The sequence below is a fragment of the Takifugu rubripes genome, chromosome 17, assembly GCF_901000725.2.
Source record: "Takifugu rubripes chromosome 17, fTakRub1.2, whole genome shotgun sequence".
Classification (NCBI taxonomy): Eukaryota; Metazoa; Chordata; class Actinopteri; order Tetraodontiformes; family Tetraodontidae; genus Takifugu; species Takifugu rubripes.
Window position 1 is genome coordinate 9224356 of NC_042301.1, and position 123429 is coordinate 9347784.

Consider the following 123429-nt stretch of genomic DNA (forward strand, 5'->3'; position numbering starts at 1 on the left):
TGTGTGTGTGTGCGTGCGTGTGTGCATGTGTGTGGAGGAGGGTATGATGCTACAGCAGTAGCAGCTGGCGGCCCAGCTTGCAGGGGCCATCTCTTCACAATGGCGCCTCTTCCCCCTGGGGCCAGTGATTTAGGACAGGGCTCTCTGGACAGGCCCCTGGAGAGGAGCAGGGAGGACAGTAGCTTTGGAGGAACACGCTCACCCACCTACACCTCCTTCTTCTTTTCTTGTGCTCTAAAGCCTCCCTGCTGGTTCCTGTGCCCCCTCCATCACTAAGTTCTCTCCAGGGAGAAAGTGAGTGTGGGGCATTCCAGAGGTGTAGCATGCTAATGCTAGCTGGACACAATAGAGGGAACACAACAGGTGCGTGTGGATCCGCTGTCGTCCAGCAGCAGCTGAGAGATAGGGACGGGGGCTATTATGGCGCCATTATCCACTGCTGTTCTACCGTTGGGCTGTTGGACCTTGTTTCTAGAACAAAAACAAGGCTTTTTATGTGTAACCTGGCCTTCTACCCACCCTGAACCAACGAGTCTCTCTTTCATCCTCCTGCCACAGCTAGCACCTGCTGCCCCCAGGCCCTCCAAACAAACCCCCACTTATCCCAGTCCCCAAGAAAGATTTGTTTTAAAGTACATTTCAAATAGCAAGGGCAGGAAAAGCCTAAAGGTTCTGATGCTGCTGGACCTCAGAGCGGATTCTTACACGACTGGATTTATTGTCTTATCAATATCAGGACAAACCTTTAACAAAATCCAGGTTAAAAAGTCTGGATAAAAGCTGCTGGATGACGACTGCCTTTGTAAGATCTTGATTTGGTTAATTGTACTAATTGTACTTAGTTACATTGACATTGTGTCAAAGCCACAGAAATTATTACACCACCTCTGGACCCCCCTCAAATGAATGATGTTATGTCTAAAATGAGCATTGCTGAGTGAAGCTACTCGATAGAACTGCTGACAAAGCCCAGAACAGAGCTGGCGTCCTGGGGGGATTGGCTGTATTTGGTCACTGCAGTCCTGATCCCTCCTCATTGTGGTTGTCCCTGAGTCCCAGGGAAGGTTGAAAAGGGTTTCTTGGGGAGTGGTGTTCTGGGAGGGGGGACATGTGCACAAATGTGGGCCCACCACGCAGGTGCCTACATCTGTTCAGGGCAGATGCTCGTGGTCGTAGACATAGAGAGAGTAAGGGGGGTCTTCCATTGACTCTTTCATCATTCATGCGGCTCTTTAAAGTCGGCAAGTGGATCCAATGCTGACAAATGGACAATTACACCTGGAAACTCATCCGCGTTTGTATTAATGTAGAAACTGCAAGGACCAAAACAGTCTCAATTTCTCATGTAAGGTCCCTTACTTTAACCTAAAATTTGATTCATGATCAAAAAGATTTAAAGCAAAGCAAAAAGGGATGACACTCACGTGTTCATTAATTTACTACAAAACTGACAGTTGATCAGCTCTCCATTTGGATGTTATCAGAACTCACAGAAATCTAGGAATATTCTTTGTGTCTTTTTCAGTTGACTACAGCTTTACCCCACCTCCCATCTGACTCTTCTGAACCTGTTAGTATTTTTTGGGGGGGTTCTCTTTAGTGATTTCCGGTTTGAATGGACAGTATTATCGATTCTATACCGAGCCGCGTATGTTGTGTTGCGTCTCTCCGGAGCACGCGGCAGATGTGTTTTCATAAACACTGGCACGCGACTGGCTCTCGCGCGCGCTCCCCCTCCCGCCACTCTTCCCATAAACTTAAAGCCAGCACGTCTCCAGTAACAGTAGCGTATGCAAATGAGGCGGCAGGCCCGAGCGGGAGCCTGGAGAGCCCGTGGGAAACAGTGGGAGCCTCGAAGACCTGAAGACCACCGGGTGGGGCTTTTGCGGACCCGTGCTGCCGCCCCCCGCCAAGCAGCTGGCGCCACAAACTGATATGGACAACAGGTAAAACCGGCTGAAAACGTCATCCTCACAAGTAATCATCAATAAAATACAATGTAAACTATCTGTCGTTGCCATGGGAACCGGTTATACACTTCGTACTCGTAATGACACGGGACAAGGGCATAAAATGGTGACATAAAAAAAGAATGATTTAAAGAGTCCTTCAGGCTCTGTTGGCCCTCATTCAGCACGAGTGGCGTCAAAGACCCCCACCCCTCACATTGGCACCACCACTTCTTCCAACCGCTGTGCTGCCTTGCACCTCCTCGGGATTAGAACTGCCGAACCCGACAGCATTTGGAATCTGTCAGAGTGAAAACTTGCGCTGATAGTTCCAAGATGAGGTATCATTGTTAAAATTATCGATCGATTATCGATTATCTTCCCCCCCCTCACACACACACACACCCTCCACACATCATTGACTCATATGATCGATATCGTGTGATGAGCGCCGTGTTTACGTTCCCACGACTGACCATGTGGTGTCTCTTCTTTGTGGACCAGAAAGTAAAAAAAAAACCTTGGCTTCCCCCTCGCCATATGGCCCCGGAGGGCCCATACCGTTACAGGCCCTTTAACATGCTTCCAGTTAGACGGACCCCGGTGGACAGAGGCGCACAGAGACGGAGGGAGGGCAGCGGGGACATAAACGTCGTTTTCTGGATGTGGAGGAGGTTTGTGGCGGGGGGTAGTTTGTGGCAGATGGCTTGTAAGGGTCCGTCCGCGTCTGAAGGCGTGTCGTGGTCCTTCACTGAGCACCACCCCCCTTCCCACCACCACCACCCCTGCATTCACAATCAGTGGAAATTAAAGCGCAAAGATGAATAATCAGACGCGAGTCTTTCCTTTCTGACGCAACTACTTGGCAGTCAGGGGGCAAAATACAGGAGACAAACCACTAAACAGTCAGAGAGACAGAAGAGACTGACCACAGGTTATTGTTAAGAGTTAATCATCATCATCATCATCATCATCATCATCATCATCATCATCATCATCACCATCAGCATTACCATCATCATCATTATCATTATCATCATCATCTTCACCACTACCACCACCATCATCATCAACAACAACAGCCACTATCATCACTTTGCTCCAACACGCACACCAACCTGCTCGCGGACGTCCTAGCAGCAGAGCTTGTTCAGGTGCTTCAGGTTAAAGATGATGTTTTTGCAGATGTGTGTGTGTGTGTGTGTGTGTGTGTGTGTGTGTGTGTAGGGGGGGTGTTACCCACATAATACCTGAGAATTATATGTGTGTAACAGGGTCGACACTGTGGGGCGGGGCTACAGCCTGCAGTCCCCACAGTTTCCAGTCCAGTACCACAATAACCAAGAGGTAACGTCACTGCAGGTAAACTGCACGTATGTCGTCACATCAAACGTGAAGGTCTGTTTATCGGTGGGAAGAACGGAGCAGATGCTGATGGAGCTACGGTCATAGCATGTCAGGAAAGGTGAGGTGGTGACGCGTACAGGTATACAGGCGCTTGGACTCCGTAAATCACTTATTTAAACTCTTCCAATCAATCTAAATCAATCACATTCCCTCCGTTATTACAGCAGCTTCTCACTAAAACGTTTTTTTAATCAACGTTTCCTGTTTGGGTAGATTTGCTATTCTTTGAAAATACTATAAAAGAACGCCGCACATGTAACCTCATAAACATGAAGACACTACTTGTTTATGAGCGTCTGCAGTACAAAGTCTCCTTCTTCCCCTCTGTTTCGCTCTCATCCCTCTGAGTGTGTGTGTGCGTGCGTGTGTTTGTGTGTGTGAGTGTGAGTGAAAGGAGAGGGGTTGCGCGCTCAGGCAGAGGGAGCGCGCTCGCTGTGATTGGGGCCGTGAGCAGGTGCTGGCTGAATTACCATACAGCTGAGGGGAGAGGGGGAACGCGGACGTGTTCCCTCACTTCGGTACACACAATAACAAAAGTTTGCCTTGTAGACCACGTGAGCGCGCACCGAATCACACGCGCGCGCGCTTTTAATCTTTTAGCCAAGAGAATAAACGAAAATGGAGTTCAGCCTCTGTAGGAGTTTACTTCAGCTCACTGCCAAGGAATGTTTTCTTTAGAATTTATTCAAAGAGTTGAATTCTTCCCACAAATACCAGAATACGAGCGTGTTCGCGCACACGCGTGCCAGAGTGCAGATAAGCAACCATGCAGCGAGAGACGAGGGAGTGGAAGCATTTAAGCGAGTCAGGGTTTCATTTCTGGACATCTTATGAACCGATTTTCTTTTCTTATTTGGCACAGAACATTCTGAGAAGAACAGCTGGAAGGATCAGTCCACCCCATCAACATCCTGCCTGAGGGGGCGGGGAAGCTGTTCGTTACCAGTTTGTTCTTCTCCGGTGCGTTTGACGCTTTGCAGCCAAACTGTTCTGAAAGTTTTGATGTGTTAATGTGATAAACTGAGTTTTATTGAAGCAGCAGCAGGCGCGAGTCTCCCCGTCCGCCTATTTAGGAAAGATTTCAGTCATATTTAGTCGAAATAGTTTCACACATGTTCGCAGATACTCGCTGGATATGTAGGCACCCACTGGATAAGAAATGCAGGCAGTTGGGGGTTCACTTGCTTGGGAGCCTATTGTGAAGAGTCGGGCCAGATTGGGAGGTGAAGTCGGGGAGGAGGAGGAGGAGGTGCATTTGCATGTTATTACCATAGCATGTGTCAAGCCATATATAACGGGCTGTAGGCGGCCTCGGACCCTCACAGACGCACATTAACGCACATTGGAAAGAAGGAAAGATGTTGGACCAGTGATTAAAGTGCGCCACGGTTAGACCAAGACCTCCACAGCAAAAACAAAACTATCTACTTACGCCAAAAAACGAATACGCTTTAGAGGAAACCTTTTTTTTTTTTTTTTTTTTTATCTCTTCACGTTTTGGATTAACGCTTTACACCGGAACTGGTGGACTTTTCAATCGAATCATTTCCCCCTATTTTATTTATTTATTTGTACAGCATTTTTGAAAGGAAAACTTTGGGATTTATTTTTCTGCTTTTCGGGACATGTCTAAGCGCGGAGAGGCTGACAGAACACCGTGAGGAGACAGAAACGTGATCGATGCATCTGCCTCAGAGGAGTTGAATAGGAGGAGGCACCCGAAGACCCGCGGAGCCCCCCCCACACACACCTTTTACTCTATTTATTTATTATTTATTATGTATTTATTTAATATGGGGCGTTCCGTCCTGCTGACCCTTGTTGTCACGTCAATGTTCCTGTGCCAGGTTAGCTTCTCAATCTTTATTTCTGCGAACACATGCGCCATCAGCCCCCACGCACCACAACACTCACGCATGTTGACTTGTTTTCCTCCGCAGGGGTTTTGCTCGGGACTTTTTGAGCTCAAGATGCAGGAGTTCCTAAACAAGAAAGGGGTGCAGGGCAACAAAAACTGCTGTAGGGGAGGCTTGGCCTCCTCTTTCCAACAGCAGTGCGAGTGTCAAACCTTCTTCAGGATCTGCCTCAAGCACTACCAGCCCAACGCCTCCCCAGACCCGCCGTGCAACTACGGTGGCGCCGTGACACCGGTACTCGGCTCTAACTCATTCCAAGTGCCCGACGTCATCCCGGAGAGCTCCTTCGCCAATCCTGTCAAGATTAACTTCGGCTTCACGTGGCCGGTGAGTACAGTCATTCAGGTCTGAACAGGAGGTAATATCGCGCCCTTTTGCCTTTGGGTTATAAATCTGTGCGTAAAAACGCACCTCGGCACATTTTCCACTCAGGCAAAGCGGACAAAGCGGGTATTTGGTTTCAGTAGATGAGATCAGACAGAATGAATTGAGCAGAATGACACAGTCGCCTCAGGCTTGATGTTATCGCGCACACCTCTGCTGGCCACCTGTCTCATGAAGCCATTGGTGTTCTCAGGGGACCTTCACGCTGATCATCGAGGCATTTCACACAGACTCCAAAGATGACCTCTCCACAGGTGCAAATCAAACACTCTACACATTTGAAATGTTTAGAAACCGCCACTCTAATCGTTTTCCTCCTCGACGTTTCAGATAATCCAGACCGCATCATCAGCACCATGATCACGCAGAGGCACCTGGCAGTGGGGGACGACTGGTCCCAGGACCTGCACACCAGCGGAAGAACTGAGCTCAAATTCTCATACCGCTTCGTGTGTGATGAGCACTACTACGGGGACGGATGCTCGGTGTTCTGCCGTCCGAGAGACGATGCCTTTGGCCACTTTACCTGCGGAGAACGCGGGGAGATCGTGTGCGACGCCGGGTGGAAGGGACCGTACTGCACCGAGCGTGAGTGTCACAAGTGTCTGATTGCAGCTTTACTTTTAACCTGGGAGGAGAAAAAATAGCCTTGTTTTTTCTTGCAAAAGTAATTTTATTTGATATTTGTCCGAAAAGATATTTAATCTGGTTGCGCGTGTACTGAGATCCTCCGAGTGCCGTTAGGAGCGTGCATACACACCACACACCACCCCTCTTCACTTCTCTCTCTTACACACACACACACACACACACACACACACACACACACACACACACACACACACACACACACACACACACACACACACACTACTTGATTTATTCTAAGGAAAGTTTTGGGGAATAATCTCACGCGTGCCATAAATTTACATGCAGCTTTTCGATTCGTTACTCTGGGAACGAGCCGGTCTCTGATTGGCCGAGGTGTGTGTGTGTGGGGGGGGGTATTGTTTGAAGTGGGCAGCTGCCGGCAGAGTGGAGACAATGGAGCAGCTGTCGCGCACTGGCAACACACTCGCCAGCTGTCCACTCTTATCTGCCCCAATCCGAGACATTAAGGGGTGTGTGTTTGTGTGTGTGTGTGCGTGTGTGTGTGTGTGTGTGTGTGTGCAGAATGAATAAAAGAGTTTTGACCCGCAGTGAAGAAGAAGAAAAAAGAGGGTGGTGGTGTGTGCTGAGGGTGTGTGTGTGCACGCTCTCACATTCACACACCCCCTCTTTTGTCTCAGCCCTATGTTCAACAGAACATTCTTACACGCTGATAAAAAGTTTAATCCATGTTGGAGAAAAAGTAAAGTGAAAAATTTATGACAGTGCATTTTCTTTTGACTCTGCAGCCATCTGCCTGCCAGGCTGTGATGAGGAACACGGCTTCTGCGAGAAACCCGGGGAGTGCAAGTAAGTAGTCCCTTCACCGCTTCACTTCATCCATTAATTAGAGGTAACGCGAGTGGACTGACCGGTGTTCCCTCCCTAATTGGACAACAACAGGTGCAGAGTGGGATTCAAGGGCCGCTACTGCGACGAGTGCATTCGTTACCCAGGCTGCCTCCACGGGACCTGCCAACAGCCCTGGCAGTGCAACTGCCAGGAGGGCTGGGGGGGACTCTTCTGCAACCAAGGTGAGGAGGGGGAGGTGATGGTCACCGCTAGAAACATCTCTGCTTTCAAAATCACCTTTCACCCTCATTTACATCACAAAACAGCACATCAGCAACTGCTCATATATTTACCTCCCAAATCAAAGATTCAGTTGTTTTCTGGCTAGCTAATTGGTATTAATGGATGTCATAAGAAAGTAGACAGAAGGTCTGACAAAGAGGAAGCAGCTGTCTTTAAAGGCCAGATTAACAACTTGAATGCTATTCTGCGGCTGCTGCTGTCCAGCTGCCATGTGTTGCTCTGCAGCTGGCTAATCCACATGTGCTGCTGTGTCTCTTCAGACCTCAACTACTGCACTCACCACAAGCCCTGCATGAATGGAGCCACTTGTAGCAACACTGGCCAGGGCAGTTACACCTGTTCCTGCAGGCCTGGCTTCACAGGGGCCAGCTGCGAGACCCAGGTCAACGAATGTGCAGGAAACCCCTGTCGCAATGGAGGAAGCTGCACTGTAAGCATCTTCCAGTCCTCCCGGACCTCTGCTTTTGAAAGCTTCCAACATCAGCTGAATCACAACTGTGCTATTTTCTACTCCACAGGATTTGGAAAACACATACACCTGCACTTGCCCTCATGGTTTCTATGGCAACAATTGTGAGCTGAGTGCCATGACATGTGCCGATGGACCCTGCTCCAATGGTGGCCGCTGTGTTGACAACCCAGAGGGAGGCTACTTCTGCCAGTGCCCCACGGGATACGCAGGGTTTAACTGCGAGAAGAAGATCGACCACTGCTCCTCCAGCCCCTGCTCCAATGGTGAGTCCCCAATCTGCACGTCTTGACCATGTTCTTGGATCACCAGCCAAGGCCCAATCTTGTGTTGCACTCAAAACTTGAAAGTCATGTCTGATCTGTCTTCTAAGGTGCGCGCTGCGTGGATCTCGTCAATTCCTACCTGTGCCAGTGTCCTGATGGCTTCACGGGAATGAATTGTGACAACATGGGCGACGAGTGCTCTGCATACCCGTGTCAGAATGGTGGAACATGCCAAGAGGGAACAGATGGCTATTCTTGCACCTGTCCACCGGGATACACTGGTCGCAACTGCAGCTCCCCGATAAACCGGTGCGAACACAACCCCTGCCACAATGGTGCAACGTGCCACGAGAGAAACAACCGCTACGTGTGCGCATGCGTCCCTGGGTACGGTGGCAGAAATTGTCAGTTCCTGCTTCCGGAGCATGCTGCCATCCGAGGGTCAGAGGTGCCGTGGATGGCCGTTGGGTCTGGCGTGGCCCTGGTTCTGCTACTGCTAGCTGGGTGTGCTGTACTTGTTGGATTTTTCCGATCAAAAGTGCAGCAGGGGGGTCACACAGAAACTGTGGGTGAGGGGGAGACGATAAATAACCTGACCAACAACTGTCACCGCAGTGACAGGGACCTGGCCGTCGGCGTGATGCCGACACCAGGCGTCAAAAACATCAACAAGAAGATGGACTTGTGCAGTGGTGACCCCGGTGAAGGATCGTCACCTGGGAGGAGCAGCTACAAAAGCCGTCAGCCACCTGGCGAGTACAACTTGGTGCACGAAGTTAACCACGAGCAGGCGGCCAAAGAAGCCATGTTGGAGGCGGCCTGTGAGGACAAGTGCCCTTCCCTGGACTCGTTTGAGTTTGAGGAGAAGCGAAGCAAGCGCTTAAAATGGTAAACGCGTGTTACGGTGCACATGTTGGAATCATGGTGAGGCTGTAGGAGTAAAACTAACAACCTTCTTCTCTCTTTCCTTAAGCAATGGGTCGGAGATGAAATCCCCAGAAATGTCTGCATGTGCGGACACCAAGTACAAATCTGTGTTTGTGATGTCGGAGGAAAAGGACGAATGTATAATCGCAACTGAGGTGAGTTCTGTTGACTTCGGGAGTTGGTGTCACCACGCCGTCTGTCGCACAATTGATCCACCTGCATCTGAATGTTCTGCTTCTTCCGCTCCTCTGCAGGTGTAACAAGCCACTGACGGGCTGCCCGTTGCTCATTTGCTCTATGGGAGAGTTTTTATACTCCTTCAGATGCTGCTCTAACCCCGGGGGGAGGTGTCCCGCCTTGAGACTGCTGCTGATACTGAGACGTTTAACTGATATTCAGAGTGAGCTGGTTCTCTACTGGAAAATAAGCGCAGACAGCAGCGGCCTGTGGGCTAAAAGAACTGGTAGGGTAAAAAGAAAAGGAGTGTTTGAAGTAAATGGCCACTTAGTGTTGCGCCTCCAGTCAGGGAGAGGAGGCGGATAACAGAGATGCCATGCTGCCAATGTAGATTTGTGTTTGCAAAATTTGCACCCTGGCCTTTTCTCTAACCCACACGCCGTTGCTGAGCGCAGGAACTGCATCAAACGGTGGATGTTTGGCCATACTGGCCTGTTCTTCACTAGGCTGTTGTTCACATGGGCTGTTCACCCATCACCACACCTGTGGAGGCTGTATGTATACGTGATCACTGTGTTAAACTGAAGTCTGTCTTCTTCCCTCCAAAACCGTTTATGACACAGTATTGTTCATTTGTCTGCCTTTTTGGGACATGGAAACTTTGTCTTAATGAAAAGCAAAAAAGTTTTGATACAGATGTAAAATAAATGAGAGATAAAAAAACAAACCAAGAAAAGTTATGAGTTAAATTTATGATTTAATTTAAGTTAATTTAACAACTTTTGTTATTTTTATTTTATATTGTATATTTCTGTTATTTGTTATTTAAGTTGGCTTTTTAAATGATGTTATTTGCAAAGGCACTTCAGGTCAATGGGACTTTTTTTTAAAGATTATTTAAGAGGGATTGTACTGTACAAATGATGTTACTGACTTCTTTAATGTTTCTGAATGAAGGAATTAGCCAAGACTATTTTTCCAAATAAATATTGCTGGAGCTGAAACTGAAGCTGTTGTTTGGTCCATCTGTGTGCTCTGAAAAACACTTCTTTAGGGGTCTGTGAGCAGAGTTAATAAGTAACATCTGTTGTCTTCCCCCGGCGACCCCATATCGGGCTTTTCAATGCCGACACTGTTGGCTACTGCCAGAAGTTGAAAGTGTCTCCCTGGAGACGGAAGAGGGGGCCTATTCATAAAAAACAATGTCCCTACGCTAGATTTACCACTCACATTTCTGCTGCTAAACACGTCAGGTAATTCACAGCCCCCCAGATCAGTGCAGAGGAACGCCCACCCTGCACTCAAAACGTTTTCCTTTTCACTAATTCTGTCATCATGTAAATCTTATATTTTAGCCCCCTCCTGACACATTTCTTCCTTAATTACCCTAAAAAGGTGATTGCATTTAGACCCAAATAACTTCAAATCATCTGCGATGAGGAGTCACCCCGGCAGCGTTTATAACCCCAGAGCATTATGGGAGCAGACAATAATGGAATCAACAATGGGGCCACACAAAAGGGACACCCTTGGGAGAGGCTGCGACTCCCTTGGCATGCTGCGCGAAAGCAGAGTAAGTGGAACAGATGTTGTTGAGTAACAGATGCCTTCTGGCCAGAGTTCAGCGTCAGGCTGCAGGAGGAAAGGTTGAATTAAGAAAAGATTTTACACTCCGTGATGTGTGTTTGCAGAAAGATAAAAACAATAAACAATAAAGAGCTTAACTAAGGTAACATAAATGGCATTCAGAACTTTCCTGATAATAACTGAACATTTACTGAAGTTTCACTTTTTAACCTCTTTGTCTTTACGATGTCACACAGATGGAGTTATTAAAGATGAGAGGTCTCAGCTCCGCCTGTAGAAGAGAACAAACACACAAACGCATAAACACACTTGTTCGTGTCAGAGGTCAAACTAACTATAGAAGCACTTAATGAGAGAAGTCTGATCCCTCCACAGAAAGGTTAACCCTACCATCCAGGGTCCATTCACCCCATACTCCATCCAATTAAATCAGTTCATTTTCCAGCCTAATTACATTTTTTAATACCTCAAAGACAGGTGTCATTTCTCCAGGTGAGACAATGCCTCAGTTGAAACACACACCTTTCTGATTATATTTGTATCTTTGTGAGGACGATTAGCCATGCATTCCAACTAAACCCTCAGACTGCTGATGTGAGGACCAGACAAAACATCCTCACTTTGGTGTTGAAATGCACGCGCTCTGTCTCTCTCTCTCACACAGGCTTCTGCCCCCCCCCCCAACACACACACACTGAATGACCATGTGGCCTTGCACCATAAAAGTCTTTATTTGGAGAAAGAACTCTCTGAAATCACTCATTTTTAAAATTCAATTAATTCATTGAGTACAACATCTAGGATCTGAGAAAAAAAGTTAAAAATCATGCCTTTGATCTTTTTTATACATAAAAGATGTGGTTTTACAATGATGAGTGAGTTTATTCAGTATTTTTTTCTTATAAAATGGACATTTTTCTTTTTTTTCCTGACATTATTTAAACTCTGTTAAAGAAACATGAATATAGAAAAAAAGAAAACGCCCTCCCAATTACAGCAAGCAGAAAAGAAAAGGCATAACACAGTACGTTACAATGCGCTGACATGGCTTCAAAGCACACATATTACAGTACTGTACAAGAGTTGGCCTCGGACCGGAGCTCCGGCGAGGAGAGGTCAAACCTGTGGAACAGCTCAACGCCGCTGCTCTACCCAACCCGCCACAGCATGCTGTTGGCAACTGGTTAATGAGGTAAATGTTGAAAAAGAAAGAAAAGCACCAACTGTTTGGCTCATCACCAACATCAGCTCAGCTTACTGTTGTTTCTCTTTTGTTTGTCTTTTTTTTTTTTTTTTTTTTTTAAATCCAGAACGCCATTGAGAACGAGTCTGTAAAGTGAGGTGATCAGAGGTCAGTGACCTCCAGCTGCAAGGCCTGTAACTGAGCAGGCCTCCAACAATTACATGGTTTTTAATCCCGTCAAGCTTGTCCATGTTTCACTCCTGAATAAAGGGAGAGCTCCAGGAGGAAAAGTTAAACAGGCTCTGAATACTTAGGAAAAGCAGCAAAAAGAAGAAAAAAAAAAAAAAACACCTTTTAGATGTAAAAGTGGAGAAAACAAACAATCTTAGTCCAAATCCTTCAGGGGAATAACAGCATTTATCTCACATGATGTGCAAACTTAAATGTGCATAGAGATCAAATTCTAATAAATATTAAAGTGATAATTTCCATTATCACCAGTTTGACTTGGTCAAAACTTGAAGGGGTGATTGTACATTTTTATGATTAATTTAGTTTGACTAAAATCTTTAGATTTCCATCTTTATGTAGTGCTGCAAGAAAGAAAAGCTTTTCAGGCTGTTTTTAAGCAACAAACACCTTAGTCAACCAGAGCCCCCAAAGATGAACACAAACGCAAAAAACCCTTGATAAAAAGCTTTGATTTGTCATAGTTTAGCTTCTTCTGAATGGCTTTTTTCTTCTTACTTATTTCTGCATCAAAGAATCATCACAAGCAACCAATGACAAACCGAGCGTCATAGCGATGTACAGGAACTTTACATACAAGATTTTCAAACGTAAACAGGTCTATGTTAGTTTTCACTGTTTCTTCGTTGATGTAGCGTCAGCCACGTGAAGTACGATGCCTGTCTTTGGACAGCCGAGGTAATTGTCGGTGTGTGTGTGCGTGTGGGTGTGCGTGTGTGTAAAACATGCTTAAATGTTTCCCAAACATTTCAAATGAGTAAAATAGTGTCCCTCGGAGCCGCCGGGAGGCTCATCCTGGTTCGAGGTATATGATCCTTGGGCGCCGGGCGCCTGTGGAAAATGTTTCAAAGCTGTCCGATGGATGACAGTGAATTTCATTCACACTTTTGTGCATCGCGTCTCCACCTTCCTCCACCCTCCTTCTGGCTTCCTCATTGAATCAGTGGCCCAGTCATCACCCTTGTTACCCTGGTTTGCTCCTGAGTAACGTCCCGGTTTTATTCACATTCAATTCAGTTCATTTTGGAAGCGTGTAAAAAAATAAAAAATAATAAAGGAATCAAACTGGGAAAAAAAGCAACATTGGTCAACTGAATAAATGAAGATTTGGAAACGTGGCAGGTAAAAAGACAAGCTACCATAATGGTCATATGGTTGGAACAGAGAAAATTAGGAGTTTCCAACGACTGTTGGGATGTCAAGAATAGTGCTACAGGAACTAAAATGTTTCCTTGTGGGCAAAGCTTCTAGTTAGCCATCAATGAACAGCCTCTGTATGCCATTCCTACCCGTAACAACCCACTAACAACTCTGATGAGCTACAATTTAACCGGGGATACGCTCTGCTGCACTCACAAAGGTGCTTTGTGTCACTTCTATATGATGATTGGGAAGTTTAAAGACAGATAAGCAGGACATGCTAATTCATGACTTTTGCTTAAGCTCAAATCAGCATGGCGGGGGTGGGGGGGGGGCGACTCTCCCGCCATCTAGTGGTGTTTGGAGAGAAAATATAATGCTATCATGAAATGTGACCTTCACAGTCAAGCTACAAGGATAACAACGATAACCAGCTACAATTGTCCTCGTTTTTGCTACTCCAAAGGAGGGAGGGCTGGACTCAGACTGGACCAGAATCGCACTCGGAATGGTTGCTGGATATCAAACGAATTTGGGTTTGTGGGCTTTTAAAGTTAAATCTTTGACTTGAATTAAATGATTTGAAGGTGAATAAAACACTTTTCCCCCATAAACCCATCCCCCCCAGCCACCCTACCCTGACATCAACTAGAATTTCCTGCCCAAACATAAACTCATTCTTCCTAACCTCTTTGGTTACTCTCTGGGGTCTGAAACAGGGTTCCTACACATTCAAGAAAGTTCTCGTATACTCTCTCTATACTTCAGGACACGACAGGAGGACTACGAATACTTCTGTTACTGGGGAATTTTACAAATATTGTGGGGTCATTTCTTTTTTGCTCTTTCCCAAACACCTTTAAAATTTATACAATTTTCACAAATCTGAGCCACGCTTGTGCAGGAACCCTGATAGAAGGTGGTGCTGAGCTAAACAAAGAGAAGCCTGAACCGGCGTTTCCAGGAGAACTGAAGATCAAAAAGGCTGATAGGACCACACCGGTGGGTTGAAGGGACAGGCTCTCTGACCTCCCTGCTCTCTCTTTAGGTGGAGGAAGCTCCATGGTTGGGCATACCGGCCATGTTGCCCACCATGCTTGCCGTACCAGCCATACCTGAGGGTCCCCCCAGAGTTGGAGGACTGTGCTTAGTTGGTGAGGTCATATCAGGTCCGCGCCCATGGCCTTGGCCCTGGGGGGTGTGGTGGGCATGCTGCAGGGCGTGGCGCTCCAGCAAGGTGCGGTGCGTGAAGGCCCGTTGGCAAATGTTGCACTGGAAGGTGCGTTCGGCACGATGGGTACGCATGTGCACGTTGAGAGAGCTTTTCTGGGTGAAACGCTTGCCACACATGGTGCACTGGAAAGCCCGGACACCAGTGTGCACCACCATGTGTTTGAGGAGGTAGTCACGCAGGGAGAAGGAGCGCCAGCAGATGGAGCACTGATGAGGTTTCTGACCTGTACGGACAAGTTCTGATCAATCTATGTGCTGTCAGCAGGACTAATTAACAAAAACCTGATCCCAACAAGACTAATGGTGAGAAGTGTCTCACCGGAGTGGATAAACATGTGCTTGCTGTAGTTCTTCCTGGAACGTAGAGATTTGCCACAGTGCGTGCAGTCGAACGAGGTCTCGGATCCCTGGGAGGAAGGGGAGGGGCCTGCTGAGCAGGAGGATGTGGAAGGAGGAGGGGCTGGAGTCATGGGTGCCGGCGGAGGAGCCTGCGGCTGACTGGGCTCCGTCACCGCCATACTGTCAATCCCACCCATTGGCCCGCCCACATAGAAGGGAGCTGGCTGGGATTGGCTGACTGGGTACTGGAAAAGAAGCTGAGGGCCAAGACCGGCGTCAATAATGGTGTTAAGAAAACATATAAAACTGGCAACTTTGCTTTTGCACCAGAAGGCAGCTGGGAAAGAGGCCAGCACCCCAACAACCCCACTGTGGCAAACAAAATGGATGGATGGTTGCTTTAAAGAAGCTTCTGCAACAAGTATGTGAAACATAACTTCTTAATCTAGGAAGGAAATAAAAAGGAGGTGTTAATCTCAGGAAAGTGTCTCACTCAACTAGTCTCCTAACTGACTCTAAATCAAAGCTGCATGGAAAAAATCATTTCATGAAGTAAAGTGACAAAATAGATCGATTGATTGACACAGGGCTTCTGATCCTGTCTGATCCCATCTACACTGCAGGTTCTTCGGGTTGGATCTTCACAGTAGCGAGACTGTGAGTGTTTCGGTCTGCTGACAACCTTTCAATAAGTTCAGAGCTTCAATGAGTGTTTCTTTCTCTTTCTAATGGCAGTGGAGCTTCAGTGCCAGAGAAGGATTCAGCTTGTGGTGTCTCTGCTGTCGCCGGGACGATGGTCCAGCCCTCTCACACAGAACCGATTTCATGTATTCACTCACCTGGTTGTTGATAGACTGGGTGGTTGGGGGTGGGGTCAGAGCCTTGCTGACCCTTCCCCTGGGGTTGAAAGCCATGGCCTGGGGAGGTTCGCTCTGGGGCCAGAAGTTCTCAGAAAACACCGCCTGCTCATCGTAGAAATCCTGGAAGACAAACAGAGACACACATTCACGGAACTGTGCCACAACCGCGACCTTTGCCTCCACATTCAGAAAATCCATAAATAAGTAATCTCATCACACGGGAGCAGAGGGAACAGCGGCCTCACCTGCTCCATGGTGGCAGCCGCTCTGCTGAACACAGTGGTCGGCAGCAACAAGTGTGCGTCCTAATGGTTGTCGTCATCCAGCGTAGCAAAGAAAGACCACAAACCTAACTCGCAGCAAGTTTAAGGCTCCTGCATCCCCCCAGCCCAGCACATGCATGAGTGCAGGCATTGGGAACATCAAGTGGCGCGGAGCAGTCTGACCGGTCTGACCACATAACTGTGGTATGATGAAAGGTGACTTGATGTCTGACTGCCTGCAGAAAGTGGTGGTGCAACATGGCGAGGCAGCAACATTAGCAACATAAAGCTGCACAGATGCCAATTTCCCTGCTATAACTGATACTTTTCTTTGTGATTTCATCCTTTGCTCTGAATGCCGATGGCTCGATACTTCCCAGCCCGCTCTGATAAAAGTCCTTGCTGACTCTGATTCTCTGCATTGTTCAGGCGGCGGTTGTTAGCATACAGAAAATGGCTCCGCATCTGAGGGCCGACGGGGAGGCTGACTGCTGTTGTGCCATTTGCTTTATTTGTTTGAAAATCATGGCCAGGAAGGTTGTCATGGAAACCAGGAGAATCAGTGTGCTCCAGGGAGGCAGCGTTAGGGTCAGCTCGTGTATTTACAGTGGAATGGATGCAGATCCGGGATCTGCGAGCAGAGATCCAGAGCTAAACCCCACACCATGAGCGGATGGTTCTCCCTCCAGCATGTATGTATGGACATCAATAAATCCCACTTAAGCCTAATTTCAAGACTGTGTGCTAATTTATGTTAATGATTGGCTCTTCAAACAAAAGATTAGATCACTTCAATCCGATCACATGATATGAATGGGACAAAAAGCCCTGCAGCTCCAGAACGGAGCACAAGAATCTGTTCTCCAAGCTGGCATTTTCCGTCTGCAGCACTTTTTGAGTGCGAGGCAGATGTTCCCTGTGCAGTCTGCAGGCTGCCGCATAAATCAGCACCTCCATCTTCCTCCCTTAACTTGCTTCAGCATTAAGACAGGAAAACTGCAGATAAATCTGACACGCTCGACTTTCCTTTAGGAGCAGAACGTTCACATTTCCAAGGAAAAAAGCTCAAATTGACTGACCACCAGGAGAACCATTCTGAAATATCCTTCAACATCACATCTTAATAACTCTGTTAAAAAAAAAGCCAATCTTTAGAACACCATAGCTCACCTGGCCAAATCCCGCCATGGCTTCTTGAGAAGCTTCCTGTTCTCCATCTCGCCGCCCGTCCTCCAGGGCATAGACGGTGCCATCTGTATCATGGACCCCCTCGTCCTTCACCACAACTCCCTCCCCGCCCAGCACCTGGAGGGAAAGAGCTCTGTGAAGACCTGATGTCTACAGCAGTGATGCGACCCCTTGCAGAAACACCCGCTAACCAGCTTCGGTGACCTACACTGAATATGCAGAAGTCCATACGATGTCTACAAGGAAATTACCGCCAAAGTTGAGAAAAGTGCTTCTGTTCGATGGTGTAAAGTGCAGAAACATCTCACATATATATACGCCAATGCAGTATGAGAAGAGGGAAAAGCAGAAAAAGAAAGAAAAGCAAAGCATTGCAGCTCTGCATGCCTGAAAGCTGTAACCATGGCAACCCCTCCCCTTGTCCCTCTACCTGGAGTCTTAATGGTTGTCTCTGCTTGCGGCTGTGGCTCGCCCCTCTGTCTACATCTCTGTCTCTTCCTCGCTCTCTGCCGTCCAAGTCCTCCTCCTCGTATCTGTCCATCCCCACTAAGTCATCGGTGAGGTCGGTTGTGTTGCCACGAAGACTGTCCCTGCCTATGTCACCGCAGCTTGCCGAGAGGGTCCCTGTGCTACTGGTCCCGGCTCCGGTGGCCAGCAGGTCGCGGAGCTTGTACCTGACATCCTGAGTGCAGCTGGAGTTCTGCTTCATCAGCAAAGAGCTGGCTCCTTGGCCCAGCCCATCGCCACCACACATGCTGCCAGATCCCATGCCATCACCCAATGGCATTAAGGTCACCGCGTTAGCATGCTCCATCTGGCCCGGGCCACTCTCACTGACACCGCCACCCCCCATCCCCCCACTCATGTTACTTGCCCCGCATTCTGTCATGAAGTTGGCAAAGTTTGAATACGCCCCGCCACCAGTTGCACTGTTGACGGAGCAGCTTCCACTCGCCCCTCTCTCTGACCCTTTTCCCTCGCCGCGCTCCTCCTGTTTAGGGAGGACCCCTCCGAGCATCCCTCGGCCAGCTGCTGCTGCTGCGGCAGCTGCTGCCGCGGCGGCTGCGCTGGTCGCGGCCTTCCTTTGCGAGATGATCTGGGTGCACTCGTCAATCACGGTCTTGATCTGTAGGATGCTGGCTGCCGTGAGGATGCAGAGAGCCTGCGACTGCAGCACCACCAACGAGCCGCTGTACATGAAATCTACCAGCTGCTTCACAGTTTCCGCAGGCACCAGTGGCGGCACAGAGATCTCAGAGTGACCCAGGAGAAGTTTGTCCTGGAAAAAGGGGCTGCCGGCTGCCAGGACGCAAGCGTGGGCGCGCAGCGAAGCGTCGTGAATCCGCACGGTCACATCACAGAAGAGGCCTTCACGCCGTTGTGTGCGCAGAGCTTCCAGCACTGACTGGCTGGAGTTGTGAAGGTGGATGTAGTGCACGGTCTCAGTGCCGTGTGCCATGGCAGGAGGGGGCGAGTTGCTGGGAACGGGTTGGGAGTGGGGATGGGGGAGGGGGGGGAGGTGTCGAGGGTTTTGCGTCAGCTTGAGGGATAAGGAGGGCAGGGAGGGAAACGGGTACAGTGCATGGGCCACGGTGGGTCCGCGTCCCGTCAAACAATCATGAGTCTGATGGAAGCTTTTCAACTGCTGCGCTGATGTCGTTGGTGAGCGTGAGGAGGAGGCGTGTCTGAGCAGGGAGGTATGTCCAGCAGCGCCACTGTTAAAATAAACCACAGTAACAGAGGTTAAACGCTGAGCTGATTGTGTTGCACTGCAGCGAAAGTCCAACCATGTAAAAGCTGCAGTCCGAGTAAAAGCTGCAGTCTAGGCCAGCGTCGCTTTTTATGAAGTCAAAACCAATAATCAACCCTCTGCGACTGAGAAATGGTACACTCCAGTAGAAGACATAACGTCGTTTTTTTTTTTTTTTAAAGACGGTTTATTCACAACCTCTGGGAAAAGAATTACACAGCTCACAATCCTAGAGCCTTGGCTCTGAGTGGAAAAGGCCCGTTACCATGGAAATGATTACCCCATGCCAAGTTTGGTGGCTGTAATCAGGTACGGGAGATGTGTCGTGACGAGTGTGAGCAATGAATAAACTACACAACACTCCCAATACCCACAACTACAACACCTTATAACACTGCTGCTGCAGGGAATTATATTTGATTATGGGATGTGTAATTCCTTAATGGAAATAAGTTTATCAAGACCTCTTTTCCTAGTTCCATTTTTAATTAAATGTTTTATGGACAGTAGTCATTCAACAGGAACAAGGGGAGTTTGAGATGCACAGACGCTGATTCACCTGGACCCCCCCCCCCCCCCCCCCCCCCCCCGCGCGCGCGCGCGCGCACACACACACACACACACACATCAACAATACAAACACATTTTCATCGCTTTTTCATAGTTATTGCAATAAATTTGTGAATCGCTTTAGCAAATATCCACCCAAATCTGTTTGTTACTGGTAGTTTACAGTCATCCCACGTGATCGATTTGCAGCTCGAGAGTCGCTAATGACGCCCTTAAATTAAAAGTCGCGTGCGTCGTCTGGATCACCTGTTTTGGACAGATGCCAGCAAGTGACGGGCGCGAGTCTCACCTCAGGTCAGGTTTTGGGGCTGTCCTGCACAGCGGGTAGCCGGTCATGGAACATAAAACAATCAGTTGTGCTAAACAGACGCTGCGGTCGCCAACCGCACAACGAAAAACACGTTTATCCGAACGTTGTGATGTCCGCTGCAACAGCAGGACGGGTCAAGACACGTTCGTTCCACCGAGGAGCCTCGGGATAACAGCGACGAGCTAAGTTAACGTTAGCTCGCGTTAGCTGGAGACGTTAGCCGCTAAACACCCACTCGAACATTTGGACGAGTTTGGCTCGAATGCACACCTGCCGACCGTCCAACGCTGTCCACAAAGGATGGGACCGAGTCGTTGAATCGTTAAAGCCAGATTATCTTGAGGTAAACACATCCGTCGGAGCTCGCCCCCACGTTCCAGCGCGATGCTAAAACAGCTACTTCAGCCCGCTAGCTAGCGCAAAACTGACACTCGTTACGACTCCCAATGTTGGACAGCTAGCCGCTACAAAGAGAAGGTTTTGCGTTTTGGAACGTTGGTGCGTTGCTCGGTCGTGGCTACCTACCTGTAGCAGCCAGTGACAGTGGTGCGTTTTTTATTTTTCGGGCAGAGGGATGCAGCAGGAAGCCCTCAGTCTAGCGCACCCAGCCCGGTGAGAGCTGCAAACAAACACACACTGACATGGACACACACACTCACTCTCTTTCTCTCTCTCACACATACACACAACGTTAGGTTCACGTAAAGATGTGGACTTTTTTCTATGCTTATTAAAGCAGCTAAATCACCACCAGCTGTCCCACTTCTGCACAAACACGCCGTTTTTGTTTCACGGTTACGGTGGGGCGTGGGTGGACAGTTCAGAAAAAGTGGGACAAAGTCTTTTACACACCCGCACACATGACACCCGGTTAGGGCGCATAAGAAAACATGCCCACCTGTACACCCACCCACAAATGCACACGCCCAAGAACAGACTTGAACAACAAAGGGATGAGCAACAGCTGGACTGGAGGCTTTTTTATTTTTATTTTTTACCTGCAGCAGATTAAAAACAGCCTCCACGAGTTCATCTGACGATTATTTCCAGTTTTCCTTCGTGGTGGCTCCGTCCCAGGGTTCCAGCAGCAGTTTCAAGGACAAACACTAGAAGAGAGTATAGAGTAACTTTGAGCATTTACAATTACAGGGATTCATCAGAAGAAATGTTTGTCTAGTTGAAATGATGGGAATTGTCATGTTTCCTCATAAATTACCTGTCTATTTACTTGTGTAGTTTCAATAATTTTGATGCAAGGTTCTATATTAAACAATGTGTGTTTGCATCACTGTTGTCTTTGATGCTTACCTTTCTACTCATGGAAATAATCATTGAAACTTGTAGAATCCCATGGTAAGTTTTGTCCAGGTCACCTTAAATTTCCAACCTAATCTTAACATCAACACATGAGACAGAGGGATTCCATCCACAGCAAAATAGAATTTAATGACTTTTTCACTGTGATCACAAATCCGTAGTGCTGTAAAAAAAAAATCCAGCGTTCTCCATACAGTAAGGCATGCAGTCTCCACGGAGCTTTGACACTGAAAGCTGACAAAATGGAGAACATCGGCTACAAACACAGAAGCGCTCATTGTGGCCACCCTTATCTGCCGTAAGCATTTATTCTTTGCACATACAGTGAGCAGAAATGGAATTCATCACAACACCTAAAATTTAGTAGTTCACAAACAGCAACAGGATACGCTAACACGGCTTCTACACGCTCTCGGCTCTGGAGGAACAAACGGTGCTGCTGAAGCTCAATAGATACACAAACATGGATTAGTAGTGGATTAGCACATTGTGTTAGCATGTCACAGGTAAAATGAGGATGACTTTTAACAGCCGTGACTTCTGTGATTGACCTGGGAGCCCTTTTGGAGCTGGTTTTCTGAACCTGTGCAGCCTGTAAAGTAAAAACCAAAGCCTCCACCATCCAGTGAGAAGGACTTCCTTCATTTGGAAGCTGAGAAGCCGCTGTTGGATCTTTCATATAAAAAGTGCAGATGTTTTCTTGTCTGGTGCAAAATCCTAATCTGAATCTGGGATTCAAAGTGGCCTCAGCTGTATAAATACAATCCTATATTTGCCTCCGTATAAAAATAAAATCAGCAATACACAAATATTGCACACCGAAGGAGGTTTGATTCGATTCCCTGACAGGCTGAGGAGGAAAATGTACAAACATGGAAATAATAAACTCACTGCGGTATAAATAAATACTTCTATTTATAGATCTGTTTAATTTCCGTGTGTCTCTGGCTTTGAGGGGTGGGACAGAAGTGGAGTCACGGCTGCCAAAGCGGGGAGGTGGGTGATGGTTAAGGTGGAGCAACAGGTTGTTCTTGCTGACGGACGGGGTGGAGCTTCTTAGTGCTGCTGCGCGTCCAGCTCCCTTTGGCGGCAGCCCACAGCCGTGATGAGGGCGGCACCCTTGCCGCTGCCGTCCTCAGAGAGCAGGAAGTTTACGCCGCACTTGGGGGCGAGGTCCTTCACTGTCTGCTGGAAGATGCGGGAGAAGCTGTAGAGAAGGATAGGGGGGCGTGGTCAGACTGGCCAGATGTCATTTCAGCTCAGAAACTAACCACTCACAAGTTTGAAGAGTAGCCTTAAATTACAGGAGTACCCCAACGGTGCGGTGAAATTCAATATGTGCCCCCCTGTCCCTCAACTCACTGTGGGTGGAGTTTGTACAGCGTGCCGTCCACGCCTACGGTGATGTCCAGGTGGTCCAGCCCTCGGTTCTCACGGATTTTATCCACCACGGCCGCCATCCCGGCTCCGCAGATCTGAGCGGCGCGGCGTGACACGGTGCCACACACCTCCTTGACGATAATACTGTCGTCGCAGGTGCTGTCGAGCCCCAGCTGCTGCAGGATAGCCCTGACCTGCAGCAGTGCCAGACGGTCGCTGTGGGGGAGGGGGTCAGAGGTCAGACAACAGCGGGAGCGTCACTGGATACCTCGCAGCTGCTCCCAGAGGCTAATGTGGGCTTAGGCAGCGTCTAAACTCCATTGTCACCCCAGAGCCCCCCCTCCAGCTATAATACCTGCGATTACCCCCCACCCCACCTCCCTACTTTAATGCGAACAATAACAGCTGAAGTTGTTTTGGCTCACCTCTCGATCTGCGACAGGAACTTGGTCTCGAAGATGCCCCTCGTCTTCAGCGTCTCCGAGATTTGCCCCCGGAACAGGAAACCCCTCTTCGTCAGATCGATCAAGATCTGCCTGACGATCTCGCCCAGGTACATGCCGCTGCACATCTTCTCATATCTGCCACGCAAAGAAGGCGACAGCCATCACGCCAACGTGGCCAGATCAGAAACATCACCTGAAGACCCTCTGGGTACAGATGTTTCACCTCTGTTTGCCCTCATTCAACGAGTTCTCGTCTACTGCCTTGTCGTATCTCGTCCTGATGTCGTCCAGACAGCCGTTGTCTCCAAACGCTCCCCACTCCATATTGACACACATGCGCCCCTCATTTCCATCCACGATCTCGATGTTCTTCATCTCCTCCATGTAGCAAGCGTTGCTGCCGGTTCCTGAGAGAACATACACATATACGGGCAGATTAAAACCATCTTTCTTTGCGGGCAACGCCGCTGCTGACGCTGTGACGGAGGGGTAACTTGCCTGCGATCAACCCCACCTCGCAGGTGGGCTCCTCATACGCACAGGTCATCATCGTCCCCACGGTGTCATTTACTATAGCGACCACATCGAGTTCAAACTCCTGGAGATGCAAATGGGACGTCAGATTGACACATTGTTTTACTAAAACCAAAGGTTCATGCTCTGTTATCAGGAAGGTCAAATGCCGACGTTAAAGGCAGATAATGAAACCGAAGCCGTACGACGCCATTAACGTGTTGAAGGAGCAATGATGGAAGGATTAATCAGTCCTGGCAGCCACTTGAACATCATCCTCATGACCCACAATGCACTGCAGTCGCATTCTCAGGCTAAATCTAAACACACAGGATGTGAGGATCTGAGTCCAGCTGCATCATAGTTCCAGATGTTAAGACATGCTCCCGCCACTACAGCGCCGCTTTACCTGCCAATCTCTGATTTAGTCACTTAATACTCACTGGGTTCTCCATCTAAAGGGGTGAAATTCATGTGTGAAATGTTTCATAATTATCTCAAGACTCAGTCAAATTATCTCATTTGACCTTCTGACCTTACAAGATCACTCAACATTCGGTACCACCTGTGTCGCAGCTGCCCCAACAGGGGGTGGAGCTTGTGTGTCTAATGAAACGTAGGCGCTATGGCGATGTGTGTGAGTTTTGCTGTGTGTGGTGTAGGTCGTGGCATCTACAGCGAGGATAAGCTTCATTCAGGTGGTTCTGCATATCTGTAACTCCAGTCTCTGTGTGTGATCACCTCTTTCCTCTTGATGGCTTCTCGAAGGAGCTCTACCACATCCTCCCCCTCACAGTCTGTGGCCTTGAAGCCTTTGGTCCAGGTGACAAGGATGCCCTGCAGAGTACAGATCACCAGATCAGCCTCACAGCTGGAACGCCGCTCAGATCCTGAGCAGAAATGGCACTTTTAAAATGTCTATCATACAGCGTCCAGGCTGGTCTGATGACAGGGAAAGGAGAAGGTGAAGCCCAGCGGCAGACGAGCACTTTTCATTCCCATGTAGTCCAGGAAGTCAGAGATGCAGTAGACGATGTGGTCAAAGAGCTGGAGAGACAGACAGAGAGGCTAAACGGTGTCTGTTCTGGTCAGCGTAGCTACTAAAGTTACCTCTTCTCCGGTGCCCTGCATGACCTCTACGGGAATGGCATAAATTTTGTTGTGCATCTCCACCGACCGTCGCTTTCCACTACGGATCTTTACCAGAAGCACCCGGAAATTTGTCCCTCCGAGATCCAGAGCCAGAAAATCTCCATTCTCTGCATGTAAGAAAGTTGTTAGCAGTGAAACATTCTGTTGCTAGTACATCCGAAGACAACTTGGGGCGATGTTCCTCCCATTAGCACAAATGTTCTCCTTACCTGAGCCATCTGGCGTGCTCCGTACAAAGGTGGGCAGCATCCTGACAGTGGCCTCCTGGTGAGTTTTCTTTTTTAGGCCTCTCTCAATCTCCACCCTCATGCGCTTCTTCACCTCCATCAGCTGAGCTTTGCTCAGTCGGAATTCTGCCAAAGTCTGCTGAATCTGGCGCGACTGTTCCGCCAGGCGGTAGGCCACCGCCGTCACCATGGCCGCTCCTTTTCCGCTCCCACTCTCAGACAGCAGGAAGCGAACGTCTGAGTCGGGAACCAGGCGGCGCACTGTCTTGTGCAGACGGCGGGCATATCTGATTGCACAGAGCAGAACCCAAATAAACTGTAAATATTCATATTGCCTCAAAGAAATTGAAAGTGGTCTTTGCTTTCATCTTCTTTAATGTGTGAGCCAATAAAGCCACATTGTTGCTGTCATGTGGCCGCATTCCTATTGCTATCTCTTTCTCTCCACTGTCTAGCATCTACTCACAGCTCAGATGTGAAAATATGTTTGTAGTGGTGAACTACTCACTGAGGGTGCATCTTGTAAAGGGAGCCGTCGATGCCTACGGTGGTGCGGAGGCGCCCAACTCCTTTGTTTTCCTTCAGGCGAGCCAAGATGCCCCCCAGTGTCGCAGCGATCAAATTTGCTGATCTGAAGGACACGATGGCGCACACGTGCCGCACAGCCAGGCAATCTTCATCTGAAGGCTCCACCCCAAGCCTGGTCAGGATCTCCATGCACTTCTTCAGTCCTTCTTTGGTCCTGATATGGGGAGATACAACCTTTAATTCGATTACATATTCTCCTCTCCTAACGCTGCAGCTTAGACTGTAAGGTGAAAGACTAAACAATTTCCAGGTTTGTTAATAGAAAACTGTTGGCATGTGGATGGTTGAGTGCCCTCTAGTGGACAATTACGTAAATGCACCTTCCAGTTTTTCCAGTTTGGAGGATTGTCAGATCTGTTTGTACATTCTGGGCTACTGTAAAGCAAATTTGGCCACCTGTGAACTCCAGGCAGCTTGTTTCACTATATATTTACTTGTGATTGCATAAATTGTGCACCGTCCTTGGTCCACACCTTCTGAATGTTTGTATTTTTATCTTTTTCCCAGGGAGAAGTCACCTCTCTAAAACTCACTTCTCAATGGCAGAGACATGCTTTGTCTCGATCTTTCCTCTCGTTAGAAGCTCAGGGGTTATCCGGCCCTCAAACAGCAGCCCCTCTTTGGCCATTTTGACCAGGATGAGCCGGACCAGTTCCCCCATATACATCCCGCTGGCCATCTTTTCAAACCTATTCAGGAAGAGAGATGTCAGCTTACTCTGTGGCTTAAATCTGACAGGTAAATGTTGGGGACTCTCACAGCTGCATTCCCGGGTTTATAGAGCCTCTGTCGATCTCGCGGTCGAACTCTGTGCGAATGTCCTCCAAGGACCCGTCATCCCCGAAGGCCCCCCATTCAGTGTTGATACACATCCTCCCTTCATCTCCTTCCACCAGGTCAATGTGCCGTAGCTCCTCCATGTAGCAGGCGTTAGTTCCTGTTCCTGTTAGGATGTGGGTCTAGTCACTTTGCTCTGTGGAGCTCAGCAGGATATTCGCTGTGCATCTCTGGTGCCCTACACGTAAAACTAGCATCATTGCAGCGCAGCCTGATGACCTGCGCTGTGATTTATGCTGACCTTTTGTCTCCCTGAGAAAATGTTTTTTGTTACTTACCGATGATGATGCCAACTTCACAGCGCTGATCGTCAAATCCACAGGTCATCATGGTGCCGACGGTGTCGTTCACCACCGCCATGATGTCAGCATCATAGTCCTGAAACCATCAGAGTTAAAGACATAAAGATGAGAGGAACACTTCTGATTGAAATTTCTACTGATAAAACACAAAAGTCAGGGCTCCTTCAAGGAAACATTAGTTTTTTGCATTAGCTATCACTGGTGAATAGCATCAGGAGAGCCATTAGATGAGAACTCACTCCTCTTTTCTTGATGGCCTTGTTCAGAAGCTGCACAACATCCATGCCTTCAACCCCGCTGGCCTTAAACCTCTTTGTCCATGTCAGTAAGACTGCCTGTTAAACCAGTCGCACAATTACACTCCGCTCATCTCCAGAATCATTCTGCAGGAAGAGCATCTGTAAAGTGTTTACCTCATCCAGTTTGGACTGGGCGCAGGGGAACGAGAAGGTGAATCCTACTGGAAGCTTCTTATCCTTGATTTTCTGCTTCTCCATGAAGTCGCCCAGACAATCGGCGACATGAGCAAAGAGCTGTAGCCAGAACGGAGATGTTAACCACAGCGAAACTGCAGAGAAACAGAACTTTCTCCTCTGCTGCTGTTCAGCAATCCATTCAGCATGAATGTGTTCCTTGTTTTCACCACTGCTCACCCTCCATTAAAACAAACCTTGTTAACCAGCGTGCTCGAGTGACACCAGCTGCCATTTTAATCAGCAGCATCTGTCTTTTCTGAGCTCAGATCAGATCCTCAGACGCTGTTATCGCGTTACTGTTGGAGTGCCAGCTGCTCTCCGCTGGTTATGTAAAGGTCAGCAAAGATTTTGACTTGCTCTGGGGTCATTTTGTGTAGCTACTCTGTAAAATGGGAAGGTTTGCCTAAGAATACATGTTTACCCGTGAGCCACTGCCGTGGACGATGTCATCGGGGGTTTCATAGACCTGGCTCTCCATCTGAACCGGCTGCTTCTTATCTTGAGTCACCTTGACCCGGAGAATCCTAAAGTTGGACCCTCCCAGATCCAGCGCGATGAAGTCGCCCTTCTCTGCGGGAGAGAGAGGAAGGTATTCACATGTTCACTTCAGCTTTATCTCTTTTTCCCTTTCAATGAATCCAGAAGGGTCACATTCAAGCAGAAAGTTTTATAAAGTTCTTCAGATGACCGAGCAGTGCATGCAGCCATTTGGGTAGGACGCCAGAGTGTAAAAGTACCCACAGAGGAGGTTTCATTCAATTAAATATAGAAGAAGTCTGAATAATTTACCTCCATACAGACATATGTCTTATAGAAGTGATTGATCATCTCAGAGCGGCACAAGTGCCGCAGCAGCAGAACAAATGGCAGATGTGATCTGTGATGTGACCTTTCCCTTGCATACGGATCCCACCAGTGTGTTGACGTTTATTCATTGACTCCGGGTGAGTTACTGATTGGCCGCTAACTTCCCACAGAAATGGACCTGATGAGACCTGAGCTGGATTTGCCCCCTAAACGGGGAATATGAGGAGGTTTTATGAGACTAATCTGATTACAGAGTGACGATTATTCTGAAGGGACCCTGGAGCCGAGTCAGCCTAGACAAAACCTGCTCTTTAAGGCCCTTCTTGATCCCTCTGAGCTCCCGTAGTCCCGTAGCGGCTATTTATAATGTGACAGAAGGCAGCACGCGAGCCACAAACCCGCAGTGCTCCGTCTCCGTTTACTGTTAACGTCAAACCAGGACGTCAGAGGGGGAAACTCGGTCAGGAAAGACTTTTAATTTCTGAAAAAGTTCCTGTTCAATTAATCCACAGCTGGTGAAAGGCTGAATGTGGCGTTACGGGTTTGCAGAACTGGAACAATAGAAACCAACTGAGCCCAAATCCAGAGTCCAACACAAAGAGGCTTAGTTTCAGGAGCTTTCCCACCTCAGCACATTTTTACAGTCACAAACTGACACGACATGACGCTCATATTGAAATGATTCTGATCTCTGTCATCAGTCACACTTAACAGTCATCTGTACCTGAACCATCAGGGATGGACCGCACGAACGTGGGCAGCATCTTGACGGTGGAGGTTGCGTTGGTGTCTCGGCCCAGGCCTTTGTCCATTTCCCTGTGGAAGCGGTTCATGATGTCCTTCAGCGTCTCGTCGGAGAAGCGCATGGAGTACAGGTACTTATCGATCTGAGGAGCAGAGGCGAAGGGGAAAGATGACAGCGGACACGAGGCACTCCTCACCTGACCTCTTCACCTCTGCCTAGTTCATGTTTCACATCATCAGAAGTCTTTACTCCTGCTGAGATTCAGAGCAGATTTTGATGAACAGGATCTTGAGGACAGTTGTTGCTAATGGCAACCTGAGCAGACAGCAAGTTTCAGCAACATCAAGAATAAACATCATCTCCAGGAAATCACTGCAGCCTTGTAAACCAGTGCTCCCAGTCTCCAACACAAACACAACGCTTTTACGTATCCTCATGGGCAAACACAAACACAATAATAAAAAAACTCCTTCAAATTTGATCTAAAACAATTGGAGAAGATTCTGATAGGAAGTGGCTGCTCCAGCTGTTCACAAGGCAGTGCATTCTGGGATTTGTTGTGCACCCTTTGAGGTCAATGTTGACATTTGGACAGTTTATTATTTTATGATTGTTTTTTTAGAACATACATGTTTGAATAAAGTTTTTATGGAAGTCAAGATCAGTCTTCCATGTTCACAATTCTCTGATGCTAAATTTACCGGCACTACTGAGGAGTGCTGTTGGATGATCTCCAGCTATTTAAGTCCTGGAATTCCACTAACCTACTGTACTTCATCACTGACACATGTGTCCGCCCCACAGCGTGACATCACACATGACATCACAACCCCCCCACCACCACCAGATCACATCTGACCACCATGGCTCCCCCCCAGTCAGAGGTCACAGGAGAACAAGTGATTCAGAGAGGAGGAGCTCTGGGGGCTCACGACTTCTCCCAGAAGCTCCTTCATCCTCCTGCTGATTATCACATCAGCCCGCCAACAAGCTGACTTGGGATCACTTGAGCAGGTGAATCACCTAAACCTGCAGCAGGTCCATGAGCAAACACCTCTCTTAGTTACGTTAATGTGGGGAGAATAAAGAAGTGATCAACCTTCATCACAGCAGACACCTGTAACAGTCGGCCTGGTAAAAGTCAGTCGTTACTGACTGTGGGTCGTCGGCACCGTTGGTGACCACGGCCCCTCTCAAGGACAACCATGTCAAACACCACCATCCCCCTGAGTAAATTGACAGAGTAAGACGACTTCATCACGGCCTCCTCTTCTTCGTTCACCTCTCCCCTCTACTTCTCATCTTCCTTCTTCCTCTCCCGGTACGGTGACGCCCCGCAGCTGCCCCTCCTGACCCGCAGCCGCTCCTCCTGACCCGCAGCGGGTTTCTCACCTTTTTGAGTTGATCATCCTTCAGCTCGGTGAAGTAGTAGGCCAGAAGCTGAGCAGCGATCATTCTGCCTGTACGTCCGTGGGCAACTGTCAGGAACTCCGAGGCCAAACCAAACTACAGCAGAGGAAGAAGGGCTGCGGTCGTTGCTGTTGCCCCCACACGGATCCTCTTGATGCCAGGGGAGCTGCCTTAAAAAGCGGCTACGGCGACGCGAAAAGGAAAAGTCTGCAGCGGCGGCGGCGGCGGCGGCCGTGTCTGCGGCTGTGCTACACACACACACACGCGCGTGCACACGCAGATAGAGTCGGAGGCTAGGCTCCACTCTGTCTCCTCCCTCTGCAATCAGCTCCGTCACAGATCTCGGGAGATGTAGCAGCTCCTCTCTGGAATGGTGGATCTGCGGCGCCCTGCCCCCACCGAGCCCGCGGATTGGCCAAACTGCGGACGTGCAGGAGAGGCAGAAGAGGAGGGGGAAAGAAGGAGGAAGGGGAACTGAAGCAGGAAGCTGCACGACAAACGCCCCCCCAGCAGCTCACGCTTGTGCAGGGGCGATGACGTCATCGGCCGTCTTCCTGCCGCATCTCCTTCAGCATCTGCTACAGGCTGGAGGACATCAGAGGAGGACGGCTCCATCCAACCAGCATCTCCAGTGTCGCAAGCAGGCAGGCCGGGGTTGTCAGGGGCAACGGCTCCAGTTGTAGAGACCTGTTGCAAAATTAAACAGTTTTTTTCTCATGTAAAGTGTCAAAATGACAAAAAGAATTCAGGTGTTTAATATCAGCAGCTGCGTGATGAAGGTAAAATCACGTTTAATCTGCAGTAATCCGTTACATGCACATGCGTCACCTATAAAAGTGAGAGGGGGGAGGAGGGTTTTACAGTCACGTCCTCTGAATCTGCTGCTGTCATGGCTGCTTTCAGGGTGACCTTCACTGACCTCCTGACACAAAAGTGCCTCATAATTCCACTGATGTCAACTGATCAATTATCACGAATGAGCCGCAATAATGGTTAATTAAATCAACTTGACCAAAGAAGCCTCCAGAGCCGAATATTAATGTTGGACTATTTTTAAAGTTGAATGGAATTGTTTTTGGCTGTGTGTTTTTATATTTAGTAGTTTTGAAATTAAAGTCTGTGCTGAAAGAGCCCATTGATGGGGCCCCAGAACTCCACACTTCTTATATTTTCATGCTCCAATAATCCCTTTTATTGCCACTACAAACAGACGGACATCTGTGGAATCCAGAACACGCACTCATTAAAGATCATGGAATAAATATTGTGTTGTGCTGTTCTGTTGTGGTGGTGGACGTGATGGTGCTGTGGAAACTATAAATACTTCAAATGCAGGGTGCGCCTATACATTTAGAATAGTGCTCTATTCCCAAGATTTGTGTTTTTACCATTTAACACGAACCATTAAAAAATGTAATTACCACAAGTAAACACAAGAGAGCAGAGTTTGTTCAAAACTATCAACCGGGAGGGACAGAGGCAACAGCAGGTTCCGGTTACCTGGGTAGATGAGGAAGGAAAGGACGGAGAAACAGCAAACTGTCTGTCTGTCTGTCTGTCTGTCTGTCTGTCTGTCTGTCTGTCTGTCTGTCTGTCTGTCTGTCTGTCTGTCCGTCCGTCCGTCCGTCCGTCCGTCCCCCTGGCCCCCCAACCTATTAACAAACCTGGAAATTGGGCTGGTTGTACTGGGACAGAGGGTGTGAATGGACTGCTTATCCATTTATTTACCCTGCTAGAGGGTAAATAAACAGTTTATACTGGAACATTAATGTATGCTTTGGGCTGGTTACACTGGGACAGACAGGGTGAAATGACTAATTATACTGGGACAGACAGGGTGAATGACTAATTATACTGGGTCAGAGATAGGGTGAATGGACTGGTTAATATTGGATAGAGAAGGTAAATGGACTGGTTATACTGGTACATTGGGTAAATGGATTGGTTATCCTGAGATAGAGAAGGTAAATTGACTGGTCATACTTCTACACAGAGTAAACGGACTGGTTATACTCAGACAGAGGGGTGAAATGGCTGGTTATACTGGGACAGAGAGGGGTGATCAACTGGTTATACTGGGACAAAGGAAATAAATGGGCTGGCTTTACTGGGACAGAGAAAGTAAATGGACTGGTTATACTAGGACAGAGAGAGCAAATAGACTGGTTATACTGGGACAGAGATAGTAATTGGACTGGTTCTAATGGGACCTGAATGTGATCTATGAGCAGGTGGGTTTCAAAAGAGGAGTGAAGGTGACCTTCTGGGGACAGCTGCTTTACTGAAGTCACTGGTTTGCTTTTCCTAGTACCCTCACATCCTGTGAGACATTTTGCTGTCTTTACTCTTGATTTTTTAATGACCTGTGAATTAAAGTAGGGTCCTTCTATAGCTGGTTCTTGTACAGTCGGACTGGGGATCACTGTATCACACAACTGGTAAAAATAGCCTGAGTGTTGCCCACAAGTGTTGAGCCAAGGAGGACAGGTCGTCTTCAGGAGCCTAAAAAGGTCTCACACAGTTTACAGCATCGGGATTTGCCAACAGATTAAACTCAAAAAGACTTTCCAGCTCCTGTTCTGAGGGAATATTTGAGGAATCTGAAGGTGAGGTTTTACTTTTTCTTTTCAAAATTAAAGACCGCTGCCTGTGACCGGAAGACTGTTGCCAGTTTAAAACTATGATTTGAAGTTTCTGATGAGTAGAATCTGATTTTAGAAACATCTCTGGGAGCTTCTAATTTTTCCTCTAACCTTTAGTGAAGGTCTTAAAAAAATCCTTGAATCTGACAGGCGGCTCAGGTGACACACTTCTCTGAAAAACAGGAGATATTTGCAGAAATTAATGTAAACTCCAAAGTGCACAATAGGAACAAAAATTTGGTGTTAAATGCTAAATATAGTCATGGGTACAGCCATACATGGGGTGGAAAGGGGACAGCATTCCTCCTGAGAGGGCGTAATGGTTTGATTACCATCAGAAAGTTCTCCCCAGGCGGCTCTGGCTGCGCTCCGCGCTCTTTAACTTCTTGGGTAAGTCACTTTCCTGTTATTTGCCTGGGCAGGACGGTTTTGTTGGAGAAATGTGGTTAAAATCTGAGCAGGTGTGTGGAAGTGTTAGATAATCTGGCCGCAGCTGTAATCTCCCTCAACATACCATGGATTTAAGAGCTTGTTGACCTGCTTTGGCCAATTTGTGTCAGTCCAAGAGGCTCAAGCGGGACATAAGCGATTATCTGGTCTCAAAACTGTGATGACAGAGAGGACTGGATGTGAACCGAACCTCCACCACTCTCATTCCCCGGTGGATCTTTCAGAGCTTGGAATTCTGAAGGGCCAAACTCCAGATCTTCCTTTTAAGCATCATCGCTGGTCTCAATGGGATTAAAAAAGTGCTTATGTGTCCGAGAAGCAGAGATGTTAAATACAGCAAAACTAATTTAAGGTGGAAAAAAACTGAAAAAAGGGAAACTTTAAGGTTTTGGGTGAAATGTCCCTTTAGGTTCACTCCTGCAGGTGACTTCAGCTGTTTTTTAAGGGATCCCATTGTCAAGTTAACAAATATATGATCTTGCCCCCCTCCCCCCTCTTGGCCAGGTGTCTTTCAAGCGACTCCAGTCATGGCTTCAGTCAAGAAGTGTGTGTGTCAAGTCAAAAGCGATTATGCATTTCAGCACAATAAATATGTAATGAAGCAGCAACAGCAGCACACTCAAAGGTACGAGGGTGGCGTCCTGACTCGTCTGTCGCAGCTTCGCCGCAGAAAGTGGCCACTGGCGAGCCTGCTGATTGTCTGCTGATGTCATTTTATCACAAAACATCATTGATGTCTGACTACATTTCTGTGTCATCTGTAATCTGTTTCTGGGTTGCAATTTGTTGTTGTTGTTTCTTAAATAATCAGTGAATTCATTTTAATCAAGATATTCACTTAATTAAACAAATGCTAAACCTTTAACATGTAACAGGATATTGTGAGATTATTTGATGTAATGCAGTAATTTCATATTCTTACCACATATTTAAACATATTTCAGATCCAAATCCTTGGTGACTGTTTGAAAGTTATGACCTCATTGCTAACGCTAAAGCTAATGCTACTAATGCTTCGTGTGGACTTGTAACTTATCCCGTATTTTTAAGGCTTGACTGTACTTCACTGAAACTGATACTTATGAGGGTAGAAGCTAAAACTGTTCTGGGCCAGCTCTGCTCAGCTGGTCATCCTGTAGAGGGTGGCCATGTTGCCTGTCGCTCCACTCCTGACCCACATCTGCAGTAGATAACTGATAATGGGGCTCAGCAGAAATTGTCCCTGACGATACTGAAGGAAAACCTGACATTTCTCAGAATTACTGATGAATAATTCAGACAACAGAACCTCTGACAGGGCCACAGATGTTGTTGGGGCCAGAGTCTGGCTCCGCCAATGTTCACAGCTTCCAGGAGACTAAATTGTCGGAAGCATTTTGTTGCGATTTCTGTTTTATAACAACAGAATTTTGTCCCTTGACAGGAAATCAAGCTTTAAATCTCTGAGCCAGGTCCGGGCCCAGGCCACAGAGGCAATGGCAGAGCAAGAGTACACCATTCCGGTGTTCCGGGAGAGGTAAGCACACGTTCCCTGCTGGTCTGTGAAATACTAGCAGACTGGAGTGATGCAGAAAATAATTTCAGCGTATGAAATTGTTTTACGTGTGATTCACGATTTAAATTCATTACCAGGCTGGATGGCTAATTAGATCAATTATAGTTTGGTGGAATATCCCCAAATATCAGAGTACCCCAGGTTTGACTACTTGTATCAATGATCCACTTTGGTATTCAGGCATTATTGAGTGTAGATGGATGAGAGAAAGTGAAAGAGTGAAAAGTTTGCTTCTGGCGTGACCCTGTTTGGCAGGAGCGTTGAGGAGAGGGAGGAGTACCAGCGGGTGTCTTCAAATGTGGAGAAAGGACTCAGTGTCATTCAGGAGGAGCTCCACAGGATGCGGATGGCCACCAAGGCTCAGGTGGACAGCCTCGCGCTTGATAGACAGGTGAGGAGTCGGTTACATTTCACCGAGACACTGATGATGTTCCCCTACTAGCTGGTGGGTCCTCCCATATGAGCTCGGTCCTACTCAGGGTTTCTTCCTGTGAAAAGGGAGTTTTTCCTGCTTCTGTTCAGATCATTTGCCTTTTTAAAGGTCAAGGACATGATGACCAAACGGGTGGAGTTTTTGGATGAGGTCCCCAAAATGCCGGACTTTATCATAGCCCTGCGGCCCCACACTGTGTGGGAGAAGACCCCCATCAAACTGTTCTGCACTGTGCAGGGAAACCCAAGACCCATTGTTAAATGGTCAGAACATTCCCCTGTGAATTATTTTCCCCTGAACCTTCAGATCTGCTGATTGTGCCTGAATTAAAATGTGTCCTGGGGTGGTTGCACAGCTAACTGCTGGTTGGTTGCAGGTATAAAGAAGGAGTGCCCGTCGACCCCCTGAGCACTCCAGGAAAGTACAAGATTGAGAGCAAATATGGAGTTCACAGTTTGGTCATCAGCAGGTATCACCCAAACACACTCTGCAGATCAAAGTGCATGATGGAAATCAGAAGAATCACAGATGATTGTTTAACTCCTTCTCAGCTAACTAAACCTAGGATTCCCTGTCCACCACCATGGTGCTGGTTTCCTTCTCCTCAAACTGGCCTGAGTTCAGTGGTTTCCCGTGGTTCTCAGCTCACCATTTATCTGGTGACGCATAAACATATAAAATGTATTTTTAAAAAAGCATGAGAATGACAGGAAGTCAGTCTGTGGCCCCCAACTTTACCTTGGAAAACTCATCAGCTGTTGGTGTCAAAGTGCTGACCTTTGTGTCATTTGAGCCACAAATTCCTCCCACCACTCCTCTCTCTCTCTCTTCTCCTCTCTCCCTCTCTCTCTCTCCCTTTCCTTATCTCTCACTCCCTCCTTCCTTTTCCCTCTCTCCCTCCATAAAGTCTCAAATACCACCAGTCCTTCGTTACTTCCTTACCAGGCCAGAGGAGAATTATTCATGTTGCATCTGCAAATGGAATAAAATCATTTTGTCAGTAAGAGATATAAATGAACACGCAGACACACACATACACACTCACATGCACTCACAAACGTAAGCACACACTCACACAAGCATGCACAGATACACTCTTTTAAAATAGTTCAGTCAGCATGAGAGTCACATTTCTTCCTTCTATTCTCACCCTCTCTTCTCTTGGGTTGTTGCCACAACGGCACTACTTCAGAAGAACTTTTCAATCCTTCAGAACTTCTAAGATGCTCACATTTCTTACATATTTCTCCATCACCGAGGCTTCCACCTGCTGCGGCGGCAGGTCAAGAAACGTGAAATCACTGCCCAGTTTTACACCAGTCACACGAAGAGTCCCTGTTTGTGAACAGCTGATGATGATGTATTCATTGTTTTGTAGGTGTGCTGTGAGCGACACAGCGGAGTACAGCGCCGTGGCCACCAACTCACACGGGATGGCTACCAGCAAGGCTACAGTCATCGTGAAGAGTAAAAAACTCTTTTTTCTTCTTTGCCATTCAGACGTGTTTGTGTCTGTAATCACAGTTTTCTGTTTCTCACAGGAGCATCAGGAGCCGGAGCGTCCTGCCATCTTGGATTAGGTGGGTGAGAGGGGGCGGAGCTTATTTAAATATTTTTTGCTCTTTAGAATCTGGCACTGAGGCCAGCAGCTCGGCTTCCAGCTACAAATAGTATCATGTGTGAGAGAACAGATAACAAATGGAAACTATTTTAGGAGGCTGTCGCCTTCAGTTGCAAACAACCAACCAATAAAATGATCACATTGAAACTGATCACATTTTCAACCTTGAAAGTTAACAGAGGCAGGGTGCTTTGGTGAAAACAGAGAATGTATTTTTGCAGTACCCGTTTGGGCCAAGAGATGGTTACAAAATCTTCAAACTGGATCTTTAACTGTTTAATGCCACTGATTGGTGGGTTTGTTGTGCAGTGCCCCGCATGACCGAGATCCACCCCAGCAAGCTGGAGGTAACCCTAATCGATCACTTCCCAGTGAGCTTTGGCGTTGAGGGCGACTCCATCAGTCTGGTTTGTAGCATGGTGGTTGTCCCCAACCTGCCCAACCTGCCCCCCTTGGCCCAGTGGTACAGAGATGGTAAGGTGTCCTGTTTCAGTTTAAATTATGGGGACTTTGACATCGCTCACAGCTCATTTTATCCACAGATAAGCTGCTGAAACCCAATAAGTTTGTGGAGATGTCGGTGGGTGGAGGAGCAGCCCGGCTCACACTGCCTCACCTGGCCAAGGATGACGAGGGGCTCTACACCCTCCGGGTCTTCACCAAGGATGGCTCCACTGAACACAGCGCCTACCTGTTTGTCTCAGGTGACCCTGACATCACGCCTGAGTTCAGCTGAATGCATGTTGACTTTCCTTCCATCCTTCATACCTAACTCGTGTCCTTGTGTCCTCACCCCACAGATGCTGCCCCCTCTGTGGCCGGGGCCCCTGGGGCACCAATGAGTGTGAAGGCATATGACATCAATTCAGACTATGTCCTCATTGCCTGGAAACCACCCAACATTGTCAACCAGGCGCCAATCATCGGATACTTTGTGGACCGGTGAGTTCACCTGATCTGTAAAAGAAAATATCGGCCAACTGGGTAACAAAAGTCAGCATTATTCTACTGATGATGTCATTCTGAAGACGTCATTAAAATGTTAATGAGCTCATATGGAATGATGTCTGGTGTACAGGTGTGAAGCCGGCAGTGACACCTGGGTCCAGTGCAACGACTCCCCCGTCAATGTTTGCAAATACCCGGTTCATGGCCTGAAAGTGGGCCACACATACCATTTCCGCGTCAGGGCCGTGAACAGCGCTGGCATCAGCAGACCGTCCCGCAAGTCCGACAAGGTGACCGCGCTCGACACTGCAGAGAGTGAGAAGCTGCAAGGTACCGAGGAAGGTAAATGTGACGCCTGAGGCGACAGGACGCCAGCGCTTGCTAACGTATCTGTCGTTGTCGTTTCCCGCAACAGTGATTAAAATCGAGGGCAGGTATGACATAGTGATCAGGGATGATGAACTGGAAGGTACGGTATCGAATACAGACAAATTCTTCTGGAGTTTGCACAAACAAACCAAACTAACAGTTTACCATCGTTAAAACATCAGAGTTTCTCACTAGGAGTCACATGACACAGATTATTTATGTAAATAATAAAGAATGATTAAATAATTAATCAATAGTAATTATAGATTATTTTCTGAATTGCTAAAAAAACTAAAAATTTAAAGTTTATCAGACGCTCTTTAACAGATTCTGATGTAATAAAACACAGACAATGCCCCTACTGAACTCTAAAAATTCTAAATAACCATCTCTAACCTAGTGGTTCCCTCCATCCTTTTCTAGTTTATCTGTTGTGGTTCCATCTTTATTCTAACCTCAACTATCCTGGATTTGATCAATTTCAATCTAATTTTCCCAAAACTTTAATAAGCCCAAAACTTTACTCTTCCAACGTTTAATCCTCAAACTAATTTCAACCGTTTCTCATTTAAAACTGTTGCAGAAGTTCCACATTTGTATGCTTCCAATCATTTGGAAGTCTCAGTTAATGAATAAAATTGTCAAAAACAATTTTTTTTAAAAGTCTTTTAAAAAAGAAAGGATTCACGGAACGGAGGATGTGGGCCTTTTGAAACAGGCGCTGCTGTCTGTACTTTATTCTTCAATGCCGTTCACTCCCAATCCAGGCTATGTAACAATCCCAGGGGAGCCCACAAATGTGCACGCGTCCGAGATTTTCAGGTCTTATATCGTGCTGAGCTGGAAGCCTCCAAGCCCCCGCGGACGGGCTCCACTGTGGTACGTCATCGAGAAGGTGTGTGCCTCATCGGCCATCTTTCCTGCAGGTTTAAGATTAAGAGTTTAAAGATTAAACAGTGAAACTGAAGTTTGAAATCGCTGTAATTCATCATTTGAAATTCGTCATTCGTCAAAATGAGAAACGTGTTGATGACTCAGTTGTATCTCCAGTCAGTCAAGTAGGAGCTAAGTGGTCAGTGGTCACATGAGCGGCACTCTGTGAGCTCCCTCATGTTTGGCACATGGCTGTAGCTTCTCGTGTTTCTCCCACAGTGCTTAGCAGGCACTGGAGCGTGGCAGCGGGTCAACACAGGCATCCAGCTGCTTGCCCCCCGTTACCCGGTTTTTGATTTGCAAGATGGGCAAAAGTACCAGTTCCGAGTGTATTCAGTCAACATGTACGGCTCCAGTGAGGCCTCTGAGCCAAGCGAGTCCATCCAAAAGGTCAATCTGGATGGTAAGGGTTCGGTTCTCTGATAACATAGAGCACACACGCACACGCATGCACGCACGCACGCACACATACACACACACACACACGCGCATGCACACACACACCCTCTTTTAAAATAGTTCAGTCAATGTGAAGGTCACATTTCCTTAAACCCTCTCTTCTCCCTGTTGTGGATATTGGTGTTTTGGAAACAAAAGTAGAAGAATGTTTTATAAAAGATAAAACCTGCATCTAACTCTCAGTTTACTTGTTTTAGACATATAATTAAAAAACAGCGTCTTTGTAATTCCAAAAAACCCCTCCTGAACAAAACAAATGTTTTTTGGTAAAGTGGTTCCATGTTTGTTCCAGGTACTGAGCGGCCGACAGGTACGTACATTTATGGCATCTGCACAGCAGGAGCACTTAATTAGCTTTTTCCATGTTAACATCACTTTAGCTTTGTAGTTTCTTCACTCTGATGACCAAAATATCAAATTTTATGCCAAAACCCAGAAGCGACACCTTTGAGCACTGCATGTTTGAAGCTGAAGGTCGTCCAGAACGTGCAGACTGATTCAGGTGTTGAACCCTGATAGTAAAATAGGCAAAAATGAATGTTTTTTCTTCTTATGAACAGGTGTCCCTTCTGCTCCTGGGCATGTCGTTGCAACCAGGAACTCAAAGTCATCTGTGTTCGTGCAATGGGAGGCTTCCAAACATCCCAAAAACTTGATGGGATATTACATTGACGGTCGTGTGGTCGGAGCCAAAGACTGGTTCCCTTGTAACCACAAACCCTTCAAACAAAACAGGTAGAGTCTAGAATTACCTCAGCACATCTGGAGACTTGGGAATTAAGTTCAATCTGATTGCGATACCTAAATCCAAAACCAAGGAACGAACTCTATTGGTTTTAGGTTTGTTGTCCACGGCTTGGTCCCAGGTGAGAGCTACGTGTTTCGCGTCCAGGCCGTCAATGTCTTTGGCCTGAGCGAGGAGTCTCAGGAGTCCACTCCCATCTCGGTGGAGCCTGCACTCGGTGAGAACAAAAGTGAAAAGTTCTGCTCATCGAGGCTGCAACAAATGATGTATAAATTACAGGGGGATTATAAAGTATCTGACTAATGACATCACTTTGTCCAGGTAGAGGGCAAGAATATGGTATGTACACCAGTTTTTTCCCACTGTGCTGACCCACTTCTCCCCATTTGTCACTTTGGCTTTGCACTGTTGTTTGAAGCATAGAACTGTAGATTTCACTGTCACTGTGCACAACAGAAGCCACAAAAAGAGACAATAAACATGTAGGAGATGTCTTCACTTAAGATGCACTGAGCGAAATACACTAGCTTACATGATTTGTATGGTTCCAACCTGACCTGCTGATTTTAGCCTCAAACTGATGACCAGTATGGGTATTCAGGGTTAATGCAGCATGGTGACACTGTGTAAGTTGGAATAGACATTAAGTAGACACCACAGCTAACCTCCATTAACATCAGCAGTCAATCTGCAGACATCCTGCAGACTGTAGGGACAGAGCCCATTTCAGGAATCAGAGGACGAGATACTGGACACCAAAGTAAAGTCTCCATCACTCACCACCAATTTACCTGTATGTCCACAGTGGAGCACAATCGTGTTCTGAAGTTATTGGACATCTTGTAGACAACATGAACAACTTTGTATGAAAATCCATAAACTCCATTGTGGACATTTTATGTATAAGAGATGTCTCTGTAGCTACCATAGATGATGTGGACAGAAATTCAGAGTCCAAACGGAGCCTCTAAATGTGATGGAGCAACTTATCAAAAACAAACTCCACTGACATGTTTACATTTGGTGATTCAGCAACTCCCAGTGCTCCTTATGGCATCACCATGCTGAACTGCGATGGCTCTTCTATCACTTTGGCCTGGAAGAGTCCAAAACACTGTGGTGGCTCCAAAATCAACGCATACTACATCGACAAACGAGATGTTGACTCCCTGGTATGGAAGGAGGTCAACCAGGAGGCCGTCACTGAGAGGATCTTCACTGTGAGCTTCAGTCTAGCAAAATGATTCATGTTTTAACCAAACTTCCTGTGTTAGATATTAAAACATACAAGAAGATACAGATAACCTCACTCCAGACCTCAGACAATCATTTGATCCAATGTTGATGTTCTCAGGTTGACAGTCTAATAGAGGGAACCTTCTACGAGTTCAAGGTTCAGGCTGCTAACATGGCTGGCGTTGGTTTACCCTCTGTTCCCAGTCTTCCAATGAAGTGTGTGGCTTGGACTATGGAGGAACCAGGTAACAGAACCCTCATAGTTCCGGCTACATGACGTTCTACAACAGGAACCGTAGGTTACCGGGTCCTGGTCTTAATGCTTCCTCCTGTCTGATATCCAGGTCCAGCTTACGATCTGAGCTTCAGCGAGGTCCGAAGCCACTCCCTGGTCTTTCTCTGGAAGGCTCCAGTCTATTATGGAATGAGTGCAATCACAGGATATTATGTGGACATGGCCAAGAAGGGCTTGTCCGAGTTTGAGACTCTCAACCAGGAGCCTGTGAGCCACCGGTACCTGCAGGTGAGACATCGACCACAATCTCCAGATGATGTTTGTAGACTGTCACTGTGAAGGTGTTCCCATGATTCTCTGCAGGTTACTGGTCTGGAGGAAGGACAATCTTATGTTTTTAGAGTTCGTGCAGTAAATTCTGTCGGTGTTGGAAAACCTTCCGAGGTGTCAGATCCAGTCTGTGCCAAAGCTCTGCCAGGTAATACCTTCTACCCACCCAACAGTTCTATAGTGGCAATGCTAATATACCTTTTATAGCATGTGTATCATATGGTTTTACTGTTAGGGACAAGAACTTTAAGTGTTGATGTTTCTTCCTGGCTCTCCTATTGGACAGGCACAAAGGAGATTGTTGCCAGTGTAGACGAGGAGACTGGAGACATCTACCTCTCCCTTGAAGCCTGTGAGATCAGCGAGACATCCAAGTTTGTGTGGTCCAAGAACTACAAGCCAATTGGCGAATGCCCCCGAGTGTCCGTGACAGCAAAGGGCAGAACGTAAGTTGGCTGAGGGGAGGACCAGTGTTTTCCTGCCAGTGGCGATGTCAGCCTGTCCTCGCCAAACCAACACTGACCAAATTATAGGTTCTAATGTATGAACTTTGGTCCTCAGCTCCAGGCTGACCTTCACCAACCCCGACAAAGACGATCTAGGGCGATACTCTGTGGTCGTCACCGACACAGACGGCGTTTCCGCTAGCCACACTCTGACAGATGATGGTGAGTCATGCCGGTAGAATGGGGATGTAGCGCCGGAGGTGTTTGTTTTTTGTTTAACTTATGTTTGTTGTTTCCTGTCCTGCAGCTCTGAACACCATGTTAGAGCTCAGCTACTCCATCAGGAACCCCAGTGAGTATCTCCCATCAGCTCCTTCTTCTTCTTCTTTGTGTCTAATTTTTCTGGGTCTTCTATCTCTGTGCAGTTATCCCACTCAAACACAATCTGAACTACGAGGTTTTGGAGAAAGGACATGTGCGATTTTGGGTGCAAGCCGTCAAACTATCCCCGTCTGTGTCATACAGATTCATCGTTAATGATAAGGAGGTCACGAGTGGGGAGGTGATATTTTCATCTGTTTTCACTATCATTCATCTGTTACTGTGGCAATTAAGAAGTGATGAAACACTGAATTTTCCATGAAACGTGGTGATTGCTTGGTAAATGACTTCAGGAATAAAGGAGCTGTTGTTAGAATTTCAAATTGAAAGAGCTTTTGGTTGATGTCTAATAATGTTCAGATAACACCTGAATTTCCCTCAGGGACACAAGATCAGCCACAATGTGGCAGCAGGAATTATCGAGATGACAGTAGATAATTTCACCAGAGCCAGTGAGGGCACCTACACCGTCCAGATCCATGACGGCAAAGCCAAAACCCAGAGCTCCCTGGTGCTGGTGGGAGATGGTGAGGCCTGCTCCTCCCCTAGAAACCTATTAAATTCTTTGTAAAATGAGTGAAATACACTGAGCTTTTTCTGCTGTTTCAGTGTTCAAAGCTGCTCTGAAGGAGGCTGAGTTTCAGAGGAAAGAGTACATCAGGAAACAAGGTGCCAACATCTCACATCAACGCTCAGAAATCTCTTTTTCTATTGTTCTTCGCAGTTATTATCCTTATGTACCTTTCCTCTTTCAGGTCCTCATTTCTCAGAGTATTTGTATTTCACGGTCACTGAGCATTGCACCGTGATGCTGGCCTGCAAGGTAACGTTTGAAACTAACCGCTTCTGCTGTCCCTCAACCTCCCTGGAACTAAAACCACTGTGTTTGCTGCTCAGGTGGCAAATGTGAAGAAGGAGACATCTTTCCACTGGTTCAAAGAGGATGAAGAGATCGTTCCAGAAGATCCTCCCAATGTCTTGTCAGGAGCCTGTGCTCTGCCCCTCCCCCTGGTACCCATATATACCATATTATCTTGAAAACAGGACGTTTCGGACATATCAATAGAATTAAAAGGTTTTGTTTTTTTGCCAACATCATGGAATTAGCTAAATATACCATTATCCAACATGGCTGAAGGAGCTTACTTTAGCAGTGATGAGAAGTTTGTTTTATTTGTTCTAACCCAGGATTCATCTGCACAAGCATGTCTGAGGATTTCCACTTCCTGACAGCTAGCATATGTTTTCAGCTGACAGTGCTGTTTCCCTCCAGTTCTCCAGGAAAGATCAGGGCATCTACAAGGCCGTGCTCGCTGACGACAGGGGAAAAGATACCTCTGTCTTCGATATCTCAGGCCAAGGTACTTTCTTACTGTCCACATTTCATCAGTCACTTTACATTTAGTAGCAGGAACAGAGCTTCTGTCTTTTCATCGCAGTGTTTGATGACATCATCAACGCCATCACTCACATTGCTGGTGAGTTGGACGGGCTGACCCATGCATGATCCCAGGCAGTGCCACCTTGCGTAATCGAATGTGCGTGTGACACGTTTACAGGTGCATCTGCCTCTGAGCTGGTGCTGCAGTGCACTCCAGAGGGCATTAGGCTGCAGTGCTACATGAGCTACTACACTGAGGAGATGAAGACCATCTGGAAACACAAGTAAACTTTTCACCTCTTTTTGAAGTGTGATTGCTGAGGTTGTGACCTCTACTGCAGGGCAAATATCAATTAGTTGATTTCTTTTCAGAGATACTGATGGTCCGATATTGATCTGTTTGTGAAACCCGCAGGGAGAGTAAGATTGCCTCCTCTGAGAAAATGAGAATTGGCGGCACAGCTGAGATGGCCTGGATGCAGATCTGTGATCCGTCCGACAAGGAGAAGGGTCATTATTCCATCGAAATTTCAGATGGAGTGACGACCCACACCAGAACCTTCGATCTCTCTGGACAAGGTAACTCAGAACCAAAGTGTGTCTTTATTCGCAAGTACACATATGCATGTTTTTGCCTTCACGTGTGCACAGTTTGATAAACTCCAGTTTAACCATAATATTGTAATAAATTGTTGGAGACAGGACATAATGCAGACTGAATTTTGCATGCTAATGTATTAGCCCTGGAAATAGTTGTCTTGCGATGCCTTTTGGGAACTGAGAACCTTGGTGCCAAAGGAGAACCACAGAAGCCACAGAGAACCACACATGACTAGAGATACTACTGCACTGTAATAATCTTTTTACATGTCCGAGCCAGAAAGAACTTCAACACCTCCAGGCTGGTCACGATTCTGATGTAAGACATTTATAGTTAACAAGCCCACATCTCACCAGAACCACAGTGGTTCTAAGGGGTTCTCAATCCTTTACTCTCACTCCAAAACCGGAGTGGATGGAGCCTTTCATTCCGGGGTCCCCGCACTATGGAAAGCTCTGCATACTTAAAACTTTATTGACTCTTTCATAAAGGAACCTATTGTTTAGCTGGGGTATCTTAAGATGCCCTGTTATGTCTCTGAATGTATCTGTTTCCTGTTTGAAGACAAACGTTTCAGTTTGAATTAAATTGTTTGTGTCTTTGCAGCATACACTGATGCCTATGAGGAGTACCTGAGACTCAAGTAAGTCATTTGACTGTACAATTTTTAACATGTGTACATTCTGTGTAGAGTAACTTTATCACACTGAGGCCCTTTTGTGTTTTAGGGCTGCAGCTTTTGCTGAAAAGAGTGAGTATTTCACCATGTTGGTAATAAAAAATTTTTTACGTAATAGCCTTAATATTCTGATGATACACCATCAGTCTGCAAAATAAACAGTGTTTCTCCCCAAAGATACTAAATAAAGTCAACAAAATATTTTTCTTTATGTGTTTCACACATGTTTGCGTTGTCCCTTCAGACCGTGGCAGGGTGGTTGGTGGCCTGCCAGACGTGGTCACTATTATGGAAGAGAAGGTGAGACGTTGCAGCCCGCTAACATGTTCATTTCTAATGACTGATAATCATTTTAAAACCACCGGTTGTCACTCATGACTTAAGTAATGATATGCTAATTGATCAGCATGCTAACTCCAGCCATACACATGGAGATTTTAGTTGTTCTGCGACAACTTCATTATTATATATTTCAGTTTTGACTTGATTGTGATTGAGGTTTATTGCTCTTCCCTGCAGTCTCTGAGTCTCACCTGCACAGTATGGGGTGAGCCAACACCTGAGGTCACATGGTTCAAGAACGAGCAGGAAGTGATCTCCAATGAACACACCAGGGTCACATTTGATGGCGGTAAATTTGCCAGTCTGGTGATAAACAAAGTCACTCCTGATGACTCTGGGAAGTACAGCATCAACGTCCGCAACAAGTACGGAGGTGAGTTCGTCGAGATCACCGTCAGCGTCTACAAGCATGGCGAGCAGATCCCAGAGCCCAAACTGGGGATGCCCAAGACAGCCACACCAGTCGCTACAACTGCAGCCACACCTGCACCAGCAAAGTCCCCAGCTCCACCCTCCAAGACCCCCACCCCGGTCCCATCTAAGGCCCAGACCCCAGCACCATCCATGAAGAGCCCAACTCCAGCTTCCACACCCGCCTCCACCCCAGTTCCCAAGTCCCCAACTCCAAGTCCCAAACCTCCAACTCCAGCTGCTAAATCTCCAACTCCAAGTCTCAAATCTCCAACCCCAACACCAAAGTCTCCAACCCCATCTCGTGGTATGAAGTCACCAACCCCGACCCGATCCATGAAGTCTCCGACCCCCAAGTAACGGCTGAAGGTGTTATTGGCGAGGGGGTGGAAGGGGGGGAAGTGTTTGCAATTAGTGAAGCTTATTCATAGCATGAGTGTGAGACCATCAGCTTTAAACTCTCATTAAATGTCTTCACTGTCCAAAACATCATGTGTAATTCTCTCTGTAGGACACTTGGTGGTGTTAATATGGTTGGTTGTTTCAGGTGACTTTAAAACTGGTGGAAAAAGCAAGTAAGGATCTAAAAGACTGGGTAAATGTTGATGTTTGTAATGCTACCAGAACACACTGAGAGGAATCTACTATTACAACTTGTGTGTTAAATAAGTGAACATGCGGCAAAAATAAAAGCAAAAACTAAACCAGTGATCAGACATGCCTTTGAGGAAGAGATGAAAGGAGGCCACCCTTCTGTTCACTGAGTCCAGGTCCGATTTAATAAAAGCAACAGAAGGATCTTTTCATCTGTAACTGAGGGGGGGCAGAGCTGGGCTTCTGTTTTCAGCCATTCTGTGGAAAATGACGGGACGTTTATGCTCTATGATGCGGTATCAACATGTGAAAAACCTGTTAAAACCAGTCAGCATCCAGTCCCCAAAGAGCTCTATCTGTGTGTGTGTCTGTCTGTCTACCTGTCTGTCTGCCTGTCTGTCTGTCGGTCCCCCTGTGTCGTATACTTTGACATGCAATAAACCGTCCAATCAATCTCCTCCAGTCTGTTGTCTTTCTAGGACAAATCCCTCCTTTATGGTTGGTATGAGCTACAAACTGGGAATAAACCAGAACCAGTCTAGTCCTCACTCTCCCCTCGGGGGTATCACATCTTCACTCAGGATTATTTTAGGCATAATTAATGGAACCCTTCAGAATGAGCATCCGACTTCCTGTAGCTTGTTATTACTCAGTCAAGACAACAGAAGAATGATGCAGGGGACATTTTGGCCCAGAGGGAAGCCTGAAAGGAGCCTGATCATGGTGTGTATGTCTGTGTGGGTCCTCACAGATAGATGTGATAAGGAACACATCGGACAGACATATCTTTTCAAACCCTTAAGTGTCCTCCACAGCAAAACACTGTCCACTGTCCAGGCACTGTGACTGGACAGGGTTAGACCCTGTCCAGTCACTCAGAAAGGTACTTCACATTAGGGCCAGACATAATTTCCTGTATCATTATTTCAGATCCAGAAACTGCTGCGTGTGGGTGAGCTGTGTCAGCTAGTGACATGTGTTGTACTATATAAATATTTTGTGTCCACATCCGCTGCCTGAGAAACCTGCTCTGACAGCCTCAGGCACTCAGGTGGGCGGGGCTTGAGTGATTAATAGGGCAGGTATAGCGAGTTGCTCCTGTGCACAAGCAATTCAGAACCACAGCTCAGTGCTGCTCAGGTATTGACTGAGACTGTGCAGAACAGGAACTTTGTGCTACAACCAGGAAGTAAGTTTTTGGTTCATTTCCTTATATAATATGCTGAAAATGGCTCCTGTTGTTTGTTTTGCTGTGGATCAAACCTGAAGGACGAGTTTTTAGGCTGTGTAAACTGTGTTTTCTTTAAATGGGATCCTCAGTGTTGCTGCATTTAAGTCTGCACAACAGTCAGTTACACTGACAGGAAACTATAGACTATATTCAGAAGCCATCGTGGGTCTAACAGGCATGGAGTCCAGTCTGTCCCATCTGTCCTCACTGGCTGAAGAGGACAATCCTATGTACATCCAGCCACATTACAAGGAGTCCTACCGGCTGGCTATTTACGCGCTGCTCTGTGGAGGCCGAGAGGCCTACGAGGAGTTCCTGCGGGCCGAGCAGATCAGCCCCTTCCTCTCCGATGAGGAGATCCTGTTCATGTTGGAAAACGGGGAGCTGCCAGATGTGGAGGATGACTTCGAGATGAAACGTACAATGGACACGGGGGCTCAGTCCACGTACTTCCCATCAGAGTCAGATGAGGAGGTGCCAGACCTGGAGCTGGGGTGGCCTGAGGTGTCCCTAGAGGCCTCCGACACCAGCATCAGTCTCCTGTTCAACCCACCCAGAATCAACACACCGAGTATCAAGGAAGTGGTGCGAAAACAGATCCAGGATGCCCGCCAGGTAAAAACTGAACCAACCTGCATCTAACAGGTGGAAACGTGTAACGAACAAGCAGCTTGTTCATCTCCTTCAGCCTTTTAGAATAATTATACAGTAAGAAAACAAATGGAAAGGTCACATTTTTTCTGTCTGTTTTCCTTCTGCTGATGCTGATTGTGGCTGCAGATTGGACATTTTAACATTCTCGTTAGAATGAATTCCACTTTGAAGCAGATTATGGGTCAGAATGCTGGTCTGGATGATTTTAGTCTGCTGGTTCTTTTGGCACATTTGGAATATTTCAGCACAAATTCTGCTCACAAACGTTTAAAGTTAACACCATGACAGCTGAGCATACGTCAGGTTGGACTGGTTGTCCAGCCTTGACACATCCGCACCTGCAGTTTGCTGTGTCTCTCAGAATGTTCTGATGAATTACAGAGGAGACGTTGAGCAGATGAGGGGTTGTACAGGCTGGAGATGAAGCACCGGAGCTGTAGGTCCTGCAGGGTTCCTCCTGGTCTAGAACAGAACCAGCCAATCGGGTTTTGTGAGGAGAACCTTCGTAACACTCTGAACTTGGTGTTCACTCATGCCAAAGCTTACAGACAAACACGTGTGTTAGTTTACTCATGACAACATAGTTTCTGCTGTCACAGGCCAGACCTCGATAGTCTGACCAAAACAATCATGGATCTTTAAATTAAATTAAATCTAGCCTGCTTATTCCTCCTTGACAAAATAAAATCTGAAACTTTAACTGTAACATTGCTATAAGCTATAGCTTATAACAGAACATTTGAACTCACATGTCATGAGTCCAGTCAGCTGCAAATCTGCAAGGACTTGTTTAAACCCTCAAGTACTTTTGTGGGTGAAAGACTGGGATTATTTTCCTTTGAGTCTGAGAGAACAAACAATATTAATCACCAGGCAACAGCAATACCAGAAATGTCACCGAGAGGCATCAGAATCTTACAGGAAAAACTGAGGGAATTCATCACACACATACACATACACACACATGCGCGCAATAAATGTCTTGTTTCATGCCCCAGCTTGAATATTGTCTGTATTCATCTCAGTACAAGTCTGATGTAAGACATTTATAGTTAACAAGCCCACATCTCAAGTCATTATGCATCACTCAGTGAGTGAGTGTGTAATAACACAGTTAAAACTGCATAAATTCTCATTGTTTCTCTGAAGAACACGCAGTTTGACCTGAAAGTGCTCATAACGAAATTTGCCCATCGAAAATTTAAAAATCACTGCATAATAATCAAGCACTTTATGGGTCCAACATCTTCGGAGCTATGTTAGTATGTGTGTATAATTAGTGAAAACGTAAGATCTTCACTGTTTTTATTTCACTTATTTTAACATTTCCTACAAGTATGTAATTTTTAAGGAGACCTTTAATGTAGCTTAAAAATAGTTTCTTTGTTATTTAAATGATTGGCAAATGTTCCACATGTCCCCAGGTTATCGCCATAGCGATGGATGTCTTCACTGACGTGGACATTTTCAAAGAAATCATCACTGCCACATTAAGGGGCGTGGCTGTCTACATCCTCCTCGATGATTCTCACTTCAGCAGCTTCCTTGCAATGTCCCTCAGGGTGGGCATCAACGTCCAAGACCTCAAGGTGAGACAGTGTCAAAAGTAGCAACAATAGAAAGGATAGAACTTTCTCTCATATGTTCATCACTGTTATTTCCATCATGTGTGGCGTCAGAGGATGTGAGCTGTGTTGTGTGATCTTTCAATTGCTGGCAGGAGATTTATATCTGGATTAAATTTGACATTATCTCCACACCCTTGTGAAAACAGGATCATTCACTAGCGTGCCCTGCAGCATTCCTCCCTGTCACCACACTGGACCTGAGCAGCAGCACATAGAAAGACTTCATCTCTTTAAGCTGGTTGGAGTTTCCTGTTGAGCAGCATTGGGCTGGCAGGACGTCAATGTGAAAAAAGTGAATAGCAGCAGTGACGTAAACGTTGTTGACTGTCACGTGTTTACCATGAAAAAGCTGCACCTTCCTCATGGGTTGAACTTCTCCTCCTCCCGACACAGAAACCCAATTTTTATAATGTTTTTTATGTTCCATACTTATTGTTTGTTCTGTGTGTTTCTCCTTCAGAACATTCGGGTTCGGACTGTTCAGGGGCAACAGTATCACTGTCAGTCCGGTATGAAGTTCCATGGAGCTTTGGAGCAAAAATTCATTCTGATAGACTGCCAGACGGTGTTGTATGGAACCTACAGGTGAGTTTGTCCACTTATGCTCATGAAAACCTTCATCTGGATAAAGACAAACACCAGAGTCAATGTTTAAAGCAAACTGACACCAGAAGACAGGTGATTATTCATCCTATGCATCATCCTAATAGGTCATTGATGGATGATTTCTCTTTCAGCTACACGTGGACCTGTGAGAAAATCAACCTCAGCATGGCCCTGGTGATCACAGGTCAGTTGGTTTCCTCATATGACGAAGAGTTCCGAAGATTGTTCGCTCGTTCCACAGTTCCGGCTCTTCAGTCTGTTGAGAGGTCCTCACATTTCCTGAGAGATCCTGTGAGCCTGCAGAGCCCCAGCCAGTTTTCCCTCCATCAGATTCACATGAGATCCAGAGGTCTGCAGGCCATGAGGAAGGCTCAGGAAGACAGATTCAACAGTGCCACCATGATGACCCGGGGTCTGAGCATCCAGGAGAGGCTGCATCAATCTCACAATCCTGATGTGGGGAACATGTTGCGGGGCCACAGTTATGGTGAAGACCTCCAGAGGTTAAATGCTTTGACTCGTCTGAGGAAGGGAACCAATGAACTTGGAGTTCCAGTCCTGCCTGAAAAGGTTGGCTCTAAATTAAGGGGGGTTAGCGAGTTGTTGCTACCCAACAGATTGTCTCAGCAGCAGCTTAAACACCGGACCCGTTATGGAACGGACCAGAATCTCATACCATTCAGCTCTGAAACATCGCTGCACAGATGGAAGATGGACACCTACCTCAACGACTTTGACATGGCGTTAGACACCTCCTGCGACACCATGTCTCCAGTCACGTCGCCGTTTAGCAGTCACACGCACTTAAATGAGCTTCAAACGCAGCGGATTCACAGCAGGTCGAGGGACATAAAGTCCAGGATGGAGGAAATCAGGCAAAAGAGGCTCAGTCTTCAGGAGTATTCTAATTTCAGACAGAACCAGGAACTAAAGAGGCATGCAGGAGAAAAACCTTCCTATAAGTCATCATTTCGAGGTCTGGACACGAGTCTTGTCGATTTGGAGCCAACTCTACAAACAGACCGCGGCCTGGAATCAGCCAGTCAGGTTGACAGTGAGCCCCACAGAGAGGGTGTTCTCATGGAGAACCATCGCTCTGCCTCTTACTATGATGTCAAATCAGTTTCGGATCCAAAGACAACTTATGATTGGAATGAACCTCTTTTAAGGACAACCTCAGCAGGAAATTTAGATACCAAACTAAGGGATTCCCCACAAAAGCTCTCTCAGCCAGGAGGCCTCAGTGTACAGGCCACAAAAACAGTGAAGTCTCTGACTAGAATTCCTGAAGAAAAAGAAGGTTCTGGTACTGTGGTCAATGGTTCTGCTCCACCGGGGCATGGAAAAGAAAAGCTTTCTAAAGATGAGAAAGACACTGAGAAAGAGACAAACCGGCCTGCAGGGTCTCAGCAGGTTCAAGCCCAACAAAGTCTTGAGCCTGCAGGTACAGCTGAGGGGCAAAAACCAGCATCCATTGAGGTACTAAATGCTTCTGCTGGCTCTCAGCGTGCAGCAGAGGCTCAGGGTAGTTATCTGGAAAAAGGGCAAATGCAGTGTGAAGAACCAGGTTTTCAGAGGAAAAATTCATTGAGAATGAAAATGTACTCGTTGCTCGCGTCAGATGAAAAGAAACAGCCCAAAAAAGAGGACAAGTCATTCCAAAGGAAGATCTCATTGAAACCAAAACACACCTCTGGACTCACCCAACCAGTGATAGTGGACCATCCCCCCATTTACTCTGCAGACCACACAACCAAGAAGAGTCAGTCTCAGGGTGTCTCCAGGATGCACAACCCCAACATTGGCCCACCAGACATAGAGAAGCACAAGCCTCTCCAGAGGTTATCGACACAGCGTTCCAGTAAAAAGAAGACGTCCTTGTCAGCAGAGCAGGAGGAAGGGTGGAGGAGCACTCTGGAGAAGGAGGAGGCCAAAGTCTACCAGAGGCAGAAAGTCTACAGCCGCTTCGAATACCTGCTCACCACTGAAAATCTCTCCAAAGACGGAAGTTCTGCATACAACGACCCAGGATGCAACCAGTATCAGATGCAGAGCAGCTCTGACAAAAAACTGGGCAAATTCATGCAGAGAGTTGGAAATCTCATTGGCAAGAACAAATAGAGGAACAGCAACACTGAGCAACACTGCTTCTTCAGGGCTGAAGTCAGGCATAGAAGCAACTTCAGAATGCATGTCTGTCTGTGCATGTGCGGGACGTGCATCTGTAAACTGTCAGGATTTTTTAGGGAAACAGCCACAGTGAAGATGGGCTAAGGCCAAAACACAAACATATTTTAGAAAATTACTGAATATTAATGAATTAGCACATGGAACAATTACTATTTTTCTTATATTTTGATGGGACTTGTGCATATCTTTATACTAATTTGGGATTTTGAAACTATTTTCCTTGGAAAATCTCACATTTGGTTTTTCATATTTATCTTAAAACTTAAAATGTGGGTGTCTGATAAGGTTAAGTAATTGATAAGGTTGGTCATTGTCTGTCGTATTGGTCATTAATAAAACATCTGCATTTTTTACACAGTTACAGCTATGTTTGATAGTATTTATTTTTATCAATATATTAATAAATCTGACCATCACGTGTAAAAAAAACTTCATTATAAACCAAGAAAACCAAAAGAAATAGTCCTAAATATTCATCATGTACAGTAGTCAAACATTATTTCAACTTTTTATGACATTTAATGATGTTTTTCATCTCACATCACTGTCCATCTTATCACTAACAATAAAAACACACAGTGACTCTTTATCAGTGTTTTTAATGTTTCTTTATTCAATCTAACTTCAATCTATCATATCAATATAGAAAATAAAACCTTTCTATTCAAACTTTAATTGGTTTTAATGTGCTTTGATCTTTTAAACTAAGACTTTTAGATGAAATACTCCAGACATTTGTTTCTCTCGTCATCCAGTTCTTGTGTCTCAATCTCAAACTTCTTCATTGCGATGAAATACTGAACGAAGGGCTCTCCAAGGGCACTGCGGATCATGTGATCCTCTGCCAGGGCCTCCAAGGCGTCGTCAAGCTTCACAGGAATGGCAAACTCCTTCTGCTGACTGGGGGCTTTGCTCAGGCTGCTGTCAGCGTTCAGGTTTCGTCTGATACCGTCCAGGCCTGCGGCCACGGTGGCGGCCAGCACGATGTAGGGATTGGCCATAGCTGAGCCCAGCTTGTTGTCAATGTGTGTCTCCCTGCCACCGTGACACTTGATGTTGAAGGAGCTGCTGTTGTCATTGCAGCCGCAGGTGGCACACAGCATCCGTTTTGGGTCTTTGATCGTCTTGGCGATGTGGCTCCGGCAGCCCAGACCGGGGGACATCAAGCAGCTCAGGGCAGCGGAGTGGGTGAGGAGACCAGCGATCCATTTTCTGCCAATCTCAGAGAGCTCGCCCGCTCTCTCCGCGCTGTGGAAGAGGCTTCGTCGGCCGTTAGCATCCCACAAACTGTGAGAGAGCACCCCGGCATTGTACAGGCCATCATCTGTGAAGAAGCTGGCGATGTAGCTGTGTTTGCGCGCCATCTCTTTGATGCCGGTGCGGAATGTGAAGGCACTGTCTGCAGCCTCGATCCCAAACTCTGGCCTCAGGTTAATCTCCATCTGACCAGGGCCGCTCGCCGAGGCGATGCTGTCTATATCGGCGCCCATGCAGTACATGCTGTCCACCAGCTGCTGGAAGAAAGGCAGGTCATGGTTGCTGAGCAGTGTGGTTGCGGGGAACATGAGGGTTTTAGGGCCGATCCGATCCGGAGCTCCGAGCACGCAGCATTCGTAGGTGAAAGACGAGTATAAAGAGAATCCCAAGCTCTGGAGCTGGCCAAGAAGCTGCTTGGCAATCAGTCGAGGAGACGTGCGAAGGGGGCTTCCTGTCACCGTGCAGGGGTCACAGATGACCCGGGCTGTCTGCTCAGCCCAGGGTAAGACCCTGAAGGTGGAAAGATCAGGGATCAAGAGGACATCACTGCTGAAGTTGGCAGTGTTGGCATTGTCCACTTCATTACTCTTAGGGCTCAGAGTCAGCTCCAGGTAGCTTCTCGGCATTGGTATCCCATAAACTGCTTTCTCCTGTGGAGACAAACCTGGGTTCTTAAAATAATAATGGAACTGGTGAAGATTAAGAGAGGAATCAGGTGAAACTTCTGAGGTCAGGCAGAAAATAAAATCTTTATATCTTGAATTTCTTTGTTCTGATAGATAGATAGATAGATAGATAGATAGATAGATAGATAGATAGATAGATAGATAGATAGATAGATAGATAGATAGATAGATAGATAGATAGATAGATAGATAGATAGATAGATAGATAGATAGATAGATAGATAGATAGATAGATAGATAGATAGATAAATTACATGGAAGAAGCGGACAGGAACCGTCTTGGACCTGGACACCCCGTGGAGGTCGGTGGCCTCGAAGCGGACGAAGGTGATGTTTTCTCTGGTGATCTGACGCTTGATCTGTTCCATGGCTGAAACGAACCTCTGATTCCCAAAGATCTCGAAGTTCTCGCTTTGGGTCTCTGTCAGGAAGAGTTTGAAATATTGACAAATCACTTTGACTCTGAAAAGAAGGAAAAACATCGCTTTTTCTCATTTATTTTCTGTAAGCAAAGCTTCAGGACCTGTATGAGAAGCTCCAGTCTCTCTCCAGGAGCTGCTGCCTGCATGTGTGTGTGTCCTGACTCCTGGCTGCACATTTGTGTTGGCATCAGCCCTGAATGAACTGGATGAATCCATGTGAGAAGGCTGAATAGACGTTCCCTCTCTGGAGCTGGGCCCCCTTCTGGAAGCTTCAGAGCGTGGTTTGAAGGTGCTAAATGCTCTGTTGGAGTTTCCATCATCTTGGTGTCCATCAGTCCGGCCTCTGCTGCCACTGCTTCCATGCAGGTATGTATAAGGACCACCTGGCTTCCCATCAACTCGTCCTCGGATGCTAAGGAGGGGGCTCTCTCTCAGGATGGTCTTCAGCTCCTCCATAGTTTGCCGGGGGAAGCCCATCTCGTTCGGCACTCTGGTTTGAGAAGACCCCTCCTTGGTCCACTCTTCCTCTGCAGCTGCTTCATCCATCGCGGCTCGTTCTGGGTTCCTCTGATGCAACGGGCTGATGGAGATCACAGTAGGGGGGTCAGGAGGTAAAGGGACGGCTGCTGGAGAGTGGATGATGCACGGACCTCCCCCTCTGCTGTTCCAGTCCACGGGTGGTGCATATTTTCCAGTTACCCTCACTCCCTTCCTGTTGCCCAGACTCATCCCTGTGCCATCTATTTGGTCTTCGCTTCCACTCTGACCCTCCTGAAAGACACACATGCATCCGTCACAGGTGTTGTGGGTTAAGTCTGTAGCTAGAGTACAAACAATTACAGCCAGTAATCTGATCAAACGAATTTTTGTAGCCAAACCTGCTGATGTGGAGGCTTTACCTTGAGATCTTCAGAGTCATTCATGTCTGTCTTTGTGTTCTTAAGTTAAACTGTGATTTTCATTGCCCCCCTGCAAAGACAGAGCACCAATCGCACATTAATTTTATATAGACAATTGACACAATAGTGATGGTTTAGAAAATTCTTTTGGCCCCCTGACACTCTCGGGACTGCAGCAGGAATCTGGCGCTCTCCGGCCACAGTGTGGACACAGAGCCACTGCAGCTTTGAGCTCATTGGTTGGCCGGGAGGACAATTCAGAGCTGCTTTTGTGTGACTGTAGAGGGAAACTGCTGATCTCAGCAGCTCTGTTTGCTCTTCTAGAAAGATATGAGACCAAAAGTATTTATTCCAGTGGGATGAGGGCCAGACAATGCCTGCAGATACTGATGTTCTGTGCACTACTAGCCTAATAGTTGACCCCTCTCCTGAGGAAGAACCATGTAAATTTTGAGGGGACAATCAGTTTCACAAACAACCAGAACTGGAATGTAAGCGACGGTGGCAAAATGATTCAAAAGCCAGTAGATGGCAAATGTAGCCATGACAACAATCAGTTATTTGAAAAGAGAGCTTAGTTAAACACACAAAAACATTTCTTTAAAGTACGATAATATCAGAAAAAGGGGGGAAAAAATAGTTGGTTTTGCTTTTGATAATGGAAAATGACTGAGTCAGAAGGCAAGATGTGATAATTTGACATAGGGTTAGGGTTAGGGGTTAGGGGTAACGACATTCCTGTCATTCCTGTGTTATTCCGAGCAATGCTTTATCAACAAACGTGTGAGCATATTTATTCATTTATTTATTTATTATTGTGTATTTTTATTAGTAGTAGTGGTAGCAGTAGAGACAGCTTTATGCGTCGTGCTGAGCCTGAACTGTCAGTCCTGTGCTGCAGGTCCAGGTAGGGAGATGTCTGGACAGAACACCTCCGTTTTTAGGGTGGGGTTTTGCTCAGAAGCCAATCTGCACACAATTCAATGTAGGGACAACCGGAAGTTTCCTGATATTTGTCCAATATAAAACTCAAAGCAACAGGACCGAGAATAAAAACGTAGTTATTGGTATAACAATCGATCACAACACTTGATATTGCGGACAAAAGGCTTATTAAACCAAAACAAAAAGGTTTTAGCATATATAACACAGTAAAAGATGTCTCTAGTCATTACCGGAATATTTTTACTATATTAGTTGTGGATGTGTATTATTATAACATTTAGAATTTTAATTGTAAATAATATAAATAAATAACTCCACTTCTTATGGGATAATGACGTATATTAATAAGAAAAACGAACAAACTTTCACTCAGGTAAATTTGCTCAATCTCGAACTAAAAGGTTTCGCGTGGGGGGCTTTTATTCTGAAACCGAAACAGGAAGTTTTCTTCTTTATTTTCGAGTCTGACTGAATCACGTCAGGAGACTTCGGCTCCGCTCGGAGAAACGACACCGGGCTGTATGGTGAAGAACCGTTTCACATTCTTACCTTTTTCTGGGGACCGGCTGTATGATTAAGCTACAATCTTCAATGAGTAAGCATATCCCAGTAAGTACAATGTCAATTTTTGTGGCTATATGTTGTGTTTCTGCTCTTTTCATATGGAGTCTTGTCGTGAGTCGATTTGATATCGCTTCCCGTTGGCCTTAACGTCACTTCGATAAAATCACGGCTTCGTCAAGAAACAATCGTTTCCTCTGTCCCACTGTTATTGACTTTTAAATGTCTTAACTAGTGAAAGTCAGCAGGACTGGTAGGGTTTGGTGTGACTGTCGTTTAGTGTCGCTGCGTGTTTCGGGCACGATTGTGAAACAGCTCTTAGCTCCAAGTTTCTGCCGCTAACAGTCGACGCACTTTTATTAAAACGAGGACAGGCCCGTTAAAGGATGAGATTTGGGGCTGATCGGGTTCCTCTGCTGCACCAAACAGGCCCCACGTTTGTCAGCTGAAAGCGTCGTCCCGACCGTCCCGGTGTGGTCCGAGGCCGCTCATGGTGGATGATGGCGCCCGCCTGGTCCCGACACAAAGGACGCTTAAAGCTTTCTCATTTATTACAGCCTGTCATCTGTTTAATTACCGCCTATCTGCGTAGCCTGCTCTGCTTTCACGTCTGTTTTTCGTCTACTGAATCCAAGTGCTCCATTTTGTCCCCCAAGCTCCATGTTTGAGCCTGATGCCGTTTTCCAGCCGGAAAATACCGGATTAACAAAGCAGACTTAAAGGGCTCGATTGTGCATTTAGGTCACTATGGAACAAAAAACGCCACTTTTATGCAGGGTCTACTCTCCGATGGTGACAGAACAGGTCGACCAAACCCAGAATTGTCAGTGAAAGCGTGTTTGAGCCGTTAGTAGCTGTAATACCAGATGTTGGGAAGGCCTCTGAACGAACCAGTTGTCACTGATGGGATCTACATGTTGACCAGTCTGATCTCCACCAGTGGATTAAGAGTATACTGGAGGCATCTTATATGATTCTGGCAGGTCCATTTCCACTGGAGCTCTGGGAGGTTCTCGGTTCCGTTTCTAACAGCTTTTCCTTCACAGCTGTTCATAATCAAACACCACACCCCACACTGGTATTCTGCACAGAATCCAGTCTCTGTGGACGGGATCCAGTGTCTATATCACACCAGGGGGGTCCAGACAACATGTCTGCTCCATCAGTATAAATCTATATATGTACTTATAACTTTATATTTGCATTCTGCTGTTATTGTCTCCTTAAGGAACGTTTTACTAATGTTACATATCAGTGGAGAGTTTCCCCAGTGAATAACAAATTCTTATATTTAACAAACGGGAGGCTGCAATCTTTGTTTTTTATGGCTTGAATCTGTTTGAAGATTTATGAATATTGCCGTCAATTTGAGATGTGATGATGTAGGACAGAAGGTTGATGTTGTGTCTGACATCGGGGTGTTTGTGTGGTTGGATGGGCCGTGCGCTGCAATAAGAATGTTGTTCCCTCCAGAACCTTACATTAGTGGTGAAGGCAGAGATCAGAAAACAGAAACGTTCTGCAGGGAGACGTGAGGCTTCTGTTTCCCAGCCTGGCTGTTGTCCAAAACATCTTGTCTTCTGTGTCCTGCAGCAGTTCTGTGGTGTTCTGGGTCACACATTTATGGAGTTTCTGAAGGGCAGTGGAGACTACTGCCAGGCTCAGCACGCTGTCTATGCAGACGAGTGAACTGCCAACCTCATCATCCATCCGACGCACTTGAGCCACCGGAGGGACGCCTCCCAGAACCAGCGTTAACTTGGCCTGGATGGGGTAACTCCACCCGCTGCACACTGCCCTTGTCGGCTTCCGCCTGGCCTGAATCAAGGTGGAACCAGCCTTGTTTTTCTTTTTTCCCTTCCTTTTCTTTAATTTTATTCCAAAGAAGAGGGTTTTTGAGTTGTTTCTGATCGTCCGCCCTTGTCCAGCCACACTCTTCCTGAATTCTCCCACCTAGCTGTCACCTCCTTTGTTTCTTTTAAGCCTCCCTGGAACATCATTGGATCTGTTTTCACAGCCTCGTTGGACTTTTTTTTTTACATCAGCTCAGATTTACATCTGTAGTTTTAATCTGTGGGAAGCTTTGGGATTGTAATTATTTTCCAAACGTTGTCACCATGGCTCGAATGAATCGACCGGCCCCTGTGGAGATCACCTACAAGAACATGCGGTTCCTCATTACCCACAACCCCACAAATGCCACCCTCAACAAGTTTATTGAGGTGAGACTTTAAGTCCTCGCTTGTAATGAAGTCAGGACATCAGATCCTTTCTGCAGAAAATTCAGGTGCTTCATTTTCATGTTTTGATATCAAATTTGTCCTTCCAGGAGCTGAAAAAGTATGGAGTGACCACCGTCGTCAGAGTTTGTGAGGCCACCTATGATGCCACCCTGGTGGTCAAAGAAGGAATCCAGGTTCTGGTGAGTTTGAACTTGTCAACCACAGCTCAGTGGGCTTTTTCTGCATCTTTGGCTGTTATAGTTGAATGATTTCTTTAATGAATGTCATGTTTTTATAGCCCAAATTCACTGCTGAGATGTGAAAAAAGGTTAGAATAATGAAAGTAGTGAAAATGTATTTCCAACTGATGACAGGCAGTAGATCTGTGGTGATCCGTGTTTCCGTGAGAGGGATGAACAAGTGAAGCTCTTCAGAGTTTCTGAAGATAATTTAATAGATTTAACAGGTCATGAAAGTAGGTGCTGCAAATACGAATGGATTAAAATAACCTAATAATAATTATCTGATTGCTGTTAGGGGTAATGAAGGCTTGTTTGTCTTCTTTGTTAATCAGGAACTGAAATGAGCCACTTTACGCTCTTAAAGGAGCCGTTAAAAAACAGGAAGAGAGATGCCCCAGCTGTCTCCCCCACCCCCCCCCCCCCCCCCCCCCCCCCCCCCCCTTCCCCCAACAGCTGCTTCTTGTGTTTTGGTTTCTGATAAACTGCAAACATCATGACTTCCTGGTCTCTGTCCCTCCCCAGAATTGGCCGTTTGATGATGGAGCCCCTCCTTCTAACCAGATTGTGGATGATTGGCTGAATCTGCTGAAGCTGAAGTTCAGGGAGGAGCCCGGCTGCTGCATTGCTGTCCACTGCGTGGCCGGACTGGGGAGGTGAGCCTTAGACTCCTGTCAGGTGGACATGCGTCATCACTCTTGATCAGGTGCTGAGTGAAAGAAAGCTGAAGATGACTTGTTTAACAATGAGCTCATCGCACCATCCATGGTGTTGTGTATCATTTGAGTGTACTTAAGGTAAAATGTCTCGTGTGCTTTGTATTTCCCGCCCGGCTGAGTTTTCTGGTGTTGTCTGAATGTGGGGTGTCCTTGCAGAGCCCCGGTTCTGGTTGCTCTTGCTCTGATTGAATGTGGGATGAAGTACGAAGACGCTGTCCAGTTCATCCGACAGTAAGTCCAAACACTGGCTCGTCTGTTAAAGATGACACTGTGCAGACTCAGAAGATGATGATTGGCTCATTTTTATTCCACACCTTTATGTTGACTCAAGAAGCCTAAATTGACTGTGCAGATGGACACTTTGGGGCCCCCTGGTGGGCACTGTGTAGTAACCTGCATTTGTAGCCTTTCTGTGTGAGGCGTGTTTGAGCTGGAACATGACTCATGCTGACACTTGTTATATCACATAAGTCATTTAGAAGCAGAGCTGTAGAATACATCACTGAAACCTTTCAGTGTTTTTTGCTTTTGTCCATTTGCAATTCTTCAGACATGCTTATGTGTTTGGCTGTTGATGTCTGTGTTTTTTACTGACCAGGAAGCGTCGCGGAGCTTTCAACAGCAAGCAGCTGTTCTACTTGGAGAAATATCGTCCAAAGATGCGCCTGCGCTTTAAAGATTCCAACAGCCATCGCAATAACTGCTGCATCCAGTAGAGCCAACCCCTCAGCCACACCCAGCCGCTGCCACACACCAAGAGCTCAAGTCGACCTCTGCGGCGAACTACCAGGCAGGCTTGTGTTTTTGTTAAGAAATGTCCTTTTGTTGAAGTATTTTTTTGTTGAAATACCTTACTGTCCCGCCCACTTCCTGCTTCAGGTCCTAGATTAAATGTCAGTGAGGCATGAACCAGAACATCCTCATTTTCTTTGTTAGCCCAGAAAGTAATGAAATTGTACGTGGTCGTAACGTGTTGGATTAATTGTTTCATGAAAACGCTTCTGAGAGTTGAATTGGCCAGTTTATCACGTCTTTGAAACCCCATTTCCCCCCAAAAAAGTTCTGCCTTCCTTCAGATGGTTCATCCATTGATGCCTTACAGTCGAAGTGGAACAAAGGCAACCGAGGCGAGCGCGCTTGCAGAAAAGGTGTTTCATTTTTCTACTTGGAACAACGGAAAAGAAGCCGTTGCCTTTGTTTTGTGCAGGAAGTCTTACTCACTTATGCCCTTTTAGTAATGAGTTTTGTAATGTAAAATGCTTAATTGTTGCAATATTTGTCAGTTTAAAGTCTAGGAAGTTGTTTATCTTTACCAGACCTTGTGTTTACTAATTAACTGCCATGTCCAAAATGTGAGTTATTATTTTTAAATTTCCTCTTCAGTTCTTTTATTTGCTTCAAACTGGACTTCCTACGTCTGCGATATTTTGTATGCCTTTATTTGATGTCCGTAACTTAAGACTTGGATACTTGATGATTTTATGTATTTGAAAGTGTGTACTATTATTATTATTAGGTCGGCTATTTATACTATTAATGGATGTGTGATTTAGTACCGTGAGCGATAAAGTTGTACCTGTTCACCAACTTGTGCAAGTACATTAAATGAAACACTGAAAAGCAACAATCCGCATGGCCTCATTTCCAGCTGGAATCTGGTCATATTTGACGTTATTGATGTTATTAATAATATCGTCGGTGTCTAAACATTTGGTTCCCACTTCAAAAATTACTTCTCTGAAGACACCGCATGCTAATGAGCGATAGGCCAACGCTGTAATCAGCTTGGATTTGCAGGAAAAAGCGTGAGAAGTTATCAAAATGTGTTTTATTTCCTCCTTTGTACAACCCGAAGACGTCATGTTGGACTTAGATATAATAAATAAGAGGTCATAAAAAACTTTTCAGAGGTTTTCACACATTTCAACAGTCATGGCAGAGATGAGATGGTCACGGGGCGGGGCAAGGAAAACAAACAACAACAGTACAAACAACATACTTGTCTTCCAGCATATAATTTTGGACAATGACACATTTACACAGACGTACAGTCGGACTTTTTGACACCTGAAAGCTGCAACTTTGCGCCTGCTAACAGGTTCAGAAACAAATTAAAAGGATAAAATTTGAGGTGTGAGGCTGTTCAGTCACTTCAGGACCACAATAAATGGCTTCAGGATGACAAAATGAGGAACTTTAAACAAGCGACGGATCTAAACGTTCTCCAGTCCTCAGTGTTCCACTGTGGCCCACCCCTCACATCTCACTGGGGCCCTTCATGCTGGAGTCTTTGGCTGACACCGGCGACGCCACCATTGGCAGAACGCACTGTGCTGACTCACAGTAAGCGTTCAGGCCGGGGGGGCCAGGGGGCCCAGGAACGCCGACCGTACCGTCAACTCCACGGGGTCCCCGCTCTCCATCACGTCCGTCTTTGCCGTAAGCAACTCGACCGGGTTGACCTGAAAGAAGGAATCAGAGTTCACAACAGCACCTGTCCATCCAGGAACACTCACTCACTCATTTTCTACCGCTTGTCATCCAGGAACACCTGAAGGGTAAACCGTTCTTACCTGGTAGACCCGGGGCTCCAGGCTCTCCTTTAGGTCCTCTCTCTGTAGGTCCTCGGTCCCCTTTATCACCCTGATCGCCTGCAGGTCAAATATAAATGGAAGATAAACCTTCATGGTGACGTTTACTGATGGCCACTCATCTCACCTTTGGGTCCTTTGCGACCCAGTACCCCAGGTGGACCCTTCAGACCAGGAAGTCCTCGTGATCCAACATGGCCAGGGAAACCATTCTCTCCAGAGGGTCCTGGAGGGCCAGGTGGGCCCGGGGGGCCGGGCAGGCCAGCGATACCTGATTCAGGCCTGCTGAGGCTGGCTGCTAGCTGGGCCAGCTGCTCTGTGACACAGGAGGTTACAGTTTATGAGCTTACAGTTTATGAGCCATTGCTGGTTCTCTTGCTCGATGTTGGCATGGTAACAAGTATCAGTAAACAGTTGGTGGGTTTGGGAGATTGACTCTTACCTTGCATTACCCTCATGCAGACCTGTTTGATGTGTGTATCAGTTGGTGTTTTTCCCTAAACAAAAGAATTTACAGATAAAATCAAGTCTTTGGTTTGGAGACAGATTCAACAGCAGGACTTTGATCGCCTCACCGGTGGTCCCTGCCGCCCTGACAGGCCCGGGGCACCCATGTCCCCCTGCATGCCCCGTGGGCCTGGTTGGCCCAACTTGCCCTCTTTGCCTTGCTGCCCTCGACTGCCCTCTGGCCCTTTATTCCCTGTCTCCCCTGGTGGGCCTGTCTGTAAGGGGTGGATGCTAATGTTTAGCATGGCTATTGTATCATCTAAAGACAAAGATGTTCCACCCTCAGAAGCATACCGATCCCTTCTCGCCCAGCTCTCCTTCATCACCCTGTGAGGAAAAGATGCTTAAGTGAACGTTTGACTGTAGAAGGCTCGGTTTCACTCTTTTTTCCATCAGAAGGAGGATTTTCACTTGAGGAGCACTCACCACGTCGCCTCGCTCTCCTGCTGTTCCTTCTGCACCCGCAGGTCCCTGAAGCAGAGCCACAGATTTTTAAACTTATGTGTAATAAAGGTGCAATAAAGTGTCAATGACTGATGTAGAAAAGTTGTTACCTGGTCTCCCTTTGGACCATCAAGGCCAACAGCACCCTGGGAATATAAATTTGATTATAAAACTCATTATTGACAGTATTGGCGCATTTTTACCACCTTTTTTTTAACAACTTTAATGACACATTTTGACACGTTTGTCGAACCTGACATGAATCATTTTTAAAGACCGGAAATAAATTGGTACTTTAACATCATGCCTCACCCTGTCGCCTTTCTGCCCATGGTACCCAGCAGGACCAGGCAGTCCAGGAAGGCCCGGATCGCCTTTGCTTCCCTTTTAAAACAAACAAAAATCACCATTATTCAGACACACACATGCACACACACACACACACGCACACCAACCGGAAAGTAGCGGACCAATCTTGCTCTGACCACAGGGAAATAAATAACTCTTGGAGGGTACCAAAGACCCGCCCACTGCACCGCCGCCACCACGCTGACGGTTGTGTGGGGCCTGACTGTGTCCAGTGGGACGACAGATTTTCAGGCATTCCCGGGGAACAGAGGGCTCTTTCAGCATTTCTCGGCTTCTTTTCCTGTCCCGAATCCCCCCTAAGCTGCAGAAAAAGCCCCCCTGGGTGTTCACATTTCTCTAACAAGGACCAATTCATACCAGTTCAGCCGTAGATTAGAGACTTAACTGCAGGACTGACGTTTATAAATTCCTACCACTCTTTAATGAAAGGCTTCGTTCCAGAGACAAGTTTATCTTTGTGAATGATCCTCGTGTGAAATAATACCTTCAAGACAGGAAACAGTCTTAAACATTTGTTTTTACTGGTTTTTACTGGCTGAACAGGGCTGAGCTGAACTGAGATCAGGAAGTTAATCATCTAAACTCTTCGGATAAATGTTGCTTTGTCCTTTTGGAGCCCTGAGAACTTACCTGTTGTTGCCTTTACCTGTGTAGATTTCTATTGATTAGCTCAGATAGGACGACCCTACGCTTGTGATGTCTCACCCCTGAATACACCTTCACACACCAGCAGTGTCACCAAACACCAAACTACATAGATGTCAGGTCAAAGCCGCAGCTTGATGTTTTCCTATTGAAGGAGTCCCACAGGATCCTTTACTGGGTCTCCAGCCTTTCTTGATAGTAGATTCAGAGATTTCCTAATGTCTTGTAGGTTTTTATGCTTTTACCTTTTAAAATATGTATTGAGTGCATTTGTGGTTGGAGTTTCTGTATATGTTTGTTTATGTCATGCTAACAGGCTCACAATCCACTATAATTAGTTTGCATCATGTTCAGTTGGCCCTTTATCTTCATTTTAGCGGCTCAACTTTGGCTTTATCAGTTCTCACCCGGGCTCCCGGTGCCCCTGGAGGCCCATCGTGCCCTCTTGGTCCACGGGTCCCCTGAAGAAGACACACAAAGGGTTAAATCTGGATGTGAGGGGAGAATTTTTGACTTGCAAAGATTCAGATTAAGATTCCTTTATTTGTCCCACAATGGGGAAATTGATAGCGCAACAGCAGCAAAAACACGCAGAGAAAAAAATTGAAATAAGAATAGAAAATATATATGTAAAAGAATATATATAATAATCCAAAATAAGTTGATAATTAGCCTTTTTGTATACCTGTACATAGTACAGAGAGTGTATACAATATACATATCAGAATATATAATATTCAGTGTGTGCAAAATGGTTGAAATGCTATTAGAGAATTGTAATGTTATTGTGTGAGTCCAGTGGTAAAAGCAGTTATTTATTTATGTCTACTAGTCTGCAGACTAGCAGGCATTATGTTTATAGTTAAAGCAGCTAAAATCTCCACACCTCTTCCATCTCAAAGCAGCTAAACTGAAATGATGGATTGTCATAAACCACCTCTGCAAACGGTTTATCTTCAAGTTACCATTTTAATTTTAACCCAACAGTTTCACAGTCACACAGTTTAAATTATTAAAGTACTCACTGGTCCTCCTCTGGGTCCCACTGGTCCCACCTCTCCCTGTTCACCACGTTCACCCTGCAGACAGAAATGACTCTGAGTACATTGCACCTTAGCATTCTTCCTGTGAGGGATCGCAATTCAATTTGAATTTTATTTAACTGCTACAGCGGAAACTTGCCTGTTTGCCTGGAGATCCATCTAGCCCAACGACACCTGGATCCCCTGCCACTCCCTGGAGACGAAAAGGCGCCTTATTTTACTAAAAGCTTCTCTAAACAAACAACAGAGACTGTTCAAATATCTGCAAACTGTTGATGTGAATGTTTGACCTTTACACCGCTGATGCCCTTCTGTCCATAAGCCCCTGGCAGACCCTGGTAAAGGAAACCATCAGATATCAGATGTGTCAATCCCAAAGAGCTGATGATCAACCGGCTTTTACACTTACAGGAAGTCCCTGTGAACCAGCATCACCTGGAGCCCCACTTTTACCAGGAAGACCCTAAAAACAGCAACATTCTGGTAAAAGGGCTCTAAAATCTACATTCAAATCCTGATCATTCTATCTTTTAAAAGCGAGCATCACCTTGGAGCCAGGCAGCCCAGGAATTCCCTCACGACCGTCTGGACCAGGGAGGCCCTGAAAAAAACACAAAGTTTAATCTACAGGTCAAAGGTCAGAGTCGCTGCAGCCTTTAACATGATATCTGACACATTTTGCATGAATGAAGAATGTAGAATGAAGCAGCACTCACAGGGTCTCCTTTAGCTCCTGGTGCTCCTCTGATCCCAGGAGGGCCTCGATCTCCCTAAGAAAGGCACAGAAATGACACCATGAGCTTTGTGTGTTTCCAGTCGCTGAAGACTTTTAGACTTGAGGTTTCTGAGCTGGTTGGTGCAGGTACCTGGGCTCCTGGTATCCCCGGCTCACCTGTAGGTCCCCTCTGACCCATGTCACCCTTAAAAACAGAACCAGCAGGTATCTATTTACCATCTTCTCTAATTGAGAGTCTGGTTGATCAACAGAGGTGCTATGATACTCACTGGGACCCCCTGGATGCCACGAGGTCCGATATCACCAGGTGTTCCTCGGGGTCCCTAAAGATGTAATGTTGTAATCACGTCACAAGGTCATATGCAGTGCAGTGAGGATTTTATGATCAATCAATTAACTAGCCAACTAGGGGGAACGTAAATCCATTTTTTAAAATAAAGTGTCTCTCTCACCCTGTCTCCTTTGGAGCCCATGATTCCTGGGAAGCCTCTCACTCCACCTGGACCCTGAAATTACTCAGCAGGTTGAGGAAAGGAAAATGACAGAAATGTTTGCCGTTATTATGTTTCAGTGAGTTCAGCCAAACAGAAAATGGAAATAATATTTTACTGGTAATCCTTGAGCTCCGACTACACCCAGTGGCCCTTGTTCACCCTCCTCTCCCTGCAAGAGGTAATGAAGGAAACAGCATTAAAACTGGTCTCAGTATGAAGCTTTCAATTAAATAGTTAATGCATGTGATCAGTCACACCTTGTGTCCTTGTCTTCCTGGTTCACCTGATTCACCTTTAACCCCTTTGTGACCCTAAAAAAGAGTCCAATTAAAAAGTGTGAATAACAACAACACAAACAATGAATCTTCCATCTAACCTTCATGCCAGGGAGACCAGGATGTCCAGTCCGTCCAGAGGAACAAGCATTTGGACACTAAAAGCCAGAATGTTCTGATTGAGGTCACGGGAGTCTGTCACCTTTTTAAAATAACAGATGACAAGCTCATGTCAGTTCTTACCAGTTCCTCGCCTTGATACACACCAGGAGGACCCTGGAACAAACACAACACACAGCAACTGAGACCAAAGACATCTATGTTCAGCTACCCAGCTCAGAATCTGATATTTACCCGCAGCCCAACAGCACCAGGAAGACCCACTGGGCCCCTCTTTCCTCTGGCCCCCTGTGGAAAATCAAGTCCTCCTAATTTTAATGATTGTTCTGAGGTGTTAGATGCAGGTGTTTACACCGATGGCAGAATGCGTGCACTCACCGGGGGGCCGACTTTTCCCAGTTCACCCGGAAGGCCGTCTGTACCAGGAATTCCCTGTTAGAACAAGAAATATTCAGTCTTTTCTTTGTTTTCATAGTCTGAAAACTATGTCTAATGTTTTTAACATAGCAGACATAACCTGAATCAGGAAAAGATCAATTTTTTTCCAGAATAATAACTTGATTGCGCCCCCGCCCCCCCATCCCCCATGTGTGGCACTGGTTCCTTTACAAGCACTGGTTCCTAGCATGTGAACAAGCAGTATGATTTGCTGACCCCTGGGGGTTGTGAAAGGTTCCAGACTGGTTCTGATCAGCCCAGTATTCAGGCAAACATGATCCCTCACACATTCACGTGACAGGAAATACACAAATAGGCAGAATACAACCACTGTGACTCCCTCAGCCTGGTTCAGCCCAGTTCACAACTCACATCCAGGCCATCAGTTCCAACACCCTGCAACACAAATCAATCAATCAACCCATCAATCAAAATGATCATCAAGACAAATAAGAAAATGTCCGAAGGAGCAGATTTATTCATTTGTGAGGCAAAGCTCAACTTTAATCTGTTTAATGTATCCTGCTTATTTCAACAAGTGAAGTTTGTTCAGTTAAAATGGTTTTAAAATCTTTTTAGTATGGCTGTAGTAGTATCTGGCTGTTATTAGTATCTGTACTTACAGGCTCTCCAGAAGGTCCCCGCAGCCCAGACTCTCCCTACAACAAAGAAGTCCAGAAAGTTGGAAATATCAGAACTACACAGATGAGATAAGTGAAGGTTCCAGATGAACTTACTTTGGATCCTTTGAGGCCAGTTATTCCAGGCTCCCCAGGGGGTCCAACTGGGCCCTGCAGAGATGAAGGAATGCTCTTAAAAACTGTACCGGTAATGTAAAGATTTAGTGTTTAATTGAAATCACAAAAATCCCCCCAACATGTCTAAAGGCCGCATGTCTAAAGGCTGCAGCCACAATAGTATTTATGTTTAAAATAAATGAAACTCAGGTAACCTAATTACTGTATATTCCATATGTTAGGTCATTCAGATCAGTTTGTAATGTAACATCTCCTGTGATGAGCTGCTGATGTATCCAGGACAGGATTTAAACAGTTCACATTATTTGCTTAAAATTCTAACATTTCTGTTAAACTTTGTCGCAATCGTGGGGGCGTGGCTTACTGTACTGGCCCCTCCCACTACCTCCCGCTCAAACACATCAGCAAGCAGCAATTTGGAGAACATCCTTGAGTCGGCCTGTTGACCCCCTGCTCTGCCTTCTGGTCTGTATGACCGTCACCATGGAAACAGCTCGCCATCCAGCTCATCTCTGAATCCTCAAACTGGATTGGTGTAAATGTGTTTCAGGCCACATGAATCTGCTGCTGTGTTTCCACGGCAGATGCCGAGCACACTGAGTCCATTCTGCCCCCCAAAAACAGCTGACACCCCCTCACACTCCTCCACCCCACACAAAAAGACCCCTGTTTCTCCTCCACACTCTGGCTGAAATAGCCAGACTGATTTATTCAGGCATTTCTTCTCTGCACCTTTTCCTCAGCATAAGCCAAATGAAATCACTCCCACAGCAGATCTGATCCACTCTGATCTCACTGAGAACCCTTTCGGACCTGCCACCCCTCCGTCAGCTGGATCCACAGTTCAGAGCTTGTGGTTCGACTTACGTCCGCCCCTGGAATTCCCGGGGCTCCCGGAGCTCCATCTCTGCCGCTCTCACCATCAGGACCCTGGAAGCACAAGTTCAGCCCGTGTTAAAGAGGTGATTCAGCTCAAAGACCAGTGTTGTGAAAGGAGGGATTGAAATCCACTCACTCGTCCTCCATTTACAGTGGAATCTTCTCCTCTGTCGCCCTAAACATCCATAAAGAACATGTTCAGATATAAAAGAAAGTTCACCCACAGTTCAGGTGTTCAGGGGGGTTGGGTCCACCTTCAGATGTTATGGTTTATTTTCTACAGGTTTGTGTGTGGAAGCTTTTTGTGCTCTGAAGGGGACTTTGACCCTTCCGTATTTCTAAAATCCTCATCATGAGTTCAGAAATCTCCTTTTAGCTCTACTATTGTTTCATTTTGAAGCCTTTTCAAAACAATAAAAATGCAACATTTGTGGATTTTCTCTCTTTTTAACTTATATCTGCACCACTGGGGCACATTTGAACCCATTTACAATTGCCTGTAGATCCAAACCTGCAAAAAGAAAAACACAAACTCACATCAATGCCGTCCACCCCCGGCACACCAGCAGTCCCCAGTGGGCCTGGGGGGCCTCTAGGACCGACTGGGCCTCTCTGAAAAGCAAACAGAAATTTATTTATTTTTTTCTTGATGAATTTCATCTTTAACTATCATCCCATCCTGGTGCTGCTGGAGGTTCAAAAGCTAGCTCATACAGAGTATCATTGTCTGGGATGATGTGAGGGGAAAGGTCATGAAACTAAACCCGCTTCCCTGCTCTAGCCTCATTTCATCACCATGGTAACAGCATGTATTCAGGTTATTGCTGCTGCTGCTGTCTGGATTATATTGGTGCCAATCGTGCAAACTGGGTTCAAGCAGCCAGAGTTTATTTCACAATGTAAATACAACTGATATTTAATTACCTAACATAAACAGATTATAAAAAAAAGTGATATGTAGAAGTGAAAGCACTAAGTGGGGGAAGAATTTAAAATGCACGGAAAAATGTTAGAAATGTTACAGGCAGAGGATTCAGGTGATTACATTAAAGTGTTTCTATCTCTGTCCAGTAACCATCCAGGAAGAATTGCATAAAACCTGCCATAAAATGAGTATATATATATACACTGTGTGTGTGTGTGTGTATGTGTGTGTATACACACACAAACTTAGACATCAGGAGGTATCACAATATGATAAGCTGAGAGCTCCAAAGTATCCCAAATAGAAATAAATGCACCCACAGCGCAGATTCTATGCACATTCCACATAATTGTAATGCTGTGTACCATAGAATAAACATACATGGGAATATTAGAGAAAATTTCGGGTTGTCTGGGCAGGAGAAGGAAGAGTGACTCTTACCTGAGCCGAGCAAATCAGCACGATTTGGAGTAAAATCACCAGCAAATACTCTCGGCACATCCAGGAGAGAATCATGGTCTTCCCAGGGCAGAGAAAGAGGCTGAACGTCCCTTTATTTCCAGATTAGACCTAACTTACTGAACGGTCCACCTGTTCGGCTCCCCCCTCACTGAAAACTCAGGGTCTTCTGAAAGGAGGATGTCAGGAGGAGGAAGAAATCGGAGGTAGAGGAGGAGGTGGGAGGCTCTGTGGACTGGTATTTCCTTCACTGGGAAACAAATCGTTAGCAGAACAGCAATCACAGTTGACAGGACAGCTGACTAGCCAAATTAGTCAGTTCAAAATAATCAAATATATTAACCGTTTACACGAATTAAACAATTAATGGTTGAAAGTGGCAGAGGATTATTGGAAAAAATGAAAATAATTTATTGGAAGTCTGTTTAAAGTCAAAAATTGGACAGAGAAAACGAAAAAAAATCACAATGATACACTTCCTCTATTTGTCGCAACAAACTTTTGAGGCTGATATTTTTGGGTAAAAGATTAAACTTTGAATGAAAATGATGTCGTTTACGCAAATACACCACAAGGCGGAGCCACAACATAACGTTAACTTATACAGCTATCGAAGAAGAGAGGAAACGGAAGTCCTTTGAATAACAATGCAGGCGTTACTTTTAAAGCTCGTCAACGGTCGTCATCTTGGTTTTGCGTTACTGGGTGTATAAACACGCCAAAATAAATGGATTTCCTCAGTAATCTTCTAGCGATGGACGCAGAATAATAGCAGAAGAACACGCATTCAGGTAAGAAGTGACAGCGCTAAACCTTTGTTAACTGGTGGTGTTTAAATCTGGGCTCGCTTTAGCTTGTTTCACATGAATGTAGTTTTTAAATTCACTCCTAAAATAACTTCTGTGCATGAAGGGATTTTAAACCATGTACAAGCTATGAAGACACTAAAATTCTCCCATCTGTTAAGGCTCCCATTAACTTCTTGACATTAGATTATCGCCTTTTCTCGGTTTATGAAGATATATGAATTTCCCCGGATTTTTCGGTTTTGCAGGAAATATGGACAACCTTGATTTCACAGAAGATGAAATTCAACATCAACTGGTTTTTCTGGGCTACGAAAACATCCCAAAACATAGACTCTCAGAATTCAAAAAAGGTTGATTCTATTTCTACTTCTCTACTTTATGTGTTTTTGAAGCTTTCATTCAACTTTTAGCAAAATAATAATTATCTTTGCAGTTATAGCCATATCTCATTGGACTTAATTTGTCTTTTATGCCTTCAATGTTGTTTCACTGTTGCTATTTCTAAGTCATTTTGATAAGGGTTATTTTTTGGCATCAACAGATCTCGATGACCTGATTCGACATGGAGAATTGAAAAACCTGATCTCGCTCTCTCAGATAAACTCAACCAAATCTCCCACTGTCTCACGTTCCTCAAAACCTCCAGCCTTCACCAAAGAGAAAGGTGACAAGTGGTTCTACTCCTGCTTTACAGTAGAACAGCTTCCTCTTGGTTGCATGGTAACTGTACTATTGTGGTGTTTCTCCTCAGTGAGTCGCTGTTGCTTGAAAGACCATGATGAAGGGTTTTTACATGCCAGAGATGTAACCCATGATAAACATGTGAGTAAATTTTAATTTGATCTAAATTATAATTGGAAGACAGTGTCAAAGCAGGTTGATATCAGATGTAACATAAAACATGTCTTTCCCATCATGTGACTCAAAATGAAATTTGAGTATTTTTCTTTAATTCATCGTTAAAACATACCACCAACGAACCAGCCTCAAATGCAGAGGTGTCAAACTCAAATACCCAGTGGGGCAAAATTCAAAATAGATAAAGTCGTGAGCCAGCATTGAGATTTATTGGAAAAAAATCTTCCTCCAGATTTAACACTGAACCTTTTGATATGGACCCAAACTATTTTTGCTTAACAACCAAACATGGAACAAGCAAAACATACAATAATATTAATATTACACACATGCAAAAATTGAAATTCAAATTAAAAAAAACCCTCACTGGCATTCCTTTCTTAAATAAAAATTAAATAAAATAGTATGTCTCTTTTTATTTACAGCCTTTTGAATTAAATTTCAACAGTAATCTTTTTCCACAGGCTAATAATAATGTAACTCTTCTAATTTCTGGCGCCTTTGAGTCATGTCCAGATGCTTGTGCTGGCGCTTGTCTTGGTGTTGTGTTTCATAGTGTCTTCTGATGTACTCCTTGGTTATATCCACATTGGCTCTACATACAAGACACACAGGTCCATCTTTACATGTGTAAACAGATTCTGCCTCCCACTTGTCCAGAAAGTTCCTGTTTTCTGCCTTTTTTGTCCTTTTTCAGGGGGGTAGTGCGGTGCAGTATTAGCATTAGCATATACGGTCCATATGACTACTACTTTGTGGGTTTTCTTGGCAGTTGGCAAGCAACAAATTGGTGCATTACCGTCACCAACTGATGTGGAGTGTGGGTTTTTTTTTTTTTTTTTTTTTAAAACAACAAAACACAACGCATTCTGGGATTTGTAGTATTAGCAGCACATGTGCTTGAGGCGATAATGCAGGCTGGCCAGCTCTAATAGTCATTTGGTATGGCTTAAGGGGCCATATACAATTACACTGCAAAATTTGACAGAGTTTGACACCTGTTCTCTAATGTGTTTAAATCTGTAAATGAAAGCAGGTGCGGAACGCCGGTCAGAACAAAGAGTATGGGCAACCTCAGGGACATGGACTGGACTCGTACGTACGACACTCAGTGGCTCCTAAGCTTTTCCCACCTCCAGGTCTTCCCCAACAGCTGCAGATTGAGGCAGATGCCAGTAAACTCCTCCGCTCCTCCTCCAAACATCCTGCATACACCGTTGATGAATCCGTCCAGCTGCCTCTGACAGGCATGTCATCTGCAGACACCCAGAGGAGACCGGTCATTAAGAGAAAAGTCCTCAGGTATTTTAGAGCGTCTGATGTCTCTGCCTTCATGGCCTTGATGGCAATAAATCTTCAGAATTCTTTGTGTAATAGAATAGAATAGAAGATTCAGATTCAGATCCTTTATTGTCCCACACGGGGAAATTTACAGTGCAACAACAGCAGCAAGAGCACTCAGAGAAAAATAAGATAAAATCAAATAGAACAGGATTTGGAATATACAAAGAGGATGTATATTTACAATAATCCAGATAAATGGATACTCGGCCTCTGTGTACCTGTACATAGTACAGAGGGTGAATACAATATACATATCAGAATATATAATATTCAGATTGTGCTAGCGGGTGTTATGTTTATTGTGCAGTCTGACAGCAGCCGGCAGGAAAGATCTGCGATACCTCTCCTTCACACAGCGAGGGTGGAGCAGCCGCTCACTGAAGGAGCTGCCCAGTGCTGTCAGGGTGTCCTGTAGGGGGTGGGACGTGTTGTTCAACATGGATGACAGCTTAGCCATCATCCTTCCGTTTCCCACCACCTCCCATCCCAGGACAGAGCTGGCCCTCCTTACCAGTCTGTCCATCCTCTTCCTGTCCCTGTCCGTGATGCTACTGGACCAGCAGACTATCCCGTAGAAGATGGCTGATCCCACCACAGAGTCATAGAAAGTCCTCAGGAGGGGTCCCTGCACTCCAAAAGACCTCAGCCTCCTGAGCAGGAACAGTCTGCTATTGCCCTTCTTGACAAGGGCGTCTGTGTTATGTGTCCAGTCCAGGTTATTGTTTAGGTGAACACCCAGGTACTTGTACGACTCCACCACGTCAACATCCGTTCCCAGGATGTTCACTGGTGCAGGTGGGGGGTTGTTACGCCTGCGGAAATCCACCACCAGCTCCTTGGTTTTGCCAGCGTAGAACAGAAAAGTTTAGATACTGGATGGGTATAAAAATCATTAGAATACAAAAGAACATTTTAGTTTTAATTTAAAGAAACTTCTCAGGTGACTTGTCTGTCAATCAGCTATAAGAAGCTATTTTTCTTCTTCTTCCAGGAAGCATAAAGGACAAACTCTTGTCTGCGATGAGTCAATCAGCACAGAAGACTCAGGTAGCATTCACTAAAATATATTTACACATCCTCTTACAATCATTTTATTATTGTGTTGCTTTAATGGGTGTATTTATGAATAAAACAATTATCTAAGAGGCAGTATTTAAAATATTTTGTTAAAATGTTTTTTCAGTGATGAATTTATTATTTATATATACAAAAATATGTCACTGACACAAGTTGATTTTATTCCAAAGCGTTGCTTTCCCACAAGAAAATAATCTTTTCAGAAGGAGCAGCTAAACTGGGGCATGTAATTCCTCCGGTGACCAGCAGCCGTTTGTCTCCATCAGAACAGGGCGAAGCACCAGGACATCTGTTTAATCCTCTTAGTTCACTCTTTAAGCCCTGTGGCTCCACAGAACACATCACACCATATACAAGATGTATGCCGAGAGTGACGATGATGACAAGAACTCCCTCAATTCGTCTTTTTGGTCTGATGGAGAACCTCAAGATGAGGAAGAGGTGAAAATTGAGAGACTGGTTGAAATAGAGGCTTTGAGAAGTGCAGAGGAACCCTTGGAGGCTTCAGGGGAGGAAAAGTCTGATTTGAAAGTAAGCAAAGTGACCAAAGAAGGTTCAGGGGGAACTGATGGTGACGATGAAGATGAAGAAAGCTGCAGCAGTTGTGACAGTCCAGTTCTGAGCTTCATGACTTCAGGGTATGGCACCTACAGACCAGAGGAACAGGAAGCAGGAGACTGCACAAGTGATTGCGTTGATCAGGACAGTCGGGGACATCTGTCTGAGCTGAGAGACGATGAGGATGACCATTGTTCTGTCTGCAGTAACATTTGGTTTGAGGGACATGGTGTGACTTTCCCCCAGAGTCTGTCACCAGAACCTGCAGATCCAGGAGCTGCTGGTGGGGCTGGAGAGATGATCATCTCAGAAGATGAAGGGTGTATTGTTGAAGACAGATTCATGATGGATGAGAAAATTGTTGAAGGTGGGAGTGTTGATGCTGACCATCATGAAAGACCAGAAGAAAAACAGGAACTCAAAGAAGCAGCAGAGTCAAACGAGTCTCCATGTGACCAAAACATCAGATTCATTGACTCCAAAGTGGATTTCAGCCAGGACTGTGAGAGAAGCCTCCGACAGACAAAGGGTACAGTGTCACCTGCCGGGTGGATTAAAGCTTAAAAGTACTTGAAGGTTCCTGTAGATGTTTTATCACCAAGTGGTTTTCAATCCTGACCTTCAGATTTACAGGACATTCAGTTCAGTGTAAAAGCTGAACTGACTAACTTGGTTAATTTACTGCTGGTCAAGAGTAAACATAACTCCAGTGAAAGGTCTCAGGCTCTTTAAGGTGCAGGACAGATGTTTTTATAGTTCCTCCTTAAATGGTGACAAGAGCTTGTCTTTGTAGGAGCTGAGAGCCGTCTGGAAGAGCGCCTGTCGGAGCTTTGCCTGTCAGCTCAACACGATTCTGAGGCCGAGAGCGAAGAAGCGAGGAGTCGGAGCAACAGTTCAGGGTCAGAGGCATCGTCCTCTGACATCTTTGAATCCTACGTGAGGGGACTGGTGGGTAAAAGAGACGGGTGCTAGAGGTCCTCTGTGTTCAGATCATCTTAACCGACTCTCTTTACAGACTCGTGGTGATGTCAAAGTCAGACCCAAACCTAAATCCTGTAAGTCAGCTTGACCATCTCTCCAGAGTTTGTTGAATAGAAGTTTTAATAGACAAATTACAAATTCTTACTTCAGTCATTCGGCCGGTGGTGAATCAGAGGATGGTGAAGAAGACGGACCCAGTGGCCAAGTGAGGGAATAAAAGCAGAGCTGACCATCTGGAGCGTTTTATTGTTTAGTTCTCCTAACCGAGGCTTCACTGTTTTCTCATCTCTGCAGGTATTTCCACTACAAACGGTTGTGGGACGTGTTTAAACTTCCAGGAGAGGTGGACAGGACAGCACTCCGCCTGGAGATCAAGGTATCAGATCTTCTATGGTGTATACCTCACACACGCAAACACAATAATGTGACTATGAGTGATGAGCATTTCCATGTTTGTCTTCCAGGAACGACTGGCCTACCAGCCTCCTCCTGTAAGTATCTTCACACATTTCAGCTCCAGCATAAATCTATGAATCGTCAAAAACCTCTTCCTGTGTCATTTCTGCTGCTGTTTAAACATCTCCACATTTACAAAAGAAATTTATTCTGTTGCAGCCAAAACCTCGCAGAGTTTACATGCCAAACACGTATATCGTGCCAACAGAGAAGAAGCGGTCGGCCCTGCGTTGGGAGATCAGGACCCATCTGGCCAATGAAATGATTCCATATAAGTGTGGTTACTGATTGATACTTTTAATAAAGTTTTACAGTTTTTTTTTGTTTGTTTTTTAAATAGCATGGTGATTATTTATTTTTTGGTTAAACCTAATAAACGCAAAGAAAATGATGCTGAGATTGAATATTGTTTTTACGGGAAATCTGAGTATGGCAGTTTAAAGGGGTACAATGGTGTGTAACGCTGGTCATGCCACAGCAGCTTGTCTTCCAGAAACTTGATTGCTTCTAGCGTGAGAACAATAGCTTCGTGTTTTAGAAGACTGTGGACGTTCAGACCTGAGACAAACAAACACCGTACAGCTGAGTTTAAAAATCATCCTTGTTTGCCTTCAGTTTACACATGAATTTACTCAACTTAGCAAAACTCACCTATAGCTGGAATGATGTTAACAGTCTTCAGATTTGCTGTTGCCTGGAGGATGTTTTCAGGAAACTCTTCAGATCTGAGAGCAACAAAGATGACATGACAGAATTAACCAGGTGAGGATGGTGGGCAGCTGTAGCTCAGTGTGTAGGAAACTGGCCTGAGGAGCAAGGGGTCCCTGGTGGGTCCTTGATTCAAGCCCCAACAAGACCAGACCCAGAGGACACAAGGACACAATACAGCACCATAAAAGATACCCCTAAGCAAGGTACCAACCACCCCTAAGACCCCCCCCATGCTCAACACAAATACACTCACACATCAACTATCAAGACAGACTGGCCCCAGTGCCGGTGCCCAATGAGGTCCCTCAGGTACTGGGGGTCAGGTGTGGGGATGGCCAAAGAGTCCACCACATGAAGGTAGGACTGAAAAAAAAAGAAAAATCAAAGAATGTGCACTTGGATGATGGGAATGTTCTTCTATTGTCTCCTCTATTGGCCTGGATGACCTGCAGCACTTACCTGACTCATTTTAGAGCTTAGAGCCACCTTTAGTCCCTGCACACGAACCTTCATAGGCAGCATGTAGTAATAACTGGTTGGTCCCCGGGGTCCATGAGACACCCCACCTGAGAGGGCAGAGAATGTCAGACACCCAACGACACCTCACCCTTGTCCATAGCAAGATGTGCACATCACCTCCTCTCCAGAGAGGAGATCTGATGCTTCCATGACGAGCTCTTCCACTTCCTTTCTGTCGCCAAGGTTTCTTGCCACCACCTCTCACCTCTGACCTGACCTTTGTGTGGGCGTGGCTCTGAGACCAAGAAACAGACTTTCATGCATCAATAATCCAAACCCGTGGCAGTTTTGGCTGAGATGGCTCTTCATCATACACCATGAAGAATTAATTAAATCTGTTTACATGAACACCGCTGAGATGGCTTGCAAACACCCCAACAACATGCAGCAGAATAAAAATGGATGAACTTACAATTCGTTTAAAGTTTCTCTGCCATATTTCCACCATATGGAGAATATCAAGCCTGACGGGGAAGAAAACACGAGTCACTGACACAGATGCTCTGATGGGAGTTTGTCCATTATGTTCTGACTTCTAAATCCTGATAAAAGGATTGACTGTGAGAGGTTGCTTCACCTCGGAGGGACTGCAAAGACATCTGGGTGGAGGTGAGCCAAACCTAACGGCTCACTGTCCTCTTTCTCCAGAGTTTCCACCCAGGTCTGAATGTGGCTCAGGTGAGCGGGAATGGCAGCATCACACTTCCTGAGCACGGGCAGAGGGCAGTCTGCAGGTGGAGAGGGTCGCTCTGCAGAAGGCATACAACAGGGGGGTTACTCCAGTATTTGCATTACTGACTTTTACTGGTATTCAAATAAAGTCTGCATGAGAAGTTTCAATTCACTTAATCTGGCAGGATCCACAAGGTTTGTTGGCAGCAGCAGATTAGTAGGCAGTGCACTCTCACCAGCAAGTGTTGAGGCAAACTATGAAAAGGGAGAAAAGTTTGGGTCAATGGAGCAACTTGGGCTGGGAATCAATACTGTCTTGGGGCTGGTTCCTCCAAAACGTTGCAAAAAAATTGCACAAAACCCAGTAACTCAATTATTACCCCAGATCGGACTATGGATTAAAGCAGATTAAACCAACAGAAAAATCCAATCTACTTCTAGCATGGGGAACAGGGGGAAACTAGAAAAAATATAAATCACGTAGAAAAACCCGAACAAGCACACAAGCAAACCCCAAACCTTCCTGCTTTAAGGCAAGATTACCAAAAAAAAAACATTAGTTACTGTCTTATTTCTAAAATAGTGTTAACACCGGGGGTTCTCGATTTAATCACCCTACTTATATAAAACATCGACCTAATGTTAAACTGACAATTGAAATGCTTATTTTAATGTAACGACAGAAGGTGAAATGTAACTTACCCTCTGTACGAGCTTTTTGCCACAAATCACCACAGAACATCGGAACATTTTCTTTTATTTCTTTTATTTATCTAGTAGCTAAATTACTCTCTTTCTTACATATACATTATTAAAATATTCGAAGTATCACTGCATGGAAGGTCGCTGTATTTCGAGCAGGGTATCGTCGCATGTTGACGACGTCAAAAACGTCACTTCCACTGAAAAATGGAACTTCCGCATTACTCGTTTTATTTACATAGATGTTTTTTATATATATTGTCTCCTCACAAACGGTGTATGAAGAAATGCAACAAACACTTGCTTGACTTTGTCATGTGTATTTTTTTATATAAAAAAGTGCTGTTACCAGTTCCTATATTTTTTATTGAGCCTAAGTTACATTGTTCTTCCCTCACAGCAATATTTAGTTGAAAATACACAAAATTATAGGAACAATTATAGGAAAAACACTGTACATTTACATCATAAATATATATAAAATCAACTATATCCCCAAGAATAATACTAGTAACAAGCAGTTTGTTTTACAAAGTAAAATAGAAAACACTACAGTATAAATATACAAAACATATGCACAACAATGTTTATTTAACATTTATTTGACAATATAAAACAATATATTCCAAATAATAATATGAATTTTACCTTAAATCTAACCACTGTTCATTATTCAGTGAGAAATCTGTAAAAAATGTACATATAATACCTTTTGTTTAAAAACATATAACTAAAAAAGAAAAAATCTTATGTAAATGCTCATATATATATATTAATTGGGCAAAAAGCCTGTGAAAAAAATCACAAAATAAAAAGCTTATGGTTAGGAATAAATAAATCCAAAATATATTTCTTCTTTTTTAAACCACTAATAGAAATATCCGGTAACTGTTATACCCCTACACAAGGTTGGAGAAAAAGAATGTTGACCCTTTGAGATCTTTTTCATTTGGAACCTCAAGATCTACATCTGTTGCATAAAATTCAGTCCCCCCAAGTGTTTTATATTTGCGGTTTGTTGGGTTTGAGTTTTGTATTTTACTGGGAAAAACTGTAACAAGGTATCCGTCTGTACTGTCAGCTGCTCTAATCCTTGAATCCTGGGGCAAATGAGGGGATTGTGCTTTAGATTTTGCTTTTGCTGTTTTTTGGACCTTTGCATATAAACCATCATAACTGGGAGGGATCCCTCTGGTCTCCGAGTGGTTGTTTGTACCAGTAGTAACAACTGGTGCAGACACCAACTGCCCATGGTTATGGGAATCCTGGTGAGCATTTTTTGAGCCTCGAGCCCGTAGTACATAATCCTTTCCCGTGAAATCATCAATATTGAGATCCGAATGGTCAATATGGTGGCCTAACTGGGTACCTGAGAGAGGATAACTGGATCTTACATCCATCTTAGTTGACCTTTTATGGTGCTGAGGTCTGAGATCTCCATCTACATCTAAAGCAGGTATCTTCCCATTTACACCAGTGATATCCGATCTGCGATTCTTAACAGATGGTCTGTTAAAGTTTAATAAAGGATCATCGATGTTGAGGTCTGGATTTTTCCAATGCAGCTGTGTATTCTGCATCATCACTTTTTGGATGCCAAGGTCCATGTTAGGAGTGTTGACACTTGGACCAGTAATATTCCGCTTTATCTGGGAAGGTTTTGTGCTCAGGTTTGCATTTGGAGGAAAAAAATTAGTTGGTTGCACCGAGGCTCCAAAATCAATATCAGATCCTGTCCTGTTAAGATCTGACCCACCCAACTGCGGCAGCTTAAATGAAGGGAGTCTGAACTTTGTATTTGCTGAATTAAGATCAAACTGAGGACCTTGCATGTTTCCTGAGGGACCATTCATGTCAAAATCTGGACCTCTTATGTCTCTTTTAACCTGAGGGACACCAAAACTATTTTCAGGCTGTCTCATACTACCATTTATTTGGAGATCAGGGCGCTTTATATTGAGATCTGTCTTAGGGCCTTTGACCCTAGAATCGGGTAAATTTACATCTGGCATATTTCCTGATAGGTCTATTTCTGGTGTCTTTGCCTGAAGCCCAGATACATTTGTACTTGGCATTTTTAATTTTCTTTTAAAATGATCAACATCTACATTTGGCACATTGAAGTCAGGTCCCTGAAAGTCTCCATTGATGTCAATTTGGGGGCCATTTGGCATTTTGATTTTAGACTTTTTAATATTTGCTTCAGGCAAGCCAATATTGAAATCTGGGACATTCATATCTAACTTGGGAGTTTTGTTGTTCATTTTTGGTAAATCCATCTTGGGGCTGTGAAATCCACCCTTTATTTTACTTTTTGGCGCTGTCAGATGAAAGTCTGGATTTTTCAGGTCTGAATTAATGTTAACATTTGACCCTTTGGGTAATTTGGTATTTAGGGCTGGTGGCCCAAAATTAAATTCTGGACCATCTACAGCTGGACTAGAGAACCCCACATCAGGTATGCTCATATGTGGTTTGTCAGGTTTTCCAAATGAACTGCCAAAACCAACCTCTGGGATCTCAAAAAGAGGTTTGGTCTCTTTAAGTTTGGCCTTGGGGCCATTAATGCCAACATCTGGCCCATCAAAGTTTCCATCAATTTCTGGTCCCTTTATATTTTGTAGACTAACTTTTGGCATTTTCAATTTTGGCATTTTGAGTTTTGTTTTAGGTGACCCAATGTTGACACCTGGAGTGCTCACATCCAATTTTGGAGCTTTGACTCTCTTATCAGGCAAATCCATGTAAGGAGAATCAAATGCACCTTTTATCTTTGGTGATTTCAATCTCAAATCTGGCGAATTTACATCTGCATTTAGGTCCAAGTTGGGTCCTTTTGGTAATGTACCAGAGATTTTTGCAGAAGGAGCATCAACTCTTGGGGCCTTCAATTCACCACCTATATTAGGAACAGAGATATCTAAGCCAGGTGATTTTAGATCCATGTTAGGGCCATGTAATACTGAACTAAAACTCCCCAGGTCTGGCAAGTTTAAGTTTGGCTTCTTGAATTTTCCTGATGGTCCAGGAACATTGATATCAAAGTCAGATTTTGGACCATTGAAGTTCAGGGAGGGTGCATTTGCATTTAAATCTGGTCCAGTAAAATTTCCGTCAATTTCGGGTCCTTTTACATTTGGTAGACTCATTTTAGGCTCTTTTAGTTTGGGAATTTTTAGTTTTCCTTTGGGTGAACCAGAGATATTAAATTCAGGTGATTTCATGTCCAAATTTGGGCCTTCAAACTTTGGGGCAGAAAGGTCAAAAGCGGGCGGATTAAAATTTGGTTTGGGGTATTTTGCAGATGCACCAGATATAGCAACATCTGGCATTTCTAAATTAGGTTTTAATCCTCTGATGTTTGGCACATCTACATCAACATCAGGTGCATTTAGATTTCCATCAATTTCAGGTCCTTTTAGGCCTGGAAAACTAAATTTAGGAAACTTCAGTTTGGGCATTTTAAATTTTGGCTTTGGTGAACCAATGTTGACATCTGGACCATTCGCATCTAACTTAGGACCATGAACATCCAAGTCTGGAGTGTGGAACCCTGCCTTTGGTTTAGTCAGAGTTGGCATTTTCACTTTACCTGATGGCATGTCTATGTCAAGGTTTGGGGTATTTAAGTCAAGGTTGGGGCTTTTAAGGTTAACATCTGGCATTGCAATATTTGTTGTATTTAGTCCACTATCCATGTTTGCACTTAAATCGACATCTGGCATTTCAAAGCTAGGTTTTTTCCCTTTCAGTTTCACATTGGGTGCGTCAAAATGTGGCATGTCAAAGTTTCCATCAAATTCTGGTCCCTTTATATTTGGCAGATTAACTTTAGGCATTTTCAATTTTGGCATTTTGAGTTTTGTTTTAGGTGAACCAATGTTGACATCTGGACCCTTCACATCAAACTGTGGAGCTTTTAGGTCGGGAGATTTGAGCTTCAGATTAGGGCCATCTAATTTTGGACCAGAAAACCCCAGGTCAGGCAGATTTAAGTTTGGCATTTTTAATTTCCCTGATGATCCAACACCAACATCCGACATGTCCAAATCAGTTTTACGACTCTCAAAATCTAGGCTGGGTGCATTAATATCCATGTGTGGACCATCAACACTGCCATTAATGTCAGGGCCTTTTAGACTTGGAAGCTCAAACTCCGGCATTTGGATTTTGGACATGCCTAATTTTGCTTTAGGTGAACCTATGTTGACATTTGGAGCATTCACATCCACCTTTGGGGCTTTAATGTCTATGGCTGGTGTATCCAAATGGGGAGTATCAGTATCACAATTTATGTTTGGAGCTTTTAGAGTCAAATCTGGTGTCTGAAGACCAGTGTTTATATCTGAATATGGTCCTTGTGGTAATTTGCCTGAAAGATCTACTTTTGGAAATTTGGGACTATGAAGTTCTGGCAAATTCAATTTACCTTTTGGTAAATTGATGTTTCTGGCATTAAGGTCCAGTTGGGGACTTTTTAGATCAGCTCTAGGCATATCTAAATCTGGTACTTGAAGATCAAGTTTGGGGCCATCCATGCTTGGACCAGAAAGTCTCATTTCAGACAGGTTTAAGTTTGGCTTCTTGAGTTTTCCTGATGGCCCAGAAATATCTGGCATCTTTAAATCAGCATGAGGAACACTGAGGCTGACACTGGGCTGATTAATATTCATGTTTGGACCACCTAAATTTCCATCAATCTCAGGTCCTTTTAAGCTTGGAAGACTAAATTTAGGTACCTTAAATTTTGGCATTTTAAATTTTGCCTTTGGCGAAGCAATGTTGAAATCTGGGGCCTTCATATTCAGTTCAGAAGTTTTAAGGTCCATGTTCATTTCAGGGGTGTGAGTTTCACCCTGAAATTTTGGAGCATTTAGATTCAGATGTGGTGATTTAAGATTTGCACCTACATCCAAATTTGGTCCTTTTGGTAATGAAAGATTGGATTTAGGCAGTTTTACTTTACCCGAGGGAGCATTAAAATCCCAGTCTGGACCATGAAGCTCTGGCATTTTCAATTTACCTGATGTCATATCTACATCAAGTTTGGGGGCATTGACGTTCAGTTTGGGACTTTTGTGGTCACCTTTGGGTATTTTTATAACTGGTGCATTTATACCACTACTTACATTAGGACCAGAGATATCTAAGACAGGTGATTTAAGATCCAGGTCAGGGCTATCTAAATTTGGACTAGAAAGCCCCAGGTCAGGTAAGCTCATGTTTGGCCTCTTGAATTTTCTTGATGGCCCAGCAACATCAACATCCAGGTCACCTTTTGGACCACTCAGGTTAATTGAGGGTGTTTTTGCATTCAAATCTGGTCCATTGAGGTTTCCATCAATTTCAGGCCCTTTAAAAGTTGGCAAACTAAATCTAGGCATTTTTATTTTGGGCATTTTCATTTTTCCTTTAGGTGACCCAATGTTGACATCAGGAGTGTCTGCATCTAATTTTGGAGGATTGTATATTATAACATTTGACATATCTAAACGGGGAGCTTTGAAATCAGTTTTGGGTGTTTTCCCCTCTGTAGCATTTATACCACCACTGAGGTTTATTTTGGGGCCATCTAATTTTGGACCAGAAAAGCCCAGATCAGGCTTCCTGAACTTTCCTGATGGTGTGGCAACATTAATATCGGGAGCATTGAAATTGACACCGAGTGCATTAACATCTGGAACATTGACGTTACCATCAAATTCAGTTGTTTTAAGGCTTGGAGCATTTGATTGAGGCATTTTAAATTTAGGTACTTTTGTCTTTGGCGAACCAATGTTGATTTCTGGTGTTTTAAGTTCCATGTTCGGTAAGTTCACATTTGGAGCATCAAATCCACGCTTTATCTTTGGTGTCTTCAAAGTGAAGTCTGGAGACTTAAGATCTGTTTTTACATCCAATCCTTTACCCTTTGGTAATGTGCCTGAAAGGTCTAACTTTGGACTTTTGACTTTCATATCAGGAATGTCCATATTTGTCTTTGGGGATTTCATCTTAAGTTCTGGTGTGGTCATCCCTGCATTAATGTCAACACCTTCCTTATTAGGTACGGCACCAAAAAGCTTGAATTTTGGCAACCTAAGCTTTCCAGAGGCATCAAGGTCCAATTTTCCAGAAGGCTTATCAAGGTCTAGTTTTGTTTCAACACCAGGAAAATTCATGTCTCCTTTAAATTTAGGGCTAGCGACATCGACATCTGTAGTTTGCATGTCAATTTTTGGCAAATCAAATTTAGGCATTGTGAACTTGGGAGCCTTGTATTTTATTGATGGACCTTTAAGAGCAGCTGCTGGAGTATCACTTTCCAACTTTGGCCCTTTTAGGTCAGCCTCAGATACATTTATATTCGGTGCCCGTATCTTCCCTTTTACTTTTGGGCTTTCAATGCTCAAATCACGTGTTTGAACATTAGCATTTCCTTTGCCTGAGACCCCAAATTTGGGTAGAGTTAGTTTACCAGATGGGGCATCAATGATTGGTCCATTTAAATTTGGCTGAAATTCTGTCTTACCTGAAATATCCAGGTCTAAATCAGGAGATCTCCCAGAAAGTTTGACCTTTGGTAATCCCACATAACTCGAGGGATCATCTATATTTAGCACCGGGGTTTTCAGTCTCTTGAGACTTTGTTTACCTGAAGGGACACTTGGTGTTGTGAGGTCATATTCTGGACCACTGTAAGAAGGCCCTGAAAAGTCCAGGTTTGGCATTTTCACTTCTTTCTTTGTACCTTCAATTTGTACTTTGGGGGAATCTGCTCCAAAAGTGCTATTTTCCTCATCAAAGATCATCTCTAATTCAGGGGCTTCAGGACCTGAACCTCTAATGTCCATCTTAACTGTAGGAGCTTTTAAATTTCGAGAGGAATCCAGTCCTATTTGAGTTCTTTCAAGATTTGGCTTAGTTTTTGGAGTTGCAGTGTTGACTTTTGGATCTTCAGCTCCAGCTACGTTCAGGTCAGGAGCATTAAGCTGTGGTGTTTGGGCATTGACTTTAAGTGGAGCATGAGTCCCAAGTCCCAACGGAGGAAGGTTCAGATTGCTGCCATATGTTGTGTCTCCTGCGTCTCCTGTATCACAAAGGTCCTCACTCGGTGGCCTTGTTTTCAAGAAACCAAAATCAACCCCAAGGCGAGGCAAGCCTGCGGCATGCTTCAGCCTGACCTTGGATGAGCCTGGTGTTGTTGATTTGCTGTTGCTTTCTCCATCTGCAGAGGAAGCCTCTGTGATTCTCATGAACTTCTTGATTTTGGCATTGTAGAGTTTATTGTAAGAATCAGTCAGCATCTGGAAACATAAGGGATAAGTGACTGAAATGGTTTATCATCTGCTGTAGACTGCAGCCCTCACCAGTTCAGAAGCATTGTTATGTTATAAATATGTGTTCCACCTACTGTCTCAGGACTGACACACTGGTCCAAATTTCCAAGGCTCTTGCTCCGATTGTTCCTTGTGAAAACGTGAACCTTGTCATTGAAAGGCTCCATAATTTTGAGGACATGAAGCACCTCCTCTTTTGATAGTTGCTCAAAATTGATGGTTGCTCCCAAAATTTCATCCCCTAAAGAAGAAAAGGACAATTTGTAAACAAAACAGCTTGAAACATCATTAATAAATCTGATGAAGATGAATAAAGACCCCACAGAAATAGTATCGTGTTTTAAGGGTTTTAAGTACTCATAAAGAGAGTGTCTGTCATCAGGACTTTTTAACTATTTCTCCATCTATGATCTCTGCTAGACCTCAGGCATCATCTTATACCTTCCTTCAAGTTCTGATTGGTTACATCGCTGGATACGACCAGCGTCCCTTCTTCTGAGCGCTCCAGAGTCAGAGCCTCAGAAAGACTCTGTCCTCTGCGATGTGTCGGCTGTAAGACATTTGTTAGAAATGGTTACAACATAGAGACATTTAACGTAACAAAACTTTGCAATATGCTGATGATTCAGACCATGACTAGACGTTTCTGTCAGGGGGACATCAGAAAATCCTTTTTTAGAAAACCTGCAGAAGAATATAAAGTTTTAAAATTATGATACAACGAAAGAAAGCAAACAAAAAACCTAATAGTGTGGCAGGATGGAAATGAAACAGAATTGGAATCAAACCCCAAACCTTCTCATTATGACTGCAAGAATTTTCACAAATGATTTAGATTCAACTTTAGTCTTGCAAAATTCAAAGATTCTTAGAGGCAAGAATTCCATTTTTTTTAAACAAATTAAATTAATAAAATGGAATAGTGGATCTGGAATTGCGTGAAATTTCACTTTTTTTACATTGATGTTTTGAGATGATTTCAACAATGAAATTCATCCTATCAACTGTAATGTGAGAAAACATCAACTGAACATATTAAAAACATACATGTTCTCTTTTAACACTGAAAACAGACTTATGTGGAGCAGAAATCATATTTGTTTACAAGAGTGATTGAAAATCTCCACATAAGGAGTGAAGCACAGTCACTTTAGCAGTTTTACAGTTTGTTGTCAGAGCTCTTTGGTATTCAGGTTATTGTGAAAAGGCAGAAACAGGTTCATCGAGAGACTACATGCTTTTGTTGTTGTTCATTCCCTCCTAAGGAAGCGCCTGATAAACGTGGCTCAGCCCATGGGCACACCCACCCCAGTCATTAAATGAAAGTGTGAAAATAATGAGGATAATCACTTAGAGATCACTCCAAGAATTCAGACCTAGGTTGTAATTTTAAAACCTCCAGTGTCAATAAAAAACTAATTCGATATCAGGAAAATGTCAATTTGTGCCGATGTGACAGAAAATAACATTTTTACATGAATATTCCATCTAATATTCATGGTAACAAGTACATGAGATCTGAGGCATGATGCTGCGTTTAGCTGTGTGTGTTTCATGGCCATTTTTCCATTTAACATGCAGCTTCTGTCCTTCCTTCCCTCCTTTCTTTCTTTCTTTCTTTCTTTCTTTCTTTCTTTCTTTCTTTCTTTCTTTCAGCCAACTTTACCTTTGTCATCTTACTATCTGATTATTTCACAAAGAAATGACAAAATTATGGTTTCAGTTAGAAGGAAAAATTTAAAACCAGACAAACAAAAGCGTGATGATCTAAGAGTTTATTATCTAAATGAACTGCAGAGTTATCTAGAGAATGTTATATGACACTGATAAAATAAAACATCAGAAATGTCAGTTTTACAAATGAGTAATTTTCAAGTCATTTTCAAATGAGTCACACAAAAACTAACGAAGTATAATCACGCAAAAACCTTCATAAGATGTAGTCATTTAACTTTGGTACATATTCTCAGCGAACAGGAATGTTTTAAAGTGGATTCAGCTCATATTGTCTCCACTTGACCCCTGCACATATTAAGCATCTGATTTACGGCACTAAAAGTTACACATTAAACTATTTACAGGCAGGTCAAAGTTCAAACATCTGCAGAGGTGGAAATATTGAGAATGAGAAGCTGTTCAGGACTTTTCAAAAAGAAGCAAGAACAGACGACAGAGGGGTGGAACCGAGCTGCCGTGAAAGTGTGGCAAAAGAATAAAACGAAACATTCTGCTGGATGTTGCGCTGACATTTGGGTTAAAGCAGCAGGAAAACCAGATGATGTCCCCTAAAATATTGGCGGGTAAACTCATGAAGAGGACTGACCTGAGGCTCCAGCAGGACGGCGTCTGTGGAAGATGTCTGTGTGGCTGCGCAGATGTTTGTCCCACTGAGAGGAGTGGCGCTCAGGTGGACGAATACCTGAGCTGGAGCAGACAAACAGGTTCCACCTTCAATGTCTCAGCCCCATTTTAACTGTCAACAGACAGAAACACGCACGCAGTCACCGTCTCACGCCCTGATGAGCACACACCTTGACACAAACGCAGCACACCCACGAAATCAAGAGAAATACAGAGACACAACATTATACTGAGCAAATATGCTTTATATTTTTGCATTTCAGAAGTTATTTGCACTTTTATTCTCCTACATCACGTAATAACTTTAGTTACTCTGTAGATTAAATGCACCAACTTTGCACTGCCTGTTTACATTTATCTGGAATTGTAAAAATAAAATAAAATAAAAATTGTAAAATTTTTTATAACAGAAATAACTAAGATGCAACAATAGAGAGAAAAAAAATGTTTTTTTGTAGAAAATAGAGTGCACGTGTAGTAAAAAGAGCAAAATATGGTTAAGCTATGGACAGACATGCAGATTCCAGCTGAATGAAGTTTTGTTGTGAAGTGATAAAAAGCTTCTATTCTATAATTTAAAAAAGAGGCAAACATGTGGAAATCACTTGTTGATATATTATGTTGGACTGGAGGCGTCCTTCATGGGGTCCAAGTGAGGTTTTGCAGCAGTAAACCAATGTTTATTATTAAGTGTGTGTAAACTATTTAATATTAATACTATTTAGAATTTATTATTGTCAAATGGTGGAGCAGCTTTTAACTATAATGAACTTTATTGCAGAAACCTTCTGTTCCTGGTGAGTTGACTCTTTGATCCAGTATCGGTCTCATCTGTCATGTAGGTTTTATCAGGCTGATGTGCTGCTTGTTTAAGTTTTGCTTTTCTTTTCTCTGCTCTTCTCTTTTCTCCTCTTCATTGTCTAGCAGGTGAATGTTATTATGCTTTGGTGGGATGAAACAATGAAGATTAGAATGTTCTCATAGAAATGAAAAAACAACTGCTTGTACTTTGACCCCAATCACAACTTTTATTATAAAGATTTAATGACAATGAATCTTAATGACAAACCCTAAATTATCAATAACAGGAGCAGCCAAACTGCCCTCACTGTCCAAAAATGCCTGTTTTTTAATACCTTCAAAATGAGCCCAATATAGGACTTTTAACAGCCCCCCTCCCCCCCTCTCGCTATAATGAAAATTGAATTTCCAGGAATCAAAGCAGAAACCAAACACTCCCTTGACAACACAACTCTTTGTTGACATGTGAAAAATGCTGATCTGAGCCGAGGGCGTGGCAGGTGTCAATTGTTTGGCTTCTTGAGTTTTCCTGATGGCCCAGATGAGTCAATGTGATTATCCTCACCAAGAGTCAATCAGGGCGAGAAGACAGTTCACAACAGATTCTCACAAACCACATACAATCTAAATATCTACACTGGGACATTTAATCGCATTTTCAGGGATATTCAAATGTATGTAATTTTCATTTTCTTAACCGCTTTATCCCTTTTGGGGTCATGGGGAGGGCGCACATATGAGTGAAGGCAGGTCCACTGCTGGAGGAGGCACCAGTTCATCACAAGGCCCTATGTGAGAATTTATGGGTTTAGTACCTTGCTCAAGGATACCTCGTTTGAGGGTACCTTGGCAGTGCTCTGACACCTTCCCCTACTACCAGAACACCATGTCTTGTCTGCAATTGGGCTCGAACCGAGAACCCGCTGCTTCACAGCCCAGTTCCCAACAGAGCTACCACAAATTTGATTATATGGTATTATATAAATTATCAGCGTAACCATTTGATTATATCTGAAATTGCAATCTTCTTGAATATTTTGACATTTTGGGTCATGAGTTTGTGAGACTCTGCTGTGATTGAGCAGGAAAGAAGCATGATCACACCAACTCTGCTAACTAGCAGCTAATAATGTTACCTACCTGTTGCTTTTTTCTATCTCAAAGTTAATATCAAATACATTCAAATAAATTCCCTTTATTGACAGTATTTCCAATAGTTCTGTCGACAGTAACGAAGAATTGTTTATCATCTGTAGAGCAATCAATATGATCTGTAAACAAATCAGAAAGAGCAGTGAACCGAAACAGCAACTCTGAGGTTCACTGAGGCTCCCTCTACGTTGACATAAACCTAAACCAGTCAGTTTTGTTGAAAGTTATAGATAATAGGCAGCCAATTGTGTTAAACGTATTTATTTGCATGTTAAACTGATTTGTGGGTCTTCACATCTCAGAATCATCATTCTCAGAATTTTCATCACATAATTAAAATTTTACCTTCATGGATTTAGCATTAACATTCTGATCAACATATTTCATAACTTTTAAAATAGGTAGAGTCAATTATTAACTCCATCATTAAATAAGATAAATTAAGTCTGAACCCAAACAAGCTGTTTACACAGATTTCTGATGAGATTGTAATCAATCACTGTTAAATGCGGCACAAACAGGGGCTCGTTAACACATTCTGTTGTGATTTCTGCTCAGCTCAGTTTTCCTCCCAGTAACACACCTCTGGATCATCTCCCACGAGAAAAAATCAAACACCATAAAAAAGTGATTTAGTGTGACTTTAGAACGTCGGTTGCTGCTTTAGAGTTAAAGCATTATTGTCATTTAACTTCACAACTGAGCATTGGATGTTATTCATTCTGCTCTGTGACCAACCAGCCTCTGGAAGATGGACCGGTCCATTTGGCAGAGAGCAGCTGGAGTGTCAAACTCCACCACCTTCCCAGCGTGAAGCACCAGTACTCGCTCACAGTCCATAATGGTGTTTATCCTGGTGACATGTGCAGCAATGAACAATGAACAACAGAGGCAAAGGCAAAACAAGGAAACAGTCAGGCTGTATGATCCCTACCTGTGTGCGATTGTGAGGACGGTCTTGTTCTGAAACTTCTCCCTGATGGTTTGTTGCAGCAGTTTGTCCGTCTTCTGGTCCACGCTGGCTGTGGCCTCATCAATACACAGAAGCTACATGGAGGACAGCCAGGGAAAAGGGTTATTTTTCTGACCAGTTTGGTATTTATCTCTTTTCACATCTTACCAGGGAGTTAAATCCTTTCTAAAGTACTTCAGAAGAATTGACTCTCCTGTTATTAGTTCTGTTAATGACTCCAGCTGTATGGAAAGACACTGAATTCTCCCAAGTCAGCTACGCATCCACATTAAACATGGGTAAAATGTTGGCAATAATGCATGGGGAATGAAATTACGATCTTAAAAAGTGTGAAAGTGGCACCCTACAAAAAGGAAAAACACACAGTAAGATTTACTGGGAGCTATTTTTGAAGGCTACAGTCACAGCCGCACCTTAGCATGGGTCATCAGAGCTCTGGCCAGACACAGTAGTTGTCTCTGTCCAACAGAAAAGCATCTTCCTCTCTCTCCAACTTCAGCATCCAGACCACCTGAGACAAGCACAGCAACAAATTAGCCACAGAGGCAGCCAGTGTAGGGACAGAAGGGAAACAACCCATTAACTCCACTTTCTGAGAGAGAGAAAATATGTGTCTGATTAGGCGAGTGGTGAAATTATGCTGAGTCGCCCACCTGACTCAACAAACATGACAAAAGGTTTTCTTTGTCAGAGGCAGGTGGTTTCATTTAAACGCACATACCTCCCCCATCTCACCCCTCCTGCCTCTTACCCATTCTGTAGACCACATCGCTGAGGTGACACTGCATCAGGACGTCCAGCAGCTGCGGGTCCGAGTGACGCCCACACGGGTCCAGATTCTCCCGGATGGTCCCACTGAATAGGAAGGGATCCTGGGGAATGATGGCTAACCTGGACCTGCAGGGTGCGCCAAGTAGAAAAATACTTTTTTTGGTTGTTTTCTAGAATAACAAGGATTATCTAGTTATTCTTACTTAATTCATTTTCAAAGAAATCTGTGAAAAACCTCGATTTTAATAATAAAACTGCACATACAATAAAACTGTTTTTGATATCTAAAACTGAACCTGGTTAATTGTGGCTCACTCTTCTCCCATCGGAAGATGAATGAGTGAAGCAAACCTTAAAGTATTTTTAATTCAAACAAATCCTTCAGCACTGTACCTGAGCTGAGCCAGACCCACAGTGCAGATGTCCAACCCGTCCAGAAAAATCTGACCCTGGTTCAGCTCCAACATACGGAACAGGGCCAGGAAGAGTGTGGACTTGCCAGAGCCTGTGCGTCCAACGATGCCCACTTTCTCCCCAGGTCTCACTACGAAGCTCACCCCATCCAGGGCGTTAGGAAGACCATCTCTGTAGGCTAAAACCACACTGCGGAACTCCAACCAACCCTGTGCGGGCCAGACTGGGTCCAGCTGAGGGTGGTCAAGAAAGGAAGTAAGAATGAGTGTGCCAAGACTCTGTCATTATGAAATAATTGATATATTTTCTTAAATATTGAGATCAACAAAAAGAAAAATCGCTTCCTGCTGTGTCGAGACTGTGGTTCTGATTGAAATGAGACTATTATTGTGGTCTGACCTGTTTGTTCTGGTTCTGTGGCTCGATGGGAAGGTCAGTGGAGTACTCCTCAGTTCTCTCCACACTAACCAGCTGCATTTCAGTCTGGGTAAAGCTGAATATGAGTCCAGAGAGCAGCGTGGTGATGGACAGGGAATAGGAGAGGGACAGACCCACCAGGCCTGGAAAGAGCAAAAGACAACTTATTCAAATGGCTCCTTTCAGCTCAAAGACAGCCAGCTCAGCTGTGGACTCACCAGGGTCTACTGAACTATACTGGTGTTGGATGACAGCGATGGTGCTGAGGCTGCTCACCACAGCCACACCGATCAGTTGCAGGCGGATGTCCAGCCATTGCATGGCAGCTTTGCTCAGGAACTGGCAGCGCTGATTCAGCTCCAGGCGCCTGATGTTCTCCTCCTCAAACCTAGAACATTGTCCACAGTTAGTGGTGATTCTGCATTTGAATCGTATCAGTGTGTAAATGTGAGCAGTGTTTAGATCTTTGAGTGACTGATTTTAAAAGAATCCACAAGTAATTTTTATATGATGCATAAGGAAAGATGAGTTGATCTTCAACCTGATTTCTGTTTGTTGACTAGCACAGATTAAACAGACCATAAAATAGGGACGGCAAACTGAGAATAAGATGCAGATGGCAGATCAGTTTCCTTTCCCCCACCTTGCACAGCTGCCACTGGCCCGGATGGTTCCCAGCCCACTCAATGTCTCTGAGAAGTGGGAATAGATGGGGGACAGAGTAAGGCTGCACAGGCGCTTTAGCTCCCGAGACGTTTGCCGATAGAAGTCCTGGGTACGGTAGTAGAAGATAGCCAGAGGAGGCAGAGCTAAAAGGACCCAGGGGAGACCGTAGCTCATCACCACTAGCATGCCCAGCAGGTTGAAAACCGTAGCCAACAGGATGTTCAGTATAAAGGGCAGGCTGTCATCCACACTGTACAAGTCTGAAGAGAAGCGGTTGAGAATACGGCCCATTGGGGTGGTGTCAAAGAAGGTCACAGTGGCCTAACAGAAGACGAAAGAATACTGTCACCCAGGAAATCAGCAGCTCTAGGTCGTCGATGAGCTGTGCGGTCGCATTCCCGGTCAAAGCAAGGAGGTTATCAAAGATCAGAGTGTCCAAAAACACTCCTCAGACAACCAAAACCATCAGTACCTCACTGTCAGCTTATTGGGGCAACAAATCTCAAAAGACACACCTGAAGAACCCGGTCCAGAAGTCTGTTGTGGATTATTTTGGCAGCGCAAATAGTTCCGTAGGCGAAGAGGAAGGCTCGGATGGCTGTGAAGACAGTGTTGGCGGCAGCGATGGAGCTGTAGACCGTGAGGTAAAACACTGTGTCTGAGCTCATGTTGTTGGAGGACATGAGAGTCTGCACAGAAGAGGACAGGGGGGACCTGGGGGGGCAGATGTGGATGTTTTAAGAGTCAGTTAGAAAAAAAGGGAAGTTACAGCTGATTGAGCTGATCTCATTTAGTACTCCTCGTAAAGATCTTCGTTTTTTTCAACCATCATAGACTAAAACAACAAATTCCTGTATATTTCAGGAATTTGCTGCTTTGCTCAAGGAGAACTTACATTAAAACTCCTGATGAGAAAAGCAGCAGGTGAGGTGAGCTGAAACTCAGGGAAGAACTGTTTGACCCAGATGAACCGTTGTTTTTCAGCTCTGAGATCCAATAAGAAAGCCACCAGTCTGAAACATTCTTAGAGCCTGGAAGACAAAGCAACCACAGCTTTAGGGGTAGGCATTCAGAGATGAATTCAATGGCAGTAAATGTTGTCGGTAACAGTTCAGCTGCAGATTAACGTCTGCTGGTAAAACCTTGCATGAGAAGCAGAGACATCAAGATAGAGGTAGCCAGCAGTCCTCTCACAGCCAACCAGTAAGTCCTGTAAACTCCCCATGACAAGCTGCCGGACTGCTTCTGCTCCGAACCCAAAAGGTCAAGGTCATCGTCCACACAGAGGTCAGGAGGTGAGCTTGGCTCTTCTTTGTCCAGTTCCTCACCATCTTTAAAAGCAGGTGAAGTTTTCACTAATGCTTGTTTCATGTTGACAAAGAGATGAACTTAGAAGTTATGAAACCTGTCATGACAGGAAGAATTAAAAGACCAGATTGAACGCACTGCAAGGCCAGTTTCATCATTAACATTCTGCCTTTTTTCAGACTGGTTAGAAGGTTTATGAACACATGGTCATGAGTCTCTTTTTCTCAAAGCAAACATACAGTTGTTTTTCATGCTGTGGTCAGTCCTTTTTTTCGGTACTGCCTCCACCAAAGGAAGGATTTCTGTTGGTGTGCCTGTTCAACACAAAAGAACAATGAAGGTGACATTTTAAAACAGCAAAAAAGCTGTTTCAATCTATAAAATGTTACAAAAGCGAATTCATTTGTGAAATACATGTTCTTTCATATCTCAAATTTTCTGTTTTCTGCGTTTAACCTTTGACCTAAAGTTTGACAGTTAAAGAGTGTGTGAGCAGGCTCTCGACTACTAGGATATTTCCGAACTCCTGATCCAGATATTTGCTCCTACCTGTTCTGATGATGGTTCCATTATCCATGAGGACCACCATGTCAGCTTTCTTCACAAATTCAATGCGATGAGTACAAAGGATTCTGGTCTTCCCCCTGAGCAGCTCCATGATACATTTCTTCATGAGATGTTCGGCCACGTCAGTGTCAACAGCCGCCAGAGGATCATCAAGGAGGTAGATGTCTTTGTTCTGAGGTCAGATCAAAACTTAAAGATTAAGGTAACATCACACACCGGAATAAAGGACCTTCAGAACATTTACAGATGATCTCTGATAAAAAACACTCAATTGTGATTGAGATGTGGATCATTTGTTCTCTTCACATTCTTCTACTACTTATGAGCAGCAGGTGCTCAAGTCAGAATCCAGGGATCATCTATAAATCTGGTCCCACTAGACTGGATTCGGGATAGATTTTAATTTTGTTTTGATACTGAACTTTGCACTCCCTTATCATTAGCCGTTCAGAAAGAGGACACAATAAAAATGAGCTGTAGCTGTTTGTGTGTTATGTTTTCAGAAGGTTTTGTTTGACAGTTACTAATCCCGGATGATGTGTCCTCTATTAAAAATCACAAATGTGACAGGGAACAACAACTGTCTCTGACCATGTAAACAGCTCTGGCCAGGGCCAGCCGAGCCTTCTGCCCTCCACTTAGAGTCACTCCGTTCTCTCCCACCTCTGTTCTGTCACCATTTGGCAAAACCTGAAGACACATTTTAGAAGTTTATCATCAACTTTAGCAAACAGTATAATTTCACCAAAAGACTCAGGCTGCCTTAGACAACATTGTATTGATTTAAAAAAAGGATGTAAATCAGAGGTAAATTTCAGTAAATAAGTTTTAAATGCATATTTTATTTCATTTCTGGCTAAGAGTGTAGGAAGTATACCTTGAGATCATCTGCGAGGCTACAGGCCTCAATCACTGCATGGTAGAAAAGGGGGTCATAATGTTTTCCAAACAAGATGTTGTCCCGCACTGACGCATGTTGAATCCACGGTTCCTGAGCGGCCAGGCCAAAGCCAACCTCTCTGTCAGGAACATATAGAACTCCTCCGAGCCTGCACAGCCAGGAGAAAGAGCTGTAGGCAAAAACTCAAATCTCTTTTGTTCAGAGAGTGTGAGAGGAAGCTGAGACAGCAGCTTTCAAAAGCCAGTTTTAAATGTTTTCAGGAGTGGGAACTCTCAGTTTGGATATGCACAAAATACACATAAATAAAATACATATATCATACCTTTAGTGACGTTCCAGCTATAATTTACCTGTTTAGTTCCCCAGTGAGAGCAGCCAGTAAGGAACTCTTCCCACAGCCAACCTTCCCAACTACAACCACCAGAGAGCCCTGACAAGGACACACAGACATAAATCTTATTAATAATCTATGCAATTAGGAAAACAATAACAGCTCAATATTTTATGGTACCCTGTTTATGTGCAGGTTGAGGCTGTGCAGCAGCAAACTCCCTTTAGCAGCTTCACCCTCAGAAGGTCCCTCTTTATCAAGCTCGGGCCCCTGCCAGGAAAACGTCCCCTGGTTTAACAGGACAGACGTGTGACTGTCTTCAGGAGTTCCTGCAACACATGGAGAAGTGCATATTCTCACATGTAGCAACAAAAACACAAAAAGACGAATAAAAGATCTTAAAAATTTGTATATTTCTGATAGAGCAGTATGACACCCTGGGCATAGTAGGACTGCAGATCCCGATTGGTCAGTTTAAAGAATCGCTGGATTCTTTCCAGAGACACTTTGGACTCCAGGATGCTGTTTAGAACCCAAGGAAAAGAGTTGAGTGGAACGATCAACATTCCCACCAAAGCCAGCATGGTGAATACCTGCAGAGCAGAACATTGATGACAGATCCTGAGCATTAATGAGGGATAAGGAATGGCTGAAGAAATGTCTAACAAACATCAGCAAAACACCAAAGAACCAACTGAATGGTTAATGAGTCATTGTTAACTTACTAAAGTTCTGTTTTTCTCTATTCTTGATCAGAGAACGTAAAATGTAATGCACATGTAATTAAAAAAATCTGAAGAAATTCTCCTGTAAATGTTGAAACACCCACCTTAGCTGCAGTAAGCTGGTTTCCCAGCAACACATATGTGATGAAGGTGATGATGGAGATGACCACAGGCAGCGCGGCCCAAGTGTAAACACACAAGGCATCCAAATACTTGATGGCCTTGAGGTGGGAAAGCTCTTCCTTACGACAGTCAGAGACTTTCTGAGTAAAATGAGACTCCCAGGTGTAAAACTTGATGACGCGAATGCCGAATAGGATCTCTGTCATAATCTGGAAGACAAACATGTAACAAAAGTCTAAGTTATAAAATAGATTAGATGCCTTTGACTTAAATTCACCTAAATGTTAAAAGCAGGGATCCTCTGCCATTTAATGGTGACTAAAATAATATTGGTCACCATTTTCACCTACTAGAGGCAATTGCTTTATTTTATAATGGCAGATTTTCCATTTCACAGAAATATCCAATTAAAGGTAAATATTCATCTATCAAATTTCAACATTTCAGGTATAATATCAAGCATGATTTTAGCAGGGTCTCACCTTAACACGGCTGTCCTTGCAGCTGAGCATTTGTTTGTTGTTGCTAAGGATACGAGAAGCAAGGAATCTGTTGAAGGGAACAAGAAGCACTGCTACGCAGAGTCCTCCAAGGAAAGCCACGCCCACCTGCAGGTACATCAGGTACAGTGTGGCAATGAAACAGAAAGGCATGCTCCAGAGCTCATGGAAGCTGGTGAAGAAGTTGACTACGCGATCCACGTCGGTGCTCATCAGGTTAATGACCTCGCCCATGGTGAAGCGAGCCAGGTTGCTGCTGCTGACCTGCAGGGCTTTGCCATAGATGGCCGACACAAGAGCGGCACGTGCACTCAGCGCCACCTTTGAGATCTCAAAAACAAAGATGTTCCGAAAAACAGAACTCAAAAGAGTGGTGACAAACAAGCCAAGGGTGCACCAGACACCAGTACTGACAGGAGCTCCCTTTTCCTCCACGAAGTTGACGAGGCTGCTGAGAAGGAGTGGACCTGCGAAGCTCAGCATGTTGACTAGCACCTTCTGAAGGCCGAGGATGTAATAACGAAATCCAAAGGTCTTGTGCAGCACCTTCGACAGACTTGCATCCCCTTCCAGTTGTGACGACTCCTCCTGGTGATGTGAACTCCAGGAGCCGCTCTGCAAGTTTCTGCTGACCGCTGTGGGGCACTGGTTCTCCCCATCAGTTACAGAGTCCCCGCGGTGACAGGAGTCCCAACACCGGTGGAAGTATTGACGTATGACGCTAGTCTGAAGTTTCCAAGGGAGGTGATAAACATCGGTCGCTTTGTCCAACGCTCCCCGCTGCCCCCGTTTCAGAAGTGGGGTCAACCAGAGGTAGAAGAGCCGAGAGAAGCATCCGGCTCCATCCTCAGCCACCATTTCACCAGTTTGTGGCTGGGAGATCTCTGAGATAAGTGGGGAGCCATCCACAGCATTGACATACAAAGTATATCCAGCATCACTGACGCAGGGGAATGCAAATGCCAGAAGATAAACTAGGATGGGAACTGCTCTAGCAGAAGCAAGTGCAAAGCGGGATATTTTAAGAGGTTCTGTCACATTCAAATATTCTTTACTGTCGTAACTTATTATTGTAATAATGGTGTTTGGAACAGAAAGAAGAACAAGCAAAAGCAGCAGTGGAGGGCCTCTGGCTCTCCTGTAGACAGTCTTCTGGAGCACCACAATGGTACTAAAGTGGACCAGCCAGGCCACAATGGCACAGCCATTGGCTAGGATGTCCAGATACATATCCTGCTGCTGGATCAGGCTCACCAAGATGATATCAGCAGTAAAAAGCAAAGCAGCCAGCAGAGAGGACATCGACCTGAGCGTCCAGCCGCAGGGGGCAGATGTCTGGAGAAGGCTGCATCTGGGGAATGGGAATGTTCATCAAATATGAGATGAATTATTCAACTTTCAGTGAAATTAACATTTCTATGACAGCTATTACCTTCTCGTTCCAAGGTAGCAGGCACTGAAAATGGCCATGGCAGCATGAGGGAAGGTACCAAGGACGAGCTGGTTGAAACAGGGGCTGATGTGACCATTCTGCCACACGGGGAACGGTTTCTGCTCATCTGTATGGCAGAGGCCAGCAAGCAGTTCTGCAGGACCTAAGTCCCCCATTCCTCCACCTATTTTACTGCCTTCATTCTGAAAAGATCTGACAAGTGGATATACGAGGTAGGATTGTCTGATCAAGACTCTGAGCAAAATAGCGTGACCTATATATATATATTTTGACAAAATACATTACCTCTTTTACATCTTAAACACAAAAGATTACACATTTCAGAAGAAGTTTGCATTAAGATCAAATCTACTAATTCCATATGTAGTGGACTGAGACGAGTTGTTTATGTTCGCATGTGTGTATAGGTGCGCACTATAATATTCTGTATTGTAGCTGTATTGTCACATTGGTACCGATCTCAAGTGCCCTCCGTCCTTATGCTATGTGGTTCAGAACTTTCCACGAACCGTATAAGCAGCAAAGGTTTCAGATTGAGATGTTTGTGTTTCGTTACTGAACGGTGAAGCAGTGTAAACAATAAGGTTTGCTAACTAGCCTAACCAAAATATCGTCTAGTTTGGTTTGCTTTTTCAACCCCGTCACGATAACACAACTACTGTGTGACAAAACAACAGACAGACTTCTTAGTGCTAAAATAAATTGCAAGCAACGAAAACTCGAAAATAAATCGTCACATTTACCGGCTTCGGTTCGGCTAACAGGAAGTAGTTTTGAATTCCAATGACGTGTACTATTTTTTTCAAAATAATGGGCAGTGTCACCATGTGAACGGATAAAAGGATTATTTCTGTTTTCTAACACAAAGTAAATATTCGTTCTTCCAATCACTGTTCAAAAGTAATCACTGACTTTTAACGTTATTTTACTTCTGGAAGAGAGTTTTTAAAAATATCTTCATTCATCAAATTCACCAGTTACAATAACTATTTACAAAATATGCACAAATAAAAAAATCAGCAAGTTTGTGTGTTTATTGAAATTTGCACTGTAGAAAAGGAGAAAGGTTGTGTTTTAGCACCTTTGTACATATTAAATAAACTAGCTGGTTTTCAGGCTTCAAGGTAATATGAAATATAGGCATATGGTCAGTCAGAAACCAAGCAAAAGCTGTCCTAATTTGGAAGATTTTGTATTTAATATAATGGAGACCGCATTTACAAATTTAGGGACCAGGGTTTTGAAATCAGTGCACAGTACATGTAAAGTATGTTAAAAATCAAAATTTCTTACAAATGCTGTTACTTGGAATTAGAAGGGAAAAACTTAAATACTGGGTGCAGCTGTCTAAGGCATTTATATTTCAATAGAAAAAATATCTAATGTCTTATACAAAGCAGGAACAAAGCTATACAATATCACATATTGTTTTACCTACACACTGTACAAATTCCACTAAGTTTAGGGTCAACCAACCCAACCATAACATGTGGTGGTTTAACATTGTTTTCTCTGAATAACCTACATTTATGGTGTCTAACAGACACATATTGTATTTACATTTTCAGACACAAAATATAAACATAAATATAAGCAGACTCTGTTCATCCAAACTATATAATGGCATCAACCTTTTTCAGACACTTTATCTGACAAATTAACCTTATATTACACTGTAACAAATGTTATTTTTGTCTTTTGGTCAAAGCAGTGGAGGTGGTGACTCAATGCACGGGGAAGCTGCTACCTGCCATCAGATGGCGCTGTGCTCATTTGACTCAAAGTCAGACAATAACTGATCCAGTTTTTCAAAAAGACAGAATCGAAAGTGTGACTCAAACCATTGGGAAAGAATACTGTTGCTGTAGTAAGAATAACACACAACCAACCAAATGTTGGTCAATCAGAAAAACCCATGATTCAATGTTAGTTCAAACTTGTCAGACAACTGAAAACAAAACTCAAGCAACTGACTAAAGATTTGGAAAAGTTTTTTTTTTTTTTTTTTTTTTTAACATTTCATGACATGATTGTCAATTCAGGCGAAACGACTTGAAATCTGATCATATATACAGCAATGCATAGGCTATAAAGTACCAGGCTAAATGTAGATGTAAAGCAAAAAAAAAAAACAATTTCCCCAGAGTTTGCTTATTAGTTATTAAAACAGAAAATATTGTAGGTTTGAGAATCTCTTGGGCAGGTATCAGGATGCCGAGAAGTGGAACTGAAAAAATCACAGGATAACAGGTTATTATTATAATATCATGATAAAAATGTAAAATTCAAGCGTACTACTCGGAGGAGTGCTGAATTCCTGGGATAATCCTGTGGGGATGTTGATCAATCAGATGTTCAGGTGAGAGTTAATGGAGTCTCTTAATACTTTTTGGTTTGTTTGGACATCACCCTGAAGGAAACATTCAAACCCTCATTGAAAAAGATATGAATCACAAATCTAAGAAAGGTGTTTATGTGTGTTTACTTCCTTATTCACAGTATTCAGGAATATTCCTAAAAGTAAACTATAAAATAAACAGTTAAGCCAATTATTGTTTTCCCATCCATTTAAGTTTAACAAGACTCTCTTTCTTCTCTCAAAGTGTATTTCCAAGTATATTATATAACCTTTTGTTATCTCTTCAGACCTTTAAATGTTGCTTAGTTGACTGAATGTGTTCCAGCTGAATCAGGATCCCTTCAAAGATGTCACAACTTTGTTGTCAAATTCTTTTTGGCTGGCAAATTAATTTTCATTTGAAGCACTATTCTTTAAGGCACAGTGACCTCTGCTGCTGGGGAGCTTCCAGGTCAGGGTCAGTCTGAAATGAGTGTCTGTAGGTCTCTGAAGCGCTGAAGCCAGACTGGTGAAAACACTCAACAAAACAGGCATCTGCTTAAAAGAAATCTTATCAAATCTAATGTAGAACCAGCGTGGCCTCCCTTTATTCTCAAAACTGCTTTGTTGATCAGTTTGTAACAACTGTATAAATAAAGGGTATAAATAGTTAATTAGCATTAGTATTATGTAATAATAGTTGTACACACACTTTTTAAATTGTGAAACTTTTTAGTCTTGTTTGGGGAGTTTTTTAGTGATGGAAAAAACCTTCACAGGTGGGCAGTTTTGAAATAAATCAGATACTTAGAAATTAAATTACCATTCAAAAAATGTCTGTTTTTGAGTTCTGCGTCTGAATCCTGGCTCTTCAGTTACCTTCCCCATGCTGCAGGAGTCTGTTAGGGCTTCTTCTCAGACCCAAGAAATCAAAGATGAGGAAGTACTGTTAATAAAGTCCAGCAGGAAGGGTTTGACTGTACATCACACTGCAGTGTCCTCGAGAAGTGACGCACTGTTTCCTACAATGGGATAAGCCTCACATGCTCCCCTCGTGTTATGGCCTCTGTCCCTCCTTCCTTTCATACAGTCTGCTGTATGTACCCGACACACAGGCCATTCACAGATTCTTGGTGTTTATGTGAGTCTTATAGTGCTTCGTCAGATGGTCGCTCCTCATGAAGCGTTTCTGACACTGGCTGCACTCAAAGCGCTTGTCTCCTGTGAGGAAAACGCAAACAGAAGAAGAGAACGGCATTAACACTTAATAAAAATCCCTGATTGTGCTTGTGTGTTCCAGGAGACAGACCTGTGTGAGTCCGGGCGTGTCGTTGCAGCTCGTCGCTGCGTGTGAAACGTTTCCCGCAGAAAACCCAGCTGCAGACAAAGGGCCTCTCGCCAGTGTGCAACCTAACGTGGGCTCTGAGGAGCGATGTTTTCCTGAAAGTCTTCTCACATCCGGGGACATGGCAGATGTGCTTCCTTTTGCCAACTTCTCCAGGCCTGTGACCAGAATACAGTGGTCAAGATAGAGCAACAAGTACCGGTAATCAACTAATTGGAAACTCTGAAGAGACTGATGATCTCTGTTGCAGTTTGTCGAGACATACAAGAGCAAGCAAAGGCACGTGTCACACTCACCTCTTGTCTGCATCTTTACAGTTGGGACACGTGCAAGCCATACGCCTCTTTTTTTCTCCTGGCTGGCTAGGCAGTTCCAGGGTGAGGGTCTGGTCTACCTGGAGGGTGGGTTGCCCTGGTGTTGTTGCCAGTTGCAGCCCTGTACCCTGCATGGTCTGGACTGTGAGATGCTGCTGGCCTGAGAAACAAGTGACAAATCGGCCAAGAGAGAGAGAAAGAGAGAAATGGGGCATCCCCAATTAACTCCAATGCACAAAGTGTGTTTGGTGCATTTAGGATCGTTATTAAGAAACGTGTTGTCTCTCACCCCCTGTGTTCGTGATGGTCACAGGAACTCCCTGAACTTGGACCCCGTTGATGCTGATTGTCTGCACTGCCTGAGCTGTTGGGGAGAGCTGCGACGTGTTCAAAGCTATCAAGCCTCCGGCTGGAGCAATTTTAGCAAGAGTCCTTTCCTTTCGCCCACTTGTCAAGGTCCTCTTGGTGCTGGCCGGTGGTGAGGCTGTGGTGGTGACAACTGAGGTGGTGGGGGTCACTGTCGTGGAGACAGAGTCCTGGAGCTGAACTGTCTGCCACTCCCCCGATGCTGTTTTGAAAATAATCTAAGGGAGATAAGATATCAAGCGGACGTTTTAGACTTTCGGCGAGACAATGTGAGGACTACATGTCTAAATGTTGAGTAAATCAGTCATTAAAACAGCTTTGTTGAGAGGATACCTGTGTTGGTGATGCTTCTGTCTGTGTGAGCTGCAGGCTCTGAGGGACTGCTTGCTTTTGTGGGACGGGTGGCAGTGTGGCAGAGGCAGCCTGCACCACTTTCAGGGCCTGCTGGGGGATCTGAACCACCTGAGAGTCCGGTTTGGGCTGGACCACCTGTACCTGCTGTACCACGGCAGGCTGACCTGGACTCTGTACGATCAGCAGATTGTTACCTGCCTGCAAATGAGGACAAAGAGAGGTTAGCATCAGATATTCAGCTCATCTGGAGTGGGGCAGTCTGAACGGAGTACATGTGTGTTCGAAAAAGACAAAATGAGGCTCAGCACTGACAAAAAATAGAGCCCAAAATGCTTTTTACTGGAGTCCAGTAGAGGGCAGTGTCAACATTCTGATTAGTTTCAATACTCCGGGAATTTAACTGGTGGCTAGGAAACTTCAGTCAGTATTTGTTTTACCTGGATGATGTTGTCGCCAGCTTCTATCACGATGGTCTCCATCTGTCCTGAGGAGGGGGAGGCAGGCTGGGGAGGAGGAGGAGGTGGAGGAGGCTGAGAAGCCAGAACAACTTTCTTCTTCCTCCCTCGTCTTCCTTTTACTGGGATGGGAGGGGCAGTTGCAGTCTCTGTAACTATTTGAGCCCCTCCCACCTCTCCAGATGCCACACTGAGGGGCAGTGTGAGCCCAGTGGGTAACTGCAGAAGGTTTCCAGAGGTGTTATCTGGCTTACGCGGCTTTGGAGAGGGCTTGATGGCCACAGTCTTTTGTGGTGTAACTGAAGTTGTGGCGGCCGGTATTGTCATGGGAGTGGTAATGATAGCATGGTTGGTACCTGGTATGAGCTGGATCTGTCCTGCCTGCGGCATCACCTGGATAGTCTGAGGACCCTGAATCTGTGGCACCACCTGGTACTGGATGTTAGTTGGCGTCGGGTTGTTGGAGCGAGCGGGGCTTTGTTGGATGGTAAGCACAATAGGGCTCCCAGTGGTCGAGGGGGCCAGGCTTGCAGGGAGCTGAATCACATTGCCCTTGGCTGACAGGAATCCCAAGTTTTTGGGGGGAGCAGGAGCAATTGGGGCTGGCTTGATGGGGAGGAGCCTCCGAGGCTGCGGCTGTGCTGGGGAAGAGGTGACAGGAGCCTGGGCAGCAGGAGGACCGATTTTACTGCAGGTGGCAGCCAGGAGAGCCAGCGGAGAAGGTTGGGTGTCCTGCCGTGAGAAACACACAGCAGAGTGTCAACAGCACTACCCCAACAAAATGTCACATTTGCAACCCATTTATCATTTATTCACAAAGAAAAACACAGAATCAATGCAGTGATATCATACCCAGTTCCTCAGATATTCCTTTTGAAAGTTTATTTCAAATATGTTGAACTTATGTGATGGGTGCAAAGCAGCACAAGCATATTGGCAGTAAGCAGGAAAGTGGCACACGACAGCCAAAAATCTTTCTGTTCCTCACCTGTGAGGAAGCAGTGGAGGGCTGGAGGTATTCACTGGGACTGACAGCAACAGTGGTGGCCATACTGTCCTGTAGTTCTGGAAACAGAATCAGCCGGTCAGACAAGGTCAGACTGCACTTGTTCTGGGGTGAAGTAGAATAAGTTAGGTATATTTTACTTAAAGAAAGTGCCTCAAAGATTGTAAATGTAAAAAAAAAAAAAAAAAAATCTGGCTTGATATCAACCACCAGGTAAATCTCATTCATATTATGAACTCATGTGATCAATGTAGATGTATTCGCCATTCAAAACTGATGCTTAACTTGTGTAGAGATGCATATATTTGAGGCAGTTACATCATTATCATTTTTGTCCTCTTACCTTAGCCAAATCGAGTTTTTCCGACTACTTTACATTTATTCACTTGCTTGGATTACAAATGCACTTTTCCAAATATTGACTTTTACACATTTAATGTGTGTTGCTCATATGTAATAGCAATGCGCTCGTACTTGAAGCCAGTGCACTAAAACTCCAAATACTGATGACAGCTGTTTAATCTGCCACATCCAGCACTTGTCACTGCCGACCTGTGAGCAAACAACTGTTGTGGTACCTGAACTACAGCAACCGCATCCTCCAGAAAAGTGAGCCCCGTATAACTAAGCTATATTACCTACAGCTGCAGAACTTGTTAGCCAAACTTGTCCAACCAGAAATTAGTGCAAGCTTTTTTTTTCCGCCAGCCATCTCAAGCAGAAATACATTTCTGATGAGGACAATTTGAAATGTTCCAACATTGACCGCTACTCCAACGGTTCTCCACCGCACATTAAGTCCTGCCAGTAATGCACACACGGTAAACAGAGACACGGCGGCCTCCCAACTGTGCCGCCATCGAATGCATATTGTTATTTTGCGTTGCAATGAATAGTCAGCTAGCAAAGCAGCTAAATACGGACCACTGACCAAACGAGAGTGCAGCGGCTACCCGTTAGCCTATGCTGATTTAGACCGAGTGCTGCTTAGTTTCGAATAATACCGGAACCAAAAAAGACACATTTTGTTGCACCATTTGAAGACGGTGTGTTTTATTGTGGAGCGTTAAGTGAGAGAAATGGGAAGCAGGTTAATTTGCAGAACAAGTGGAACAGCAGCTAGGAACAGACCGTAAACTAGCGTTGGTTGCTAACTTACACGTAGCTAGCAAGCAAAACTCTCTTTGATAACGTTATAGAAAAAGGCAGACCTTTTCCGGAAGTGCATTGCTTATTTTGATTGATACAACTACTCGAGACCTGCTCAAAGATAATTATTCATTAAATAAAATGGTGAGTGTGCTTCTCTACAGTACAAATAGGATGATTTACAAAGTAGAATGTAATATAAACACCAATGTTTTAATTCCTACCCACCGCTCATGACGACATTCGCTCTCCGCGAGCCTTGTAGACCGAGCCCATGGAGGAATCCGCCCGCCCAGCTGCACCAATCCACGGACAATGGATGTCTGAGTGACGTCTGTGACGACCAATCAGCTTGATGAAACCCTATGATTGAAATTCAAGTTAACCAATCACAGTCCGGGATTTTTGTGCGTCTGTCGACGAAGGATGAGTTAACCAATTGGGTTTTAGATATTTTATCTGGCAGAGGCGGTTCCGAGGGCCACACCTCGAAGACACGGGGGCCCTATAGCAGCAATAACGCAGCTTCACTGACGGCCCCGATGGCCAATGTGAGTGTTGATGGACAGTTTGGGCAAAACGAGAATGACAACTGAGTTGATCAATGGGCTTTGAGCCACTTGTGTGTGTGTGTGTGTGTGTGTGTGTGTGTGTGTGTGTGTGTGTGTGTGTGTGTGTGTGTGTGCGTGTGCCGTTATGTGTCCTGAAATAACTAATTATTGGAGTGCTATAATTAAACTTATAATACTACACACTTAAAGATTCTTTTACAATCTTTAAACCTGCATCAACTTATAATAGTGTTGTGGGAAAATAAGACTTGTCAAACACTGGAATCAGTGAATTCATCCATTTTCATCTAGCTCTGTTTCAGTGAACATTATTTACACAACACTATTTACCAGCGGCAGGCTGCTCTTTGCCAGTAATGTTCCAACACACTGCAACAAGAGCAGTTCTATCACAGTTCTTATAGACCTAATCTAGTCACTGAGCCGCAGAGTTAAAAGCCGAAAGAGAAAAAAAGGAGACTCAACGACAAAGGCCTAATAATAATAATCAAATAATGCACAGATGCTGATTTGAACCACAATATTCTGAAATGTTCTGTCTTCAGCATCCACTGCATTGACCCATGGCATTCTATGCCAACAACTTCCCCTTTTCCTTCCACTGGCTTCCCTCTTTTTACTCTTTCACATCAACAACAATGCATACAGCCCGTTTCATATAGGCTTTTCCTAAAGAGTGCACTTGACCTTATTCACATAGTTGTCTGTGCTTCTCCATGCTGCAGCATCTCTCTGCACCGCTGCATTAGCTTTTTAAGTGCTTTAGAAAGAAGAGTTCCTCTCCACCTCAAATGTCCTGTCGTTACCGATGGAGGATGCAGTTATGTCTATCACCTTCTCCCCAGGCACCTCTCTGCAGAACCTCCGAGAGCAGCGGCTGCATAATTTAACCAGAATATCTCAGGGTTTCTTGTCCCCCCCCCCGCTCAACCTGTTTCATGAGCAGGCTGAAGAATTTAGAGGCTTAAACCTTTCAAAGTGAATAACTGAAGTTAAAAAAAGGTCTCTCGATATCCACCGAGGACTGTGGAGCATCTCTAAAACTCAAATTACATGAATATTGAAAATCATGAGTCACAGAGTCATAAAGTTATATAATGTAAAGTAGGTTTCATTGCTAATTATATTAAAGGGCTGATTACTGATGAGGAACCAATTAATGCATTTATTTCCAAAAAAGGAGATTTGTAATTGAAGTAAGTGTCTTTTCCTTCTGGGGTTTTGAGAGTTTTTTTTTTTTTTTCAAATCTATGCAGATCAATGCAAAGCTATGCATTTCAAGCCAATAAATAAATAAATAAGGGATTTAGTATTTATCTATTCTTGGCAGCACGAGTGAATGTTTCTCTGAGGGATTAGGCCACTTCAGCCTCAGATAAAATACACAAATAAAAAAAAGAAAAGTTGCCCCAAAAGCTGAAAACAGGCTCTTTTTGGGTGCCATGTTATTTATAAATTTGTGTTGTTAATTAAATATCAAATATTTTCTAAATTCATATTTTTATCACCATGAATGAACTCTATTCTTTCAACGCATGGTTATCATCTCATCTCCATGAAAACCGAGCAGATTTGCTGGGACACATGCTATAAGAGTTGGACTTGTGTGTTTGTTTAAACACACAAGTATGTTTAAATGATTCTGTTTAAAAGATGAAACTGCGACGTTTGTGTGGCGTAACAAATGTGATGGAGCATGTTTACAGGTTTCAATATAGTATTAATAGTCCAGGTTAAAAAGTTACGTCATATACCAATGTTTATTTTTCCATTTCTTTTTTTTTTTTTTTACTGAAAATGCTGAATCAATAACCAGCTTCTGGATTCTGAGAAAAATGAGCAAAATACACCCGGACAAGTAAAACAGGCAAATACGAGTCATGGCAGATATACACACAGGCAGGGCATTGTGGGAAAAATGGTATTGGGGCATTTTATACCCCAAATGAACTGACTCCAGATTATTTTACACCCCCAATTTTATTTTTATCAGAAGAAGAAAAGTCTTAAATCAGTATCAAAGATGGCACCGTGGCTCCTGCTTTAACCCCAGCAGTGTCGAGTGAAACGTTGTTGCGCTGTTAAAATCAGACTCTCGCTAATTTAATTTGCATTTTTTTTCTTTGGTGTATTTTCATCTACAGGATGCATCATTGTGTTTCTGATTGAGCTGGCAGCCATTCTGGGACTTCATCTAACATTAGCTATCGTTGTCGAGACTGAAGTACAGATTTATATAAATAGATTTCCAAAATGAAAAATATTTGTCATAAAAATAGAAGTGCCTTTTAGTTTATTTTTCTTTTAATTAAACTCAATAAAACAGATGCATCTTCACATCCTCCCGCTGTCCAGAAAATAAGCCAGAATAAATTAGCTTGCATGACTTCTGAGAGGTTGCATATTCTTCATATTTACAGCTTGTGTTCTCTGGTAGTTGTGCTGTCTCGCTCTTTATGAATATATCATTGTTTACACTCTCTTACACTTTTATGACACTTCAAATCTTTGAAACTAACATAGTTGTATTGCATATTTCATCAGTGGCAGATTTCAAACCGAATACTTTTGAAAATAGAGTGTGGTATTTGTGCATCTAATATTTTCTGTATTGCATTCGATATTCTGAAACTGATATGTCTGTGAGAAAGTGTGGCTTAAGCTCTTACTTGTTATATGTTGTAAAGATAATTTCATCTGCATGGCATCAGCAAGTTGCCCCGAGAACGAGTCTCAGGCAACAAATAAACAATCAGTATCATCAGATGACGACTATAGGTGCTCCTGCTACTGCCCTGCCTTGATGTGTATATCTGTTATCAGAGCAACTGTCAATCCAGAAAGCCCAAATTTCAACAGACTGGAAGGAAAAGACGAGGAAATGGCAGCAAATGACAGTGGTACAAGTTGACCGATGCATCTGTGTTTTTAAATTCCCAGTTCTGCACAAGGTTTGCAGGTCAGGTTCAGCGTTTGAGTCAAGCCCGCCGTTTCTGAGCATCCGAGCGGCATCTCAGAAGGCCAGGCCAGATCCACTTCAGACATCCATCTGTAAACACTCATCCAAATCCAAATCAAAAGAGAAGCTGGAGTTTCTGACTGGATCGCCAGGAAATCTGATGGCTGATGGCGGTGGGTCAGAACAGATCAGGCCTGTGAAGGGAAACCTGCAGAGATTTCAAATGTAACCATGAGGTAGCATTTAAACATCACCTTTGTTGGATTTTCCTATAAAAATCATTTGCAGATCCTTCCCAATCCACACTTACTTAAGCAGAGGAGATGTCTGCTGCTACGTCTGAGACTCGGCCTCCTGCTCTGCTCCCACCACCCTGTGGATGCTCTTGATTGACAGGTACACCTCCTCTTCTGGGTCATAGTAATAAAACTTACTTAGGTAGGAAATTAGTGGCCTGGAAAGCAGAGGAAACAAAGAGGTTTACAAATCAACCGTTGCATATTTCAACAGAAAGAGGTGGTAGTGATGGTGCGACTCCTGTCTGGCTGGGCACCTGGGCAGTGGAAGCTCCTGGATGTGGTCTATGCGGACAATTTGTCGGATGCAGAAGCGACAGAGATGTTGCAGAGACTTCACATTACTGAAGCGAGACACAGGATACAGCAGCTGAACGGGGGTGGGAGGAAGCCCTGGAAGAAAAAATGACTGTCATTAAAGACAAAGAGACCAATTAACTTTCAACAACAGGGATGCAAACAGGAAAAACCTCCTCCGCCGCTGTGGTGTAGTTTATCCTCAGACTGAACGCCATGGAAATGTAGAAATCTGACCTGAAATGCAGTTTTTCCCTGAGCTTTGAGGAGTTTTTGAAGGCTAATTTAAATGAAAAGTCTGAGTGTAGAATCACTGAGCAGTTATCATCACTATCACCATGGCAATGTCTAATTGCATGCTGGAACATGGCTGATTGAGAGTCCATTAGAGTTTTTTCTGCTTCCGACGCCTGTTTCCTCCTTCATCTGCTCCTTCGGTTTAAGTGAAGGAGGTGATGCATCTGCTTCTCAGCTGATGGATGTGCAACATACTGTATATATCAATAAATGTAAACACTGTTTCTGATCTCTGGGGGCAAACACATGAAGCAGGCATATCTAGACACTGGTACACATGCACACACACACACACATGCACGCACACAACAGCATCAATCATGTAGGAGCTGAATGTTGACAATATATTCCTCATCTCATCTTTTCACCAAATGGCAGCATGCATTCATTTTTGATCAGGACTGGCTGAGTGAGCATATGTGACCCATCTCACCTGGGACTCTGGAGCGTAGGAAGTAGAGGAATTTGCCATTCTTGGAGTGCATGATGGCTCGCTCGATGAACTCCACCACTGAGTGACAACGGTCCTCAAATTTGGGGTGACACCACAAGCTGAACGTCCCTGAAGGGGGACAGAAATGCTGTTTTTTATTCATCACATAGCATTTGATCATCTATAAATAAAAGCTTCATTAAATATGAAACATCTATGTAATTCCAGTTAACACGCAGAAGGGCCTGCTTGCATCAAGGTCTCCTGCACACACCACCTGGTAACGTCTATTAAGACCTCTTTCATATCCGTTTCATATCCTTCATCTTCATGGAGAAATGTCACTTCTGGGGGAACCCATAAATCTTTGATGTTGCCCTTTTGTGCTGTTGGATGTTGTGAACTCAGCTTGTTTGCTGAGAAATTTGCTGTCCATCAGAAATGTCCAGAGCAGGATTGACGGGTCAGTCCACCTAACCCAATTTCAATGCCAAACAGGGTGGATTAGATAGAAAATGCTTGTCTCCATCACTGGGCAACGTTCTCTCCAAGTTATTTTTGTGTGGGTTCAGATGAAGCTGCAGCCACGATTGTGATTGACTGTTGTTTATTTCCACCTTTAAAGCATTTTGTTAAGTCATGTTTTCACATTTGTCTTTGAGTCTGAAGTGATTCGGTCCTATGAGGGATCCTTTTGTGGTGATTACAGTCTGACTCACGTCTGTAGTCGGCTCAACTGTCGTTGCTAAGATGTCGAGGCACAAAATGCTGCTCCAAAATTCTCAAAGTCCCCAAACGAGAGAACCTCTTTTGCTCTCAGCTTAAGATAATGAAAGAAAAAGGATTCTAAGTTTATGGATAAGTAACATTGCTTTAGGCAAATAAAGGGTAACTTGATTCATCCATAAAAACTTGGTTGTCCTTTATCTCGTTGCAGTGACAAGGCTGCTAGCCTGAACTGCTGGCCAATGTCTCAAAGCAACATTTCAGAATAAAAGTCTAGGATGAAGAGTCCTGTTTGCAACACTGGGGGTATGTTGACTTCCTGTTGACTGTGGTTGTTGTTGCGTCTGAGAGCGCCATGCCCCAATGTACTCATGCACACATGCTAATGTTGATGTGAATGTGTTGTGTCAGTCGGCCCCTCACGTCTGAATAATGAATGCATTTCCAGCCGTGACTCCATAGCTTCCTCTCATTAACGTAGGGGCCTGTCTTTGTGTTGTTTGTGCGCGTGGGTGTTACCTTGTCACACACATGTGTGCACATACAGTATGCTCCAAGTGTGATGTGAGTTATTCATGCTTCAATATTGCTGTGTGATTCTATTAAAGCTGTATTAGCACAGGTCTGACTTAATTTCATTAATGAATTATTTTATTTTTATGTATTATTATAAAAGTTTAACACCGACATATGGTATCTACATTCGCAAAGATATTGAATAAAGGCATAACTTATGTTGTTTAATCAATCACTGACCCTCAAAATTCCTGGTTCCACCCCCATGGAGTCTGTGGATATCCTCTACTGGTAATGATTAATCCCAGTAGGTGTATAGTAGTTACACATGTGCTTTATGTTCCCAACGTTTTGGATGACCAACATCTAGATGCACGTGTGCCCGGAACCTGGAGCATTTCGCGGTGGGGCAGGGAGCAGAAATGTGTGTTCATGACACACCTCGTTTTTAGGCTTTCAGCTGTGTTTTCATTTATATTAACGGTTTTGTGATGGTTTGGATTAAGATCGATCACCTTCTTCAGAGCCAAAGGAGCCTGATGTCTGTGTGAAATGACTTGTAAATAATTGACTATTATGTTTACCTCCCTGCCTTATTTATTATTGATACCGACAGACATGGTCTTTCTGTCGGTGCTCAGGCTCAGGGAAGATAGGGGATTACAGTAGGATTAGAAAAACTGCATTTCTCACCTCGATAGTGCTCCATGCGTGTGTGATGTGTGACTCCTTGTGACCTGAAGCTGAGGCTCAGAATGTACCGAGGGTCCGAACTGTCTCGGACCAGAAAAGATCCATCTGGTTTCCCTTTCAGCTTCATCTCCGCATCCTCCCAGTTCATTGGACCCCAGTACCAGCCGCACTGCAGCAGAACCAATGAGGCCTTCATTAAGCAGAGCCAGAACTGGCCTCACAGCTGAGACTTTAGTCACATTCATCTATATTAATCTCAACCAAGTCAAAACAAGATGCTGATGCCAACTCTTAACATGTTTTGTGTGAATTTCACAAGGAGATTAGTTGAAACAACAGTTCACTGAGTATAAAAACCACTTGAACAACTGCCAGCAGGGTTGTAGGCCAGTATGAAAGCTGTGTGACTGGTGTCAGGACTGAGATTATTTTTTCTGTCAGATGTGAGTTGTACCTTCTCCAGCTCTCTCAGACTGGCAGTAAAGTTGCTAGCTTCAGACCGTCGCAGGGCACACAACATGGGAGGGGGGGGGCTGTCTGGAAGGTGCAGGAGCATCTGCCAGTGACGGGTTCGAATGAGGAAGTGCCCTCAGGAAGGCATCTAAGTGACAGAAAGAAGAGGAAATATTACCTCAAATTATGAAGGAATGCAATCATTTTGTGGTTTTCTCCAACATAAAAAGGGTGTTGAAATACTGACATTTGTTCAATGAAATCAGGTATGACTGGATCACAACACAATGCTAAAAAGTTTTGCATCTCTTTTTTATTAGCTTACAAGCTAGTGCCTCTTCCTGTTTGTTTTTATGGTCACTTCCTGTTTTCAGGAAGTTAAAGAGTTCAGGTATCTTACCATTGAGGCTGAGACTGTGTTGGATGGTAGCATGGGAGGGAGGAGGAGGAGGAGGGAGAGGCAGGGGGAGGGACTGCAGGGAGGCCCCCATTACACTCACAAGGAATGGCCCAGGCTGGGGCCCCGCTATGTCATCTGGAGGAAGGAAGGGGGGCAAGGAAGGAAGGAAGGAAGGAAGGAAGGAAGGAAGGAAGGAAGGAAGGAAGGTGCTTTTCAAAACTATCAGACAGAAAGCCTCCAAAATGCATATTTTTCATCTGTTTCTTAAACAGGCAAAGTCTCTTCAAATTGTCCCTTTACATCAATCTTTTTTTAAATAATGATGCCTCAATCTAAACTCAACAGCTAGCCCAAATTACAATATTGTAGATTAGATTTTCAACGGTTGAATTTAAGTATTTTAATGCATATTAAAGTTGCTAAGTGGCTTAAGAATCAATCAGTGACCAAATTCAAACCAAAGCTTCTTGCTGAGGGAGCCCAGAGAACAGGTGTGACTTTACCTGTGGGTTTTTTCAGCTCCTACTGTAGACTGGAATTATTCATTTCACAGAATGTGTGTCCATTTTAGAATTGACTAACACTGTTCTCGTCTTTTGCTGTTCACAATTGAAGGGAAATACATGTTTTTAAAGCAGTTTTAGCATCATTTAACCAAATCAGAATCAGAATCTTTATAATGACATTGAAAAAGAAAAAAGAGGAAAATGTTTTCCTCTAAGCGAAACTTTTAAATTAGATTTGTTGTTTGCAGCTGACCTTTAAAGCTCCTCCAATCAGGTTACAATATATTGCTGGAACTTGTCTGTGTTCCCTACACTGCAAGGCAGAAACTGGTTATAAAGCTCTCTGGATTGACTGAGGGACCAATATTAATCACATTTATCTCTGTGTGTGATGCAACATGTGTGTATGTGTAGCAATAGGTTTAGACCAGAGATGAGAAAAATACCTAATAAACTGAGGCTTCGGCGTGGAGGAGGGGGAGGCGTGGGAGGGTGTGGCGTGTTTGCCCCTCGCCGTGAAATATCCACATCCAGTAGGGACACAGTCTCCCCTGAAGCCAGAGAATCAGCAGGGGGAAGGAGGAGAGAGGAAAGAGGAGAAGCAGGCATCCGTGAGAGAGCGTCACTGTGCTTGTGTTCTGTGCTGCAGAGGGCCATTAACGCCAGATAGGATGATTCTGTTACACCCAGCTAATCAGCAAAAGCCTCCACAATACAGAAAAACATCCTTTTAATGGCAATGGTGATGCAGCGGAGTTGATGTTTTTCCAAGGTGAAATTCAGCAGTTTGTAAGAGAAACACATTCCAACAAGCAGATGTGTGTCCCTCCACATCTCCTGGTCATCTCTTTGCTTCTGAGACATCACACACCAGCTAGGATAGTAAACACAAGCATGACTTCTGGGTTCTTAGTTCTTAACACTTAACACTTAAAACAACCCAGCTTGGCTCCTGTGGGGCCACCAACACGAGACACTGCCTGAGCGGTGGAGCTTTATTGTTTCTGTCTAATTGGAAGCTGAGGCTGTGCCAAGCAGGCGCTCATGGAAGATAAAAAAAATACTTTTTAAACATCATCATTCATAAAACAGACAGCAAATCTAAGAGGAGGTTGGGGCTCGGAGCCCTGAGGAGATTGTGGAGAGATTCTCAGAAAGATTCTCACAGTCCGAAAACACGTGAGAAGGTTACAAACGCAGCAAATATAGTAAAATACATGTGGTACAATTTTAGAGAGGAATCAATTTGAGAACTGACATTTAGTATACAAAATATTTTTGTTGGAGTAAATTATGCATTTAGGAACCAATGAGAAACCAGTTGTGCTGAGTGAGATCCACTGTAATAATCAACTGCACGTGAGAGTCAAACATGCATTTAAATAGATGAGCAGATCTCAGACCCGAGCTGGTCTCCCAAGGTCTTATTTACAGCTTTAACTAAAGGCTTGGGGAATTGAGTTAACTGATCTTTTTATGCCTCCTACTTCAAATCTTATAAATACAAGTGCTACAAATGGGTTGTGCGTAAAATGAGTGGGGCTAGGTTAGCATGTTGACCAAAGCAGATCTGAGGGGTGAGAGTGCAGACAGAAGCATCAAGAAGGACGCCTGCAGGGAACCTGAGCTCCAACCACAGCAGCATGCAACCCTTACCAGTAAAAGCAGAGAGGGAGGCAGAGAGGGAGGCGGGAGAGAAGGCACTGTGGGCCCTGGTCAATCTGGGCTGGTTGTGGCTGCAGGAGACATGTAAAGACAGGTATAAGAGGAGGAGGACATGAGAGGGGAGTTAGAGTACAAAGAAGAATAATTAGTAACTGCAGAGGTCCAGAAAAATCAACTTTTCAGTGCATGGGTTTGTAGTTTTAAGTCCTGCAGCCTTTTTGTGTCTGTTTGAAGCTCAGCTCTGGCAGTCGTCTCATTTGAGACAGTTTTCTTCAGCGGACGTTTGAGAATCATGACTGGACAGGCACATGGCAGCAGTTTATTTGGGGGGAAAGGTCCATTAAGCTACAAGCTAACAGAGATCAGGCCAAACAACTTAATAGGAGCATTGACTGCAGGGAAGTTTTAGTAGAGATTGGACAGTAACTGATGTCTGGACTTTGGACAGATGGCCAACTTTATGGCTCAATCAAGATAGAGTTGTCTCTTATTATTATTTTTATTTCTGGGATTGTTTTGCATGACCTTGTTAAAGAAAATACATTTTGTTTTACCATTAACTGTGCAACGTTTAACTAAAAAAAAAAAACTCCGTTTAAATGCAGATTTACTTTTTCAACGGAAATGTTTGTGAGACTCGACAGATCTTCTCCGGGGGGTGTGGACACTCACCTGTCTGTGTCCTGTTCTGGACCTGCGGTGGTCGCCATGTCCACCAAACTTCCAGCAGAAGATACCGAGTAGGTCACCGACGGCCTCTTGTCCAGCAGGTGATTTGAGCCACTGCAGCTTTTAGTCCGGAACAGTTTGCTCAGACGGATCTTTAAGGATCCTTTTTTGGATTTCACCGGAACTTTTAGCGTCTTTTCGCTCCAGGTGGGTGTCCGTGGCGCGCTGGTGCACCTTTCTGGTCGCCTTTTGGGTGTTGACGCTTGACTCAAATTTGGGCTCGCGGTCCAAGGAGAATTCGGGACAGGGGTGGCTGAGGATGTCACGGCAGTGACCTGTCCGACAGCCTCTAGATTCTGGGCGCTGGACATGTCCCCGTGGAGGTTGCATACCTGCACGTCGAGATGCGCTGCTGCAGCCGCCTCGGACGGGGCCATAACCTCCACCTGCCTCCTCAGTTCAGCTTGGAGGCTGCTAATAGAGAAAGCCCCGGACATTTTTTGAACTATTTCTCTTTTCCTGTTTAGTAAAAACTCACGGCGCCCGTTTTCATCATCATTCTCTCCGTCTGGGCACTCATCCATGTTCAAGCCGGCAACATCCCCGCTCCCCAGGCCCTCCAGAACCAACAAAGCGTCGCTGGTCTCTGTTGGGTCATTCCCCGGTTCTATCCCCCCTCCACCAGAGCCGTGAGCACCCTGACACGAACACTGAGGAAGCTCTCCAGCTTTGAGCAGCATCTTCGGTACCGCACCGACACCCAGCTCCCCGAACCTTCGGGCCAGTTCTAACACTGCTCCCTCTCTGTCTCTGGAACCCCATTTAGAGTCTCTCATGGTTAGCGGGTTGGACCGCTCCGATAACAAGGGCCAATCGGGCGGGGTGGTGATGAGTCCATGCTGGCGACACAGCCCCGCAGATCCTTGCATCTCAGCAACAGAAGCCGTCTGATGGGCTCCCCATGCCAGGTCCTGCAGGTTCTGCTGCTGTTGAACGGGGCTCAGTGTGTTGTTATTTAGTGTGGAGCCAGAGCAACTAGATCCCGGGCTCTGTCCCAAACCCAGCGCGCTCGGCTGATTCCGACGCTCTAATTCCAAAAATCCGTCCGCCTTCTGCATAATATTGGAGAAGACCAGCAGCTGAGGCCGTAGGCCGGGGCTGGGACTGAAGTCAAATCCTTGGGCCTCCACCGGGCTCTGAGGTGGAGGAGGCGCGGACAGCGGGGCTCGCCTCTCCATCACCCCGGTGTCAGGTGCGGCCGTGCCCTCGCCGCTCGCCTGCGCTTTGTTCAGCAGGCTGCTGGGATGCTCGAGGCCCGTCGTCGTATCCCTACTGATATCTAGCCCCGCTTTGACGCTGCAGTGAGCCAGGACCTCTTTCCCCAGCCCTGGCACCACTCCTCCCGGTGGCAGATTACCGTTTTCTGCGTCCAAGCGGTCATCCTCGGCCGCGGAAACCAGGCGCATCAACACGAAATCGGGCGACATATCTTGCGCGTTGTTCATAATTTATTCCTCAGGATCGCGAAACAAGAGCTATTAAGCGATCTGCGTCTCACATAGCTAACCGCGGAGATCTCGATCCTATAATAAAGAAAGGGCCAAGCCGCCGCTGCCTCCTAGAAATAGGGAGCGAACGAAAAAGCCAAAATATAAATCAGCCGATAGATTTCTTCCCCCTCTCGACACGATCGCACCGCATCCATCTGTCAAATGTCGGGGAAAGGAGTGCGGCTGGCTCCAGGCAGCAGTCGGACCCCTGGGTCAGACATGCGGTCTGATCTGAGCCGTATAAAAGCAGCCGAGTCTCCGGTCAGTGCCACCGTCTGCCTCCCTCTGCGTTCCCAGCCAGGCCCCACCCGCTCCTCCTCCTCCAGCACAGAGCACCGCTCTAAGAGCGCCCACGCTGAGAACTATAAATTAGTTTGTGGCGTTTTAATATCAACCTGATTCAACTGCGTGGACTGATTCTGGATTGAAGTGGAAAAAAGGAGAATATGTTCCAATAATCTTGGGATCACGATGTACAGGAAGTATTATTCCGGCAGTGTTTCCGCTGCAGCTCGGTGTGTCTGTAGGTCTGTAGTGATTCTAAATGGGAGATTTGGAAATCCTTTATTTATGATAATGACATCAGAGAAAATTGCGTATTTTCTTGCACAGCAACGACGTATTTCTGAATATTCAACTAACAGTTCATTCCAAAAGGATTTTGGAGAGTAGGGTCTAACTAAAAAAAGATTCAGAGAAGAGCTCATTGGTTTCTGAGCTGGCCAAAGCTTACAAGATGCAAATAAAGAGCAGCATTTCCAAACAGCTGACTGGTGCTCTGCCATTAGAACTTCCATCATTATGAGCCACTAGATTTCCCTGCAGCACCTCTAGATGTGTACAGAGGCTTATAAATAATGCACATTTCACACCAGCCTGTGGGCCATTCCATTCTAATTCATATACATTTTGAACTGGTAGTAAAAATACAATCTACTGTATGTTCTTCGACTGCTATAGGAGCATCTATTATTCATTCATTCATTCATTCATTCATTCATTCATTCATTCATTCATTCATTCATTCACTATGATGTCATTATAATATCTTGATTATGTCATCAAGTAATGACAGAAATGGTGCTTCTACAGGACATGATTGTAGGAACATTTCTAATGTAAGACAACAAAGACTTGAAAAAGATCATTTTTTAATATTTAAGGGAGTGCCATCCTGCCCTGTACATCCATCCTTTAGTTTAAAGGTCATTTTCTGTTCATGAATCTTTACTCGAATGAAGTGCTGGACTTCTTACTCCCTTCAAGAGTAAATGTAAAGGTGGACATACTTCTTACCCTACTATGTAACACACCTCCTCCTTTAATTTGCTCTGAACTCTTTTATAGCTGACATTTAATGAGGTGGTGGGAACTGATGTGCTTGTCTTTGGCCTTCTTCCAGTATTTAATAAGCATTCCGTCACTCAAGCCAAAGTTCTCAGTCCTCTGGTGGGCAGCAAAGCACCAATACTGACAAGATTCACACCATTCCACTCCTAGATATGTTTTGTCGTTAAAAGAAGATGCGTCTGTCACACCCCCTCAACCAATTCAGCTTTATGACTGGATCTAGTCAGTTTATCGTTTCGCCTTATTTAATTCAGTTATTCATAAACGTGATTAGTACTGCCGAACAACTCTCCGCCGCCATCATTGGTTAAATCAGACTGATGACAGGATTGTACGACCCCCCCCCCCCCCCCCCCCACTTCTCTGCTGCATTGATACGACATGACCAGCAGAAGACGCTGCAGACTGCTCTGCAGAGCTGCACCGGTGAAGCGCAAATGAAAGTGGATGAAAGAGCATTAATCCTTACACTTTGTAGTCTTTGAGCCCGTGCGTGCGTGCGTGGCTCCATGTAAGCCACAGAGGAGGTGTATTTGTCCATAGTTGAGGTTTTGTGCAGTGATCAAAATAACACCCTGCACTGCAGTAGACTGACGTGATTGTGTACAGCCTGGAAGTCAAAGGTCAGTGCATGCAGCTTTTACATCTCACTAGTTGTTATTGATGGCATTAAGCACATTTTATATCACGTTCTATCACATTTTGTCATCTTCTCTCTCTCTCTCTCTCTCTCTCTCTCTCTCTCTCTCTCTCTCTCTCTCTCTCTCTCTCTCTCACCCACGCACAAATGCACATGCGTGTGCGCGCGCACACACACACATATGCACTGATTTCATCCTTACACTTATTTGAATGCTACCCTGAGACGCGTACAGGAGGCGCTCCACCGTCCTCACTCACACCTACCAATCTGGGACTTCACTGCAGAGCAGGGAAGGTGCTGCAGTCACCCTCAAGAAACACAATACACACACGTGTGTTTGTGGGTGCACATGTGTGCCAGAGAGATTATTTATGTGTGTGCTCAGGGGGAGTTGGTTGGGGGGGATTCCCAGAAAACAGTTACCATGGCCACCAAAACAAAGATTTCTGTCTGCATCACGCCTCACAGTTAGAGCACCTCACCCCCACCCATCTTTTTTCTAATGCAGCATATCTCTCTCTCTCTCTTACACAGACACACACACACACACACACACACACACACACACACAGACACACGCACGTAAACTCAAACATAAAAACCTACAACAGATACACAAAGTGGGAAGTCCTTGAGACTTGAAACACCTAGAACTATTCAAAGTTACTCTGTAAATGTGGCTTTCATTACCATGTGCCCATGTGAAAGTGTGTTGTGCACAAGCATGTGCATTAAAAGAGCATCCTCTTTTTCTAATATGGAGGG

General features: G+C 44.7%; 14 protein-coding genes and 2 long non-coding RNA genes across 31 annotated transcripts; 7 read left to right on the forward strand and 9 right to left on the reverse strand.

The window, feature by feature from the left end:
- Positions 1-4215: 4215 nt before the first annotated feature.
- dla (deltaA) lies at positions 4216-9454 on the forward strand. Of its 2 annotated transcripts, none has more exons than XM_029851379.1 (11): positions 4216-5203; positions 5297-5599; positions 5850-5910; positions 5987-6244; positions 7054-7114; positions 7208-7338; positions 7660-7829; positions 7918-8017; positions 8242-9022; positions 9108-9216; positions 9316-9454. In XM_029851379.1, the coding sequence occupies exons 1-11, from the start codon at positions 5135-5137 to the stop codon at positions 9319-9321; spliced, it is 2049 nt and encodes a 682-aa protein (XP_029707239.1). In that variant the 5' UTR covers positions 4216-5134; the 3' UTR covers positions 9322-9454. The 2 variants fall into 2 exon arrangements, with proteins under 2 accessions (XP_029707239.1, XP_029707238.1); XM_029851378.1 differs by having other exon boundaries at positions 4224-5203; positions 7918-8134.
- Positions 9455-11532: 2078 nt separating this feature from the next.
- Positions 11533-20516, reverse strand: zbtb45 (zinc finger and BTB domain containing 45). Its single transcript, XM_029850783.1, has 6 exons — positions 19890-20516; positions 17711-18995; positions 17263-17397; positions 15809-15949; positions 14950-15226; positions 11533-14854 (listed from the first exon to the last, which is right to left on the reverse strand). The coding sequence occupies exons 1-6, from the start codon at positions 19934-19936 to the stop codon at positions 14442-14444; spliced, it is 2298 nt and encodes a 765-aa protein (XP_029706643.1). The 5' UTR covers positions 19937-20516; the 3' UTR covers positions 11533-14441.
- Positions 20517-21330: 814 nt separating this feature from the next.
- Positions 21331-30516, reverse strand: LOC101074095 (hexokinase-1-like). Of its 2 annotated transcripts, XM_029850782.1 has the most exons (19): positions 30093-30516; positions 28680-28842; positions 27570-27718; positions 27086-27205; positions 26912-27007; positions 26649-26748; positions 26293-26476; positions 26067-26222; positions 25454-25687; positions 24928-25232; positions 24677-24825; positions 24494-24613; positions 24308-24403; positions 24010-24021; positions 23552-23651; positions 23277-23460; positions 23033-23188; positions 22590-22823; positions 21331-22434 (listed from the first exon to the last, which is right to left on the reverse strand). In XM_029850782.1, exons 1-19 carry the CDS (start codon positions 30153-30155, stop codon positions 22284-22286), a joined length of 2772 nt encoding a protein of 923 aa, XP_029706642.1. In that variant the 5' UTR covers positions 30156-30516; the 3' UTR covers positions 21331-22283. The 2 variants fall into 2 exon arrangements, with proteins under 2 accessions (XP_029706642.1, XP_003978061.1); XM_003978012.3 differs by lacking the exon at positions 24010-24021 and having other exon boundaries at positions 22284-22434; positions 30093-30155.
- Positions 30517-32195: 1679 nt separating this feature from the next.
- myom2a (myomesin 2a) lies at positions 32196-47358 on the forward strand. Of its 6 annotated transcripts, none has more exons than XM_029850777.1 (37): positions 32196-32716; positions 33707-33827; positions 34626-34718; positions 35013-35148; positions 35299-35453; positions 35567-35659; positions 36569-36657; positions 36732-36770; positions 37121-37285; positions 37354-37515; positions 37612-37753; positions 37890-38101; positions 38175-38228; positions 38896-39023; positions 39281-39464; positions 40081-40255; positions 40361-40482; positions 41298-41485; positions 41620-41746; positions 41846-42024; positions 42100-42214; positions 42353-42512; positions 42628-42734; positions 42820-42864; positions 42938-43074; positions 43276-43420; positions 43503-43562; positions 43649-43716; positions 43791-43904; positions 44167-44254; positions 44333-44371; positions 44453-44558; positions 44690-44853; positions 45482-45518; positions 45604-45626; positions 45799-45854; positions 46074-47358. In XM_029850777.1, exons 2-37 carry the CDS (start codon positions 33730-33732, stop codon positions 46665-46667), a joined length of 4599 nt encoding a protein of 1532 aa, XP_029706637.1. In that variant the 5' UTR covers positions 32196-32716; positions 33707-33729; the 3' UTR covers positions 46668-47358. The 6 variants fall into 6 exon arrangements, with proteins under 6 accessions (XP_029706637.1, XP_029706640.1, XP_029706636.1 ...); XM_029850776.1 differs by lacking the exon at positions 32196-32716 and adding an exon at positions 32997-33142; XM_029850778.1 differs by lacking the exon at positions 32196-32716 and adding an exon at positions 32997-33142 and having other exon boundaries at positions 37890-38089.
- A 653-nt stretch (positions 47359-48011) lies between these two features.
- On the forward strand, positions 48012-53799 carry LOC105418776 (protein FAM83B-like). Its single transcript, XM_011619317.2, has 4 exons — positions 48012-48747; positions 50211-50375; positions 50875-50999; positions 51152-53799. Exons 1-4 carry the CDS (start codon positions 48310-48312, stop codon positions 53139-53141), a joined length of 2718 nt encoding a protein of 905 aa, XP_011617619.1. The 5' UTR covers positions 48012-48309; the 3' UTR covers positions 53142-53799.
- A 95-nt stretch (positions 53800-53894) lies between these two features.
- lgsn (lengsin, lens protein with glutamine synthetase domain) lies at positions 53895-58354 on the reverse strand. 2 transcript variants are annotated; one of them, XM_029850784.1, is made up of 5 exons: positions 58335-58354; positions 56454-56544; positions 55677-56346; positions 55408-55574; positions 53895-55117 (listed from the first exon to the last, which is right to left on the reverse strand). In XM_029850784.1, exons 2-5 carry the CDS (start codon positions 56496-56498, stop codon positions 53924-53926), a joined length of 2076 nt encoding a protein of 691 aa, XP_029706644.1. In that variant the 5' UTR covers positions 56499-56544; positions 58335-58354; the 3' UTR covers positions 53895-53923. The 2 variants fall into 2 exon arrangements, with proteins under 2 accessions (XP_029706644.1, XP_011617623.1); XM_011619321.2 differs by lacking the exon at positions 58335-58354 and having other exon boundaries at positions 56475-56601.
- Positions 57875-62785, forward strand: ptp4a1 (protein tyrosine phosphatase 4A1). The gene is made up of 6 exons (XM_003978010.3): positions 57875-58028; positions 59574-60202; positions 60310-60402; positions 60967-61097; positions 61317-61391; positions 61759-62785. Exons 2-6 carry the CDS (start codon positions 60098-60100, stop codon positions 61874-61876), a joined length of 522 nt encoding a protein of 173 aa, XP_003978059.1. The 5' UTR covers positions 57875-58028; positions 59574-60097; the 3' UTR covers positions 61877-62785.
- Positions 62786-63136: 351 nt separating this feature from the next.
- col9a1a (collagen, type IX, alpha 1a) lies at positions 63137-72030 on the reverse strand. The gene is made up of 32 exons (XM_003978025.3): positions 71826-72030; positions 70997-71071; positions 70596-70634; positions 70448-70510; positions 69560-69613; positions 69446-69481; positions 69195-69218; positions 68763-68816; positions 68619-68672; positions 68508-68540; positions 68366-68422; positions 68247-68300; positions 68105-68158; positions 67948-68001; positions 67765-67818; positions 67626-67679; positions 67476-67529; positions 67307-67360; positions 67169-67222; positions 67050-67094; positions 66899-66952; positions 66742-66795; positions 66124-66177; positions 65015-65086; positions 64813-64848; positions 64685-64729; positions 64553-64585; positions 64327-64473; positions 64194-64248; positions 63879-64067; positions 63734-63811; positions 63137-63622 (listed from the first exon to the last, which is right to left on the reverse strand). Exons 1-32 carry the CDS (start codon positions 71898-71900, stop codon positions 63417-63419), a joined length of 2064 nt encoding a protein of 687 aa, XP_003978074.2. The 5' UTR covers positions 71901-72030; the 3' UTR covers positions 63137-63416.
- A 434-nt stretch (positions 72031-72464) lies between these two features.
- Positions 72465-78245, forward strand: hyls1 (HYLS1 centriolar and ciliogenesis associated). 3 transcript variants are annotated; one of them, XM_011619314.2, is made up of 12 exons: positions 72465-72634; positions 72898-73002; positions 73194-73316; positions 73404-73474; positions 74544-74812; positions 75846-75901; positions 77283-77437; positions 77505-77544; positions 77621-77675; positions 77765-77846; positions 77935-77961; positions 78086-78245. In XM_011619314.2, the coding sequence occupies exons 2-12, from the start codon at positions 72903-72905 to the stop codon at positions 78212-78214; spliced, it is 1107 nt and encodes a 368-aa protein (XP_011617616.2). In that variant the 5' UTR covers positions 72465-72634; positions 72898-72902; the 3' UTR covers positions 78215-78245. The 3 variants fall into 3 exon arrangements, with proteins under 3 accessions (XP_011617616.2, XP_011617617.2, XP_029706672.1); XM_011619315.2 differs by having other exon boundaries at positions 74547-74812; XM_029850812.1 differs by lacking the exons at positions 72465-72634; positions 72898-73002; positions 73194-73316; ... (1 more) ...; positions 74544-74812; positions 75846-75901 and adding an exon at positions 75908-77018.
- mrpl4 (mitochondrial ribosomal protein L4) lies at positions 78212-80721 on the reverse strand. The gene is made up of 9 exons (XM_003978009.3): positions 80531-80721; positions 80002-80083; positions 79734-79905; positions 79569-79620; positions 79274-79391; positions 79097-79203; positions 78891-79000; positions 78578-78651; positions 78212-78484 (listed from the first exon to the last, which is right to left on the reverse strand). The coding sequence occupies exons 1-9, from the start codon at positions 80576-80578 to the stop codon at positions 78339-78341; spliced, it is 909 nt and encodes a 302-aa protein (XP_003978058.1). The 5' UTR covers positions 80579-80721; the 3' UTR covers positions 78212-78338.
- Positions 80722-80834: 113 nt separating this feature from the next.
- Positions 80835-90312, reverse strand: LOC101076780 (neuroblast differentiation-associated protein AHNAK). Its single transcript, XM_003978023.3, has 5 exons — positions 90173-90312; positions 88481-88533; positions 88291-88399; positions 87924-88090; positions 80835-87816 (listed from the first exon to the last, which is right to left on the reverse strand). The coding sequence occupies exons 2-5, from the start codon at positions 88481-88483 to the stop codon at positions 81430-81432; spliced, it is 6666 nt and encodes a 2221-aa protein (XP_003978072.2). The 5' UTR covers positions 88484-88533; positions 90173-90312; the 3' UTR covers positions 80835-81429.
- Positions 90313-92408: 2096 nt separating this feature from the next.
- On the reverse strand, positions 92409-102107 carry abcc10 (ATP-binding cassette, sub-family C (CFTR/MRP), member 10). Of its 3 annotated transcripts, none has more exons than XM_011619311.2 (22): positions 102056-102107; positions 101292-101504; positions 99842-101210; positions 99341-99568; positions 98948-99104; positions 98692-98840; positions 98531-98610; positions 98157-98328; positions 97871-97969; positions 97262-97451; positions 96952-97026; positions 96547-96735; positions 96300-96435; positions 95920-96118; positions 95382-95725; positions 94957-95126; positions 94721-94881; positions 94301-94554; positions 93888-94033; positions 93550-93647; positions 93098-93210; positions 92409-93016 (listed from the first exon to the last, which is right to left on the reverse strand). In XM_011619311.2, the coding sequence occupies exons 2-22, from the start codon at positions 101465-101467 to the stop codon at positions 92881-92883; spliced, it is 4641 nt and encodes a 1546-aa protein (XP_011617613.2). In that variant the 5' UTR covers positions 101468-101504; positions 102056-102107; the 3' UTR covers positions 92409-92880. The 3 variants fall into 3 exon arrangements, with proteins under 3 accessions (XP_011617613.2, XP_011617612.2, XP_029706635.1); XM_011619310.2 differs by having other exon boundaries at positions 101598-102081; XM_029850775.1 differs by lacking the exons at positions 92409-93016; positions 93098-93210; positions 93550-93647 and having other exon boundaries at positions 93892-94033; positions 94407-94554.
- On the forward strand, positions 101398-105440 carry LOC115253284 (uncharacterized). Its single transcript, XR_003891587.1, has 3 exons — positions 101398-101524; positions 104951-105196; positions 105313-105440. It is a non-coding gene; the product is annotated as an uncharacterized lncRNA (long non-coding RNA).
- sp2 (sp2 transcription factor) lies at positions 102491-109070 on the reverse strand. Of its 4 annotated transcripts, XR_965834.2 has the most exons (9): positions 108868-109070; positions 107473-107549; positions 106467-107216; positions 106009-106227; positions 105599-105893; positions 105292-105469; positions 104960-105153; positions 104474-104871; positions 102491-103539 (listed from the first exon to the last, which is right to left on the reverse strand). XR_965834.2 is itself a non-coding variant. In XM_003978021.3 (8 exons), the coding sequence occupies exons 1-8, from the start codon at positions 108872-108874 to the stop codon at positions 104771-104773; spliced, it is 1821 nt and encodes a 606-aa protein (XP_003978070.1). In that variant the 5' UTR covers positions 108875-109070; the 3' UTR covers positions 102491-104770. The 4 variants fall into 4 exon arrangements, 3 of the variants coding, with proteins under 3 accessions (XP_003978070.1, XP_029706657.1, XP_011617615.1); XM_003978021.3 differs by having other exon boundaries at positions 102491-104871; XM_029850797.1 differs by having other exon boundaries at positions 102491-104871; positions 108846-108873.
- A 3156-nt stretch (positions 109071-112226) lies between these two features.
- LOC115253285 (uncharacterized) lies at positions 112227-112820 on the forward strand. The gene is made up of 3 exons (XR_003891588.1): positions 112227-112343; positions 112459-112566; positions 112681-112820. It is a non-coding gene; the product is annotated as an uncharacterized lncRNA (long non-coding RNA).
- On the reverse strand, positions 112504-119861 carry socs7 (suppressor of cytokine signaling 7). Its single transcript, NM_001122863.1, is given in 10 exon segments — positions 112504-112624; positions 112724-112859; positions 113494-113622; positions 115429-115597; positions 115883-115952; positions 115954-115984; positions 116282-116416; positions 117234-117338; positions 118444-118508; positions 119125-119861. Coding segments are annotated over 10 exon segments (1698 nt in total).
- Between the last annotated feature and the right edge of the window lie 3568 nt (positions 119862-123429).

What these genes read in the sequence shown, in the direction of transcription:
- dla (XM_029851378.1), top strand. Translation starts at nt 5,135, where the DNA reads ATGTATTTATTTAATATGGGGCGTTCCGTCCTGCTGACCCTTGTTGTC. An exon ending in GGGACTCTTCTGCAACCAAG is followed by an intron (nt 7,339 to 7,659) that starts GTGAGGAGGGGG and finishes GTGTCTCTTCAG; the next exon opens with ACCTCAACTACTGCACTCAC. An exon ending in CGAAGCAAGCGCTTAAAATG is followed by an intron (nt 9,023 to 9,107) that starts GTAAACGCGTGT and finishes TCTTTCCTTAAG; the next exon opens with CAATGGGTCGGAGATGAAAT.
- zbtb45 (XM_029850783.1), bottom strand. Translation starts at nt 19,936, where the DNA reads ATGACCGGCTACCCGCTGTGCAGGACAGCCCCAAAACCTGACCTGAG. An exon ending in GACAACCATTAAGACTCCAG is followed by an intron (nt 17,398 to 17,710) that starts GTAGAGGGACAA and finishes CTTTCCCTCCAG; the next exon opens with GTGCTGGGCGGGGAGGGAGT. An exon ending in CCATGGCGGGATTTGGCCAG is followed by an intron (nt 15,950 to 17,262) that starts GTGAGCTATGGT and finishes TTTGTCTTCCAG; the next exon opens with GATTTCTACGATGAGCAGGC.
- LOC101074095 (XM_029850782.1), bottom strand. Translation starts at nt 30,155, where the DNA reads ATGATCGCTGCTCAGCTTCTGGCCTACTACTTCACCGAGCTGAAGGAT. An exon ending in ATCAGACCAGCCTGGACGCT is followed by an intron (nt 24,404 to 24,493) that starts GTATGATAGACA and finishes TGTACTCTGCAG; the next exon opens with GGCATCCTTGTCACCTGGAC. An exon ending in TTCCTGTCGCAGATCGAGAG is followed by an intron (nt 22,824 to 23,032) that starts GTGAGCCAAAAC and finishes CCTCCCCCACAG; the next exon opens with CGACCGTCTGGCACTGCTGC.
- myom2a (XM_029850777.1), top strand. Translation starts at nt 33,730, where the DNA reads ATGGCTTCAGTCAAGAAGTGTGTGTGTCAAGTCAAAAGCGATTATGCA. An exon ending in CGCCTACCTGTTTGTCTCAG is followed by an intron (nt 37,516 to 37,611) that starts GTGACCCTGACA and finishes CTCACCCCACAG; the next exon opens with ATGCTGCCCCCTCTGTGGCC. An exon ending in CTTCGATATCTCAGGCCAAG is followed by an intron (nt 44,255 to 44,332) that starts GTACTTTCTTAC and finishes TTTTCATCGCAG; the next exon opens with TGTTTGATGACATCATCAAC.
- LOC105418776 (XM_011619317.2), top strand. Translation starts at nt 48,310, where the DNA reads ATGGAGTCCAGTCTGTCCCATCTGTCCTCACTGGCTGAAGAGGACAAT. An exon ending in AGATCCAGGATGCCCGCCAG is followed by an intron (nt 48,748 to 50,210) that starts GTAAAAACTGAA and finishes ACATGTCCCCAG; the next exon opens with GTTATCGCCATAGCGATGGA. An exon ending in GTGTTGTATGGAACCTACAG is followed by an intron (nt 51,000 to 51,151) that starts GTGAGTTTGTCC and finishes TTTCTCTTTCAG; the next exon opens with CTACACGTGGACCTGTGAGA.
- lgsn (XM_029850784.1), bottom strand. Translation starts at nt 56,498, where the DNA reads ATGAATGACTCTGAAGATCTCAAGGTAAAGCCTCCACATCAGCAG. An exon ending in TAAAGCCTCCACATCAGCAG is followed by an intron (nt 56,347 to 56,453) that starts GTTTGGCTACAA and finishes TGTGTCTTTCAG; the next exon opens with GAGGGTCAGAGTGGAAGCGA. An exon ending in GACTGGAGCTTCTCATACAG is followed by an intron (nt 55,575 to 55,676) that starts GTCCTGAAGCTT and finishes TCTTCCTGACAG; the next exon opens with AGACCCAAAGCGAGAACTTC.
- ptp4a1 (XM_003978010.3), top strand. Translation starts at nt 60,098, where the DNA reads ATGGCTCGAATGAATCGACCGGCCCCTGTGGAGATCACCTACAAGAAC. An exon ending in CCCTCAACAAGTTTATTGAG is followed by an intron (nt 60,203 to 60,309) that starts GTGAGACTTTAA and finishes TTGTCCTTCCAG; the next exon opens with GAGCTGAAAAAGTATGGAGT. An exon ending in AAGAAGGAATCCAGGTTCTG is followed by an intron (nt 60,403 to 60,966) that starts GTGAGTTTGAAC and finishes GTCCCTCCCCAG; the next exon opens with AATTGGCCGTTTGATGATGG.
- col9a1a (XM_003978025.3), bottom strand. Translation starts at nt 71,900, where the DNA reads ATGATTCTCTCCTGGATGTGCCGAGAGTATTTGCTGGTGATTTTACTC. An exon ending in CTGGTCTCCCTGGCATGAAG is followed by an intron (nt 68,301 to 68,365) that starts GTTAGATGGAAG and finishes ACTCTTTTTTAG; the next exon opens with GGTCACAAAGGGGTTAAAGG. An exon ending in CGGGGATACCAGGAGCCCAG is followed by an intron (nt 67,530 to 67,625) that starts GTACCTGCACCA and finishes TGCCTTTCTTAG; the next exon opens with GGAGATCGAGGCCCTCCTGG.
- hyls1 (XM_029850812.1), top strand. Translation starts at nt 76,289, where the DNA reads ATGTATGCCGAGAGTGACGATGATGACAAGAACTCCCTCAATTCGTCT. An exon ending in CAGACCCAAACCTAAATCCT is followed by an intron (nt 77,545 to 77,620) that starts GTAAGTCAGCTT and finishes TTCTTACTTCAG; the next exon opens with TCATTCGGCCGGTGGTGAAT. An exon ending in CACTCCGCCTGGAGATCAAG is followed by an intron (nt 77,847 to 77,934) that starts GTATCAGATCTT and finishes TTTGTCTTCCAG; the next exon opens with GAACGACTGGCCTACCAGCC.
- mrpl4 (XM_003978009.3), bottom strand. Translation starts at nt 80,578, where the DNA reads ATGTTCCGATGTTCTGTGGTGATTTGTGGCAAAAAGCTCGTACAGAGG. An exon ending in TGTGGATCCTGCCAGATTAA is followed by an intron (nt 79,906 to 80,001) that starts GTGAATTGAAAC and finishes TGCCTTCTGCAG; the next exon opens with AGCGACCCTCTCCACCTGCA. An exon ending in TCTGTCTTGATAGTTGATGT is followed by an intron (nt 78,652 to 78,890) that starts GTGAGTGTATTT and finishes TGTTGCTCTCAG; the next exon opens with ATCTGAAGAGTTTCCTGAAA.
- LOC101076780 (XM_003978023.3), bottom strand. An exon ending in CAATCAGAACTTGAAGGAAG is followed by an intron (nt 88,091 to 88,290) that starts GTATAAGATGAT and finishes TTTCTTCTTTAG; the next exon opens with GGGATGAAATTTTGGGAGCA. An exon ending in AGTGTGTCAGTCCTGAGACA is followed by an intron (nt 87,817 to 87,923) that starts GTAGGTGGAACA and finishes TTATGTTTCCAG; the next exon opens with ATGCTGACTGATTCTTACAA.
- abcc10 (XM_011619311.2), bottom strand. Translation starts at nt 101,467, where the DNA reads ATGGGGGACTTAGGTCCTGCAGAACTGCTTGCTGGCCTCTGCCATACA. An exon ending in CTCACTGGGGAACTAAACAG is followed by an intron (nt 98,329 to 98,530) that starts GTAAATTATAGC and finishes CTGGCTGTGCAG; the next exon opens with GCTCGGAGGAGTTCTATATG. An exon ending in TGGAACCATCATCAGAACAG is followed by an intron (nt 97,027 to 97,261) that starts GTAGGAGCAAAT and finishes TGTGTTGAACAG; the next exon opens with GCACACCAACAGAAATCCTT.
- sp2 (XM_003978021.3), bottom strand. An exon ending in CTGGCGACAACATCATCCAG is followed by an intron (nt 106,228 to 106,466) that starts GTAAAACAAATA and finishes CCTCATTTGCAG; the next exon opens with GCAGGTAACAATCTGCTGAT. An exon ending in CAGAAGCATCACCAACACAG is followed by an intron (nt 105,894 to 106,008) that starts GTATCCTCTCAA and finishes TATCTCCCTTAG; the next exon opens with ATTATTTTCAAAACAGCATC.